Below are 121,896 nucleotides of genomic sequence, written 5' to 3' on the forward strand. Positions count from 1 at the left end.
ACTCCTCTTTTTCTTGTTTTGTTTTACTCGAAAACACCTTTTGAAAAACACAAAAAAGCCGATTTACCTAATTGTCTTCACATTAAATTTCATTCGACAGATATAATAACTAACCTAAAACCACAAACTGTGCATTATGTTTTAATGTTTTGTATCTTCAGATTATTCAATATGGCTGAGCCACACGAAAGAGAGTGTGCTGTGTGCACAGAAGAATTCACGACTCCAAAGATTCTACCCTGTGGTCATCTCCTGTGTCGAGAATGTATCATTTCCTGGATGGATTCCAAACGTGATGCCGGGTGTCCGTCTGTGTAGATGTCCTATAGTAGAGGCTAGTCAGATGGAATTCGTCGAGCACTGTTTGACGCCTGCGACGACTTTGTGTGGAAGCGCTGGGTGGAGAGCGCCTCGGTGGCTGAGTAAAGATCACGCTTTTGTTGTGTGTGTGAGACGTCAGGGCGGTACTTCATCTGTATAGCAGTGTCAGGTTGCATGTTGTGTTCTTGCGTGTATCAAGGTCATAAAAAGACTTTCATGAGTGTGCAGTACGATGTGGAGAGTGGTCAGCACTGTGACAGCCTGAAACGTCTGGCTGCCAGCCGCCTGCACTGTGTAAGGTGTGCGGACACGCGACAAACACGCGAGTCTTTGCCGCGAGCACCGCCTCGGCTGTCTGCTTAGGCCTGTTAAGACTAACAAAACACCAGTATGTCCAGGAAACAAACTATGCTTGACAATGAAATCATAAGTCAGTCAAATTTCACTGACGCAAGACTAACGAAGATTCTGGTATAGAAAAAAAAAATAAAAAAAACAAAAAAAAAAAAAAAAAGAGAAAGGGCGGGAGCAGAAGCTAGGCAGGCTATAGGTCTAGGTTACGTCACGTCTACAGGAATTGATGTCAGCGACAAGAATAAAAAAAACCCAAGACTTGGCGGCAGGTGGAGCAAGACATGTGACCGTCTTCACAAAACACACACCGCGCTGGTGGAAGATGTTCGTAATCAAGTTGAAGGAAAACAGTCGCACGTCACATCTGCAAAATTAGGAATTCTTTACGTGACGTCAAGACTGACCTAGGCAAACGTCTAGGTAAGGTGACTTCACATCCAAACACCTTTTGACACAGCGGCGGCAGTGTCACGCACGTCCTGCACTGATACACATGACACGTCTCTGAGCAGGACGAGTCAAGCAGCCTTGACGCTCAGCGCCTGAGCTTGCTAAGAAGAGGTGTGGGTGAAGCCCTTGTCAAGTGTGGAGTGTTCTCAAGAAGTTCTGACAGTGATACAAGACGACCTCATGATGTTGAAGCAGCAGAAAACAGAGTCAGAGGTAAAATTTTGTCATTTTCGATTGTTTATGATTTTTTAGGATTTTTTGTAGCATGAAAACAAGTTTCTTGTTTGCTAGTCGTCTTTCTCTTCTTAAGGAGCTTTTTTTTCTTCTCTTTTATAAGCAACTAGTGACAAAGCGAAAATGTAGTGTATATATGTGTGAGTGAAAGAGAGATAACGAGAGAGAGAAAACACGTTTGCCATATATCTGTGTTATCTATTCCCGCTGGATTTGAACCACATCGGGGTGCATACGTTTAACAAGCAGGTCATCGAATCTTTAAATCATCTTAAAATACATTATGAAAACAGTCTGGTCATGTGATATGTTTCCAGGAAATGTATTATTTTAGGAAGCATTGTAATAGATTCAAAGTATTGTATTTTTGCTTTTGATACCTAACACATACAACCGAACGCGCGCACACACGATCTAAACATATGCCAGTTTGGAAGAAAAAGTTTAAGAAGACGCTAAGTATCTACACAGCAGCACTAAATACTTACCCATTTCCTGTTCTTACAGGGGTCCAAGTAAACAGAGGAAATTAGACTGTTATCAACATCCTGTTGTGACTGTTGTTTAGAGCTTCAAATAAAATGTCAGGACTAACACTGTAACTAGCAAACCTCTCATCACAAAAGTGCATATACAAACTCCTTACATAAAAACCTAAATACACAGACATAGTCTCTTGTAGTTTTTTGTATTTATTTCAGAATGCAAGATTTATGAAGCCATTAAGCCCAGAAATTTGCAGTAAAGTCATCTACTAACCGTTAAATGTATTTTTCTATGACAACATCGCCAGTAATTCTGCAAACAAATATAAACGTTTATGTATGGTATGTTATGATTTAATGTACGGGAAGTGGACTCTTACGGACACAGGACTTTCTTAAGAGTATGACTGCAAATCTATAACAAAAATCTATAAAATACAACTCATAACACTAATAATAAAACATTTTAGGTATTACAATACAGTATCGTAATAATTTATGTTTATTTACTTATTTATTATTAATTATTTTAAAACATTATAGCTGTTCACTTTAGATCTGTTAATAATTTTTATGGACAAAAAATTATTTTGTACAGTTGGTCGCACAGCCACCAGTCCTTGTGTTCCACGACAACTGCGGAAACAACATTCGTCTGACGAACGGTAACAGGACCGCGGTGAAGATAGATTTGCAGGCCTACAATGACGGGGTGATCGGGTCACGTGACCCTATGTTGGGGAACGTCTTGTATGAAGTAAGATATTTGACTAAAACTATGATGAGGAAAACGATGATGATTATCATGATGATTGTACTGTTATTAATAAATCAGGCTTTAAAATTAAATTTTCTGTTATTCACGTTTTTTTCTTTTACAGTCTACAGACACAAACACAAAAAAAAATCATTGTTAATAATTTTGTTTCCATTTTTTTCAAGACCGTTGATACAAGTTGAAAGCTTACTGAGGACGGATTGAGTAGTCTCAATACATTCTTTGTCTGGTCCCGATTGTAGCTTTACTGAGAGATTGACATCCTTTAGTGAAAGTAGTCATCCTAATCAGCTGTCACAGCTTGACATGTCATGACACTGGGATGTTGACGCAGGTCAGAGTGGACGCAGTAACAGATGTGTACAACTATCTAGCATTGGGTGTGACAAGAATTTCTCCTGCACACCTCCTTGTGCCAGAGTGGATTAGATACATGAAAGACTCCGTTATGATCGCGCCCGGTTTGGTCTTCTACCACAAAAAACGTGTAAGTCTTCGTGTCTCTGAGTGCAGATGGCTTGTGGTGTGGTCTTCGTGGAAGAGATAAAGCTGAGTATACACTTTACTATTTAACTCTTGATACAGCAAAGGCGTAATTTGAAGTCCTGCATTGATTCTTTCTTTTTCTAAATGAGCAGGTAAAACTTTATTAAAAATTAATTACAAAATTTAAATTAAAATCTGTGCCTACTGTAAATACAAGTCTACAAACATCCAAATATTTAGAATGAAGCCAATAAGAGAGACTTTAGACGTATGTGTATATGTTGACTTAGACAGGTAAGGTAGGGTAAGATATTTAGGAGGTTTTATTTTTTTAACAGTAAATTTTATCAATTGTGGGTAAAAGAATGAAAGTGAGGTAATAGCCAAGATTTTTTAGAAATGTTATTTGAAGAACGAGTACCCCGTTTAAAGTAATTCAACTAAGGGTTTGACTGACCTAAATAAATCAGACCTTAGTCGTAAATCAAACACTTGTTTCTGTACATAAAGTCACGATAAAATAAAACCACCCTGATCATACCTAACATTTTTCGAAAGGTTTAAGCATTTATTATTATCGTACGCTGTTACAAAAAAAATATTTCTGGAAAATTGCGTGCTTAAGGTAATGACAGAAGTCAAGCCGGGGTGATCACTCCACGCCCAATATTTTATTAATAAGATAAAGTGCCAGGTATTTATATGTAGGTGCCGTTACCGCTCGCAGAAGGTCTCAGGAAACTTGAAGTCGGGAGTCGAGTCGGGGTACTGGTGACCTCATCCAACGACCTTCACCTCTACATCAACGGACAGGACCAGGGTGTTGCAGCAGAAAATGTTACACAACCCTGGTTTGCTGTCTTTGATATTTACGATACAGTTAGTAAGGTAAGAGATAAGGTTAATACAAACACCACAGTGTTCACAGCACACGAAGAAAACTTTCAGTGAAGCCTCTCTGTTGGTCAGGGAGTAGCGACAGTTACGCCGCCTTTTAGTGGAATCTCAATATTATTTGATATAAACGAGCCTCAGATGACAGCTCGAGTACTTCCGCCTGCTGAAACTGGTAGTGGGGTAGAACCTTTGTAATATTACGGTACGGTTCTTATGTCGACTGCAACGTAGATGGAATGATAAATCGTCTTCTTTCTTATTTAAAGCGTGTGTGGGAAATGTTGTTCCTCCGTTCTGTACCCGTTGGCTGGGCAAATGATTACATTCTTCCCGACTCTTTCCTTCACAACCTTCACACACGTCTTTTAGGGAAAACCTCAATTCAGTTTGCAGTGAAAAACAGCCTCCCTTGTCTTGCAGTCACGACAACACACCACACAATCGTAATGAGCCATGGTTTCTTACACAAACACACTTTATATTACACAGAGGAGTTTTGGATCACTGGAGAGACTGTAACGGTCTCTTTAACGGTGATAACGTGAAGGTGTCCTGAAAATTGCAGTTAATGAGTAATAAACAGAAAACATTTTACCTATCTACCTGGAGTTGGCGTACAGACGTTTATTAACAAAGTTAACACTTGTATAGATGTTTGTTGGTTCTATAAGTAAAGCATTAGGTTTATTACCTGCATATTGGGCTAATTGTTTGCTTTACAGGTGACAGCCCTTCCTACATCTAGGATTGCATGACGAATATCAGAGGAGAAAGAGGCTGAGACAATAAAACTGAAGATGGCCCCAACCTGGGTGTTGACATTACCAACGACAGTTGCAGTGAATTTGTTTTGTCAGTCTATTTACTATGCAAAACAAGACGAGTACAAATTGTTTTCCAGTTGAAATACATTAATAAAAAAGCTGGATGTACTGCCTTCCCCCACATACACACATTCAAGCATATAAAGAAAAGAGGGAAAACAGCTTCTTAGCATGAAGAGAAGTCGGATGAAGTATTATTTCAGCAAATGAAATATATTGTGTAAGCACTACAAAAGTATACACATGAGTGCTGCTGTAAATTAGTTACATTTTAAATACATTGAATAGACCTTTGGCTTATCTTTGTGTTGATTAATTTTAAAATGGTAAAACTGTTAATGTTCATCGACAATTAAAATAATCATCCCGTGTGTGATTTAGTTCTGCTACCCAATAAGTAAAATTATTACTTACAGTTTCTGTGCCACTGAGTAAACAAAATGTCTCTATTCATTTAAAAAGACTTTCCGGACTGTGTGGATGGATTAAACTCTTTCACTAGGCACTGTTTCATAGCTCTAATCACAAATAATTCGGTTTTGGTGGACTTTAAAGAAATTTTGATAAAAATGAGTAAAATGTAGACCAGGACACTACAGTAGCTGAGAACTACACTTTACGTGACTTGCAATCACTTCTCTGGAAAGATGCTGAACTGTCTCGTATGGTGGCGGTGTATTTATTTCTGTATTTATTTTCTGTTTTCTTCTTGTTCACAAAAAGATAAAATGTCCTCTAAAAGACTACCAAATGATATCAAAAAAGGAAAAAGGGAACTAGTATTGACGATAGTATGTTGAGCAGTTCTACTCAAACACTACAAAGCTCAAAGGATGAAATCAAATGTAACTGCCTGTTAGTCTCAGAATAAACCTGTTAATAGCAAATAGACTTTAGAAATTCCTTCAACATAATAATGTACAACCATCTGCACTAAGGTTTGTTTTCTTAAGCGCGGCGTCACAGACACTTGTGTTATTGATATACTCAGGTGTGATTCTAACAAGACAATAAAGCGACTCACATTTCAGTTATCTGACACATTGATGAGCTAAGATGTTTAACTGATTTTATGGCGATTTTGTCAGTTCATGTTTTCAGTTTGCACTTACTAAAGATGTGTGTGTGTGTGTGTGTGTGTGTGTGTGTGTGTGTTTTGTTTATATCGTTTGAATATGTCGTCTGAAAATTATGTTTAATGTGTGAAACATATTCTTTGTCTTCAAAAAACACAGTCCGATAATAGCACGGACGTGTGTGAATGTAGACTGATTGATCTCTGCCGAGACCAACGCTAAGCCTCTTGTTAAGCTCTTCGCTGTTAGTCTCGGCTAGCCTTCACAACAAATGTAACTTAACTGGAAGCTTTGTATACACCAACCTCGTTCTAGTAGTTAACTGTAAACTAAAGCATCAACAATCCTTTCCTCACATAGTTTCAAATGCTCGTAAGCCACCATCATTGTCAGCAGATGTCGATTCGTTTTCTTTTTGTAGCGAAAATCGTATGATAGTTGTCAGGTATCCCCACGATTCTGAAATAACATAAAAACACTGAGTAAGATGAATGCTTTGTACAGGTCAGTTACTGTGGTGGCACTGATCATGTACAATAAAAGATAAAATGTGTCATTCCCGACAATTAACAAACATTAAACAGACTTATTTAAATTTATTTTACTTTTTTGTCATTTTGTATACGCCATAAAGATATTTTTCTAAAGTGTGTACATGTATTACTTAAAACATGCAAACAAGTGGATAAGATGTCAAGTAGATAGAACCCAGGTATGACCAGACTACGTTGGACGTCTACCGATGTCACTGCGCTACTACAACACTAAGAGATGGTGAGACGACCTCCGAGGTCTGTACTGTGCCAACCTCTGTGTTACGGATGTCATCACGTGACTTTCTAAATAGACACTAGGACTCCATGTGTGATGGGTGAAGATAGCGACTTCACATTCTGAGACAGCATGAAACAACAATGTTTAGTTTGTCGCTTGGATTCTTTAGTACAGGACGAACGGACCGCAAAAACAGACACGTGGCCTGCCTTAAAAATGTTTATGAAAGTTGAATTGTTGAATTACTTTTTTCTGCATTTTCATCAACTGTAAACAGAAGCGCATAAGTTGGTAGATGCGTATATGAGAACCACGAATCAGATGTACAAAAAACGATACATAGACAATGTCATACACAGACTAATATGATATTTCCGCTTGTATTTTCAAATATGTATATAGCTATTTTCTCACATAGAGAGATAAATAACGAACCTTTTTGAATTTTCTTATACCTTATATATTTTAATTTGTATAATTCCTTGCGTTTCTTCCATTGTAAGCATAAATTAATATATATTTAAGAAGAAAAATGTAATCACCTATGCGTTTGGTGATCACCAGACAATATAGAGAGTCTAAAACTTCATGAAATTGTTACTGTCCTTAAGTTTGTGTTTGTTGTACAGCCGACTACAACTCAATCATTAAGCTTGAGTAAAAAAAAAAAAAAACTTACACGGAAAGTAGGTCCGCTCACATTTCTAGAAAAAGGTTTTCACTGGGCAGCTTAAAAATTAACAGCAATTAATGTTGATGAAAAGTTTACTCCCGTCAGAAGAATGTGGACATCAGTGAAAGACACATCATCACACAAGTAGTGGATGGTAGGTGAGGGCACGTTCAAATACGGTACTGTCACGTAAAACGTTACAATGACGTCACTTATATATATATAGAACAAGACAACAATACTCACAGTGTCGTCTGCTGGAGGGAGACTGCAGTCAGTGGGACTGTGTGGCTCCCTACTTCATAGTCAGGGAGCCTTCACAAGCCCCAAGCTCCCTACTTTCCACTCCCAGACCTTCGTAGCTCCTTCAAGTAACGTGGTGACCACGTGTTTCTAGCATCTTCTATTCTTATTTGTATGTCTGCATGACGACTTACACACAATTATTCTCATTATGTGCAACAAAATTACAAGTCATGATAGATAATGCTTTGAACAAAGTTTGACATAAATAAATGTAGGTCAGTGTAGTTGAAAAAAGTTATTTCTTACATATCATTGTTCGGTTTAACCTGTCTAGAGTGGTTTCTTACAATGCACAAACAAACCCAATAAGCAAAATCTAATTGTGTACAAAATTATTGTAACGGGAATTTCCAAATTAGTTGCTGTTTCTATAAATATCACGTGACGTACACAGACACGACCGGTCGTCGTAGCGAGAAACACTCTGAGCTAAACAGACTCTTTGGTCTGAAATACTTACGTAGACTTACAAGTCAGGCAGAGTAAAGCCTCTATATACTCATCAATTGTTTATCTAAAGGAGCAGGTGAGTACACTAACTACTTATACTACTTAGTGTCGACACATTGAGTAAGTTCCTGGTCTGTGTGTCACCTACCCGCCATGTACTGTGAGTAGAGGGTGAGTCAAGTAGGTCAGCCGTTGTGTAGTGACATTTATTGCTTCAGGTGTTCAGTTATGTTCACAGTTTGCTGTAGCAGCCTAGAACTTCTACAGAATTATAATAACAAGTATTAGAGGTCAGGTGCTGGATCATAAGTTCTTCACGACAGTTTCATTTCCTCAGTTCGCTAACTGGTTGTGTATCTGTACCTCACTGCTGCCACTAATCACTCTGTTCAAATTAACTGATTTAAAAATTAAACTGAATTCATGTTTCTGTTTCGTAACATCAGTAACATAGACTCAAAGATGGCTCAGCCAAAAGAAAGACACCGTCCAGTGATTAACACTAAATCATTACTCTGATAATTATACTATTTTGTTATCTACTGTGTCGACAATGTGTCATTTCTCCGACGGATTCCAAACATAAAACCGGTTGTCCGCTGTGTAGGTGTCCTATCGGAGGGCAGTTAGATCGAGCTTCGTCCTATACTCTTGACAACCTGCCGACAGATTTTCTTTTCATTAAAACCTTTGTCTTTCTTCGATTGTACTTCTCTTTTTCTTGGTTTATCACTCGAAAACACTTCTTCAAAAATACAGAAGTAATATTTGCTTAAATGTCTTTACACTAAATTTTATTTTACAGAAATAATCACTAGCCTAAAACTTCAAACCGAGCATTATGTTTGAATGTTTTGTATCTTTAGAATATTCAAAATGGCTGAGCCACAGGAAAGGGAGTGTGCTGTGTGCACGAATGACTTCACCACACCAAAGATTCTACCCTGTGGTCATCTCCTGTGTCGAGAATGTGTCATTACCTGGATGGACTCCAAAGCTGATGCCGGGTGTCCGCTGTGTAGATGTCCTATAGTTGAGCAGTCAGATAGAAGTTCGTCCGTCACTGTTGACGCCCTGCCGACAGACTTTGTGATGGAAGCGCTGGTGGAGAGCGCTCGTGTGCTGAGTAAAGATCACCTTTGTTGTGTGTGTGAGGACGTCAGGGCGGACTTCATCTGTATGCAGTGTCAGGACATGATGTGTTCAGCGTGTGCTAAAGTACACAAGAAGATGTCCATCAGCCGTAGTCACGATGTGGAGAGTGTCAGCACTGTGACACCTGAACGTCTGGCTGCCAGCCGCCCTGCACTGTGTGCTGACCACGGCGACAAACAGGCGGACAGCTTTTGCTTCTGTCACCGACTCGTTGTCTGCAAATCCTGTAAGGTTCAGAAACACAGTGAATGTTTAAAAGTAAGCGATTTTGACTTTGAAATACATTCAGCTGAAAACTCACTTACCCACCTAACAAAGATTCTGGTAGAAGCGGAGCAGAAGCTAGAGCAGGTTATAGGTCAGGTGACGTCACGTCTACAGGAAGTTGATGTCAGTGAACAAGAAGACATGTCGCAAGTAGACAAGATATGTGAATGTCTTCAGACGCTGGTGGAAGATTTCCGTATGAGGTTGATGGAAAAGACTCGTACGTCACATCTGCAAATCAGGAATTCATTACGTGACGTCAAGACTAACTTTAGCAACCGTCTAGGGAAGGTGACGTCACACAGACACATTGTGACGCGAGCCACGGCAGTGTCACCACGTCCTGCAGTGATACACATGACACAGGCTCTGACAGACAGGGTCAACAGCCTTGACCTTAGCTCTCATTTTGAAGATGTGTGGGTGAAGCCCTTGTTAAGTGCGAAATGGTGTTTAGAAGTTGTGGCACGGATAGAACAAGAGCTACTGAGGTTGGAGCAACTGAAAACGGAGACAAAGGTACCCACTTTGTCAGATTGTAGTCTACTTGATAAACACAGGTTATCTATGAATAGTTATTGTACATTATTTAGCTGCGCACAGTAAAAGAAGAACCTAATCAAAGAGCAATTACTTGTGGCCAGTGAAGCAAGTTAATGATCTACTTAGGTCGATTATTTGTGATGTTATCTATCTCCGAGCAATTACCTTTTAGTGTAACGGGATGAAAGTGTAAAAAAAAACTATAGTAAACAAAACCAGTAAACAACATCTTTATTTTAATGTGGAAACTCGCCAACTAACGAATATCATATAAAGCCTCTTTATAAACTGTGAATCAAATTTGAGATCTCAATAATAAAATGTTTCTTGATGCTCTTTGTCCTTTACTAGACTTATTTACCAAGCTCCTCGCAACAATTGAACGAGGCTATGAAAGCAGGCCAGGTAAATAATAATTTTATCAACATGTTTGGAATTATGTATGTTTATAATATACATAAACAGTTTTAAAATTTATTTAAATTCTTTCCCTCTAAATTACTGGCTCCAGCAGCTCTACCAGTAAAACGTAAGTAAATAAACAGTTTGCAATGTAAATGTTTTCATTCTATGTGCATATACTTTTTAATGGAGGTCATCGCAATAATTAAAGCATTCAAAAACAGAACGCCTGTAATACCTTATCTGACATTCTACCTATAGTTCCATTTGAAAGAAAAAAAGACACATTATTTGCCATTTAATTTGAGAATTAGTTTTTGGCTGCAGACACTTTCCAGGTTCAGAGCACATTAATGTGTGCAAGTTCTCCAAGCAGGTCATTGGAATATTTAACGCACCTTAATATACATCATATAGTTTTGCTACCTTTGAAACTAACATTATTTTGATTAAGGATTATGTCGGTTCAGAAAATATTATTTTAGTAAAGAGGGTTCTCGGCATTTTACCGTAATCCCTATAATCACCAATTTTTCGTCTGTGTGTGTGTGTGTGTGCTAGTACGCGAACCCATGCGTGCGTGCGTGTATCATACAGAGGCATTAATTATGTAAAACATATAATTAAATATCAGAACTGACACTGTAAATAGTAAAATGTCGATCACAAAGGTGCCTATCCTAATTTATGTTATATAAACACCTGAAACACTTTTTATTTTACAAAAAACAACAGTTTCTCTTAGACCAAATCAGTTGTCTTTAAAGTTATTATAATAAGAGACATGTATATATAATATTTCATATAAAGCTTCATTTCATTGATGGCGTATATCAATGTATTGATCTGTTCCGAAATGGATGGTCTGTATTTTTATTACTAGCTTTTTCTTAAGCCAGTGGTGATGGTGAGATGATTGAAAAACTCAAAGAAGACATTTTAACTTTTTATTATTGTTGTTGAAGATAGATTAACTCTAACTAATCTAACTTGTTGTTGCCCTCTATAAGATGTCCAGCAATACAAGTGTGAACATAACCAGTCTTGAAGACACAAAAGAAGTTGCCAAACAAACAGCACGTCACTGCTATTCCGAAAACAAAGCTAGTTCGGGATCGGATGCATTTGATAGTAGGCGTCGTTCCGGAAATTGTGCAGCAGTTGGTAAAACCAATAATAATACAAAAGAAGAACAAGAGTTTAGAAATGAAAGGGATGATACCTTTCAGTGTGCGATTTTAAGTAAAAAGGAGAGAGGGTGTAATGTCTGCAGGCAGCTTCCAGAAAGCCATCACTGGAGTGACCATGATACTAAGGTTTACAAAGAAGGCTACCCTAACAAAAAGGACAATCTTAAATTAAATCACAATTTGAAATTTTACCTGGGTATACTGTCTTCAGTACCAGATGGCGATTTTATTGATAACATCCATAAAAAGTGGTGGGGTGACCATGATCTCTTGGAGCGCCACAAAGGCTATATTCATTGGTTATTTCCAATTCGAGAAAGTGGTAACAACAGGCAGGCCCAGGAGCTGCAGATGCATGAGACAAAGGCAATACAAAAAGATAAAAGGGCTTCAGAACGTTTCTTAAAGTCCTACGAGATGATGCTGGATTTTTATGGCATGAAGCTAGTAGACGGCAATAATGGACAAGTTCAGCGTTCGGAGAAATGGAAAGAGCGATTTCACTTTCTGAATCACTCAACGCACAACTATCTCCGCATCACACGTATCCTAAAGTGTCTTGGAGAAATGGGACTGGAACATTTTAAAATTCCATTGATACGTTTTATTCTTAATGAAGCCATATATAAAGGCACACTTGATCGCACACTAGACACCTGCCTTAATTACTGGGTTGGAACTTTGCGGAAGGATGAAGATAGGCAAGAGATGGAAAAATACACCAAACAGTTGTTCCACAAGAAGGACAATCACAGTTAACTTAAATGTGGTTGTAATTTTTAAATGAGATAGTATTATTTTGCAAGAGATATGCTTTGCCACTGATTGTACATGATTGTGATATTTTTATGTTTTAGTGTAGATAATAATAATGGTAGTTATTTGTAAAGGAACAATTGGATTCCTATATTTTCCCATGCCAAGTTCATGTAGAGGAAATACTATTTGAAAATATGTTGCCTAAAATACCTTTGCAATGATTAGATGAAGTGAAGATAAAGATGTTGCAGGATGACCTTAACTAACTTAACTCTGGCAAGGTTGACTAATAATTGTCAACAACTACAATATAAAGAACTATTCTTCAATTAGAGTGACAGAGATATCTGAGAGGCTGTAAATTTGCATCTTCTATGTGGTCTATGCCAGACTTCAAGTGAACTGTTAATTGTGTCATTCCCAATTAGGAATGCCGAGGACAGTTCCTAAACATTTTCAGGACAGTAACTATGCTTGTGATTTGCTAAACTTAAATTTATCTGCAGCTTTGGGCTTCATTCTGGATACAGGGGTGTTTAATGCAAATGTTTTTCTGGCAAAGCAATGTCGATAAACATGCTATAGGAGACTTGGGCACTACTGTGCTAAAATATTGTGCATTGTAAATTTATGGATGTATGGTTGTGAGATAGGGAGAGAGCATGTGGTGGAGTACTTTCTGTGGAAGGTGATGGAATTGTTTTCTTGTTGCTCTAAACTCAGTGAGAGAAATACTTAAAAAAGATTGTTAATTGTATTGCTCTACAAATTTTGTCTAAGATGCCGCTGACATTATTGGGTTGCAACATGTTATAAACAATGGTTTAGGAAGATGCTCTGCATTTGAGGAGGGCCAACTATGGTGACAGTGAAGGATGTTCCCATTCTTGCCTCATCAGTATCTTTTTTGAGGGGGCGTCTACCCCATTTGGTCACGTGGTTCCAAAGCTAAATTAGAACCTGCAGAGGCCGCTTATGAGTGCAACAACTTTCAAATCTGACATTTCTTGCTTTTATTAAACATTGTGCATAATAATGCATTGCTAAATTTTTATGCACGAAATCTTAAAATTAACAAAAAATCCTTTTTTTACATAATTTAGAAATAAACGATGATGAATTTTTATTCGCTAAGCAGTCATTTATAAGAAATGCGTATTTCTTTCATGGCATGTATAGAATGTGGATTCTTAGTTTAGTAATGTTTTCATGACATGATTTGCTGATAGACATGTATAAAATGTGAATTCTTAGTTTTGTAATGTTTTCATTACGCGTTTAGCTGATAAGACAGGAGGAGTTTATTGTAAACAGATGTACAAAAATTGCATTACTGATCTGTGAAAACTGCTCCCATAAATTTTCAAGCTGAATATTACATCTTCTGTAATACATTACTAGGTTTATTGATATCATGTTCCTTGTCATTAAACAAAGTACATGTGTGTGAGTCCTAGAGTCTTGCTGTGAAAATTCTTAGACCGGCTATTTATTAGTAAATTATATTCGAATATTTTATTTGGGATAACATTGTAATCAGTAATTGGTAATTGTTATGTATGTTAAGATACTATATTGATGTTTGTAATAGGTTTATACATTACACATTTAATTTGTATAATTTGTATTAATTTATATTATAAAAGTCTATAGATATGCATATTTATGGACAAACCATTCATTTTTAAATGTCCATTTTTACCTTTATATTAATTACGACATCAAATGCATTCAGTAACAGACAAATAAAGTCTCCATACTAATGGTATGTGAAACTAGTATGCATTCTTAATAAATAACTGGTTTTGGTGATATACATATAAAAGATTTTTAAACTTCAATGTGTTTATGTATATGTATATTATTTAACTGCGCTAAGTACAAGATGAAACATATATAAGAGCCATTAGTTGTGGTTAGTGAAGCAAGTGAACGATTTAATGAAGTCAACGATTTACAACCTTTTCTGTCTCTGTCCTACTAAATGCCTTTTAGAGTAACTGACAAGAATAAACATTAAAATAAAGAGAAGCAGTAAATGATAAAAATCTTTTTTTAAATATGCAAACTAACTCAAAGAAAAATTCTTAAAAAAGTCTTGTTTTCAGATTGTTAATCAAGTTCGGGATCATCAAATGACATTTTTCTCAATGCTCTCTGTCTGTTAATAGAGTTCCTTCTCAAGCTGCTCGTTCAAAGTGGAAAAGACTGATAAGCAAATCAAGGTAAATAATCTTTTTACACATTTTATTTTTACTCGTGATATATGTATTAATGTAGCTATATGCAAGTATGTATGTAAATTGTGTAAAATATTTTTCACCTATTTTCTATCACATTACACGCCTAGAATTTTCACAAGTAACTCATTTAGGGGAACAATGCAATATTACATTTAGCAGTCCAAGTCCATCGCATATTTCTCAATCTTCTCTCTCTGTTACTAGCCTTACCTGCCAAGTGATTCTTCAAAAAAGAAAAAGTTTGTAAAGAAAAGCCAGGTAACAATTTTTCAATATTTTTAGCATCGTCTATATATATATTATAAAACATGTATAGAAACAGTTTTGAACATTTGCTTTATTTCCTTAACTGTAAAAGCTCTAACAGCTGGAAGAAAGTATGTATATAATTTAACATTTACACTTTTTTAAAGAAAGTCATCAACAAGTTTAAAGCATCTAACATTCCATTATAATATTTGTCCTTATTTTGGTCAGACTTACTTTTACACGCGTTTAGTAAATGTTGCATTATAGTGAGCATATAACATTTAAACTTAAGCAGACACAACCTTTACACACACACGCAAACTAAACACAGTCTAGTGTTGCAGAAAACGCTCTGACAATATATAATAATAATAGTAATAATAATAATGATAAGTGAAGATTTATATAGTGCATATCCTACACACGCATATCGTCGACACCTTTGTGAACAAGTGATGACAACTGGACATTGTGTGTGTATGTGCAAGAAGGAAGCGGTCCTATCATTCAAGTGTAACAGAATTAAATACTGAAATTGTAACAAACGGCTTCACTATTTCAAATGTTTCTTAACCCACAATTTAAATTTGAATTTAAACAAATACAATCGTATGCACACGCACATATACTTGTGTTCGATAAAAGTCTTTGACTGCAGGTCGGTAATAGGTAAGGTATTGAATCACATCAGTGACTTTGTTGGTTAAATGAAGAGTATTGTATGGTTAAGACCTGTCATATTAATTCTCTCTTCCTTCGGGGTTTTTGTAGAATTTAAACAATATTTTTGTTCGCTAGTCTTTTTCCATTTCTTAAGAAACCTTTTTCCCTCCCTTGTATCAGCAGCTAGTGACAAAGTGAAAATAAATGTCAGGACTAACATTAACTAGCAAAACCTGATCACAAAAGTTCATATCCCATTTCCTTACATAAAAACTTCAAGACACACACACACAGTCTCTTGTAGTTTCGTTAAATTTATTTCAGAATGCATGTTTTATGAAGTTATTACCTGTAAATTCTTCAAACGAATGTAAAGGTTAATGTGTGATATGATTTAATGTATGGGAAGTGGACTCTTACAGACACAAAACTTTCCGAAGTGTATGATTGTAGATCTCAGCTGAAAAAACAATTATCAAATACAACTTATAACACTAATACCAGAACATTTTTAGTTAATACTATAGTATAATACTATAGTATACTATTGATCTGTTAATAATTTTCATGGACAAGAGAATATTATTTACAGTTGAACCCACAGCCACCAGTCCTTGTGTTCCACGACAACTGCGGAACCAACATTCGTCTGACGAACGGTAACAGGACCGCGGAGAGGACAGAGCTGAATACGATCGATGACGGGGTGGTTGTGTCACGTGACCCTATGTTAGCGAACGTCTTGTATGAAGTAAGATATTTGACTAAAACTATGATGATGACAACGATTATCATTACAATGATTATTAGTACTGTTTTTAATAAATCGGCCTTCAGAATAAAAATTACTTTTATTTACTTTTCTTTCTTTTACAGGGTACAGACGCAAACAAAAAAATCATTTTGAATTATTTGGGTTCCATTTTCTTAAAATCGTTACTATAAGTTGATGACAGCTTACTTTGGACGGATTGAGTAGTCTCAATACATTTTTTCTCTTTTCACGCTTGTGGCTTTACTGAGAGATTGACATCATTTAGTGCAAATAGTCATCTTAATCAGCTGTCACAGCTTGACATGTCATGACACTGGGATGTTGACGCAGGTCAGAGTGGACGCAGGATCAAGTGTGTACAACTATCTATCACTGGGTGTGACAAGAATTTCTCCTGCACGCCTCACTGTGACACTGTGGTCTACAGACCTGCAAGACTCCGCTATCATCATGCCCTGTTGGGTCTACCACCAGGGAGAAAGTGTAAGTCTTCATGTCTGTGAGTGCAGATGGCTTGTGGTTTGGTCTTGGTGTAAGAGATGAATCTGTGTGTTATTCACTTATATTTACTTTTTTAGTACACAAAGCATGCTTGAAGGTTTTGATGGATTTTCTTTTCTTTTCCAATGAAGAAGTAATTCTTAGGGAGAAATGTTATTCCCAAGTTAAAATTAAAATCTTTACCTGCTGTGAATAAAAACCTACAGTTATCTAAATATGTAGAGACTTAGACGGATCCGTTTATGTTGACTTTGGTCAGATAGGATAAGTTATTTAGGAGGTTTGATTTTTTTGGACAGTAAATTTTATAAAATTGTGGATAAAACAATGGAAGACTTCATTTGTAAAAATGTTTTCTGAAGCCGAGTAAAACCCGTTTGGAGAAATTGAACTAAAGCTTTTACTGACCTAAATAAATCAGAACCTAGTCGTTAAACAAAATCTTTATTTGTACATCAAGTGACGGTAAAATGAAATCACCCTGCTCATACCTAACATTTTTCAGAAAGTTTCAAGCATTTTTTCTCGTACTGTTACAAAAAAATATTTGTCAAAAAGTGCGTGTTAGAGTTAAAGACGGAGGTCAAGGTGGGGGGCTCACTCCACGCCCAATATTTTATTAATAAGATAAAAGTATCAGGTATTTATATGTAGGCGCCGTTACCGCTCGCAAGTGAACTCAGGAGACTTGAAGTCGGGAGTCGAGTCGGGGTACTGGTGACGTCATCCAACGACCTTCACCTCTACATCAACGGACAGGACCAGGGCGTTGCAGCACACAATGTTACACAACCTTGGTTTGCTGTCTTTGATATTGGCAGTTTAGTTACTAAGGTAAGAGACACAGGTTATCACAAATACCACAGTCATAGAGGCAGACACTGACACTGACAGAAGAAAACAAAGAAAGATCAGTGGGTGTCTTAGTGTCAAGTGGAATTTTTTTTTAACTTGATTAGCTTCATTTGTTGTTGTCATAGTTATTTTCTTTTACATTCATTTTCTCTTTTTTAAGCATGATCCTTAATGTATATATGCTTACAACCAAACACTGCATCTTAAAGATTAATTTTACTAAAGAACGTCATGCAGGGTTGAAAACATGAAAAATAAATACATAAACACATGAATCACTCCACTTCTATTTATATATTCTACACTATCGCACAGTTTTCTTAATTAACTAGGACCTCTTGGGTCACAGTCTCTAAAGCTTGTTTTTTCTTTTTAAAACCAAGAAATTCCAATGTCCGATAATGGATATGGATCCGCTAATTGGCTTTCACAAACTATAAACTACTTTCACTCAAGATATCCGCCACGCGACCTTTCGAAAAGCAAAAGTAGCATCTGTGGGTCCCTAGGTTGTTAGACTAATCACAACACAGGAAGAAAATTATCCGTCAGTGGATCCTCTCGTTAGTCTGGGAGTAGCGACAGTTATCACCACCTCCGAGTAAAATCTCAATATTCTTTGAAACAAATGAGCCTCGGTTGGCAGCTCCAGTAGTTCCACCTGTTACAACTATGAGGGAGGTAAAACCTTTGTAATATTTGTAATATTTGTAATATTTCGTGCTGTTCTTCTTTCAACTTTGGGACTTGTCCTGCATGTCGTTCCTTTATTTTTACCCATTGGCAAGGCAAGGAACTACATTCTTCCCGACTCGTTCCTTCACAAACTTCACACACTCTTTCTGCCCCACAGGCCTATTAGGGAATGCCTGAAATGAGTTTACAGTGAATACTAGTCTCCATACTAAACAATGTTTAGTTACCTGCAGTCACAACAACACACTACACAATCGTAACCAGTCGAGTTCCTGACAAACACACTTTATATCACACAAAGGAGTTTGGAATTGCATGGGGAGACTATAACGGTCTCTTGAGCGGTGATAACATGAAGGTGTCTAGAAAACTGCAGGTAAAGATAAATAAAGAGAAAGAGAAGACACTTGTCTTACCCATTGCATGGAGTTGGGGTACAGACTTTTTTTATTTATTAAAGTTTACATTTGTACAATGTTTGTACCTGCTGCTCTGTTGTCTGTTTTACAGGTGACAGCGCTTCCTACATCTTTTAGAACATAAAGAATATCAGAGAACAAGAAGGCTGAGACAATAAAACAAGAATATTTTTGTGATCGAGGATGACATTAACCTGGGCGTTGACATTACCAATGAGAGCTCCAGTGAATTTGTTTCGTTAACCTGATTGCTATCCAAAACAAGACGAGTACACATTGCATCTGTGTAGGATTTTTTCCAGTTGAAAGACATTAGCAAATAAAAAAAAGCTGGACGAGCTACCTTCTCCCCACCCACACACACACACATAAAGAAAAGAGGGAAAACAAATTCTTAGCATGAAGAGAAGTTGGATTATATATTATATATTATTATTTATTTTGGATTTCTATTTTGTTTTGTTTTTCTCTTCTGTTTGTGCCTATTCTTCGTATCAGCCTGGGGTTCATCGACTTGCGCTGAGTTGGATATAACTTCAAGAAGTGAAAACTTTGTGTACTTTTCACGTGGATATATTGTGTAAGTTAGAACTGAAAACATTGAGCTGTTTCAAGTGAGACTTTGTGATGAACTGTACTGTCGGCAAAGAAGATTGAATATTTTTGAGACATTGGAAGCAACGTGTGTTCGAACTGTCTGTTGGAAAATTTGGACTGGTTTTGTTTCTGTATTTTAAATTATATATTATTTTTAAAATTTTAATCCCTGTCTGTGTTTTAATTTATTTATGTTCCTCGTCTGGAAGGCACTGTAGAGTGCAGGCGACAGTCAGTTTTTGGAAGGCTGTTACTACAATTTTGTAATACATGTGACTTAACAATCTTAAATGGCACCTGCGCTGGAGATGAAAATGGCCGATATACTTACATAAGCACTATGGGCAGTAGCACAATTCATTATTTCCTTTGCTCTAGAGAAATGATTCCAGGCCAGTTTAGTCCAGAGATAACGGAGCGATTCGAATCGAAGCATCTGCCCCTGCAGTTGACCTCAAATCGGGACATAGTGATATCAGAGACAGAACCAGTAACTATAGAGAAAATTATCTTAGATAACAATAAATGCCAGTCTTTCATGTCCAACATAAAAAACGAAAAAGCAGGCAAGAAATTAAATGACGTTTTCGACATGCTGGACGTCTCTGTCGAACAGTCAGTAGAACTTTTTAACTCTGGCCTTCTAAACGCGGCTCAATGTATGATGTGGAAAATTTGACAGGGCGAAGAAAGAGTAGGTGGTTTGATTCAGTGTATACAAGCCAAACGTGAAACGAGAAGGTGTCACAGGAAATTTCGACGCACGGCTAAAACTATCAACAGACAAAAATATGTAGAAACGAGTCGTAGGTATCGAAACCTAATGCAAAGCAAACGAAAGCAGTTTAAAAAGGATCTGTTGGAAAAGCTGTCCACTTACACAGACAATTCACAAGCATTTTGGAAAGAAACAAAAGCAATCTGCAGACAATCTAACCACGAATGTACTATAGACAACAGAACATGGTATGAACACTTTTAAAATGTTTTTCAAGGTGATATAGTAGATTTTAGTCATCTCCTGTGTCGAGAATGTGATATTTATTTTTTGACTATAGACTTTCATGATGAATGTCTTCTGTGTAGATGAGCTATGTCACAAACCTGCTGAGATGTATTTTTTAAAAATGTTTTTTTTAATTAGTAAAAGTAATTGTTCGGGTGAGGTGGTAAAGACAGCTATCACTGAGGCTGTTAGTGTCAACAGTCTGAGGCGTGCCGCGCCATACGGGGATGGCTGGCCGGTCTTTGTGTAATTAAGTAGTAATGATAGGTTGTTTGGTGGTTACTTTGAACAAAGGAAAGAGTGTGATAGTGTGTTGGATGTGTGTGGTTTGATTAGGGTTTTTCCTTGACGGGAGCGGGAAGAAGGGAGTCTCTTTGGTGTTGTCAGTGCGTCCGGAGCGGACGGCTATTGCTTTGTAACCAGTCTTGACGGACTTGGTGTTGTAGACCTGTGTGTACAAGTCCTGACCAGACTTGGATTGTGTGTATAAGTCCTGAACCGACTTGAAGTACCAGACTTGTTTGTGTTTTGTTAACATTGAACCTGTTGAAGTTTTCTTGTGAAGTTTCCTGTGGATTTTTCTTTTGGATTTTCTTTTGGATTTAACTACAAGACGAAGTGGAAACTTTGTGTACTTTTTCACGTGGATATGTGGTACATGTTAGAAGTGAAAACATTGTGCTGTTTCAAGTGGAGACTTTGAGAGAAACTGGATGAGAGGATTGAATATTTTTGAAACTGTTGGAAGAAACGTGTGTACGAATTGTGGGGTTGGGAAATTAGGAATCGTTTTGTATTGTGTTTATTTATTTTTTGTTTTCTTCTTTTATTTTGATTTTTAAATTATATTATATTTCTAAAGTTTAAACTGTTGTCTGTGTTTTGATTTTATTAATTGTCTCGTCTGAAAGGCGCTGTAGAGTGCAGGTGACAAGCTATCTATCTATCTAATCCTTTTCGTGCATTAGGTTGCACATAAGGCCTTAACCAGAGTCCGCCACTGATGTCGATCGGCTGAAACCTGCTCTAGGTTACCCCATGTCCAGCCCTTTCTTTTCATCTCCCTTTCCGTTGTTCTTCTCCAAGTTTTCTTCGGCCGTCTGGAGTCCATCGTAGGGCGACTCTGGAGAGGTCTGCTGTCTGCTGGTGGAGCACATGTCCAATCCATCGGTTTCAGCTCTTCGGTGGAGTTCTTCGTTGGTGATGGTATTTGGCCAAAAGATGTTAGGTAGGCGCCTGAGGCATCTGTTTCGGAAGATGTCAAGCTTGTTACTGATGGCTTTGGTTTGACAGACTTTCTCTCGTCTATCGTCTTCCATGTCTCTTCTCTGATCCACAGTTTTTTCTTCTTCCGTTGGAAGCCCAGTATTTTCTTTCCTGTTTCCTGTAAGACTCGATTGAAGTCGTCTAAGGTCATCTCTTGTTGGTCTCCTAGAGCCTGGGATCTGTTCTTTACTTCCATAACAAAGGCTCGTTTGGTGGCAGGATCTTTCAGTTTGCCGGAGTCCACTCTCTGCTCACGTGCCTATTTTTCTCGCGATCGAAGTAGCTTCAGAGAAACTGTGGCTATCACAAGAGTGTGGTCACCAGCAACATCTGCTCCTCTGTAGGCTCTAACATCTTGAAGTGAGCTCCTCCATCTTCGGTTGATGATGACATGGTCTATCTGGTTCTTTGTGATCCCATCTGGTGATGTCCGCGTTGCCTTGTGGATGTCTTTGTGTTGGAAGAGTGTGCCTCCAATCAGTAGGTTGTTTTCTTCACAAAAGTCTGCCAGTCTCTCTCCGTTGTCATTGATGGTATTAATTCCATGCTTGCCCATGACATGCTCCCTGCAGGTGTTGTCACTTCCCACCTTGGCATTGAGATCGCCGATGATGAGCAACATATCGTAGGCTCGAATGGTACAGGATGCTCCACAATAGCCCACAATGCCAAAACAGTTGAACATGTCAGTAAATGAAGTGCAGAATCCTATATATTAAAAACCTGCGCATCAAGATTACCAATGAAATGAGGCAACAACAAACAGTGAATAACAATCCATAAGAAAGGCGAAAGGCACAACAAGCATCACAGATGAGTAGGAGAAACTAAAACTCGACATACGTTCATAGATGAGACAAAACGACAGAGAGCTGGTCCCCTCCAGCCACACACACACACACACACGCACACACACGCACACACACGCACACACACGCACACACACAAACTATCACAAAATGACAATAGTGTAGGAAATCCAAATAAAAATATCAAAGGGACTTCTATCGTCTCTGAACTGTCTGGTTACGAGCAGCTTTTCCTTGTCTACCCTACACCCATAACTAACAATTATCGTAATGTTAAAAAAATGAGTTTGATACAATTGTTTCCAGTATGGCATTCACTCAATACCTTGAATTACATCGCATACTTTTATATATATAATCAAAGATGGCGACAGCATCAGTTCAGCCCAACTAAAAAGTGTACCATTTGCATGAATTACCTCACCTCAAAGATTTTAGTCATCTCCTGTTTCAAGAATGTGTTATTTCCTTGTTGACAATGGACTTTCATGCTGAATGTCTACTGTATAGATGTGCAATAGATATGTCCAATGTACAATACCTCTAACAGGATGTATGGATTTGTTTGTGAACCTGCAGGCAGCACAAGCTGCCGACCACCTGCCCACAGATTGTTTTGATGGAATCGCTGGTGCAAAACGTTGCTATACTGACTGTACACACGTGTGTTGTTGACAATACGATGACAACAACAAAGCTGAGTTTATTTGTATGCAGAGCCTGGACATGATGTTTAATGATGCCAAGAAGTCTCAGCACTGTGACAGAGAATTAATATATCGCTTGTGCTTCTCGTTATCACTTTACTTCAGTCACCTGACTTTTAGACATTCCACTTTGTAAGCGTTTATTGAGATGTGTGTGTGTGTGTGTGCGTGTGTGTTTGTGTGAGAGAGAGAGAGAGTCTTCACAAAGGTGCATGTGATACCTACCGTAAAGATGTGAGCTTGTGTGTTTGTGTGTGGATATATGCGAAGCACTTTGAGACCATCAGGAACCAGATAAAAAGCGTTGTATATATAAAGCCTATTACATTAACAACCTCTACAAACCAAGTGTATATGATAGAAACTAATAAAGAAAGAAACTCATTCAAGCACACACGCACGTGGACACACACACATGAGCAAACACGTAAGTACGTACGTTTATTCTAACAAATATCCATCCTATATACAAATACAACCTCCTGTGTCATAATCGAAGCCAGCTAACGACAATGTACCTGCTGTTTTATATCAGTTACGAACTCTAGGGGACCTTTGTTACTTTATTACTAAATGAGCCGCGGCAGCTGTCAACACAAACATGAAACCGACCCTTGCTGTGTACTTTCTGTACATGCCCCTCGCCATCTGTAGTTCATTCACTTTGTATTGTGTTTAGCTGGTAATAAGTTGTCTCTCCTACAGCTCGCCGAATTTTGAATCAGAAAGATAAGAGATATTAGAAAAAAATCGCAAAAAAGCCTTTGATTCTGATTTTTTACAGCTAAAACAAAGGTTAGTGGTGTTTTGCATATTTGGTTAGATATTTTAGAATGTTTTAGCATTCAGTCGTTATGAGTATGTTTGGTTTCATTATTGGTGGAGTTGCTTTCCTTCTAGTGACAATGAGGCTGTCCTGAATCTCATTCAGTAGGTCCTCCATCTAGCGGTCTGTCTCCTCATTAATAATCCTTGATGAGTCAGACGCGCTACTAGTTGTCCTACGAATGGAAATTTAAATAAGAATTTTTTTCTCCATGCTCCCACACATGCAAGCTACACGCCTTCCATTCACACAAAATACCAAAGAAAAATAATTAATTATCATTTTTTTAAACACATCAATTATATCACGTTATTGATAACGTTTGTAGTTAGGAATTGTAAATTCTTTATTACTCCTGTTTCAGCACAAAGTTTCTGACTCAAAAATAAGAAGAATGTTTTAGCGGGGTGCTCTTGATGCAAGCAGTTTTTATTTTGTAACATTCCACAAAGATTTACATATCAAAATGGCGGCAACGTCACTTCAGCCACACGAACGAGAGTGTGCCGTGTGCACGAATGAATTCACGACACCAAAGATTCTACCCTGTGGTCATCTCCTGTGTCGAGAATGTGTCATTTCCTGGATGGATTCCAAAGCTGATGCCAGCTGTCCACTGTGTAGATGTCCTATAGTACAGCCCACAGCACAGGTAGATCGAAGTTCAACTGATGTTGCCGACGCCCTGCCAACAGATTTCGTGACAGAAGCGCTTTTGGAGAGCGCTCGCGTGCTGGCTAAGGATCACATTTGCTGTGGCTGTGCAGACGTCACGGCTGGCTTCATCTGTATGCAGTGCCTCGATATGATGTGTCAGTCTTGTTGTATGATTCACCGAAAATTTTCTGCGACCTGCAGTCACGATGTGGAGAGTGTCAGAACTGTGACACCTGAACGTCTGGCTGCCAGCCGCCCTGCACTGTGTGCTGACCACGGCGACAAACACGCGGAGATCGTTTGCGTCGATCACGGCCTCGCCGTCTGCGCATCCTGCACTGTCACGAGACACCGGAAGTGTAAAGCAGTGAGAGAGCTCCAAACGGAAATGACGTCATCCAAGAGCACAATCGCTATTCTTACATGCATGATCGACAACGCTGAGCTAAATCTCGAGGAAGCCATTGCTAAGCTTGACTCTCGTCTGCAGGAAGTTGGTGACAACGAACAAAACGACATGGCGCAGGTGGACATACATTGCCAACGTCTTCACCATGTGGTTGACGATTTTTGCAACACACTAAAGGAAAGAACCCATGAATCACATTCACAACTAAGGAAATCTCTCCGGGATGCCAAGAATGTCCTGGCCGAGCAGCAAGTGAAGGTGACGTCACACAAGCGCATGCTGACGCGAGCCACAACCGTCGCTCCGAGACCCGGGCTGATATTCGCGACTAAGGCTCTGACAGACAGGGTCAACTACCTGGACATCAATGTCAAGCTAGCGGGCGATGTTCTAAGGAATCCTTCCACAAATGCTGGATTTTGCGAAAGTGTCGTTAGGCGGATCGAGAAAGAACTACATGGAATTATAGACCCGAGAGCTAAGAGTCAGGTGAAGCATTTTCTTTTACTTTTTGATGATAATGGTGGTGGAGGTTGTGTTGTGATTGTGGATGATGATGATGATGAAGCAAACAGAAAACCAACAATACTACTAAAAATAAAAATGAAAAGCAAAGAGTTCAATAGTCTAATAATCTGTGATTCCAGTTCTAAAATATTCAATATCCATTAGCAAAAATGTTGCAAGAAATTCTTTTTAGGCGGGCTGGACTCTAAATTACAAAAAAAAAATAAATAAAAAAAAAATGTTGAGACTTTAAGCCAGACAAAACCTAATTCAATAATGTTTAATTAAGACAAAATCCTCTCTTAACCCGTGACTGACGAATGTCTAGGCAAAGTCCGCAAGTGGGGCTGTGATGCTGACCAGAAGTAAGACAGAGACGGGAAAAGGATATGAACTCTACATTTCTCAGCTTGGTGAAGTCACATCCTGTGAACCTCTGGAGCAGAATGTCTTGTATCAGGTGATGATGATGATGGGGGTAGATTAGGAAGAGAAGGATTTAAGTGACAATTCTGAATGATTTTTACCTCTTGATAAGATATACTTGTACGAAAAAGAGTAGATATGGATGAACCCATTGTGCACAGACGAGCTTAGCTAGGTCACTGATTAAGACAACACAAATCACTGATAACAAAATTCATTCGTCCATGAGCTACTTATCTCCGATCTTACTTTTACAGCCGCAGGGTGTGCCATTAAACATAAGCAGTGTTTGTGTGTGTGTGTCGAACTATTTAGCTGCGGATGGACCAAAGTAAATGGAAATCCAGACAAGCAGGAAGTGTGCAGTACGGAGTGTCAGAAGAGCGCCCAAAGGGATGTAACTTGCAAACGGTAAACGTATTTCATCACGTGACATAAACGTCAAGTTAAATAACAATTTGTATATTCTGGTCTGTCTGCTTCCACTCTTGAGATGACTTATATTTAGCAGCTGACAACTATCTATGTTTGGATGTTTGTCATTTTTCAAATGTAAATTCCAACAACTGTCACAATTGTGAAAAAAAAAAATTAAAAGTTTGACATGAAAAAATACGATGATGGGATTTGAATGTGTTTTGTTTCAATCCACTAATGAAGAATGATATCATAATAAATATATTTACCAGCTTTGCATAAATTTTTTACAGGAATTCAGCCATTCCAGATGGAAAGAGATAAATTATGAAGGAAGCGTGGCTGGATTAATGATCGACTCCTATAATTACCTTCACTTTTACCTCGATGGCAGTCTGATAGACACAGAGAAAATACCAGTTTCAAGACCGTGTTACGCCCTGTTTAAACTCAACACTCGCATGAAGGTAGACAATAGAAGTATAATCTTTTGTCTGTCAATATGTAAATTTGGTATGCGTAATTAATTTCACAAGAAATGTTAAATATTGTTTACGTGTAGTAATTGTTGACAGGTAAGAATTGTTCTTTCTAACTCCTAAGTCCTAGCAAGTTTAAAATTAGAAATACCCGACAAAGAACTATCAATTGAAAAAAAAAATCATGTTCCAAGTGTTCCCAGGGTAAAGAAATAATTAAAAGATGTAATCAGGGCTTCTGCTAAGGCTAAATTCTTTGGGGTCCCAGGGACCCCTTCCTCAGATTTCTAAGGGGTCCCAGGCTAACTCTAAGGGGTCCCTTTACAATGTAGAAAAAAATCAACAAATCAACTACTTTGTTCAACTGCCTTTCAGGCACACAAGCACTGTAATGTCTAGTCAGAAACGGCGAGATTTCTGTGCCATGATGTCTGTGCAAGCATCTGTGATGAGCTTATGCTCACTGTACTTGGGGTGCTCACTTTCTTTCCGTTTCTAAGGCAATGAATTTAACCACGATGTCAACAACATCTTTGAAATAAGTTAAATAAGCTGCACCTGGTGGTGGATGGGAGAGGTATGAAAGTATGAATGCCTCAGATGCCATCATTCAAGAGGAAGTTCTCGACCGTAACCTGGCAATTAATAAGTTAGTGAGAACTAGAGTTGTAAGAAACATCAACGAGAGGTGGCACATTGATAGAAGTATAAAAGTTGGGATAAAAAAACCTGGCGCAAGGTAGAAAAGCGAACCTCGGCAAGACGTGGCGCCCACAGCTCAGTGACATTCAGTGGATTCTGAATGTTACGTAAATCATGAGATGATCGAAGGTGTTTGAAACTGTACAAATAAATTAAACGAGTTTCAGTTGCAAACTATATTTAGCAATAAAACGTCTTTCTCAGCCGACTAGTACTTGATGTAGGGTCTAAGAAAAGTGAGGCGAAACGGCTTCTATCTGAACATACGTCTTTCCTTGCATTCTTTCTACTCATAAGAGGGATAATAATATTTAATATTTTCAGTTCATTCTCCTCCTGATGACTGACCTAATGTACACTCGGTTTGAGTCCAGTCTTTGAGCTTTTACAAATGGCCAACAATTCACGACTGCAACATAGTGCCCCCACTGTGTCTTTCTTCGCTTATCTAACCCGACCATATGCGATCAATTCAGTTGTTTTTATGTTTGTGTCATTTGCGCTGTTCATTCTTCTCTCCTTTTTAAATTCTAGTTTTTTTGTTTGTGGAGAATACAGTCAGTCCTAACCCGACAGAATGTTCAGACAGAAGTCGTTTCGATCAACGCTCAGACCCTACCGCAAGTACTGGGTGAGGGAGACGATTTATGCCATGCTAGTCGGCAGTGCCTGTGATGTCCACCCCGCCTTTTGTCCGGGTAGTAATTGAAGACGACTGGCCGATGGCAGTCCGCACCTCGTGTACTCCTACCTTCCCTTGCACGGGCGATACCACTCACTTCCCCCCGGTGGGAAGATATCGGGCCTTTAATGGAACTCTTCTAGGTAAGGGAAAACAGACTCAGTGCAAGGGAAGTTACTCTCGCCTTGCAGCAGACGACAACAATAGGTTGGTCTACGATGTCGGACACTACACTTACCCAATGTTGTATCTGTTCTTCGCCCAAATTTGAAGGGGTCCCCTGGGACCCCATTGATGAAAATTGAAGGGGTCCTCCGAACTTTTAATGCGTACTGTACGCAATTTTCTGCGTAATCAGAAGCCCTGAATGTAATTGTTTTCGTTTCTGTCAATAAGTGTATTCTTAGTTTTTGTTTCACTAGTATTGTTTCATAGCTATGTCACTAACATTGTTACAATACATTTACTACCAATAACCTTTCATTAGGTGGGTAATTAAAAGCTCTTTCTTTCAATAAAGATTTACTGAGCTATTGATTAAGTTGTTTAAACTGCAGATTTCCCTTCTTTTCTATCGGCTATTTTCACTCTGCAGGTCACGTTGCTGCACCCGATACTAAAGATCATCTAAAGCTGAAGGAAGACGAACTGAGCGAGAACAAGACCATACACAGAAAAAGTTCATTTGCTTAGTTTGTAACTCCATAAATCACAAACCCTGAGAAATCATTTCATCTCAAAAGTCATATTATCACCGAAGTGTTTCTAGCACCTTGTAATTTCTTACAGACGTACACGTCACCTGACAACTTACCTACATTTACTCTCATGTTGTGTAACAGACAGATCAAGTTACGAACTGTTTTAAATAACGATAAAAATATGCATCAGTGTATTTGTAGATAAAAACATCGACTTGAGTTATTGAAACCTCTTTCTTTTAAATGCTGCGGGTATCCAGTTGTGCTCACAGTTCGCTTGGCGGTCCAAACCTCGAAGTATTATTAGTAACATACATTTCAAGATGGTAGACCTACACAAAATAGGTTTTGAAGTGTGCTTCTATCATGGTGTTTGCCAATAACCAGTCATACACAAACATCACGGCGCCATGTATCAAAAGACTGTAAGTATTCAAGCCCGTTAGTGTAACCAAGGGCTATGAATACTGTTTACTTTCCCTCTGTGCCCTCCACTCCTACCCAACATGTAGTCTCGCCATGAATACCCGTTAATGAAAAGAACGTGTACAAGGAGGGTATCGGCTAAGCATAGAAGTGTTCACGGCAAAAACCGTTGACACTCACTTTGTGTCAACACTCCTTTGTGCAATAATGGGGTCACCCCCGCCATTGTACTGCTTTTTTCAAGATGTCTGAGAGATTCTATCCCCTCAAACCGTAACCGTTATATCTGCCATAACCTAGGTGACCTCGTTTTAGTGGTTAATGGCAGACTGTCATCAGAAATCCCAGCAGACGACTCGAAGGTCCCTATAAATGCAACCCACCAAGGTAGCTGTAGATTTCTGTTAATCCATCATCTCTTTGTATTGCAACATATATAATATATAGTTTGGTATTGGCTGTTGATACGCGCATAGCTCTTCAACCATCTCTGATGTTACAATAATAATAAAATTATTATCGACATTGTTGTGTACAGTTTGAGCCTACAGAGTCCAGCATTGTCTTTTCGTGGATTTACAAATAATAAGCAAATGAAAAAGAAACCTTTAACTGTAATAGTTTACTTAGGCTTTTGACTTATTTTTGTTGTTTAAACATCTTTAAATTTCAGCTCTTCTAGCATTTAATGTATTAAACATTTATCCATAAATCATTTTATAGTGAATTGCAGTATATTATATGCATGTTTCGAAACGCAACGACATAATTATTTGAGACGATCTTAGGTATTAATAAATAAGAACCATTGTTTATGAAGAAAACATATTTTTCATATCTTCGGCTTAAAATATGTAAGCCATTTTCTAAAAATTAAGAAAACACTAGAACAAAACTCTAAAATATCAACGGGAATTCCCAAACAGTTGTAACGGATGTGTGTTTATTTATAGCACGGCCTGTCCCCATAGCGACAAAGCACTCACAACGCAAACAGTTTTAGACAAGTTAAGTCTGGAAGATTCAGGGACATTAGCAAGCCTAGTAGCTTAAAACTTCATCTAACTCATTCCTCTCAAGAAGTAAAGGTGACTAATCAATCTGTATTTCTACTAATAAACGTCAGCAAGGATATCGAAGTGTGTAGAGCAAAGAACCGTTTCACGGAAACTGCAGTGTGACACAAGTAAGTCAGCAATTGTAAAATACAAAATTCACTGCTGCAAGAATTCAGTTTGATTTACAGTTTCCATTAGTGGTCGAAAAATTCTATAGGAAACTTAAGCTTAAGGATGGCTCAGTCCCACGAAAGAGAGTGTGCTGTGTGCACAGAAGAATTCACGACACCAAAGATTCTACCCTGTGGTCATCTCCTGTGTCGAGAATGTGTCATTTCCTGGATGGATTCCAAACCTGATGCCGGGTGTCCGCTGTGTAGATGTCCTATAGTAGAGCAGTCAGATGGAAGTTCGTCCGACACTGTTGACGCCCTGCCGACAGACTTTGTGATGGAAGCGCTGGTGGAGAGCGCTCGTGTGCTGAGTAAAGATCACCTTTGTTGTGTGTGTGAGGACGTCAGGGCGGACTTCATCTGTATGCAGTGTCTTGACATGATGTGTACAACATGTACAAAGGCTCATAAAAAACTATCAGTGAGCCGCAGTCACGATGTGAAGAGTGTCAGCACTGTGACACCTGAACGTCTGGCTGCCAGCCGCCCTGCACTGTGTGCTGACCACGGCGACAAACACGCGGAGTTCTTCTGCCGCGAGCACCGCCTCGCTGTCTGCTCAGCCTGTAAGGCTAACAAACACAAAGTATGTCCAGAAATTAACTCTCTTGACGATGAAATACAGTTAGCCCAAAACTGGGTGAGAAACTTGACAGAGGTTCTGGTGAAAGCGGAGCAGAATCTAGAGCAGGCTATAGGTCAGGTGACGTCAAGTCTACAGGAAGTTGATGTCAGCGAACATGAAGACATGGCGCAGGTAGACAAGACATGTAACCGTCTTCAGAAGCTGGTGGAAGATTTCCGTAACAAGTTGAAGGAAAACACTCGCACGTCACATCTCAAAATCAGGAATTCATTACGTGACGTCAAGACTGTCCTCAGCAAACATCTCGGAAAGGTGACGTCACACAAACACATTGCGACGCGAACCACGGCAGTGTCACCACGTCCTGCAATGATACACATGACACATGCTGTGACAGACAGGGTCAAGAGCCTGGACCTCAGCACTGACTTGCAAGAAGAGGCGTGGACGAAGACCTTGTTAAGTCCAGAATATTGTGAAGAAGTTGTGAGACAGATAGAAGACGAGCTTTTGATGTTGGAGCAGCAGACAACGGACACAAAGGTAAGAGTGTTATTTTTACCACCTCATTATTTTTTTCATTGATTATAAGACTAATGCAATTTTTCTTTCTTTCTGATCATTCTTCTTTTCCCGATGATCTTTTCTTTTTGCTTCCTGTTATCAGTATCCATGAAGCGAGCTAGCGACTAATGAATCAAAAGAAAGTGTAAGTTTTTGAAATCGCATTTTGTCTTATTATATATAGACTGCAGAAATGTGTTATTAAAGAGGGAGAATGTGTGTGTGCGTGTTTGTTTCTTTGTGTCGGCGATTGATACTGATATCTACCTTGCCGTTTCGCTTTTGGCAATTTGTTAGTTGTCTGAAAGGAAGAACAAGGGTAATGAATGTAACAACAAGAAATCTCTGGGACTTAAAACACCAGCATACGTCCAAAGACACATAAAGCTGATAAAACTGCTTAACATGCCTTAAGAAGAGACTTGCAATATGTTTCATTGATAAGATTACTATGCAACCCCAGTAGCAAAAAGGCGTCCGCTGTGTGGCCAGTAGGCGAGATCTGAGATGTTGTTTTCGATGAAATGATAAAAATCTTACATTTTTGACAGGGTGGAGGACTTAGGAAAAGCCTGCTTCAACTCTGGAGCAGACATAGCAAAATGAAAGAGGTTAATTTTTTACACACTAGCAGACTAAGCCACGACAGTGTAGAAAATCTTCTTTTTGTAATGCAAGGAAAAGGAGGACATGATGACAAACAATTTATTGGCAATTTCTGTTCTTTTTGCGCCGGGTGATTGTGGATTGCCTAACCATGCGAAGTGAAAAAAACGCAACTGCATCAAAGACCGAAATTACTTGTGTTGAAACTGAGCATCATCACTACTCACATCGTGTGTTAGAAAGGCAATTGAGGACACTTTTGAAAAAAAAAACCCACTGGCCTTCAACTTTATAGAGACATGTGGCACGGTTCATGTTTAACTTTCCTTCAGATGCCATGCTACTATATAGGTGGCTGCACCCTAAGGTTAAGCTATCAATTGAAACGACAGTAATATTCTACCTGAGATTTCCTTTCTCATCCCTACTTAAAGGAAAAGGACACAAAATTTGGTATTTAATATGAGAATTAGTTTTTGGATCCAAGCAAACACTTTACAGCAGCGGTTCTCAACCTGTGGGCGCCCCCCCGCGACGTGCTTACAAGGGAGGCGCGAAGGTGGTCATTTTTTTTAAGTTTCTTATACCGGTATTAGTGAAATTAGTTTACATTGCTGGCTAAGGGGGGGGGGGGCGGACGTACCTTTGACCGTCAGGGGGGCGTCACAAGTAAAAGGTTGAGAACCGCTGCTTTACAGGTTCAGAGAACATAAATGTGTGCCAATTCTCCAGGCAGGTCATGAGAATGTTCAATACACCTAAATATACATCACACAGATACGCGGCTATAAAAACTGACATTATATTAATTAGGGATTATGTCGGCTTCGTAAATGTTATTTTGACGGGGGTTCTAGGTTTTTCTTTAAGAATCTATCCAGCATTTTACCATAATCCCTATTATTACAATGTTTTGGCTTCTGTCTGTGTGTGTGTGTGTCTTAGAAATAGGAGGAAGAATTATGTAAAAATATCATTAAATGTCAGGACTAATATTAAAACTAGTAAAACCACTAGCACAGGTGTTTTCCCAACTTCTTACATATAAAGATAAACACACACTTAATTGTAGTTTGGTTAAAATCTTTTTAGAATGCATGTTTTCATGAAGTGCTTAAATTTGTAGTAAGATCGTCTGCCAAAGGTAAAATGTATTTCCCAAGATCACATCGCCAGTACAGTCTTCACACGAATGTAAAGGTTTGTGTGGTATGTTGTGATTTAATGTATGGGAAGTTGATTCTTACAGACACAAGACATTCCTAAGAGTAGGATTACAGATCTTAACAGAGAAAACCACCCGTCTTATAAACTACAACTAATACAAAAACACTTAAATTATTAAATGTTACAATAATATTAGTGATGTAGATTATAGTTACTTAACTATGATGAAATAATAAATTTTAACTTCAAAAGAATCAACATTATTTACAGTTCGCCGTGCAGCCACCAGTCCTTGTCTTCGACGAAAGCTGTGGGAAAAACATTAAACTGACGAACGATAACAGGACTGCGGAGAGGACGGTTGTGCATAGCTCCCGCGAAGCAGTGGTCGTGTCACGTGACACTATGGTGTCAAACGTCTTGTATGAAGTAAGATGTTAGGTTAGAACGATAGTGATGACGATGAACATGACCAAGACAAAATACGACGACGACGACGATGAGGATGATGATGACTACGGGGATAATTATAATAATTATGATTACTAATATTATTATTAAAAAAAACTTCAAAATAGAAATTACTCTTATGCACTTTTTTCTTTTATAGTGCACAGACACAAACAAAATAATAACTTTGAATTATTATGGTTTTATTTTTTTAAATCGTTGACACAAGTTTAAGAAACGTATATTTACAACGGATTGAGTAGTCTCGATACATAGTATCTCTCTGTGGCCACACTTTTCGCTTTACTGAGAGATTGGCATCCTGTAATCCCCGTAGTAAGCCTAATCAACTGTCAAAGTTTGGTATGTCATGACACTATGATGTTGACGCAGGTCAGAGTGGATGAAACCTCATCTAAATACAGCGAGCTATATCTGGGAGTGACAGAACTTTCTCAGGCAAAGTTCGTTATAAAAAAGTCTGATGGAGACCTGGGAGACTCTGTTGTCGTCGCTCCCAGTGAGGTCTATTTCCAGGGAAATTGTGTGAGTTTTCATGGATCCAAGTCCTACAAATGGCTTGTGGTTTGGTCTACGTGTAAGATCTGAAGCAAATTATCATTCACTTCCTGTCACACTTGTATTTCAACAAAGCATTTTTAAATGATTTTTTTAAGATATCATATCCTTTACTAATCAGCTGGTAAAATTCAGTGACAAATATTATTTCCCAAAATAAGATTTAAAATTTCTTTGCCCACTTTAAATAAAAGCTTACAAACATCCCATTATAAAAAAAGAGGCAAACAAGAGAAACCTCAGTAACGGATGTGTAAATGTTGACGTAGACAGGGTGACAGCCAATAGGTGAGGTAGCATATGTTATTTAGGGGGCTATGAGTTTGATCTTTTTCACAGTAATTTTTATAAAAGCGTACCTCAAGAATGGAAATGGGGTATTTATAGGTAGATCTGTGGAAATGTTAACATTAAGCTGAGGTACACCCAGTTAGGAGAAAGAAATTCAACTAAGGCTTTAATTGACCTAAAGATATGATACCGTATTCGTAAATCAAGAGCTCGTTTTTTCTTTGCACGTGGTCATGATAATATCAAACCATCCTTGCCCCTACCAAATAATTTTGGAAAGGCATCTAGGATTTCTTTTTCTAATAGTACACAGTTGAATAATAGTTGAGGACATTTCAAGCTACAATTATGGTAGAGGGTACGCTAGGGTGCTCACTTTCCGTTCAATATTTTATTAAAAGGTAAAAGTAACAGGTATTTGTCTTCAGGTGTCGACCACGCTCGGAGAAGGTCTCGGGAGGCTTCAAGTCGGGAGTCGAGTTGGGGTACTTGTTGACTCATCTAATTACGTTCACCTCTACATCGATGGACAGCACCAGGGCGTTGTACCAGAACCTGTCACGCAACCCTGTTTTGCTGTTTTTGATGTTTGGAATACAGTGACTAAGGTGAGAGATACACGTACACACGTTACATTGCACAGAGGAGTTTGGGATTGCATGGGGAGACTATAACGGTTTCTTGAACTGTAATAGCACGAAAATGTCCACAAACTGCAGTTCATAAATAATAAACAAAAATCTTTTACCTACTTCCTGGTGCTGACGTGTTTTTTCGTAAATTGGACATTTTTACAAATTTGTGTTTGTTTTGTAAGTAAATCGTTAGGTTTAGTACCTGCTGTCCTATTGTCTGTTGAACAGGTTACAGCCCTTCCTACATCTAGGATGACATCAAGAATATTAGAGAAGAAGAAGGCTGAGACAGGCTTGTTTCGTTAACCTGTTCCCTAAACATAACAGGAAGAGAACAAACTGTTTCGCGTATGATATTTTTTTCTGTTGATAGACACCACCAACAACAACAACAAATTGTATGAGCTGCCCCTTCTAAATACACACACACACACAAGGAGAAGAGGGCAAGCATATTTTTAGTATTAAGAGAAGTCTGACTAAATATTATTTAAAGGTATACTCAAGGCTTGTGATAAGGCTGTGGCGACGGTCAGACGTTTCAAAAACACATTTAGTTACAATAACAGAGCACGAGAGGAATACAGGAGAAATAAATTATTCGTTTCTCACTTAATTACCACTTATTAGCACTATTTCGGTTGCCGATGTTTATAAACATTGAAAAAATCCAGTGGAATCGACCCTTGTGTCCTTCCGCCGAGTAACCACGATAGCTTCCAGAGATGGTCAAGCAGAAGAGTCTTATTGTGACGTCAGTCTTATTGTGACGTCAGTCTTATTGTGACGTCAGTCTCTGACAGGAAGTGTCTGTATCTGTATCATTGCGAAGATTTGACGTCGTCATTTTCCCATCTTTTCGTGGGTGCAGCACATTCTCGAGGCATGGCTCGGTCTCACTATGTAAACACTCTCTATCAAACGTCATAGGGTCACGTGACGGAGAACTAGACTTCGTGGAAGCAAAAAAAGAGTCCCGTGTAATTTCTCTTATTAAACACAACATTCTACTAAAAACCTTCAACGTTTTCCACATGAACACACATATAAATAGACGAGATTCAAATTTATCCTACTCTTTACGCGATTCTAAGCAGTTTTATTTTGCCTTTAGAATCTCTTTAAGCAATTTTAAAATATTGCATAATCACCACGAAAGAAGTATACACACTAGTGTTGCTGGAAATAAAAATTAAATACCGTAAAGTGACCATTGGCTTCTGACTGTGTTTACTCAGCGAAAAATGCTGTTCTTAACTAAATTACTGTACATCTACATGTGTTGTAGTGTACGACAGATGCTCTGTACAACAGCGGAAAAGATGGAAGAGACACACACATGCGGACTGTACTGGACTCTTTCAGGCGCAATCACGCTTTGCTTTTAGCAGTTTCGCTTTGTTTCTGCTGTCCACTAACAAAAATTATTGTTTAATTATTGTTTACTCGAGCTTTTACTGAGTTGAAAGTGATTTTGTCAGACTATGAAATCATCTTTAATTCTGCTTACTTTATATCTTTATCATTTAAAGGGAAAAAGTATCGCTTGTAGAAGATTCGCTTTAGGAACCAACGAGTATGTTCTGCTCATGCGCTTTATTACTCTTTTTGTGGGGTTACCGGTTTTTATATTGGACATATTATTTTTGTCAATATACATGGTGTGTTAATCTGTAGATAGCCTAATCAATAGCACTTAAATATTTGCAATTTTGTTGTGCTTTAGTTCAATATTGTACAGAATAAAATGTGTATATCCTACTCCGAAAGCCTACTAGAAAATGTACTTAATCAGACAGGAAATTGTTACTGTTCTTAATTGTCTCCCTAGTAACTGAGTCAGCTGTTAGTTTCACATGGGATAGTCAAGGGTTCTGTGTTCTAGTTCATGGTTTTTGATGATATTCTACAGAATAGTTTTGATGGCACTGAGGAGTCTCAAATGCCGAGAGATTGGCCTTCTCTTCATGCTTTAAAGCCTACATTTCAAAGGCATTAGGCAGAATGGGAAATCTGCATAATTGAAAGAATTTAAAAACTAACGGTTGCACTTCAGCCCAGAGTTTTCATAATCTTAATGGTCCCATATTTTTCTCTAATCAGTTAAGTCACTTATGATATATTGACACTTAGCAAAGTTATAGAAATCCAAGCCTTGGACATTTGAATATTAAAACTACATCAAGTATATCCTCCACAAAAAATAAAATAAAATACTAAGCAAATCAATGAAGAAAGTGAAATACACCACCAGTCTCTCATTTGGCAGACTAAAGATTGGTTTAAAGCTTTTCTATAAAAAATGTCTTTATAATTTTTAATTTTCTATACTAGTCTACTCAACAACAATAAACGGAAAAAACCGATTTACTAGAATAATCATTTATACGAGAGTCACATGATCTTTTCAAGGGGACCTTCATTCAAGTGTTCGCCTGTTTTATTTCTAAGAACGGAGATCTTTGAAACAGTTACTTTGATATGAGATCATCCACCATCTTGCATCATAATATTATAGAAAATTATTATGGCTGACAGATTTCCATCGTGTAAAATAAATACAAACGCCCCTGGATCTTTTTTGGAGAATATAACGCGTGATACCTCGGTAACATAGCATTCAATGGAGAGTTTATTACTGTATAGTTTGTTGACTTCCCTCCTTAATTAGCGGTCATGATCATAAGAAAGTGTCAACTTCGACAGTTATCTATTATAACTAGCTGCTGCCATTAAATTTGCTTTATACGTTTCTGTAAAATGAAAGCAAAGGATTATTTCGTCTTTAATCAAAATTAATAAAATCAAGAGTGTGATCAGCTGATATTCTGATATTTTCTCTAGAAAATTTTAAAAAAGCTGTTTTAACCTTCTTTAATTTATCTTCCTTTCTTTTTATTTTTCTATTTACACAACATGTAAGCCACACAGTGCATGGCTGAGAGATAAACAAGAAATAATAATTTCGTGGACAAATTATTAAGCTACGCTTGACACTTTCAACTAATCTTACTGTCTTAAAATGTTTCGCATATGATTACTTTTTCTATGATAGACATTAACAACTAGGGGAAAAATACATATTTTGCTTTTGTTTGAGCTAATCTCCACTCACCTGACACAAAAAGGAAAAGAGTGGGTTAGTGTTTCCAGAAATTAATTATTTTGTATTAATATCTTTAAATTAGCATTTACATGATTGTGTTCAGTAATAAAATGCTGTTTATGAATAAGCAAATATTTATCTACAGTAAGAATGAAAGAAAAAGGTATAAAAATAAAACCACTCAATGTCCAGTTGTCATCACTTGTTCACAAAGGTGTTGACGATAGTAACACCCGAAAAAGTTTTGTACAACAACGGAGAAGGTGGAAGAGCCACACACAGGCAGACTGTGATGGACTCGAGAGTCTCGCTTCCCTTTCATCCGTTTTGCTTTGTTTTTGTTGTCCACTAACTAAAATTATTAATTATTTACAATTATTACTGACTTCAAAGTGATTTTTTAAAACTATGAAATTTTCTTTGATTCTATTGACCCTTTATTTGCATCAATGAAGATGAAAGAGTGCAGCTAGTAAAATACGATTGGTCCTAACCGCCACCGAGTATGTACTGCGCATGCGCCGAATAATTTTAAATTTGGTAAGCCTACAGGCCTTTCTAATGCGATTTAATAGTATTATAATGTGCATCTTGTGTTCACCTGGAGATCGCAGTCAGTATAGGTAAAATATTTACAGTTCCTATTTTGTTTTAGTTCTATATTGCACAAAATAAAATTTGTAAATACTTCTGCGCTATGATTCTCAAGAGAATGTACACATAAAATCAATACTGATCAATAATGAAGCCGAAAATACACACGTACACAAACAATCACTAATGAAGATAAGACTCTTTTCTTCAGTGATGAGTACGCTACCTAGCACAGCTTTTATTCAATGCAACACATTGAGCCCTGGATCACACCATCCACAGTCTAATCATGTCTTTTCAAAAGTTGTCATTCCATCCCACTTTACACACTCCAAGATTACTTTGTGGCAGAATAACCGATCATGACATATAATGTTTTTGAACGAGGTTCAACAGAAATAAATAGAGGTCACTGTATATGTACAAAAAAATTTTAAAAAGTCATCGCTGTAAGCTAAGCCGATTTCTCTAAAATAAAAGATAAAAAGGAACGAAACGAAAAGTGCATTGAAGTACTGTAACGGGAATTCCCACATTAGTAGATGTAATTCGTGTAAGCATCACGTGACCTGAGCCTTATTGTCACTGCTCTGCGATAGCGAGAATACGTTGTGAAAGAAAACGTTTTGGACATTTCAGTCTGAAATATTGAGGTATATTGTCAGGTCAGACAGAGCCAACCCTCACCTAACTTGTTCATTAGAAGGAGAGGCAGTAAGTAAACAGTATCATAACATTGCAATACACCGCTTATCGTTAACACATTCGCCAACATCTGGGTCAGTGGATACAGCAAACCGCCATCTTTGTGAACTACAGTGTGACTCAGGTAGGTCAGTCGTTGTGTAATAACAGTCAATAGGTATTTAGTTAATTTATAGTTCGCTTAGTGGTTGGTAACTTCTAGAGAATAAATATAATCAAAAGAGAAGCTACTGACATAAGCATTACTTTACATTTCATCTATTCGGGTACTGGTCTTCGTTAAAATAAGAAAGTTAATACAATTGTAAATGTCCGCAAAAAAAATAGGTTGTCACTGAAACAACCTTCTAAGGCTGATGACATTAAAATATTTGTGAATAATCGTGGGAAATATTTACATCATCAATCGGAAATAATAAAAGCAGTATTATAATCGAATAACTTTCTGATATTCTCTTTAGGAGACTTTCTCATGTTTTGTTTTAGAAAGTGACAAATATTTTTGTCACAACCACGTCACACACTGACGTCACGCGCGTTCACACAACACAAAACACAGCGACCTGCCAATGGGCTTCTCGTGTTCTTTACTAAAAAAAAAGCCCTTACTTATCCTCTCTCTTGGGGAAAGTGGGTAAAAGGCCTTGTAGACCCCAAAACAAATTAAATAAATCCACCAGGCATAAACACACACTAGCTAATACACATATCTAACATACAAGAAATTCGACATACTCTCCTCGCTCAACGATAGCATCACACAATACCTATTCACTTCCCGCAGTGTTACATCAATACGTAGTGTCACTCTGGTAGTAAGTCTTGGGTGCCAAGAGTATCTCAGATATTGTGTAAAGATTAATCACTTACTGTTACTTGTTACTCGTGTCCCTTCAGTGACATAAAAAGAAGTCCGGTCGCTGGGGCACGAACGCTCCCTCGCAGTCTACAGCGAGCGTACAGATTCACTTACACATAAAAGCACGTATTCCAATAGAATCTCGGTAGCCAGCTCACACGAGGCTATCCACTTGGGAAGACATACCCACGACGCTGGGGGTCGCGGTCAGCTACCACTTGTACATGAAAACCCTCCCGTCTCGGCGGCTATCTTTGGGCCAACACACTCCCAATGGATCTTTACCAGCGCACACTGCCAGTGGATCCCTTCTAGGTTCTCTCAGGAGTTTCTCCGAAGCTCTCTCTCAGGAGTTCCTCGACTAGGCAAGCACTCTCTCCATAAGTTCCTCACCATAAGTTCTCTGAAGCCCTCTCAGAAGTTCTTGACTAGGCAAGCACTTCGCTCCATAAGTTCCAGGTCACCATAAGTTCCCTCACCATCAGTTCCTGTAACTCGGTGATTAATTAATTAACTGAATTTACAACTTACACTTCTTTATACAGTTTCACAACGTCAAGTGATAATATATATTACTTCTAGAAAATCAAGTCTCATTTATAGACAGATTAAAACACGTCTCTTTACACCATCAATCAAAATTCACACTTCAGCTAAACTTAATCTGGTACCTTGACTGGGCAAGGAACTTAAGACTCTGATTCCTGGTCCCTGTAGCCACACGTACAATACGACCTACCGACTCGGCGGTTTCGTTGGGAATGCTCCTACACTGTTCTCGAAGCCTAAGCTTGGGGTGAACTTTACTCACTGGTTTGCATTTTAACACGGGCACGGTCACCTCTCTCAGACTCACTCGCTATCCCCCTGACCAAGGGAAACAACTCTCGTCCCTGACACAATACACGTACACGACACACGTCCCTGACAATTTTATCTTTTCACGATTCCGCTACTCCTTTGCTTTGCTTTTCTAGTCTCTCCTTCCTTTGCTCTTTTTCTTCTAATCACAACACACATACATGTCACGGAGCACGGTTAAAAAACATAGCAACTATAGAAATGTCTGAAAAAAATCCTGCAACAATACTTCACAATTTACATTAATTTTCTTGCATTAAATTTGTGTTATTGTCCCTCTAACGTGTCTGTATGTTTCCTATAATCAGTAACTTAGAATCCAGGATGGCTGAGCCACACGAAAGAGAGTGTGCCGTGTGCACGAATGACTTCACGACACCAAAGATTCTACCCTGTGGTCATCTCCTGTGTCGAGAATGTGTCATTTCCTGGATGGATTCCAAACCTGATGCTGGGTGTCCGCTGTGTAGATGTCCTATAGTAAAGCAGTCAGATGGAAGTTCGTCCGACACTGTTGACGCCCTGCCGACAGACTTTGTGATGGAAGCGCTGGTGGAGAGCGCTCGTGTGGTGAGTAAAGATCACCTTTGTTGTGTGTGTGAGGACGTCAGGGCGGACTTCATCTGTATGCAGTGTCAGGACATGTTGTGTACAGCGTGTACAAAGGCTCATAGAAAGTTTTCAGGAACCCGTAGTCACGATGTGGAGAGTGTCAGCACTGTGACACCTGAACGTCTGGCTGCCAGCCGCCCTGCACTGTGTGCTGACCACGGCGACAAACAGGCGGAGTACTTCTGCCGCGAGCACCGCCTCGCTGTCTGCTCAGCCTGTAAGGCTAACAAACACAAAGTATGTCTAGAAACAAACTATCTTGACGATGAAATTAAGTCAGTTGAAAGTTCACTTACCGACCTAACGAAGATTTTGGTAGAAGCGGAGCAGAAGTTAGAGCAGGCTATAGGTCAGGTGACGTCACGTCTACATGAAGTTGATGTCAGCGAACAAGAAGACATGGCGCAGGTGGACAAGACATGTGACCGTCTTCACAAGCTGGTGGAAGATGTTTGTAACACGTTGAAGGACAAGTGTCGCAAGCAACATCTCAAAATAAGGAAGTCGCTATGTGACGTCAAGACTGCCCTTAGCAACTGTTTCGGGAAGGTGACGTCACACAAACACATTGTGACGCGAGCGGTGGCAGTGTCACCACGTCCTGCACTGATACACATGACACAGGCTCTGACAGACAGGGTCAACAGCCTTGACCTTAGCACTGACCTGCAAGGAGAGGTGTGGGTGAAGCCCTTGTCAAGTGTAGAGTGCTGTCAAGAAGTTGTGAGAGTGATACAAGACGAGCTTCTGATGTTGACGCAGGAGAAGACAGAGTCAAAGGTAAAATTTTATCCTTTTTAATCATTTATAAATTTTAGTTTTTTTTGTTTTTTTGTTTTTTTGTAACATTTAAACAATATTTTTGTTTGCTAGTCATTTTCCTTTTCTTTAGAAACCTTTCTTTTCCCTCTCTTGCATCAGCAGCTAGTGACAAAGCGAAAAATATGTAATGTGTGTACATATCTGATTCAAAACAGAGAGAGAGCACGTTTGCCGTATATCTGTGTTATCTGTGCCCGCTAAATTCTTACAACATCGGGGTCCATAAGTTTTAACAAGCAGGTCGTCATAATTTTTAAACCAAATAAAATATATTATGAAAACCGTCCGGTCATGTGACATGTATTCAGGAAATGTATTATTTTAGGAAGCATTGTAAAAGATTCCAAGCATACTTTCTTTTTGTATTTTTGCGTGTGATGCCTAACACCGATACACCCACCCAGTACATTTGAACTTAAATGGATACAACCGAACGCGCGCTCAAACACACGATGTAACGATAAGCAAGTTCTATGATAAGGCTCTTGTAAAAAAGTTTAAGAGGACGCAAAGTATCTACACATCATCACTTAATAATTGTTCATTACTAAATTCTACAGCTTCGAAAGTAAACAAAGAAAATTTAACTGATATATATGTATCAAGATCTTGTTGTGACTGTAGTTTAGAGCTGAAATAAATGTCCGGACTAACTGTAACTAGCAAAACTCTGATCACAAAGGTGCATATCCCATTTCCTTACATAAAAACTTAAAGACACACACACACACACACACACACACACACACACAGTCTGTTGTAGTTTCGTTAAATTTATTTCAGAATGCATGTTTTATTCAGACATCGCCTGTAAATTCTTGAAACGAATGTAAAGGTTAATGTGTGATATGATTCAATGTATGGGAAGAGGACTCTTACAGACACAAGACTTTCCGAAGAGTATGATTGCAGATGTCAGCAGAAAAAAAATTATCAAATACAACTTATAACACTAATACCAAAACATTTTTACTTAATAAACACAGTATACTATAGATCTGTTTATAATTTTCATGGACAAGAGAATATTATTTACAGTTGGACCCACAGCTACCAGTCTTTGTGTTCCAAGACAACTGCGGAAACAACATTCGTCTGACGAACGATAACAGGACCGCGGAGAGGATAGAGCCGAGTACCATCGGTGAAGGGATGGTCGTGTCACGTGACCCTATGGTAGCGAATGTCGTGTATGAAGTAAGATATTTGACTAAAACTATGAAGATGACAACAATTATCATTAAAATGATGATTAGTACTGTTAGTAATAAATCGGGCTTCAGAATAAAAATCACTTTTATTTACTTTTCTTTCTTTTACAAGGTAGAGACACAAATAAAAAATCATTTTGATTTAATTTGTTTCCATTTTCTAAAGATCTTTAATACAAGTTGATGACAGCTTATTGAGGACGGATTTAGTAGTCTCAATACATTCTTTCTCTTTTCACGCTTGTGGCTTTACTGAGAGATTGACATCCTTTAGGGCAGTGATGCCCAACCTTTTTCGGCCTGCGGGCCATATCCATTTCGGACAACCGTGTCGCGGGCCACTTCACCGCAAAAATACAAAAAGGAGAAAAAAAATAGAGCAGATACCATTTTTATTAGAAACAAGTTGTACTTACCATTAATTATGTACTAATTAGTGGGATATTTGAAGTTGTTTTCCCGAAACCAACTTCTGAATGTCCGGCCTCATCGTAGAGACACCAAGTCGGAGCACTGAATCGAAATGTTCGTCCATCCAAAAAAAAGATTGGGAAACGCCCCTACGTGGGGATAAATACTTCTTCCTTTTTTTCGCTTTTTTAAGGTCTTTTTTTATTACTAACATGCCGATTTCCTGCACTGTGGGCAGAAGTTTCGCGGGCCGGATGGCACCGGGTCGCGGGCCGGATATGGCCCGCGGGCCGTAGGTTGTGCATCCCTGCTTTAGTGCAAGTAGTCATCCTAATCAGCTGTCACAGCTTGACATGTCATGACACTGGGATGTTGACGCAGGTCAGAGTGGACACAGTAACAGGTGGGTTCGTCGAGCTAGCGCTGGGTGTGACAAAAATTTCTCCTGCAGGCCTCCCTGTGACACAGAGGTCTAGAGACCTGCAAGACTCCACTATCATGTGGCCCGGTTTGGTCCTCCGCCATCGAGAACGTGTAAGTCTTCATGTCTCTTTAGTGAGGATGGCTTGTGGTTTGGTCTTCGTGTAAGAGATGAATTTGAGTATCATTCACTTATTTTAACTTGTTTATTACATAAAGCATGCTTGAAGGTTTTGATGGATTTTCTTTTCTTTTCCAATGAGGTAGTAAAACTAAGGAACAAATGTTATTCCCAAATTAAAATTAATTCTTTACCTACTGTATGTAAAGTTTTTGAGAAAAGTGTTTAAATGTGTCTGCGAGCGCGTGTAAACATCTGCATGTAAACCACGCTCGCTGCACTCTTCCAACTTTTTCAGCAAAAATTCAGGCCAACGATTAACACATTTAATGTTTAGTAAATTAAATAGTGATGAAATGAGGATGAAACAAAGTAAAATAACATTACTCCCTCACCGCCCAACACTCTCTTATGGTTGTCTGACGTGCTGGCGAGATGACCGACTGGACCAGCAGATTAAATCCAACGAATTATATCACGAAGTTCGTGAGTCTAAGGTGATTAATGTCACATCACTTGTATCGGCGAAGCTGATATATTCCAATGGAACCAATACCTACACCACACCATAGAATACTAAGTGATGTCTGGGCTACACCTTATACCGTTGAACTTTGCAGATCAACACCGATGATCGTTAACGAATCTATAATCCTTCAGGAAAAATCCACGGTGGCCAATGCCATATCACTTGTATGGGTGAAGTCGATACACTCCCATCGAATCCAAACACCTCAGAATACAAGTGATAACCTCCCACAGAAGAACGTTGTATATAACGTTGAAGGCCGTTAACGCAATGTTAACTCTCATGAGAGCTCTTGACTCAATCACTGCTGGGTCTCGACTGTCCGGAGAAACGTCCGATCCACTAAGTTAACTGGTTCCTTTCCTCCTCCTGACCAATCAGGTCCTTCGCGACCAGGTAACTAGGACGACCTCCTCACAGCCTTTCTTGCAGACTGTTCCGACCAATCATCAGTACAATGTTACAGGGTCGGCATGGCTTCTCCCTCCATTGACTACCGTCGCCCTACTTACGCTGTGCCAAGCTTACTTACGTCAACTTCATACGTGACATAAAAGACCGCGCGCGCGACTGGCCTCCCCTGGCATCAAAAGGGAATTAAAAACAATAAGAATCTAATTAGATTTGCCTGACTCACGAATCGTTACACGGTAAATAAAAACCTACAGACATCAAAATATGTAGAATGAGGCCGATAAGAGAGACCATAGACGGATGGGTATATGTTGACTTAGGTGAGATAGGATAAATTATTTAGGCGGTTTGATATTTTTGGACAGTAAGTTTTATAAAATTGTGGATAAAACAATGGAAGTGTGTTATAAGGCCTGATTTGTAAAAATGTTTTCTGAAGCCGAGGAAAACCCGTTTGGAGAAATTGAACTAAATCTTTTACTGACCTAAATAAATCAGAACCTAGTGTTTAAACAAAATCTTTTGTTGTACATCAAGTCACGGTAAACCCTGCTCATACCTAACATTTTTCAGAAAGTTTCAAGCATTTTTTCTTGTACTCAGTTACAAAAAAATAGTTGTCGAAAAGTGCGTGTTAGAATTTAAGGCGGAGGTCAAGGTGGAGGGCTCACTCCACGCCCAATATTTTACTAATAAGATAAAAATATCAGGTATTTATATGTAGGTGCTGATACTGCTCGCAAAGGAACTCATTAGCCTTGAAGTCGGTAGTCGAGTCGGGGTACTGGTGACCTCATCCAACAACCTTCACCTCTACATCAACGGACAGGACCAGGGCGTTACAGCAGAAAATGTTACACAACCTTGGTTTGCTGTCTTTAGTATTTGCAGTTCAGTGAGTAAGGTAAGAGTTAATGTTAATACAAACACCACAGGCAGACACTGACACTGACAGAAGAAAACAAACATAGATCGGTGGGTGTCTCAGTGCCCAGTGAAATTTTTTTTTACTCCATTTGTTGTTGTAATAGTTATTTTCTTTTAACTTCTTTTTCTTTTTTCTATGCACGATCCTTAATGTATATATGTTTTCAACCAAACACTGTATCTTAAAGATTACTTTTACTAAAGAACGTCATGCAGGGTTGAAAACACAAAACATAAATACATAAACACATGAATCACTCTGTATCTATTTATATATTCTACACTATCGCACAGTTTTCTTAATTAACTAGGACACCTTAGGTAACAGTCTCAAAAGCTTGGGTTTTTTTTTTCAAAACCAAAAAATTCCAATGTCCGATAATGGATATCGATCCGCTAATTAGCTTTCACAAACTATAAACTACTTTCACTCAAGATGTCCGCCACGTGTAAAATCTCAATATTCCTTGAAACAAATGAGCCTCGGTCTGCAGCTCCAGTAGTTTCACCTGTTACAACTAAGAGGGAGGTGGAACCTTTGTAATATTTGTAATATTTCGGTGCGGTTCTTTTGTCAACTTTGGAAGTTGGGCATGTAGTTCCTTTATTTCCCCCATTGGCTGAACAAGAAACTACATTCTTCCCGACTCTTTCCTTCACAAATTTCACACACTCTTTCTAACCTAAAGGCCTATTATTAAATGCCTTAAATGAGTTTACAGTGAATACTAGTCTCCATACTAAACAATGGTTAGTTACCTGGTCTTACAGTCACAACAACACACTACACAATCGTAACCAGTCGAGTTCCTGACACAAACACACTTTATATCACACAGAGGAGTTTGGGATTGCCTGGTGATACCATGAAGGTGTCTAGAAAACTGCAGTTAATGAGTAATAAAGAGAATACACTTGTCTTACCTATTGCCTGGAGTTTATTTTAGTAAAGTTGACATTTGTACAAGCGTTTGTTTGTTTGATAAGTAAAGCACTAAGCTTTGTACCTGCTGCTCTGTTGTCTGTTTTACAGGTGACAGCCCTTCCTACATCTCGGAGAACATAAAGAATATCAGAGAACAAGAAGGCTGAGAGAATAAAACTAGAATATTTTTGTGATTTAGGATGACACCAACCTGGACGTTGATATTACCAATGAGAGCTCCAGTGAATTGTTTTCATCAATGTGATTGCTATCCAAAACAAGAATGGTTCACATTGCATGTGTATATGACTATTTCCAGTTGAAAGACATTAAGAAATAAGAAAAAGTGGATGAGCTACCTCCCCCTCCTACACAAACACATAAAAAAAGGGAAAACTTTTTAGCATGAACAGGAGTGAGATGATATATTAATTTAGCAAATATAATTTATTGTGTCAGCACTACGAAAGTATACTCATACTTGCTGCTGTCAATTAGTTACTTGTTAAATAACTTAAATCGACCTTTGGCTTCTGGTTGTGTTCATTAATTTTGAAAAAAAGGCTGTTCAAAAGTTACTGTTCATCAACAATTAAAATAATCATCCGTTGTGATTTGCTCCTGCTACCCAATAAGTAAAATTCTTACTTACAGTGTCTGTGTCTCTGCGTGAAGAAAATGTCTCTATTCATTTTATTAAAAAAACTTTCCATACTGAGTAGGTATATTAAACACTTTCAGGAGGCAATGAGTCATAGCTCGCATCTTAATGTTTTGCTTTAGTTTAACGCAATGTTGTAAAAAAAAAAAATGAGTGAAATGCACAGGAGACAGTACAGTAGTTGTAAATGTACTGTACGGTGACTTGCAATCACTTCTGTGGAAAGCTGCTGAACTGTGTTGTATAGTGGCGGTAGTACGACTGTGTTTATTGTGTGTCTTCTTCTGGTTCAAGAAAAGATAAAATGTCCTCTAATAGGCGACCAAAGGAAATAAAAAGAGCAGACGGAACTGGTAATAACGATATTATGTTGAGAAGTGCTGCTCAAACACTACAAAGTTCAAAGGATGACATCAAATTTAACCGTCTGTTAGTCTCAGAATAAACTCGTTAATAGGAAATAGACTTTAGAAATTCCTTCAAGATAATAATGTGCATCTATCTAGGTTTGTTTTCTTAAGCGCGGCGTCACAGAGACTTGTGTTATTGAGATACTCAGGTGTGATTCTAACAAGACAACAAAGCGACTCACATTTCAGTTATCTGACACATCGATGAGCTAAGATGTTTAACTGATTTCTTGGCGATTTTGTCAAAACATTGTTTTCAGTTTGCACTTACTAAAGATGTGTTTTCCTGTTTATTTGGTTTTAATATGTCGGCTGAAAACTATGGTTAATGTGTGAAGCCTATTCTTTGTCTTAGAAACACAGTCCGATAATACCACGGACGTGTATAGGTGGACTGCTGTCTGTCTGCCGGGACCAAGGCTAACACTCTTGTAAAGCTGTCCACTGTTAGTCTCGACGAACCGTAACAATGAATATTACTTAACCGGAAGTTTTGTATACAGCAGCCTCGTTGTAGTAGTTAACTAGAAAAAAACGTCACATGGCTAATGAATCAACAATGCTTACTCATATAGTTTCAAATGCTTGTAAGCCACCATCATTGTTAGTAGATGTCGATCCTTTTCCTTCTGTAGCCAAAGTCACGTGGTAGTTGTAAGGTATCCCCACGATTCTGAGATAAGATAAACACACTGAGTAACCTGGGTGCTTTGTACTGTACTGTGCCAACCTCTGTGTTACTGATGTCATCACGTGACTTTTTAAATAGACACTAGAACTCCATGTGTGATGGAATGAATATAGCGACTCCACATTCTGAGACATCCTAAAGCAACAATGTTTAGTTGGTTTCTTACTTACTTTGTAAAATTATCGCTTTTTGTGATTGTGTATGCTACAGATGTCTACTCCTGCTTTGTTTTAATATGTGGGCTGAACATAGGTTATATATTATAGATTAACGCCATCTGTTGGCTTTTGACCCTGTAATCGATTTTGTGTTTTAATATTTAGTAAAACTTCAAGAGACTAGCGTGTATGTTAAAGAAACTCGTTATAAATAAAATCTAATAATATTTAAATTTCTATATCGTTTACTTGTATTTTCTTCTTACACTTGTATTCTTTACTACAGGACGGATTGACAGCACAAACAGACACGTGGCCTGCCTTTAAAAATGTTTATAAAAATTGATTTTTTGAATCACTCTTTTCTGAGATTTTCATCAACTGTAAACAGAAGCGTAGAAGTTGTTAGATCCGTATATATCAACCGAAACTTAGATGTAGAAATAACGATACACAGGCAACGACATGCGCAGACTAAATGATATTTCCGCTTGTATTTTCAAGTATATATATATAGCTATTGTCTCACATAGTGACATAAAGAATGTACCTTTCTTAATTTTTTTATACATTCTTACATATTTTAATTTTTATATTCTTTGGGTTTCTTCAATTGTAGGCATAAATTAAAAAAAAATATTCTTCAAAAGAACTAAAATGTAATCACCTGTGCGTTTGATGTTAACCGCCAGGCAATACAGAGAGTCTAATATTTCATGAAATTGTTACTGTCCTTAAGTTCCTGTCTGTTGTATAGCCGACTACAACTCAAATGTTAGACTTTAGTAAAAAGAAAAGGCTTATATGTTGTTAGGAACAGGGGGTTGTTGCCCCTGTCTGTTGTTAGGGATTATTGCCCTTACCAGTATGAAAGTGTGTTTGCTGCGTCGTAGTATCGCGTCAGAACCCGACGTCATTTTATGACGTAATTTTAGATGGACGTAGCGTGAAAATTATTTGGAAGAGAGCAGACGGCTGTGAGAAGTGAAGAGAGGCGGACTGAAAGTGTGGAGTGTCCGCTTTGGATCGTGTGTGTTGATCCTAGAGAATTTATTCGTGGTGTTCGCTTTGGATCTGGTGTGTCGATCCCAGAAAATATATTCTTAGTCGTCGACTAGGTGTCTGCCAAGTCAGCACTTACTATTATTAAGTATCGGAACGTGTATGTGGTTTCCTCTAAAAGTTTTGTCTGTGGATATCAGCCAAGTGTTGTCAAGACTGCACAACTTCTGGACCAGGGAAAGGGAGGAGTTTACCAGGACGTTTTATTTTTGGTTGCACAGACGTTCTCTTCAGGCAGTGCGGTGAGTAACTAAGACTTTAACGAAATATTCAAAACATGTCAACTTTTATTTACAGGCCGCGGCGTGGAAGACCTACAGACTTTATTTATATATATAGTTCATAGTATTGTGTGTGTGTGTGTGTTTAATGTTGATTGATATAAAAGTTTTGTTGCCCACGACAAATCTCTGTGATTTGTGAATGAAAGAACACGTAAGGAGACGTGTGCGTACAGTGAGTGCGAGTGGTGTGAAAGTGTGAATTAAACGCGTCCCTGACACAAAGGTGAAATACTCTTTCCAGAGAGTGAATTTTTTCTATTTGTTCCTCTATTTTCATTTTCACATTGCACTTTTTGAGGTACTGTAGTAACCTAAAAGCAAAGATTAAAATGTTTCATTGAGTGATAGATTAAACAAGTCATCGATTCACTTGTTTTACTCCTTGAAATATTTTTTTGTACAAAAGTGGTTCTTTCTACTCTGACATAATTTACTTAACAAAAGAAGTCTTCCTTCATATTTTAAATCAGCGAATAAGATATGTGTAGTGTTTCATGCTACTTAAAATCATTAATGGTGACATTTTGTGAATGGAAAGAAGACTGTCAAGGGATGGTGCTGTAGGATAAACACTTTTTTTTAAATTCGTGAATTATGCTCTTTGTCTTTGGAAAGGGTTAGTGTCGTCTGCTACAAGGAGACTACAGTCAGAGAGCTTCATAAGCCCCGACCTTCGTAGATCACGTGTTTCTAACATCTTCTATTCTTATTTGCCAGGCTACATCGCAACTTACCCACTATTATTCTCATTATGTGCAACAACATTACAGGTCGTGATAGATAATGTTTTCTGAACAAACCTCTAAATAAATAAATATAGGTCACTGTATTTGAAGACAGATATTTTGTATGCATTATTGTTAGGTTTAAACTGTGTAGAGCGATTTCCTTACAATTCACAAAAAAAAAACCCAAGCAACAAATAAGCAAAATCTAATTGTGTGCAAAATTATTTTAACGGGAATTTCCAAATTAGTTGCTGTTTTTATAAATGTCACGTGACGTGCACAGACACGACCGGTCGTCGTAGCGAGAAACACTGAGTGAAAAAGTTCTCACTCTTGAGACTCAAGTACTCAGGTAGACCGTCGTCAGGCAGATTAAAGCCTCTACAAATTAAGCAATTGTTTATCTAAAGGAGCAGGTGAGTAAACTACCTGCTTACACTACTAAATGTCAGAAAATTGAGAAACATATCAGTCAGTGTGTCACCTACCCGACATATCTTGGAGAGTAGACGGTGACTTATGTAGGGTAGCCAGTGAGTAGTGACATTTATTGCTCCAGATGTTGAGTTAAGTTCTCACTTTGCTTTAGCAGGTAGTGACTTTTACAGAATAATAATAACAAGTAATCGAGCCCAGGTGCGGGATCATAAGTGTAGTGTAAGTTATCTTCCATTGCAGTTCGGTAACTGGTCTTGTATCTAAACCTCTCTGCTGCCACTAATCATTGTGTTCCAATTACCTCATTAAAAATATAATAAAAGAATTCCTGTAATCAGCTGAAATTCTGATATTGTCTTTAATGTCAAGAGACAGTCGTTTTATTTATCGTTCTATTCGTGATTCATTTCTTTTTCTTCTTCTTCTTTTCTTTCTACATCCAGAACATTTATTATGCAAGGCGCATGACTAAGAGAAAAACAATCAGCAATCGAATTAAAAAACCAACAAAAACAAAACTGCAGCAACAATCAACGATGTCTACTAAGCTCACATTATTTTCTTCTTCCTTTCCTCTATTTCACATCTCATTAATCTTCATCTACGAAATTCAATATAGAGTTTATCCCGTCAAGTAAGAAAATAAAAAAGTTGTATCACGTTTCAGTTTCATATTATCAGTAACATAGACTTAATGGTGGCTCAGCCATACGAAAGACAACGTGCAGTGATCAACAATAAATCATCACTCTGCAGATTTAACTATCTTGTCATCTCCTGTCTCGAGAATGTGTCATTTTTCCGACGTTAAGCTGTGTAGGTGTCCTATCATTAAACAGTGAAATCGAGGTACGTCCTGTACTCTTGACGCCCAGCCGACAAATTTCCTTTTAAATAAAATATTTATCTTTCTTCGATTGTACGCCTTTTCTTGTTTTTTGTTCCACTCGAGAGTACCTCTTCAAAAACAGCGATGTGATTTTCCTAAATTTTTAACATTAAATTTTATTTTCCTGAGATAAACAGTAACCCAACACTACAAACTGTGTATTATGTTTAAATGTTTTATATCTTCATACTTCAAGATGGCTCAGCCACACGAACGAGAGTGTGCCGTGTGCACGAATGACTTCACCACACCAAAGATTCTACCCTGTGGTCATCTCCTGTGTCGAGAATGTGTCATTTCCTGGATGGATTCCAAACCTGATGCCGGGTGTCCGCTGTGTAGATGTCCTATAGTAGAGCAGTCAGATGGAAGTTCGTCCGACACTGTTGACGCCCTGCCGACAGACTTTGTGATGGAAGCGCTGGTGGAGAGCGCTCGTGTGCTGAGTAAAGATCACCTTTGTTGTGTGTGTGAGGACGTCAGGGCGGACTTCATCTGTATGCAGTGTCAGGACATGTTGTGTTCAGCGTGTACAAAGGTTCACAGAAAACTTTCTGCAACCCGCAGTCACGATGTGGAGAGTGTCAGCACTGTGACACCTGAACGTCTGGCTGCCAGCCGCCCGGCACTGTGTGCTGACCACGGCGACAAACAGGCGGAGTTCTTCTGCCGCGAGCACCGCCTCGCTGTCTGCTCAGCTTGTAAGGCTAACAAACACACAGTATGCAGAAAAACAAACTATCTCGACAATGAAAAAAAGTCAGTTCAACTTTCCCTTAACGACCTAACAAAGATTCTGGTAGAAGCGGAGCAGAAGCTAGAGCAGGCTATAGGTCAGGTGACGTCACGTCTACAGGAAGTTGAAGTCAGCGAAAAAGAAGACATGGCGCAGGTAGACAAGACATATGACAGTCTTCAAAAGTTGGTGGGAGATGTTTGTAACAAGTTGAAGGAAAACACTCGCAAGTCACATCTCCAAATGAGGAATTCATTACGTCACGTGAAGACTGGCCTTAGCAACCGTCTAGGGAAAGTGACGTCACACAAACACATTGTAACCCGAGTCACGGCAGTGTCAACAAGTCCTGCACTGATACACATGACACAGGCTCTGACAGACAGGGTCAACAGCCTTGACCTCAGCGCCGACTTACAAGGAGAGGTGTGGGTGAAGCCCTTGTCTAGTGTAGAGTGCTGTCAAGAAGTTGTGAGACGGGTAGAAGGTGATCTCCTGATGTTAAAGCAGCAAAAGACAGACTCAGAGGTAAAAGTTTTTCATTTTTGTTATCTATTATTTTGTTTTTGTTTTTGTAACATTAAAACAGGTTTCTTGTTTCCTATTCATCTTTGTCTTCTTAAGAAACCTTTCTTTTCCCTTCCTTGTATTAGCAGCTAGTGAGAAAGAGAAAATAAGAGAAGGCTCTTATTAAATTGTTTCAGAGGACGCAAAGTATCTACACAGCAGCACTAAATAATTGTCTATTACCTGTTCCTACAGCGGTCTAAGCAAACAGAGGAAATGTGACTGTTATATATCAAGATCCTGTTGTGACTGTTGTTTACAACTAAAAAAAAATGTCAGGACTAATATTGTAACTAGTAAAACCTCTGATCACAATGGTGCATATCCCATTTCCTTATAAAAACTTTAAAACAAAAAGATAAAACACACACACACAGAGTCTCTTGTATTTTTGTTAAATTTATTTCAGAATGCATGTTTTATTCAGTCATTAAGTTTAGAAATTTGTAGTAAAGTCATCTACTAACCTTAAAATGTATTTCCTATGATAACACCGCCAGTAAATTCTTCAAATGAATGGAAAGGTTTATGTGTGGTATGTTGTGATTTAATGAATGGGAAGTGGACTCTTGCGGACAAACTGTTTCCTAACAGTATGATTGCAAATCTCAACAGAAAAGAACTTATCAAATACAACTCATACCACTGATATTAAAACATTTCAGTTATTAAATACAGAATAATAATAATTGATAAGTTTATTTACTTATTTACTATTATTTATGATTTGCAATAAAACTTAATAGATGTTTACTATAGATCTGTTAATAATTTTTATGTACAAAAGAATATTATTTACAGTTGGTTGCACAGCCACCAGTCCTTGTGTTCCACGACAACTGCGGAATAAACATTCGTCTGACGAACGGTAACAGGACCGCGGAGAAGATAAAACTGAGTACCATCCTTGACGGGGTGGTTGTGTCACGTGACCCTATGTTAGCGAACGTCTTGTATGAAGTAAGATATTTGTCTAAAACTATGATGATGGCAACGATGATAATAATAATGACGATTAGTACTGCTTTAGTAAATCGGGCTTCAGAATAAAAATTAGTCTTATTCACGTTTCTTTCTTTTACAGGGTACAGACATAAACAAAAATCATTCTGATTTAGTTTGTTTCCTTTTTTTCAAGATCGTTGATACCATTTGGATGAAAGCTTACTGAGGACGGATTGAGTAGTCTCAATACATACTTTCTCTGGTCACGCTTGTAGCTTTACTGAATGATTGACATTCTCTAGTGCACGTAGTCATTGTAATAAGCTGTCACAGCTTGACATGTCATGACACTGGTATGTTGACGCAGGTCAGAGTGGACACAGTAACAGGTAGATACAACGCGCTATTTCTGGGTTTGACAAGAATTTCTCCTGCATGCTTCACTGTGACACAGTGGCCTATAGTCGTGGATGACTCCGTTATCATCGGGCCCAGTTTGGTCAGCTACCAGCAGAAATTTGTGAGTCTTCATGTCTCTGAAAGCAGATGGCTTGTAGTTTTGTCTCCGTTGAAGAGATAAAGCTAGTGACATTCACTTATTTTCACTCTTTTATTACACAAAGAATGATTGAAGGTTTAGTGGGATTTTCTTTACCTTTCTAATGAGCCGGTAAAACTTAGCGACAACAATTAATTCCCAAATTTAAATTAAAATCTTTGCCTACTGTAAATGAAAAAAACTACATACATCCAGATATATAGAATGAGGCCAATAACAGAGACCTTAGACTAATGTGTATATGTTGACTTAGGTGAGACATGATAAGTTATTTACGCGGTTTGATTTGTTTGACAGTAAATTTTATAAAAATTGTGGATAAAAGAATGCAAGTGTGGTAATAGCCTAGATTTGTAGACATGCTATCTGAAGCCGAGAAATACCCCGTTTAGAGTAAGTACACTAAGGATTTTACTGACCTAAATGAATCAGGCCTTAGTCGTAAATCAAACATTTTTTATACATAATAAAATGAAATCATCCAGCTCATACCTAACATTTGTTGAAAGGTTTAAGCATTTATTATTGTACACAGTTACCAAAAAAATATTTGTGGAAATGTGCGTGCTAAAGTAAAGACAGGGGTCGAAGCGGGGTGGTATCTCCACGCCAAATATTTATCTAGAAGGTAAAAGTATCAGGTATTTTAATGTAGGTGCCGACATCGCTCGAGAAGGTCTCAAGAAACTTCAAGTCGGGAGTCGAGTCGGGGTACTGGTGACATCGTCAACGACCTTCAATCTACGTCAACGGACAGGACCAGGGCATTGTAAGCAATGAATGTTACACAACCCTGGTTTGCTGTCTTTGCTATTGGCAGCTCATATAGCTAGTAAGGTAAGAGATACTGTTTATGACAAACACCAAGTATTTAGGGTTAGACTGGTTAGCAACACACGAAGAAACCTGTCGTTCAATGGACCCTCAACGTAATGGTCTGGGAAGCGAAGTTACTCTTCTTTCCTACCGGAAATCTCAGAAATTCTCTGCAATAAATGAGCCTCGCTGACAGCTGGAGTAGTTGCACTGCTGAAAATGGGAGGTGGTAGAACCTTTGTAATATTTCGGTACGGTTCTTCTGTCGACTGAAACGTAGATAGCAGAATAATTCGTCTTCTTTCTTCAAGCGTGTCAGGGCATGTCGTTCCTCCGTTCTTCCTTCCTTGGCTGGGAAGGAATTACATTTTTCCCGACTTTTTTCTTTACAACCTTCACACACGTCTTTTAGGGAATGACTCAATTGAGTTTACAGTGAATACCAGCCTCCCTACTAAACAATGCTTATTTCCCTTGTCTTGCAGTCACGACAACACACTAGACCAGTGGTTCTCAAAGTGTAGTCCGCGGACCACTAGTGGTCCATGGGCATAGGTCAGGTGGTCCGCTGCTGACAGTCGTCATATGGCAGCAAAGTGATATTTAAAGTGATTCATTATTCAAAGAACGTGGTAGGTAGTTTTATGTCAACTTAATTATTACTTTACTACTATCACAGAAGAATAATTTAGTTTTGAATTGTAATGAAACGAATGCGGCAATTTAAATGTCAAATTCATAGTACAGAGTGATTTTTAGGCCTTTGTGGTCCGCCATATTTTTTACTTAAGTACAATGGTCCGCGGTCCGAAATACTTTGGGAACCACTGCCCTACATAATCGTAACCAGTCAGGGATGATTACTCTGGTTCCTAACATAAATGTACTTTATATGGCACAGAGGAGTTTAAGATCACCTGGGAGACTTTAACGGTGATAACGTCAAGGTGTCCAAAAAAATTGCATTTAATGAGTAATAAAGAGAAAACATTTGTCTTACCTATTTCCTGAAGTTGGCGTACAGAGGCTTATTAGCAATGTTAACACTTGTACAAATGATTGTTTGTTCTATAAGTAAAGCATTAGGTTCTGTACCTCCATATTGGACATATTGTCTTTTTTACAGGTGAAGCCCTTTACATCTAGAATGACATAGAATATCAGAAGAACAAAAGAGGCTGAGACAGCCAAACTCACGATGGCATCAACCTGACGTTGATATTACCAATAAGAAGCTCGAGTGAATTTGCTTAGCAAGTATGTTAAAAAAACTCGTTATAAATAAAATCTAATGATATTAAAATTTCTATATCGAGTATACTTGTTGTATTTTCTTCTTACGCTTGTATTCTTTAAGTACAGGACATACGGACAGCATGTACAGACATATGGCCTAACCTTAAAAATGTTTTATAAAAGTTGAAATTTTTGAATTACTCTTTCTGGATTTTTCATCAACTGCTATACAGAAGCGGATAAGTTAATACATACTTATATGACAACCAAAACTCAGATGTACAAATAACGATACACAGACAATGACATGATCTGTCTAATGTGTCTTTTCCGCTTGTATTTTCAATTACGTATAAGCTATTGTCTCACATAGAGAGATAAACAATGAACATTTTTTAATTTTCTTATAATTTACACAATTAAACTTTTTTTAATTCTTTGCTTTCCTTTAATGGTAAACAGAAATTTAAATATATATATATAAAGGAACTAAAAGGTAATCGATACATAAGTTTTACTCTTTGATACATTTTTGTACAGAGTGGTTGTGACAATTATTTATGAACACAATAACTCTGACTTCATATTTTAAATATGTGAATAAGATTTGTGTAGTGTTCCACGCTACTCCAAAACATTAATTTATTAACTTTATGTGCTGTAGTGGTGACATCTTGTGAATGGACAGAAGGGACGGTGCTGTATGATAAACACATCTTTTTGATTTCTTAATTATACTCTTTGTTGTTAACCATTCAAAAAAATGTGTGTAACACGTTCAAAAGAAAAGAAAACAATATTACCGACACACCACTTACTTTTGGCTGAAAACAACTCAGACAGAAGATTTTTACTTCTGAATTTAAAGCTGTTTCTGTTTGTAGATTTATAACCATGTACATTAGCCTGTCTATGCATTTGCATGAAGCTATAATTAAGTATTCAGATAACAATAAGAATTAAAATTACTAAGGTGACTTGTAAGCTGAATGATCGTCCAGCTCACGGTTTCCTACCTACAACCACAAGTTCACGTGACTGCCTGTTCCTTTCACTACACGTTTAAAGTCGTAAACTGAATTGCTGCGTGCACAGAAAGACTTCACAAATAATCTTGCAGCAAATATGTATGTTTGTGTATATGTAAGAATATATGTATGGCTGCTTGTTTTTGTGTGTGTGTGTGTTAGTGTGTCGGTGTGTGACAGTGAAGCATACAAGAGAAGCGGGGTGTGAGACCCGCGTTCAAATAAGCAAAATCTTACAAAGACCTAACTTATGTAAAACAATGAGGATGTAGTGACAACAATACTCACACAGTGTCGTCTGTCTTCTGCTGGAGGGAGACCTCAGTCAGTGGGACTGTGTGGCTCCCTGCTTCACAGTCAGGGAGCTTTATAAACCCACAGCTTCGTAGTTCCTTCAAATAACATGGTCCCCCACGTTTTACTAGAAACTTTACCATGTAGCCAGGAAATAAAAATAGAAGGTACTAGAATTTTTATTTCACGGCTACAAAGTAACTTACCTACAATTATTCTCATTATGTGCAACAAAATTACAGGTCACGATAGATAATGCTTTTGAATAAACTTCGACATGAATAAATGTCGGTAACTGAACTTGAAGAAAGTTATTTGTAATATATTATTGTTAAGTTTAAGCTGTCTAGAGCCACTTCCTCACACGGCACAAAAAAGAAAAAAATTGATTGTATAGTAATTTATTTTACGGGAATTTCCAAATTAGTTTGTTTTTATTATATAACTGTCACGTGACGTGCACAGACACGACCTGTCGTCGTGGCGAGAAAACACTCTGAGTGAAAAAGTTCTCGCTCTTTAGCCTCAAGTACTCAGGTAAACTGTCAAGTGAGGCAGAAAGAAAACTCTCCACACCTAGCAATTGCTTATCTAAAGGAGCAGGTGAGTACACTAACTACTTACACTACTTAATGTCGACACATTGAGTAAGTTCCTGGTGTGTGTGTGACCTACCCGCCATGTATTGTGAGTAGAGGGTGAGTCAAGTAGGTCAGCCGTTGTGTAGTGACATTTATTGCTTCGTGTGTTCAGTTATGTTCACAGCTTGGTTTAGAAGCTTGTGACTTTTACAGAATAATAATACAAGTTTTAGAGTTCAGGTGCAGGATCATAAGTTCTTCACGTTATTTTCTATTTCAGTTTGTAACTGGTCTTGTATCTAAACCTCGCTGTTACCGCTAATAATTCTGTTCTAATTAACTCATCAAATATATATAAAAAAGAATTCCTGTAATCAGCTAAAATTCTGCTATTGCATTTAATGTCAAGAGACAGTCGTTTTATTTCTTCTTCTATTTCATGCTTCATTTCTTCTTCTTTTCTTTTCGTTCTGTATACAAAACATTTACCCTGCAAGGTGCATGACTAAGAGAAAAACAATCAGCAATACGAAAAAATTGGAGCAACACTCACCAATGTCTACTAAACTCACATTGTTTCATTGTTCCTTTCCTCAATTTTAAACCTCATTAATGTTCATCTACGAAATTTGTATTTTAAATGTAGAGCTTATCCCGTCGAGTTAGAAAAGAAAAAAATAGTTACTTTTCTGTTTTGTAGCATCAGTAACATAGACTCAAAGATGGCTCAGCCATACGAAAGACAACCTCCACTGACCAACAATAAATCATTGCTCTTAAGATTTAACACTCTTGTTATCTCCTGTGTCGACAATGTGTCATTTCTCGGACGGTTTCATAATGTAAAGCTGCTCTCCGCCGTGTAGGTGTTCTTTCACAAAGCAGTTAGATCAAGGTTCGTCCTACACTCTTGACAACCTGCCGATAAAATTTCTTTTTAATAAAATCTTTATCTTTCTTCGATTGCACTCCTCTTTTTCTTGTTTCTGTTCCACTCCAGAGTACCTCTCCAAAAACACAGCAATAGAATATATGTACCTAAATGTCTTAAAAAAGGTCTAAATGTCTGAAAAGTTTATCCTACAGAGGTAACCACTATCCTAACACTATAAAATGTGCATTATGTTTGAATGTTTTGTATCTTCAGACTATTCAAGATGGCTGAGCCACACGAAAGAGAGTGTGCCGTGTGCACGAATGACTTCACCAAACCAAAGATTCTACCCTGTGGTCATCTATTGTGTCGACAATGTGTCATTTCCTGGATGGATTCCAAACCTGATGCCGGGTGTCCGCTGTGTAGATGTCCTATAGTAGAGCAGTCAGATGGAAGTTCGTCCGCCACTGTTGACGCCCTGCCGACAGACTTTGTGATGGAAGCGCTGGTGGAGAGCGCTCGTGTGCTGAGTAAAGATCACCTTTGTTGTGTGTGTGAGGACGTCAGGGCGGACTTCATCTGTATGCAGTGTCAGGACATGTTGTGTACAGCGTGTGCCAATGTTCATAAAAAGCAATCTGCGACCCGCAGTCACGATGTGGAGAGTATCAGCACTGTGACACCTGAACGTCTGGCTGCCAGCCGCCCTGCACTGTGTGCTGACCACGGCGACAAACACGCGGAGTTCTTCTGCCGCGAGCACCGCCTCGCTGTCTGCTCAGCCTGTAAGGCTAACAAACACAAAGTATGCCTGGAAACAAACTATCTTAACGATGAAATAAAGTCAGTTCAAAACTCACTTACCGACCTAACAAAAAATCTGGTAGAAGCGGAGCAGAAGCTAGAGCAGGCTATAGGTCAGGTGACGTCACATCTACAGGAAGTGGATGTCAGCGAACAAGAAGACATGGAGCAGGTCGACAAGGTGTGTAACCGTCTTCACAAGTTGGTGGAAGATTTTTGTAACAAGTTGAAGGACAAGTGTCGCAAGCAACATCTCAAAATCAGGAAGTCGCTATGTGACGTCAAGACTGGCCTTAGCAACCGTCTAGGGAAGGTGACGTCACACAAACACATTGTGACGCGAGCGGTGGCCGTGTCACCACGTCCTGCACTGATACACATGACACAGGCTCTGACAGACAGGGTCAACAGCCTTGACCTGAGCACTGACCTGCAAGGAGACGTGTGGGAGAAGCCCTTGTCAAGTGTAGAGTGCTGTCAAGAAGTTGTGAGACGGATACAAGAAGAGCTCCTGATGTTGAAGCAGATGACAGAGTCAGAGGTAAAATATTATCCTTTTTAATCCTTTATAAATTTTTAGGGGGTTTTGTAACATTTAAACAATATTTTTCTTTGCTAGTCATTTTCCATTTCTTAAGAAACCTTTTTTCCCTCCCTTGTATCAGCAACTAGTGACAAAACGAAAATGGAGTTATATGTAGTGTGTGTATATGTGTGATTCAAAACAGACAGAGAGAAATCACGTTTGCCAGATATCTGTGTTATCTGTGCCCGATGAATTCTTACCACAGTCTGTTGTAGTTTCGTTAAATTTATTTCAGAATACATGTTTTATTTAGTCATCACACTGTAAATCTCGTCAAACGAATGTAAAGGTTAATGTGTGATATGTTTTTATTTAATGTATGGGAAGTGGACAGACACAAGACTTCCTAAAAGTATGATTGTAGATTCTCACCAGAGAAAATAAATTATCAAATACAACTCATAACACTAATACCAGAATCAGGGCTTCTGCTAAGGCTAAATTCTTTCGTGGTCCCAGGACCCCTTCTGCAGATTTTTAAGGGGTCCTGTTCTCGCCCAAATTTGAAGGGACCCCCATTGACGATAATTGAAGGGGTCCTCTGAACTTTTTAATGCGTACTGTACGCACTTTTTTGCGTAAGCAGAAGCCCTGCAGAACATTTTTAGCTAATAAACACAGTATGCTATAGATCTGTTAATAATTTTCATGGACAAGAGAATATTATTTACATTTGGACGCACAGCCACCAGTCTTTGTGTTCCACGGAAACTGCGGAAAAAACATTTGTCTGACGAACGGTAACAGGACCGCGGAGAAGATAAAGCTGAATATCTCCGGTAACGGGGTGGTCGTGTCACGTGACCCTATGTTAGCGAACGTCTTGTATGAAGTAAGATATTTGACTAAAACTATGATGATGAAAACAATTATCATTATAATGATGATTAGTACTGTTATTAATAAATCGGGCTTCAAAATAAAAATTACTTTTATTTACTTTCCTTTGTTTTACAGGGTACAGACGCAAACAAAAAATCATTTTGAATTATTTTGTTTCCATTTTCTAAAGATCCTTAATGCAAATTGATGACAGCTTACTGAGGACGGATTAAGTAGTCTCAATACATTCTTTCTCTTTTCACGCTTGTGACTTTACTGAGAGATTGACATCCTTTAGTGCAAATAGTCATCCTAGTGAACTGTAACAGTTTGACATGTCATGACACTGGGATGTTGACGCAGGTCAGAGTGGACTCAGTAACAGGTGGGAACAACGAGCTATTATTGGGTGTGACAAGAATTTCTCCTGCAGGCCTTACTGTCACAAAGTGGTCTGAAGACCTGAAAGACTCCGTTATCATCGCGCCCGATTGGGTCTTCCACCATCGACAACGTGTAAGTCTTCATGTCTGAGTGAGGATGACTTGTGGTTTGCTCTTCGTGTAAGAGATGAAGCTAAGTGACATTCACTTATTATCACTTTTATATTACACAAAGCACGATTGAAGGCTTAGCTTAAGTTTTCTTTTAATTTCTATTAAGCAGGTAAAACATCGGCAAAAAAATGTATTCCCAAATTTAAATTAAAATCTTTTCCTACTGTAAATAAAAACTTACAGATATCTAAATATGTAGAATGAGGCCAATAAGAGAGACCTTAGACGGATGAGTATATGTTGACTTAGGTGAGAGTAGGATAAGTTATTTAGGGGTTTGATATTTTATGGACAGTAAACTTTATTAAATTGTGGAAAAACAATGGAAGTGTGTTCTAAGACTTGATTTTGTAAAAAATGTTTCCCCGAAGCCGAGCGAATACCCGTTTGGAGAAATTGAACTAAAGCTTTTACTGACCTGACATAAATCAGACCCTAGTGCTTAAACAAAATCTTTTTTTGTACATCAAGTAAATGAAATCACCCTGCTCATACCTAACATTCAGAAATACCAAGCATTTTCTCTCGTACTCAGTTACAAAAAAATAATTGTCGAAAAGTGCGTGTTTGAGTTAAAGACGGAGGTCAAGGTGGGGGGCTCACTCCACGCCCAATATTTTATTAATAAGATAAAAGTATCAGGTATTTATATGTAGGTGCCGATACCGTTCGCAAAAGAACTCGAGAGACTTAAAGTCGGGAGTCGAGTCGGGGTACTGGTGACCTCATCCAACGACCTTCACCTCTACATCAACGGACGGGACCAGGGCGTTGTAGCAAAAAATGTTAGACAACCCTGGTTTGCTGTCTTTAATATTGGCAGTTCAGTTAGTAAGGTAAGAGATAAGGTTATCACAAACACCACAGTTAGTCATACAGGCAGACACTGACACTGACAGAAGAAAACAAACATAGATCAGTGGGTGTCTCAGTGCCCAGTGGAATTTATTTTTACTTGATTAGCTTCATTTGTTGTTGTAATAGTTATTTTCTTTTAAATTCTTTTTTCTTTTTTCTAAGCATGATCGTTAATGTATTTATGTTTACATCCAAACACTGTATCCTAAAGTTTAATTTTAATAAAGAACGTCATGCAGGGTTGAAAAAACAAAAAATAAATACATAAACACATGAATCACTCTATATCTATTTATATATTCCACACTATCGCACAGTTTTCTTAATTAACTAGGACCTCTTGGGTCGCAGTCTCTAAAGATTTTTTTTCAAAACCAAGAAATTCCAATGTCCGATGATGGAAATGGTTCCAGTAATTGGCTTTCACAAACTATAAACTACTTTCACTCAAGATGTCCGCCACGCGGCCTTTCGAAAAGCAAAGGTAGCATCTGTGGGTCACTAGGTTGTTAGACTAATCACAACACAGGAAGAAAATTATCCGTCAGTGGATCCTCTCCTTAGTCTGGAAGTAGCGACGGTTATCCCCGCCTCCGAGTAAAATCTCAATATTCTTTGAAACAAATGAGCCTCGGTTGGCAGCTCCAGTAGTTCCACCTGTTACAACTATGAGGGAGGTAGAACCTTTGTAATATTTGTAATATTTGTAATATGTTAGTGCGGTTCTTCTGTCAACTTTGGGACTTGTCCGGGCATGTCGTTCCTTTATTTTCCCCCATTGGCTGAGCAACAAACTACATTCTTCCCGACTCTTTCCTTCACAAACTTCACACACTCTTTCTGCCACACAGGCCTATTAGGGAATGCCTCAAATGAGTTTACAGTGAATACTAGTCTCCATACTAAACAATGGTTAGTTACCCGCAGTCTCAACAACACACTACACAATCGTAACCAGTCGAGTTCCTAACACAAACACACTTTATATCACACAGAGGAGTTTGGGATTGCCTGGGGAGACTATAACGGTCTCTTGAGAGGTGATGACATGAAGGTGTCTAGAAAACTGCAGTTAATGAGCAATAAAGAGAAAGAGAAGACACTTGTCTTACCTATTGCATGGAGTTGGGGTACAAACTTTTTTTATTTATTAAAGTTTACATTTGTACAATGTTTGTACCTGCTGCTCTGTTGTCTGTTTTACAGGTGACAGCCCTTCCTACATCTGGCAGAACATAAAGAATATCAGAGAACAAGAAGGCTGAGACAATAAAACAAGAATATTTTTGTGATCGAGGATGACAGTAACCTGGGCGTTGACATTACCAATGAGAGTTCCAGTGAATTTGTTTTGTTAACCTGATTGGTATCCAAAACAAGACGAGTACACATTGTATCTGTGTAGGATTTTTTCCAGTTGAAAGACATTAGCAAATAAAAAAAGAGCTGGATGAGCTGCCTTCTCCCCACCCACACACACACATAAAGAAAAGAGAGAAAACAACTTCTTAGCATGAAGAGAAGTTGGATCATATATTATTTAAGCAAATATAATATATTGTGCAAACACTACGACAGTATATACATAAGTGCTGCTGTCAATTAGTTACTTGTTAAATACCTGGAATATACCTTTGGTTTTTTGGTTTGTTCAATAATTTTAAAAAGGCTGTTCATAAATTTTCTCTGTTTCATCGCTCGCATCACTGTAATTCTGCATCATTTGACAATGAAGTGGATATTGAGATTGCTGTACGTTCAGACCTGTACGAACATCGAGAATCTGAAGATTAGACTGTGTCAGTGTCACAAACCTGCTGCGATGTATTTTTTTAAATGTTTTCTTTTAAATTAGTAATTGTCTGGGTGAGGTGGTAAAGACAGCTATCACTGGGGCTGTTAGTGTCAACAGTCTGAGGCGTGCCGCGCTATACAGGGATGGCCGGCTGATCTGTGTTTAATTAAGTTTGTGTTGATAGGTTGTTTGTTGGAAGAACAATGGAAAGAGTGTAGTATTGTTTGGGATTTGTGTGGTGTGACTGGGTTTTTTCCTTTACGGGAGCGGGGAGAAGTACAGTGTCCTTTGTCAGTGCGTCCAGAGCGGACGGTTTTTCTATTGTCAACAAGTCTTGAACGACTTGTGGTGTAGTCCTGACTGGACTGAACGAATCCCGACAAGATTTGTATCTTTAAATCCTTATTAACATTGAACCTGTTGAGGTTTTCTTTTGGATTTTTTCTTTTGGATTTCTATTTTGTTTTGTGTTTTTCTCTTCTGTTTGTGCCTATTCTTCGTATCCACCTGGGGTTCACCGACCTACACTGAGTTGGATATAACTTCAAGAAGTGAAAACTTTGTGTACTTTTCACGTGGATATATTGTGTATGTTAGAAGTGAAAACATTGAGCTGTTTCAAGTGAGACTTTGTGAGGAACTGTACTGTCGGCAAGAAGATTGAATATTTTTGAGACATTGGAAGCAACGTGTGTTCGAACTGTCTGTTGGAAAATTTGGACTGGTTTTGTTTCTGTATTTTAAATTATATTATTTTTAAAATTTTAATTGCTGTCTGTGTTTTAATTTATTTATGTTCCTCGTCTGAAAGGCACTGTAGAGTGCAGGCGACAGTCAGTTTTTTGAAGGCTGTTACTACAATTTTGTAATACATGTGACTTAACAATCGTAAATGGCAGCTGCGCTGGAGATTAAAAGGGCCGATATACTTACATAAACACTATGGGCAGTAGCACAATTCATTATTTCCTTTGCTCTAGAGAAATGAGGCATGGCCAGTATAGTCTAGAGATAGCGGAGCGATTCGAATCGAAGCATCTGCCCCTTTCAGTTGACCTCAAATCGGGACATAGTGATATCAGAGACAGAACCAGTAACTATAGAGTAAATTATCTTGGATAACAATAAATGCCAGTCTGTCATGTCCAACATAAAAAACGAAAAAGCAGGCAAGAAATTAAGTGATGCTTTCAACATGCTAGACGTCTCTGTAGAACAGTCAATAGAACTTTTTAACTCTGGCCTTCTAAACGCGGACCAATGTATGATGCGGAAAATGTGGACAGGGTGCAGAAAGAGTAGGTGGTTTGATTTAGTGTATACAAGCCAAACGTTAAACGAGAAGGTGTCACAGGAAATTTCGACGCACGGCTAAAACTATCAACAGACAAAAATATGTAGAAACGAGTCGTAGGTATCGAAACCTAATGCAAAGCAAACAAAAGCAGTTTAAAAAGGATCTGTTGGAAAAGCTGTCCACTGACACAGAAAATTCACAAGCATTTTGGAAAGAAGCTAAAGCAATCTGCAGACAATCTAACCCTGTACTATAGACAAGAGAACATGGTATGAACACTTTAAAAATGTTTTTCAAGGTGACATAGTAGATTTTAGTCATCTCATGTGTCGAGAATGTGTTATTTATTTTTTGACTATAGACTTTCATGCTGAATGTCTTCTGTGTAGATGTGCTATCTATCTATCTATTCCTTTTCGTGCATTAGGTTGCACATAAGCCATCAACCAGAGTCCGCCCTCGATTTCGATCGGCTGAAACCCGCTCTAGGTGACCCCATGTCCAGCCCTTTCCTTTCATCTCCCTTTCCACTGTTCTTCTCCAAGTTTCCTTTGGGCGGCCTCGTTTTCTTCGGCCGTCTGGAGTCCATCGTAGGGCGACTGTGGAGAGGTCTGCTGTCTGCTGGCTGAGCATATGTCCAATCCATCGCCAATGCCTTCGTTGAACCTGCGTGGTGATGGACTCGGTTTCAGCTCTTCGGTGGAGTTTTTCGTTGGTGATGGTGTTTGGCCAAAAGATGTTAAGTAGGCGCCTGAGGCATCTGTTTTGGAAGATGTCAAGCTTGTTACTGATGGCTTTGGTTTGACAGACTTTCTCTCGTCTATCGTCTTCCATGTCTCTTCTCTGATCCACTGTTTTTTCTTCTTCCGTTAGAAGCCCAGTGTTTTCTGTCCTGTTTCCTGTAAGACTCGATTGAAGTCGTCTAAGGTCATCTCTTGTTGGCCTCCTAGAGCCTGGGATCTGTTCTTTACTTCCATAACAAAGGCTCGTTTGGTGGCTGGATCTTTCAGTTTGCCGGAGTCCACTCTCTGCTCACCTGCCTGTTTTTCTCGCGATCGAAGTAGCTTCAGAGAAACTGTGGCTATCACAAGTGTGTGGTCACTGGCAATGTCTGCTCCTCTGTAGGCTCTAACATCTTGAAGTGAGCTCCTCCATCTTCGGTTGATGATGACATAGTCTATCTGGTTCTTTGTGATCCCATCTGGTGATGTCCACGTTGCCTTGTGGATGTCTTTGTGTTGGAAGAGTGTGCCTCCAATCAGTAGGTTGTTTTCTTCACAAAAGTCTGCCAGTCTCTCTCCGTTGTCATTGATGGTTCCAATTCCATGCTTGCCCATGACATGCTCCCTGTAGGTATTGTCACTTCCCATCTTGGCATTGAGATCGACGATGATGAGAAACATATCGTAGGCTCGAATGGTACAGGATGCTCCACAAAAGCCAACAATGTCAAAACAGTTGAACATGTCAGTAAAATAAGCGCAGAATCCTATATATTAAAAACTTGCGCATCAAGATTACCAATGAAATGAGGCAACAACAAACAGTGAATAACAATCCATAAGAAAGGCGAACGGCACAACAAGCATCACAGATGAGTAGGAGAAACTAAAACTCGACATACGTCCATAGATGAGACAAAACGACAGAGAGCTGGTCCCCTCCAGCCACGCACACACACAAACTATCACAACATGACAATAGTGTAGGAAATCCAAATAAAAATATCAAAGGGCCTTCTATCGTCTCTGAACTGTCTGGTTACGAGCAGCTTTTCCTTGTCTACCCTACACCCATAACTAACAATTATCGTAATTATAAAAAAATGAGTTTGATACAATTGTTTCCAGTATGGCATTCACTTAGTACCTTAAATTACATCGCATATTTATATATATATATATTTTTATAATCAAAGATGGCGACAGCATGAGTTCAGCCCAACTAAAAAGTGTACCATTTGCATGAATTACTTCACATCAAAGATTTTACTCATCTCCTGTCAAGAATGTGTTATTTGCTTGTTGACAATGGACTTTCATGCTGAATGTCTACTGTGTAGATGTGCAATAGATATGTACAATGTACTATACTTCTAACAGGATGTATGGATTTGTTTGTGAACCTGCAGCCAGCACAAGCTGCCGACCACCTGCCCACAGATTGTTTTGATGGAATCGCTGGTGCAAAACGTTGGTATACTGACTGTACACACGTGTGTTGTTGACAAAGTCCGCAAGTGGGGCTGCGATGCCGACCAGAAGTAAGACAGAGACGGGAAAAGGATATGAACTCTACATTTCTCAGCTTGGTGAAGTCACATCCTGTGAACCGCTGGAGCAGAATGTCTTATATCAGGTGATGATGATGATGATGATGATGATGATGATGATGATGATGATGATGATGATGGGGTTAGATTAGGAAGAGAAGGATTTTAGTGACAATTCTGAATGACTTTTACCTCTTGATATGAAAATATACTTGTATGAAAAAGAGTAGATATGGATGAACCTAGAATGGCACGCCATTTTGCACAGACGAGTTTAGCTAGGTCACTAATTAAGACAACATAAATCACTGATGGCAAAGTTCATTCGTCCATGAGCTACTTATCTTCGATCTTACTTTTACAGCCACAGGGTGTGCCATTAAACATAATCAGTGTTTGTGCGTGTGTGTCTATCTATTTAGCTGCGGATGGACCAAAGTAAATGGAAATCCAGACAAGCAGGAAGTGTGCAGTACGGAGTGTCAGAAGAGCGCCCAAAGGGATGTAACTTGCAAACGGTAAACGTATTTCATCACGTGACATAAACGTGAAGTTAAATAACAATTTGTATATTCTGGTCTGTCTGCTTCCACTCTTGAGATGACTTATATTTAGCAGCTGACAACTATGTATGAAACTGTCTATGTTTGTCATTTTTCAAATGTAAATTCTAACAACTGTCACAACTGTGAAAAGAAAAATAAAAGTTTGACTTGAAAAAATACTGTGATGGGATTTGAATGTGTTTTATTTCAATCCACTAATGAAGAATGATATCATAATAAATATATTTACCAGCTTTGCATAAATTTTTTACAGGAACTCAGCCATTCCAGATGGAAAGAGATAAATTATGGATCGGCTGGATTAATGATCGACTCCTATAATTACCTTCACTTTTACCTCGATGGCAGTCTGATAGACACAGAGAAAATACCAGTTTCAAGACCGTGTTACGACCTGTTTAAACTCAACACTCGCATGAAGGTAGACAATAGAAGTATTAATCTATTTTCTGTCAATATGTAAATTTAGTATGCGTAACTAATTTCACAAGAAATGTTAAATATTGTTTACGTGTGGTAATTGTTGACAGGTAAGACTTGTTTCTTCTAAACTAACTCCTAAGTCCTAGCAAGTTTAAAATTATAAATACCCGACAAAGAACTATCAACTGAAAAAAATTCATGTTCCAAGTGTTCCCAGGGTAAACAAATAATTAAAAGATGTAATTGTTTTCGTTACTGTCAATAAGTTTATACAGAGTTTTTGTTTCACAAGTATTTCTTCATAGCTATGTCACTAACATTGTTACAATACATTTACCACCAATAACCTTTCATTAGGTGGGTAATTAAAAGCTCTTTCTTTCAATAAAGATTTACTGAGCTATTGATAGCAGTTATTTAAACTGCAGATTTCCCACTGTTTCTATTGGCTATTTTCACTCTGCAGGTCACGTTGCTGCACCCGATACTAAAGATCATCTAAAGCTGAAGGAAGACAAACTGAGCGAGAACAAGACTATACAAAAAAAGTTCATTTGCTTAGTTTGTAACTCCATAAATTACAAACCCTGAGAAATCATTTCATCTCAAAAGTCATATTATCACCGAAGTGTTTCTAGCACCTTGTAATTTCTTACAGACTTACATGTCTGGCAACCTGACAACTTACCTACATTTACTCTCATGTTGTGTAACAGACAGATCAAGTTACGAACTGTTTTATATAACGATAAAAATATACATCAGTGTCTTTGTAGATAAAAACATCGACTTGAGTTATTGAAACCTCTTTCTTTTAAATGCTGCGGGTATCCAGTTGAGCTCACAGTTCGCTTGACGGTCCAAACCTCGTAGTATTATTAGTAACATACATTTCAAGATGGTACACAAAATAGGTTTTGAAGTGTGCTTCTATCATGGTGTTTGCCAATCGCCAGTCATACACAAACATCACGTATCAAAAGACTGTAAGTATGCAAGCCCGTTATTGTAACCAAGGGCTATGAATACTGTTTACTTTCCCTCTGTGCCCTCCACTCCTACCCAACACGTAGTCTCGCCATGAATACCCTTTCATGAAAAGAACGTGTAAATGGTATCGGCTGAGCACAGAAGTGTTCACGGCAAAAACCGTTCACATTCCCTTTGTGTCCACACTCCTTTGTGCAATAATGGGGTCACCCCCGCCATTGTGCTGCTTTTTTCAAGATGTCTGAGAGATTCTCTACCCTCAAACCGTAACCGTCATACCTGCCATAACCTAGGTGACCTCGTTTTAGTGGTTAATGGCAGACTGTCATCAGAAATTCCAGCAGACGACTGAAAGGTCCCTATAACTGCGGTCTACCAAGGCAGCTGTAGATCATCTCTTTGTATAGCAACATATATAATATATAGTTTGGTATTGGCTGTTGATACGCGCATAGCTCTTCAACCATCTCTGATGTTACAATAATAATAAAATTATTATCGACGTTGTTGTATACAGTTTGAGCCTACAGAGTCCAGCATTGTCTTTTCGTGGATTTCCAAGTAATAAGCAAATGAAAAAGAAACCTTTAACTGTAATAGTTTACTTAGGCTTTTGACTTATTTTTGTATGTGTAAACATCTTTAAATTTCAGCTCTTCTGTTATCTAGCATTTAATGTATTAAACATTTATTCATAAATCATTTTATAGTGATTTGCAGTATATTGCATGCATGTTTCGAAACGCAACGACATAATTATTTGAGACGATCTTAGGTATTAATAAATAAGAGCCATTGTTTATGAAGAAAACATATTTTTCATATCTTCGGCTTAAAATATGTAAGCCATTTTCTAAAAATTAAGAAAACACTAGAACAAAACTCAAAAATATCACCGGGAATTCCCAAACAGTTGTAACGGAACGTATGTTTATTTATAGCACGGCCTGTCCCCATAGCGACAAAGCACTCACAACGCAAACAGTTTTAGACAAGTTAAGTCTGGAAGATTCAGGGACACTAGCAAGCCTAGTAGCTTAAAACTTCATCTAACTTATTCGTCTCGAAAAGTAAAGGTGACCAATCAATCTGTATTTATACTGATAAACGTCAGCAAGGATATCGAAGTGTGTAGAGCAAAGAACCGTTTCACGGAAACTGCAGTGTGACACAAGTAGGTCAGTCATTGTAAAACACAAAATTCATTGCTGCAAGAATTCAGTTTGATTTACAGTTTCCATTAGTGGTCGGAAAAGGATGGCTCAGTCCCACGAAAGAGAGTGTGCCGTGTGCACAGAAGACTTCACGACACCAAAGATTCTACCCTGTGGTCATCTCCTGTGTCGAGAATGTGTCATTTCCTGGATGGATTCCAAACCTGATGCTGGTTGTCCACTGTGTAGATGTCCTATAGTAAAGCAGTCAGATGGAAGTTCGTCCGCCACTGTTGACGCCCTGCCGACAGACTTTGTGATGGAAGCGCTGGTGGAGAGCGCTCGTGTGCTGAGTAAAGATCACCTTTGTTGTGTGTGTGAGGACGTCAGGGCGGACTTCATCTGTATGCAGTGTCAGGACATGTTGTGTTCAGCCTGTACGAAAGTACACAAGAAGATGTCAGTAAGCCGCAGTCACGATGTGGAGAGTGTCAGCACTGTGACACCTGAACGTCTGGCTGCCAGCCGCCCTGCACTGTGTGCTGACCACGGCGACAAACACGCGAAGTACTTCTGCCGCGAGCACCGCCTCCCTGTCTGCTCAGCCTGTAAGTCTCACAAACACAAAGTATGTCGAGAAACAAACTATCTTGACGATGAAATAAAGTCAGTTCAAAACTCACTTACCGACCTAACAAAAAATCTGGTAGAAGCGGAGCAGAAGCTAGAGCAGGCTATAGGTCAGGTGACGTCAAGTCTACAGGAAGTTGATGTCAGCGAACAAGAAGACATGGCGCAGGTGGACAAGGTGTGTGACCGTCTTCACAAGCTGGTGGAAGATGTTTTTAACAAGTTGAAGGACAAGTGTCGCAAGAAACATCTCAAAATCAGGAAGTCGCTATGTGACGTCAAGACTGGCCTTAGCAACCGTCTAGGGAAGGTGACGTCACACAAACACATTGTGACGAGAGCGGTGGCAGTGTCACCACGTCCTGCACTGATACACGTGACACAGGCTCTGACAGACAGGGTCAACAGCCTTGACCTGAGCACTGACCTGCAAGGTGAGGTGTGGGCGAAGCCCTTGTCAAGTGTAGAGTGCTGTCAAGAAGTTGTGAGACGGATACAAGACGAGCTTCTGATGTTGAAGCAGATGACAGAGTCAGAGGTAAAATTTTATCCTTTTTAATCCTTTATAAATTTTTAGGGGGTTTTGTAACATTTAAAAAATATTTTTCTTTGCTAGTCATTTTCCATTTCTTAAGAAACTTTTTTTCCCTCCCTTGTATCAGCAGCTAGTGACAAAGCGAAAATGGAGTTAAATGTAGTGTGTGTGTGTGTATGTGTGATTCAAAACAGACAGAGAGAAATCACGTTTGCCATATATGTCTGTGTTATCTGTGCCCTGATGAATTCTTACCACAGTCTGTTGTAGTTTCGTTAAATTTATTTCAGAATACATGTTTTATTTAGTCATCACCTGTAAATTCTTCAAACGAATGTAAAGGTTAATGTGTGATATGTTGTGATTTAATGTATGGGAAGTGGACTCTTACAGACACAAGACTTTCCTAAGAGTATGATTGTAGATCTCACCAGAGAAAATAATTATCAAATACAACTGATAACACTAATACCAGAATCAGGGCTTCTGCTAAGGCTAAATTCTTTGGGGTCCCAGGGACCCCTTCTGCAGATTTTTAAGGGGTCCCTGTTCTTCGCCCAAATTTGAAGGGGACCCCATTGACGAAAATTGAAGGCTTCCTCTGAACTTTTTAATGCGTACTGTACGCACTTTTTTGCGTAAGCAGAAGCCCTGCAGAACATTTTTAGCTAAGAAACACAGTATGCTATAGATTTGTTAATAATTTTCATGGACAAGAGAATATTATTTACATTTGGACCCACAGCCATCAGTCCTTGTGTTCCACGAAAACTGTGGAAAAAACATTCGTCTGACGAACGGTAACAGGACCGCGGAGAAGATAGAGCTGAATACCTTCGGTAACGGGGTGGTTGTGTCACGTGACCCTATGTTAGCGAACGTCTTGTATGAAGTAAGATATTTGACTAAAACTATGATGATGACAAAGATTATCATTATAATCATGATTAGTACTGTTAGTAATAAATCGGGCTTCAAAATAAAAATTACTTTTATTTACTTTCCTTTGTTTTACAGGGTACAGACAGAAACAAAAAATCATTTTGAATTATTTTGTTTCCATTTTCTAAAGATCCTTAATGCAAATTGATGACAGCTTACTGAGGACGCATTATAAGTAGTCTCAATACATTTTTTCTCTTTTCACGCTTGTGACTTTACTGAGAGATTGACATCCTTTAGTGCAAATAGTCATCCTAGTGAACTGTCACAGTTTGACATGTCATGACACTGGGATGTTGACGCAGGTCAGAGTGGACGCAGGAACAGGTGTGTACAACAATCTATCACTGGGTGTGACACGAATTTCTCCTGCACGCCTCACTGTGACACTGTGGTCTAGAGACCTGCAAGACTCCGTTATCATCATGCCCGCTCTGGTCTTCCATCAGGGAGAAAGTGTAAGTCTTCATGTCTGTGAGTGCACATGACTTGTGGTTTGGTCTTCGTGTAAGAGATGAATCTTAGTATCATTCACTTATTTTCACTTTTTTATTACACAAAGCATGGTTGAAGGTTTTCATGGATTTTCTTTTCTTTTCCCATGAGCTGGTAAAACTTAGGGACAAATGTTATTCCCAAATTAAAATCAAAATCTTTACTTGCTGTAAATAAAAACCTACAGACATCTAAATATGTAGAATGAGTCCAATAAGAGAGACCTTAGACGGATGTGCATATGTTGACTTAGGTGAGACAGGATAAGTTATTTAGGCAGTTTGATTTGTTGGACAGTAACTTTTATAAAATTTTGGATAAAACAATGGAAGTGTGTTCTAAGACTTGATTTGTAAAAATGTTTTCTGAAGCCGAGGAAAACCCGTTTGGAGAAACTGAACTAAAGTTTTTACTGACCCAAATAAAGCAGACCCTAGTCGTTAAACAAAATCTTTTTTTGTTGTACATCAAGTCATGGTAAAATGAAATCACACTGCTCATACCTAACATTCTTCGGAAATACCAAGCAATTCTTCTCGTACTCAGTTACAAAAAGATAATTGTCGAAAAGTGCGTGTTAGAGTTAAAGAAGGAGGTCAAGGTGGGGGGCTCACTCTACGCCCAATATTTTATTAATAAAATAAAAATATCAGGTATTTATATGTAGGCGCTGTTACCGCTCGCAAAAGAACTCTGGAGTCTTGAAGTCGGGAGTCGAGTCGGGGTACTGGTGACCTCATCCAACGACCTTCACCTCTACATCAACGGACAGGACCAGGGCGTTGCAGCAAAAAATGTCACACAACCCTGTTTTGCTGTCTTTAGTATTAGCAGATCAGTTAGTAAGGTAAGAGATAAGGTTATCACAAACACTACAGTGAGTCATACAGGCAGACACTGACACTGACAGAAGAAAACATAGATCGGTGGGTGTCTCAGTGCCCAGTGGAATTTATTTTTAACTTGATTAGCTTCATTTGTTGTTGTCATAGTTATTTTCTTTTAAATTCATTTTCTCTTTTCTGAGCATGATTCTTAATGTATATATGATTACAACCAAACACTGTATCTTAAAGATTAATTTTGCTAAAGAACGTTATGCAGGGTTGAAAACACAAAAAATAAATACATAAACACATGAATTACTTGATATCTATTTATATATTCTAGACTATGGCTGAGTTTTCTTAATTAACTAGGACCTGTTGGGTCACAGTCTCTAAAGCTTGTTTTTTTTTCAAAACCAAGAAATTTCAATGTCCGATAATGGATATGGATCCAATTGGCTTTCACAAACTATAAACTACTTTCACTGAAGATGTCGGGCAAGGTAGCATCTGTGGGTCACTAGGTTGTTAAACTAATGACAACACAGGAAGAAAATTATCCGTCAGTGGATCCCCTCTGTTAGTCTGGGAGTAGCGACAGTTATCCCTTACCTCCGAAATAAAATCTCAATATTCTTTGAAACAAATGAGCCTCGGTTGGCAGCTCCAGTAGTTCCACCTGTTACAACTATGAGGGAGGTAGGACCTTTGTAATATATGTAATATTTGTAATATCTCGGTGCGATTCTTCTGTCAACTTTGGGACTTGTCCGGGCATGTCTTTCCTTTGTTTCCCCCACTGGCTAGGAAAGGAACTACATTCTTCCCGACTCTTTCCTTCACAAACTTCACACACTCTTTCTGCCCCACAGGCCTATTAAGGAATGCCTCAAATGAGTTTACAGTGAATACAAGTATCCATACTAAACAATGGTTAGTTATCCACAGTCACAACAACACACTACACAATCGTAACCAGTCGAGTTCCTGACACAAACACACTTTATATCACACAGAGGAGTTTGGGATTGCCTGGGGAGACTATAACGGTCTCTTGAGAGGTGATAACATGAAGGTGTCTAGAAAACTGCAGGTAAAGATAAATAAAGAGAAGTCAGTATCTTACCTATTTCCTGGAGTTGGCGTACATACTTTTTTTGTTAGTAAAGTTGATATTTGTACAAATGTTTGTTTGTTTGATAAGTAAAGCACTAAGCTTTGTACCTGTTGCTCTGTTGTCTGTTTTACAGGTGACAGCCCTCCCTACATCTCGGAGAACATAAAGAATATCACAGAACAAGAAGGCTGAGAGAATAAAACTAGAATATTTTTTTGATTTAGGATGACACCAACCTGAGTGTTGACATTACCAATGAGAGCTCTAGTGAGTTTGTTTTCTCAGTCTGATTGCTATCCAAAACAAGACGAGTACACATTGCATCTGATTATGATTTTTTTTCCAGTTGAAAGACATTAACAAATAAGAAAACTGGATGAGCTGCCTCCCTCTCCCATACACACATAAAGAAACGAGTGAAACAACTTCTTAGCATGAAGAGAAGTGAATGATATATTATTTCAGCAAATAAAATATATTGTGTAAACACTACGAAACTATACACATAAGGGCTGCTATAAATTTAGTAAATACCTTGCATTGACCTTTGGTTTCTTGTTGTGTTCACTAATTTTAAAAAGGCTGTTCATAAGTTACTGTTCATCGACAATGAAAATAATTATCCGTTGTGATTTGCTTCTGCTACCCAATAAATAAAATTATTACTTACAGTTTCTGTGCCTCTGCATAAAGAGACTTTCCGGACTGTGTGGGTGGATTAAACACTTTCCTGTTTCATAGTTCTCATCACAAATAATTTGGTTTTAAGAAATCCTACTACAGAATATGTGTGCTTGTGTATATGTAAGGATATATGAGTGGCTGCTTGTTTGTGTGTGTGTGTGTTTGTGAGTGTGTGAGAGTGAACCGGGGTGTCTGACAGGCGTTCAAAAAAGGAAAAAGTTACAATGACGTCACGTATGTAAAAGACAACAATACTCACAGTCTCGTCTGCTGGAGGGAGACCCCAGTCAGTGGGACTGTGTGGCTCCCTACTTCACAGTCAGGGAGCCTTCATAAACCCCGAGGTCCTTACTTTCCATATTCATAGCTCCTTCAAGTAACATGGTCGCCCACGTGTTTGTATTACCTTCTATTCTTATCTGGTTACGTGGCAGCTTACCAACAATTATTCTCATTGTGTACAATAAAATTACAGGACATGATAGATAAGGTTTTTGAACAAACTTCGACACTATCGGTCACTGTACTTGAAGACAGTTATTTCTAATATATTATTTTCAGTTTAAGACGTCTAGAGCAATTTTCTTTACATTCCCCCCCCCCCTCAAAAAAAAAGAAGTAAAATCTGATTGTATAGTAATTTATTTTAACAGGAATTTCAAAATTAGTTGCTGGTTTTTTTTTAAATGTCACGTGACGTGCACAGACACGACCTGTCGTCGTAGCGACAAACACTCTTAGTGAAAACGTTTTGACTCTTTGGTCTGAAACACTCAGGTAGACTGTCAAGTCAGGCAGATTAAACCCTCTCTACACTTTGCAATTCCTTATCTAAAGGAGCAGGTGAGTCCACTACCTGCTTACACTACGGACGTCGACACATTGAGTAACATCCTGGTCTGTGTGTCACCTAACCGCCATATCTTGGAGAGAAGACGGTGACTCAGGTAGGTCAGCCATTGTGCATTTATTCCTCAAGGTGTTCAGTTAAAATCACAGTTTGCTTTAGCAACCTGAAACTTCTACAGAATAAGAATAACAAGTATAAGAGCCCAGGTGCTGGCTTATATTTCATGTTATTTTACATTTACTCAGGTAATAACTGATCATGTATCTACAACTCGCTGCTTCTAATCATTGTGTTCAAATTATCTCATTCGATATTAATAATAAAAGAATTCATGTAATCAGCTGAAATTCTGATATTTTCTTTAATGTCACGGGGCGGACGTTTTATTTCTTTTTCTTTTTCGTTTCTTTTATTCTACATCCAGAACATTTAACCTGCAAGATCAATGACTTAGAGAAAAACAATCAGCAATAGAGAAAACAGCACTCAAAGATGTCTACTCAACTCACATTGTTTTCATTCTTCCTTTCCTCCATTTCACGTCATTAGTCTTCATCTACGAAATTTACATTTTCAATATAGAGTTTATCCCGTCGCGTAAGTAATTTAGAAAAAATGGAAACGTTTCTGTTTCGTAACATCAGTAACATAGACTCAAAGATGGCTCAGAAATACGAAAGACAACGTTTAGGGATCGACAATAAATGATTACTCTAAAGATTTAACCTGTCGACAATGTGTCACTTCCTAGACGGATTCCAAACGTGAAGCTGGTTGTCCGCTGTGTAGGTGTCTTATCCTAGAGCAGTCAGATCGAGGTTCGTCCTCTACTCTTGACAACCTGCCGAGAGATTTTCTTTTTAATAAAACCTTTATCCTTCTTCGATTGTACTCCTCTTTTTGTATTTTTGGTTTCACTCGAAAATACCTCTTCAAAGACACAGAAATGCAATTTACCTTTATGTCTTGTTACCTTACATGTCTTCACATTAAATTATATTCTACAGAGATAATCACTAACCTAACACTACAAACTGTGAATTATCTTTAAATGATTGTAGCTTCAGGTTATTCGATATGGCTGAGCCACACGAAAGAGAGTGTGCCGTGTGCACCAATGACTTCACCACACCAAAGATTCTACCCTGTGGTCATCTCCTGTGTCGACAATGTGTCATTTCCTGGATGGATTCCAAACGTGATTGCGGGTGTCCGCTGTGTAGATGTCCTATAGTAGAGCAGTCAGATGGAAGTTCGTCCGCCACTGTTGACGCCCTGCCGACAGACTTTGTGATGGAAGCGCTGGTGGAGAGCGCTCGTGTGCTGAGTAAAGATCACCTTTGTTGTGTGTGTGAGGACGTCAGGGCGGACTTCATCTGTATGCAGTGTCAGGAAATGCTGTGCTCATCGTGTACAAAGGCTCATAAAAAACTTCCTGCAACCCGCAGTCACGATGTGGAGAGTGTCAGCACTGTGACACCTGAACGTCTGGCTGCCAGCCGCCCTGCACTGTGTGCTGACCACGGCGACAAACACGCGGAGTTCTTCTGCCGCGAGCACCGCCTCGCTGTCTGCTCAGCCTGTAAGGCTAACAAACACAAAGTATGTCGAGGAACAAACTATCTTGACGATGAAATAAAGTCAATTCAAAGTTCATTTACCCAACTAACGAAGATTCTGGTAGAAGCGGAGCAGAAGCTAGAGCAGGCTATAGGTCAGGTGACGTCACGTCTACAGGAAGTTGATGTCAGTGAACAAGAAGACATGGCGCAGGTGGACAAGACATGTGACCGACTTCAAAAGCTGGTGGAAGATTTTCGTAAAAAGTTAAAGGAAAAGACTGGCACGTCACATCTCAAAATCAGGAATTCATTACGTGACGTCAAGACTGACCTTAACAACCGTCTAGGAAAGGTGACGTCACACAAACACATTGTGACGCGAACGGCGGCAGTGTCACCACGTCCTGTACTGATATACATGACACAGGCTCTGAAAGACAGGGTCAACAGCCTTGACCTTAGAGCTGACCTGCAAAGAGATGTGTGGGTGAAGCCCTTGTCAAGTGTAGAGTGCTGTGAAGAAGTTGTGGGAAGGATAGAACAAGAGCTACTGACGTGTGGGCAGCAGAAAAAGGAGATAAAGGTAAACGCTTATCGTATTTTTTTTTTAGTTGTTATTGTAACAGAAAACAAGTGGTTTTTCTGTTTCTAGTCATCCTTCTCTTTGGGGGACCGTTTCATCCACCCACATATTAATATTTCGAGTACAAGCGACTTTCTTAAAATGAGAGTGAAAGAATGTATGTTTGCATGAAATCGCTTTTGATATTATTTTATGGAGGCTGTACTGAGACAGAAATAGAGTGTGTATATATGTTTGTTTGCTTGTTTGTGTCTGTGGTCGACATTGATATCCACATAGCTGTGTTACCCACGGTACTTTGTCAAGAAATCTCTTAGAGTTGTTAAATATTTCTCGAAGGTCTACCATCCTGTTATATTTAGTAAAATTCAACTCTCTCTACAAGCTTTGCCACCAATTTCTGCTTGAGAAATTATTCTTGGTATAAGTGAATAAGATTTCGACTGGAAATTTCGTTGATTTATGCTATAAATACAACACGCTTTTTTACTATTTAAAAAATCAAGAATATCATTGTAAAAAAGGTCTGTCATTGTAACAAGCGAAGCCTCTATTCCTAAGTGTACTCCTTACAAAAAAATACACACACACACACACATACACATCCACATACACACTTGTAAACTGTTGAAATGTTTTTTTCAGAATGCAAGCTGATAAGTTATGCCATAATTGGTAGTAAAGTTGTCCACCGAAACAAATATTTCTTGCATTTTCACGAATACCAGACTCAGTAAGCTCTTATCGTCATATCGTTCATAAAGTTTTAAAGCGTTGATTTGTTATTGTGTGTGGTTTGTTGTCATATCATATACAGTGACATGTCATACAGTCACAAGACTATGACAGCAGATTGAAATGGTTTATACACTCGACTTCTATATATACACACAAACTTCAAAACAATAAAACCATTAAATGTTACATTAATAGTAGATCAATAATGTTGAATAATAATTTTATTACTGAATGAATATTATTATACCTTACACAGATGTCGAGTAAAAGTTTTTATTAGATTTTATCGACTAAACTAAAGATTGAACATTATTTACAGGTGGCAGCACAGCCGCCAGTGACACAGTTACCAGTCTTTGTATTCCATGACATCTGTGGCACCAACATTCGTCTGAAGAACTGCAACAGGACCGCGAAGAAGAAAGATTTAAGTCGCTTCGGCACGACAGTGGTTGTGTCACGTGACATCATGGTGACTAACATCTTGTATGAAGTAAGATAAAATTTTCAAATTGATTTGTCGTCGTCGTCGTCATCGTCCAAACGTGCTAGAGAGCAAATTTTACTTTTAGTTACTTTAATTCTGTGATAGTGCACAGACGAAAGTTAACTAAACAATCATTTAGAACGGATTGACTAGTGATAATATGTGGTATCCATGGATCCCTAGTTGTACTGACAGCTTGATAACTAGTAGGTCACGTAGTCACCCCAATCAGCTGTCACAGCTTGACATCACGTGACACTGTCGTGTTGACGCAGGTGAGGGTGGACGCAGCATCAGCTCCAAACAACACGCTGTCCCTGGGTGTGACAAGCATCCCTCCTGCACAACTCGAGTTGACCAATTATTCCAACTACGTGAAAGACTGCAGCATTATCGGCGATACCTGGATCGGGAAACATGGAAAGCTCGTGAGTTTCTATGGCAACAAGTGCGTGCAAATCGCTCTGTCACTTGTTCTTCGTATAAGAATTAAATTATCTTTTATTTCTTTTCAACTTTTTTTTATTGAAATCTTTATTCTTTAATGTTAAGTTATATATTCTATTGTTTTCTAATTAGTAGGTAAAATTTAGTGAAATCTTTTTTACTCTAAAAAATCAATGAATTGCTTCTTTGTTTTCCAAACACTTACTCCTACAAACATCACATTGTACAGAAACACAGACCTCAGAACCGGTTGTGTACACGTTAGTTTAGTTGTAGTCAGGGTTCCAACCTATTGGTGAGATATGTTTATTAGGTTGTAACAAGTTTCATCATTTTCAGAGTAAAATTTATAAGCCTCAAGACAGAAGGGAGTGTATTCGCCTACATTTGTGGATATCTTAAGCTACGAAATACCTAGTTAGGAGAAAAAAAATCATACAACAAAAATTTTAGTTGACTTAATCAGTCCTTAGTAAAAAACGAAAAATCAAGCGCTCCTTTTTGTGTGCAAATATTAAACTTTGCCTTATCCGATATTTTTCGTAAGTCATCATTGCTCAGTTAAAACATAATTTATGTAATATGTGCCAATAGCAAATTAGTCGGGATTTAAATGGGGTACAGGTGAAATTAAATAGTTTATTAGGATATAAAGGTATCAGGCATTTGTCTGCAGTTCTTGAAAAGGTTAGGAGACGGTCTTCTGAAGCTTCAGGTCGGGAGTCGAGTTGGGGTCCTGGTGGACTCGTCGAGCGACCTTCACATCTACGTTAACGGACAGGACCAGGGTGTGGCAATGACACGTGTATCACCTCCTTGTTTTGCTGTATTTGAACTTGAGCGTACAGTCATTAAGGTGAGAGACCTGGCTACAGGTTCATTATACAAAGATGCTTGCAATTGTCTTGTTAGGCTCTATGGTCTTTAGCACTGGTATATCGTTATAACGCACAAGAATCTTCAGTTAATGAATGATATAAAAAATAATTTTTTGTGCTATTTTAGGTTTTGTATTTCTTAAGTCGAGTTTTTTTCTAAAATGTTTTCTTTCTCTGTAAGTAAAACATTCATTATTGTAGCTGCTGCCTTGTTGTCTGTTGAGCAGGTGACAGCCCTGCCTACATCTAGCAGGACATAAAGAATATCCGAGAACAAGAAGAATGAGACAGTGAAACGTTAAAGTCTTTGTAACTGACAACATGAGCCTGGCCATAGATGATAGTAAAGAAAACTTCAAAGGATTTGTTGCAATAATCTGTTTACTAAGCAAAACAAAAACAGAAAAGAAACTGTCTTTCATGTGTTTTTTAATCACATAAAATAATTATTTTCCAGTAAGCTGAGATAGCTAGAAATTAAAGGACCTGTAGGTTCTGAAACACCAAACAAAAAGATCAATTATACAGGTAGTCCTCGGGTTACGACGGTCTCGAGTTACGTCGTCTCGTGGTTACGACGCTCATTCCGACTTACGAGGTCAGTGCATCAAAGAAAAGGAAGGCCATCACCATGGAGGTGAAAGTGGATATCATAAGGCAATCTGAGAAGGGGGAAACAGCAACAGAAATTAGCAGGTCTTTAGGACTTAGTCGTTCGACTGTCGCTACGATTATCAAGGATAAAGATCGCATCCTTGAACACGTGACAGGATCTGCTCCTATGACAGCGACAGTGATGACAAAGCGTAGTGTACTGTACAATATTTTACTGTACTTATGTTTATTGATAATTATGTATGGTACTGTGTTAGGATAGGCTAAGTGTTTGCAGTACTGTACTGTTATTATGATACAGTACTGTATGAACATATGATCCGACTTACGTCGAAATTCGGTTTACGACGCCGCGTTAAGAACGGATCCCCGTCGTAAGTCGAGGACTACCTGTATATTTATTAAAAAATGACGTTATGACCAGTGTTTTTGACAATTTATATCTATAAACCTACAAAATATTGTAAGTTCATAAACGTTCAGTTAGCGACTTGAATACCTGAACAAGGCTTTCTCTGTTAAAACTGAGGATTAAAAGCTCTTGTCCTGTTCCCCTCTCTCTGGAACAAAGATGTTGACAACAGCAATGGCTGACAGATGTTTAGGACAACAGCAGAAAAGGTGGAAGAGGAGCACACAGGTAGACTGTGCTGGACTCTTTCAAGTATAAAGTGTCACTTCGCTTTTTCATCTGTTTGGCTTTGGTTTTAATTTTCCTGTTCACCGACTTATTATTATTTGTCAGACTATAAAATTCTCTTTTATTCTACTTGCTCTTTGTCTTTACCAGTAAAGGTAAGATCGTGTAGCTCGTAGAAGACGATGCACGTTAAGCACCAACGAATATGTACTGCGCATGCGCTGAATAATTTTTGTTATTGGGTTACGGGATTTATATTGTATTTATTAGTTTTTCAGTATACATTTTGTGTTAACTTGTGAATAGTCTAGTCAATATTATTAAAACATTTCAGTGTTTTTAGTGTGTTCTTTCATTATGGTGCAGAATAAAATAATTTGTTTAGCCTTCTCCGGAATTCTACTACAGAATCTTGACATAAAATAAATACTAATCAATAATGAAATATAAAACACATACGTAAACAAACACACGCCAACATACATTTTGAAAATAAACAAATCTTAATCAGTCATGATATTGTTATTGTTCTCAACTCTGTCTGCCGTGTAAATTAGTCAGCTGACTTTCTAAAGAACGGTTATAACGGGTGAAAGCTCTAATGAAGATAAACTTCTAATGGAGGCAACACTTAATTTTACTGTCGTCAGAAAATGTGGACATTAGTGACAAAGAAAACATTACACAAGTGGTGGATGGCAGGCATGAGGATACTCAGGTAAGATTCTTAGTAACAAACCGAATTCTACAGCTCTCTAGTCACAAAATCACTTCTATTAATCAAGACCCGGTCTGTACAAGTGAATAGAGATAGTGACTTGGCACACAGAAAGTATTATCTCCATTGGCAGTACACGTAGATATCAAATGACAAACATTCTAGTTGTTGTCCCAGGGTTAAGAGTTCCTTTCATTATCACTATCTCTGTGTTATTTATCACAGTCTACTGTCTCATGGACAAAGGTGAAGCCATCTTTCTAGGGGGTGGACCTCGTTAGTTTGTGTCTCTATTTTCATTTCAAACGGAGAAAACTTTGAAACCTTCCTTTTGGAGTAAACTAAAGGTAATCATTTTACACTTGTTTTTAAATTTTAAATCACAGCAATAAGTACGCATGGTTTTCTGGCATAAACCTGATGGTTTGTCAACCATCTCCTGAATCATTGTAGATCATTTGTGTAGTGTTACCCTCTCCTCCTTATTGTCAATGTATGTTCTAGTAATCGTGGTTTTTAGTCGAAATGTGAATATTGGCCCTTGGCGACAGTTAACCTCAAGTCTCACTACCCATGTCAACATAAGTTCCAGGGGAACCATACATACAATACTCACACGTCGATCACGTGGCTCACGAGTCCAACTCCTGCTGTTCCTAGAACACAAAAAATGGCATCTGATGTAACGTTTAGCAAGATTTAGTAAACAAAATAAAATACAAATACATACAATAAAAGACTCGTCTATGGAGAGTCCCAGGGCTATCATTGCTATGCGTTTTTCCTCTATTCCAGTGCTGTTACCTCTCTCCATCTCTACCACTCACTCTCACATGCCTATCATCTTTGCTCTGATGTTACGTTTGTTCTTGTATTTGTGGGCTCATGATGGAGAGTTATAACATGACACTTAAAGGAGATACGAAAACTCATCAAAAAAGACTAACATGCACAAAAATACGAATACCGTTTTAGACCAACAGTCCGCACTCCCCTAAAGGCAGGGTCCCGGCAATTACCGTGTTTCTTTGGAAAGTGAAGTACTGAAAGGCGAAAGTTAATTAGTCTTCCCAGTTTCTTTGCACTATCTAAAAAAAAATCCCCATTAGTCATACAAGAGGTGAGACTTGGCCACCCTCGCTATGCTGACTGTTTAGTCTGTTGTCCAATCTTTGTGGCGATTGGGAAACCCTACTTCACGATAACATTTGAAAAAATGAGATGCAGTCGGGCTCCTTTAAGTGTTGTATTGTTTTCTTGCTTCAATTTATCGATCTTGATATGTTAATTAATTATATTTTTTACCATACATACAAAGACAAATAGTGTATCATATTTAAATGCTTTGTATCATCAGTAACGAGGATTCCAAGATGACTGAGCCACACGATAGAGAGTGTGCTGTGTGTACGAATGACTTCACCACACCAAAGATTCTACCCTGTGGTCATCTCCTGTGTCGACAATGTGTCATTTCCTGGATGGATTCCAAACGTGATGCCGGGTGTCCGCTGTGTAGATGTCCTATAGTACATCACTCAGGTAGAAGTTCGTCCGACACTGTTGACGCCCTGCCGACAGACTTTGTGATGGAAGCGCTGGTGGAGAGCGCTCGTGTGCTGAGTAAAGATCACCTTTGTTGTGTGTGTGAGGACGTCAGGGCGGACTTCATCTGTATGCAGTGTCAGGACATGTTGTGTACAGCCTGTACAAAGGTTCATAGCAAGCTTCCAGCGACCCGCAGTCACGATGTGGAGAGTGTCAGCACTGTGACACCTGAACGTATGGCTGCCAGCCGCCCTGCACTGTGTGCTGACCACGGCGACAAACAGGCGGAGTTCTTCTGCCGCAAGCACCGCCTCGCTGTCTGCTCAGCCTGTAAGGCTAACAAACACAAAGTATGTCCGAAAGTGAACATGACGATGAAATAAAGTCAGCTCAAACTTCACTGACCGACTTGACAAAGATTCTTGTAGAAGCGGAGCAGAAGCTAGAGCAGGCTATAGGTCAGGTGACGTCACGTCTACAGGAAGTTGATGTCAGCGAACAAGAAGACATGGCGCAGGTGGACAAGTCGTGTGACCGTCTTCAGAAGCTGGTGGAAGATGTTTGTAAAGAGTTGAAGGACAAGTGTCGCAAGCCACATCTGAAAATCAGGAAGTCGCTATGTGATGTCAAGACTGGCCTTTGCAACCGTCTAGTGAAAGTGACGTCACACAAACAGATTGTGACGCGAGTCACGGCATTGTCACAACGTCCTGCACTGATACACATGACACAGGCTCTGACAGACAGGGTCAACAGCCTTGACCTTAGCGCTGACCTGCATCAAGTGGTGTGGGTGAAGCCCTTGTCAAGAGTACAATGCTGTCAAGAAGTTGCGGGGCGGATAGAAGAAGTGCTCCAGATGTGGGAGCAGCAAAAGATAGTGTCAGAGGTAAAATTCGATTATTTTATGTTTTCTGTAACACTAAAACAAGTTTCTTCCCTACTAGTCATCTTTGTCTTTTTTAAAAATCTTTTTACTTCCCTCGCATCAGCAGTTAGTGACAATGTGAAAAGTACTGTCATTGTAAAAGGCAACATTACAATACCAAGCACTGACACACCCACCCTTAACAATAAACAGATACAACCGAACGCGCGCTCGTACACACACCCACACACACAATTTAAACATTGGCCAGTATGGAATAGAAAGTTCTTATGAAAAGGTGTCAGAGGACACAAAGTATTAACACAGCAGCACAAAATAATTGTGCCCATTACCTGTTTCCAAGTGTCCAAGTAAACAGAGGAAATTTGACTGTTCAAATAATTATCATCAAGATCCTGTTGTGACTGTTTAGAGCTTGATAAAAATGCTTAGCACCAACATTGTAACCAGCAAAACCTCGATCACAGAAGTGTATATCCCAAATGTATTTCATATCGTGAGTAAACTCTTTAAGCGCATGTCAATATTTATATGGTATATGTAATTGATGTATGGAAAGTGGACTCTTACAGACACAAGACCTTACTAAGAGTATTATGTCCGATCTTAACAGAAAAAATAACCTTCCTTATAAAATACAACTCATAAAACTAACGCCAGAACGTTTTAGTTATTAAACACTTTAGTATAATAAAAAGATGGTGATGAGGAGGAGGAGGAGAAGGAGGAGGAGGAGGATAAAAAAGACGAAGACAAAGACAAAGACAAAGACGAAGAAGAAGAATAGTAGTAGTTTAGAATTTTAATTACTATTTATTACGAAACGTTATAGATGTCTACTAAAAATGTGTTAATAATTTTCATAGACAAAACAATATTATTTACAGTTGGTCACCCATGCACCAGTCCTTGTGTTCCACGACAACTGCGGATATAACATTCGTCTGACGAACGGTAACAGGACCGCGGAGAAAATACAGCCTCATGCCTTTAATCATGGGGTGGTCATGTCACGTGACCCTATGTTGGCCGACGTCTTGTATGAAGTAAGATATTTGACTATGATGATGACGAGGATGATGACTATGAAGATGATAGTAATGTTATTAAAAATCGGGCTTCAGAATAAAAATTACTTTTACTCATTTTTCTGTCTTTTATAGTGCACAGACGCAAACAAAAAAAAAAATGATTCTGAATTATTTTGGGTTTTTTTTTCAAAAAATCGTTGACACAAGTTGAACAAAAGTTTACTTCGGACGGATTGATTAGTCTCAATACATACTTTGTCTCTCTTTACGCTAATTTTGCTTTACTTATATCTTAATGCACGTAATCGCTGTAATCAGCTGTCACAGCTTGACATGTCATGACACTGGGATGTTGACGCAGGTCAGAGTGGACGCAGTAACAGGTAGGCAAAACGAGCTATCACTGGGTGTGACAAGATGTTGTCCTGCACACGTCTTTGTGACAAAATATGCTTCGGGGCTGCCAGACTCCGTTATCATCGGGGCCGGTGAGGTCTCCTACCAGCACAAATGTGTGAGTTTTCATGTCTTTGAGTAGTAATTGCATGTGGTTTAGTCTTGGTGTAAGAGATGAAGCTGATTATCATTCACTTACTTTCCTTTTTTTATTAAACAAAGCATGCTTAAACGTTTAGTTGGATTCTCTTTTCTTTTCTAAAGAGCAGGTAAAATATAGGGACGAACATTAATTGCCAAATTTAAATTAAAATCTTTGACTACTGTAAATAAAAACCTACAAACATTCCAATATATATATATATATAAGTCCAATAAGAGACCTTAGACGATGTGTATATTTTTACATAGACAAGTGAGATGGGATAAGATATTTATTTAGGCCGTTGGGGTTTTTTTAATTTTATAAAATTGTGGGTAAAATAATGGAAGTGGGGTATTAGCCTTGATTTGTAAAAATGTTTTCTGAAGTCCGTTTCGAGAAATTGAACTAAGGCTTATACTGACCTAAATAAATCCGACCCTAGTCATAAATCAAACACTCTTTTTTGTATATCAAGTCACGATAAACTGAAGACACCCTGCTCATTTTTTGGAAAGTATCAAGCATTTATTTTCAATCGTACACTGTTAGAAAAAATATTCGTTGAAAAGTGCGTGATAGAGTTAAAGAAGGTCAAGCTGGGGTACTCACTCCTCACCCAATATTTTATCAAAAAGATAAAGTATCAGGTATTTATATGTAGATGCAGATACCGCTCGGAGTAGACCTCAAGAGACTTCACGTCGGGAGTCGAGTCGGGTTGCTGGTGACTTCATCCAACGACCTTCACCTCTACATTGACGGACAGGACCAGGGTGTTGTAGCCAAAAATGTTACACAACACTGGTTTGCTGTCTTTGATATTGGTGGTTCAGTTAGTAAGGTAAGAGATACAGACAGTTGCGGACTGGCCAGTCGGGCATTTGGGCATTGCCCGGTGTGCCTATTTTGTTTTATAGAATAATATAAACGTCGAAGCATCATGAAAAGGGCCGCTCTGTAAATAATGCCGCCTTAAAGCTCCAGTCCGCCCCTGAATACAGATCATCACAAACACAACGATGAGTCTGCACAGGAAGACACTGACACCGACACTAATTCTTTCATGCAGCTGAAAACAAGCATCTGCCGTTGGGCGTCTTAGTGGCCATTGGAATCTTTTTTTTTTTTTTTTTTTTTTACTAGATTAGCGTCATTTCACTTAGTTTAGTTTTTTTTCTATAATGTTTCTTTACATTTTTCAGAGCAAGATCCCTCATGTATATATTATTACATCCAAGCACTGTAGCATAAAGATCAATGTTAACAAACAGCGTCTTTCAGGGTTAACACCACGAAAGCATAAATATATAATCATGAATTCCTCTATATCTATTTATATATTGGACACTATCACACAGTTTTCCATATCCACAAGGACCTCTTTGGTCACAGTCTGTAAAGCTTAGTTTCTTCAAAATCCGTAAATTCCAACGTCCGATAATTGATGTGGGTCAACTAATTTGCTTTCACAAACTATAAGCTACTTACACTCAAGATGTCCGCCTCGCAGCCTTTCGAAAAGAGACAGTAGAGTCCCTTGTCCCTTGGTTACTAGACTGTTGGAGTGGTCACAACACAGGAAGAAACTTTTTCGTCAGAGGAGCCTATTTGTTGATCTGGGAGTAGCGACAGTTACCCTGCCCCTAATTGAATCTTAATATTTTCGAGTAATTAGGCCAGTGTAAACTGTGAGGGTGGCAGAACCTTTGTAATATTTCGGTAGGCTCTTCTGTCGACTACAACGTTGATGAAATGATTATTCGTCTTCTTTCTTCTTTGGAGCCTATCCGGGCTCGTTGTTCCTCCGTTCTTCCCCCATTGACTGGCAGGGAATTACATTCTTCCCTACTCTTTCCTTCACAAACGTCACACACGTCTTTCTACCACACAGGTCTATTCAGGGAATGGTCCAACTGCGTTTACAGTGAATACTAGTCTCCCTACTAAACAATGTTTAGTTACCTGGTCTCGCAGTCACAACACAACTGTAACCTTTCAGAGGCGATACCTATTGTCCATGAAACAAATGCATGTTACATACACAGAGAAGTTTGGGATTGCCTGGTCAGACTATAACGGTGTCTTGAACGGTGATAACGTGAAGGTTTCTAAAACTCTGCAATTAGCGAGTAATAAGGAGAAAACACTTGTATTACCTACTTCCTTAGTTAATGTACAGACGTTTCTGTTTTTCGTAAAATGGACATTTGTAAAATTTTCGTTCGTTCTTTAAAGCATTAGGTTTTGTACCTGCTGCTCTACTGTCTGTTTTACAGGTGACAGCCCTTCCTATATCTTGGGGAACAGTGTGGTGACTTGTAATCCCTTCTGGGGAAAGCTGCTGAACTGTGTCGTGCACTGGCGGTGGTACAGACCTTATAGGTTAAACCAAATGTAACTGGCTGTTAGTCTGAGATTGAACTTGTTAATAGGAAACAGACTTTCAAAAATCCTATGAGATAATAATGTATATCCATCTGCACTCAGGTTTCTTTTTTAAAGTGCGGCAGCACTAAAATCTTATCACAGGCACTTTAATTTGTCACTGATTTATGTCAAGTGTAATAGCAGTGATAGTACATGGCTGCTGTACTTATGTTAATTATATACTCAGGTGTAATTCTAACAAGACAATAAAGCGACTTAAATTTCAGTTATCTGACATATCGATGAGCTAAGATGTTTAACTGATTTCTTGATGATTTTGTGCAGCTTGCACTTATTAAAGATGTGTTTCCTGTTTGTATGATTTTGATATTTCGGCTGAAAATTATGGTTAATGTGTGAACCCTATTCTTTGTCTGGGAAACACAGTCCGATAATACAACGGACGTGTGTAGGTGGACTGCTGTCTGTCTGTCGAGACCAACGCTAAGACTCTTGCGAAGTTCTTACCTGTTAGTCTCGGCGAGCCTTAACAATGAATGTTACTAAACCGGAAGCTTTGTATACAGCAGCCTCGTTCTAGTAGTTAACTGAAAAAAATCGTCACATGCCTAAAGCATCAGCAATCCTTTTCTCACATAGTTTCAAAAGCACGTTAGCCACCATCATTGTCAGTAGATGTCGATCCTTTTCCTTCTGTAGCCAAAGTCACGTGGCAGTTGTCAGGTATCCTCACAATCCTGAAATAAGATAAACACACTGAGTAACCTAATGCTTTGTATAGGTCAGTTACTGTGGTGGCACTGATCATCTACAATAAAAGAGAAAATTCCTAACAATTAACATACATTAAACACACTTATTTAAATTCAACTTACTTTTTTATCACTTTGTTTACGCCCCAAATATTTTTTGTAAATTGTTTATAGATTAAATAGATCCATGCAAACAAGTGGATAGGCAGTCTTGTTGAGTATCATTGTGCTAGCTTACAGTTTCGCGCAACCAAATGAACCGTCGTAAGGATTACCGGTTACCACGCAGTCACTTGTGTCAGACAAAAATGGAGTGAGGAATGAGGAACTACCAGGGTAGGGGACAAATAGTCTTGAGCTTAGAGGGAGATAACGTGCCATGTGTCAGGTGTTCCTACTTTTTTCACATTGCCGAGATAACCCCACAGTGAACACACCCAACCACTCACAAGCCACCCACAGAAGATTTAATTTACAGGTTTTTTAAACATTCTGTTCCACAGACGACAGTCACACGACACCTCAGCTGTCATATGTCGCAAGATTAGTAACTTGTTCATTTAATTTTAAGAGCATAATGAGATATATAAAACCGAGCTGATTCATTTTCTAAGGTTTACCTTTAGATATATATATATATGTAGAGTTTTTTGTTTGTTTCTTCCTGTCGTTCTTTCTTCCCTTCTTGCTTGTTTCTTTCATCTGTCTATCGTTCTTTCTTTTGCTATTGTGCCTTGCGGAATTTATGGAATTCAATTATTTATTTACAGGCTTAAAAGGATCGATAAGTTACTCAGCTATCAGTGTGCTATTTTTTTTTTTTTTTTTTTTTTTTTTTTTTTTTTGTCGTTCGCCTCTTTCACACTTGGAGACCAGCTCTTGATATGAAATTGGTGGTCTTCTGCAGAGACTCCACCGGCCCGTACAGCTTGTTGTGCAGGGTCTCCGACTGTGGCCACGTCTCTTTCCTCAGGGTACGGAGATTCCTACAGTCCTGTAGGATGTGTTCTACAGTCTGGTCTGCCTCTCCACAAGAGCATCTCGGGGACGGCACTAGGTGCAACTTCCTGTGTAGGTGGTGAAGCAGCCTATTGTGCCCAGTCCTGAGGCGGAAGTAATAGCAATCTACTAACAAAAATGAAGTGTTTTTTACGAAGATCTAATCTCTTCCTCATTGTGTGGTTGTTGCACCTTCAAAACATTTTTAAGCTTTCCTTCTGATGTTACCTAAAGGTAATCGATTTACATGTTTTATTAATTATTACATTACAGAATTATTCTAAACTCAGGATTTGCTGGATAAAAAAAGGAGTCGTTTAATGTCTGATGTGATTTATTTGATGAAACTATTTTGAAGAGAGGCAGTTGTGTGGTATTCTCGCTCCTTTTAATCATCTAATCATCGATCTATTCATGTGTCGACAACACCCTTCCTGAATGAAAATAACCAACAGTATAAAGGAAATGCCTTGTTTCTTCCCAAAAGTTGAGGTTTTTTGCAGTCATATATCATTTTGAGAATGATACTGATACTAGTTAAGATACTAATAATTTTTGAACCCTAAATTCATGATGATATTATTTGCAAAGCTAATATTAATGAATTCAAACCGTTTCTTTCATTCCATGCTTTTTGGTGGTGAAGAAAACCATTAAAGTTAACTGCATTGGTTTTAAATAAAATTGAAGAATTAATCGTTATCCTCTCTTCTTGAAGTATTACCATACCAGAGTGTAGAATTCCACGAATAGCTCTCTGGAATAAATAGTGTTAACCAAACTTAATTTAGAAGATTATTATTTGATATGATTTGAACTTAAAATATGTTATAAAGTCCTTGTAAGGTCATAAAGTAATGTATTTTTCACAGAAGAAAAAAGATTCATGCATTCTATAATTCCATTGTAAATCCTTCACATAATTGAGAGAAACATTATTGTATATGTCTATCATATAGACATCCTTAAACCATTATTTAAGCAGTTAGGGAAGATTTTAACATTCTCTTACTGCTCCCAAACCATTGAAAGACTGAAGCGTTTCAATAAATCTTTAACTGCAATTATAAATCTCAATGGATTCTATTAGCTTCATGAATTTTGTAGATAAATCAATAAGCAGCACTGGAATACTTATGCGCAGTACACAATTTTACCAAAAACATTTCTCAGAAATGTTTAAGTTTGTTTGAAGAAAAACCCAACCCAAGTCCAGGTCTACATCTCTTGTCAATTTAAAGCTGTAAGTTTTTCATTACACGGCCTGTCGTAGCGATCTAACAATAACTCTTGACACGTAAGTAATAAGATATACTGTCAGGTCAGATTGAAGCCTCACTTAACTTGTTCACGTGAACACGTCACCCTGGGTAATAAAATGTCACTTGTAACCAAAGCGAACCGTCTTATCTTTGTAAGCTAAAGCATCACTCGGTAGGTCAGTAGATATACAATGACATTCATTGCTGTAGGTAGTCAGTTAAGTTCACAGTTTCTTTCAACGGTTGGAACCTTCTGCGACTTATTGGTAGTTTGTATTCCAAGATGGCTAAGCAACACGAAAGAGAGTGTGCTGTGTGCACAGAAGAATTCACGACACCAAAGATTCTACCCTGTGGTCATCTCCTGTGTCGCGAATGTGTCATTTCCTGTTTGGATTCCAATCGTAAAGCTGGGTGTCCGCTGTGTAAATGTGCTATAGTACAGCACTTCTTTATAAGTTTGTCCAAGACTGTTGACGCCCTGCCGACAGACTTTGTGATGGAAGCGCTGGTGGAGAGCGCTCGTGTGCTGAGTAAAGATCACCTTTGTTGTGTGTGTGAGGACGTCAGGGCGGACTTCATCTGTATGCAGTGTCAGGTCATGTTGTGTTCAGCATGTACAAACGACCATAAAAAGCTTTCAGTAAGCAGCAGTCACGATGTGGAGAGTGTCAGCACTGTGACACCTGAACGTCTGGCTGCCAGCCGCCCTGCACTGTGTGCTGACCACGGCCACAGACTAGCTGATACGTTTTGCTTCTATCACCGACTCGCTGTCTGCAAATCCTGTAAGTCTGAGCACAGAGAATGCCTGAAGGTGAGTGACCTTCACAATGAAATTGAGACAACTCAAAATTCATTTACCGATCTAACAAAGATTCTTGTAGAAGCGGAGCAGAAGCTAGAGCAGGCTATAGGACAGGTTACGTCACGTCTACAGGAAGTTGATGTCAGCGAACAAGAAGACATGGCGCAGGTGGACAAGACATGTGACCGACTTCAGAAGCTGGTGGAAGATGTTCGTAAAAAGTTAAAGGACAAGAATCACACGTCACATCTCAAAATCAGGAATTCGTTATGTGCCGTCAAGACTGACCTTAGCAACCGTCTAGGGAAGGTGACGTCACACAAACAAATTGTGACGCGAGCAGTGGCAGTGTCACCACGTCCTGCACTGATACACATGAGACAGCCTCTGACAGACAGGGTCAACAGCCTTGAGATCAGCTCCGACGTGAACGTAGAGCTGTTAATGAAGCCCTTGTCAAGTGAAAAACATTTTGAAAAAGTTGTGGGAGGGGTAGAAAGAGAGCTACTCAAGTTGGAGCAGCAGAAAACAGAGTCAAAGGTAAACTATTTTAAAGCGAGAAATTAATTCTGAGGAAAAATGACCTTCTCTATATGTATTGTTGTGTAGATTGTCACAAATTGTTATCTGAGTGGGTGTGTTTCTGTCTCCCTAAGTCCGTGTGTATCGCTCTTTCTCTCTCAATGTGTGTAAATGAGATAGACAAAGAGCGACAGAAATTGGTGTGTGCGTGTGTGAGAGAATTCTAAAGGAGTTATGTCATCCAAAGGAATTCAGTATGTCATGCAATGAATTGTTGTTATTGTTACAATGAAACACTTGTTCATATATTTTATCCTCAAGACAATTGACATTATTTTACAGTTGACGACACCGCCATCAGTCCTTGTGTTCCATGAAAACTGCGGGACTAACATTCGACTAACAATCTGTAACACGACCGCTAAGAAGATAAACCCAGAGCACATCGGTGATGGAGTGGTTGTGTCACGTGACGTTATGGTGGCAAACGTCTTGTATGAAGTGATGATGACACTTGATTTTTATTATTATTTACAATAAAATAAATATTTCAAAGGAAATGTTATGTTGCTGCTATGTGCTTTTATTTTATGGCCTAGAGACGAAGAGATAACAAATCTAACATCTGTTTCATATTTTTATTTTAAATCAGTAACAAAAGATTTAGTATTAACCCATCTTAGTATACATTGTGTCTTATCGCGCTTTTCGCGGTGTAGTTTCACTGTAATGTTGATGCAGGTGGCAGTTGACGAAGTGTTAGCAGAAGACGGCTCGTTAAGCCTGGGTGTGATAACAAACCCTCATCCAGGCCTCGTTGTGACGATGTTTATCACAGGCCTTAAAGACTCCGTCATCATCGAGCCCGACTGCGTCTTTCACCAAAAATCAAGTGTAAGTTTCCATGGCAACACGTAGGGTAAAATAGGAAAAGGGCTTGTTTGGTCTATGTGTGACAGATAAAGTTAAATATGTTTTAATATTTTTTCTTCATCAGCATTCTTAACTGTTTCATTTATGTCACTGTTTTAGTGAGTAGGTACAACTCAGCGCCAGGTATTAATTACCCAAATTTAATATTTCATTATCTTTTGAAAATTATTGCAGAAAGAGGTCAATAGTACTAACATTAGAGTTGTATGTGAATGTGAAGCTAATAAGTGAGCTGGGATATCTGAGGAGGTCAAGATTGTGACAGTTTCCTAGTAACGCTTATAGAGGTGTGCCTCAGGAATAGAGTGGGATACTACCCTAGATGTGTGGAAATAATATCTTAAGCTAAGGAATATCCAATAAGTAAACCGAAATCAATCACATTAAAGCTTTAATTTTGCTGAGAAAACCAGATTTCAACTAAGTGCACTTTCCTTTGAGAATCACGAAAAAAAAAAACCCCACCAAATAACCCTTGCCCTAAACCAATATTTTGCCAATATTTGCCCAATAGATGATTTGCCTCATAGCTCGCAGAGGGGATCATATTTGTCTGTCATTGTTCCCAGTTAAAAAAAACCCCAAAAACTAACAGGTCACAATAGAATTCTAGTCGGGAATCAACTTGGGGGACTGATGGAATCAAATAATTTCACTTCTAAACCTATAATTTATTAAAAGCATTAGTCATCAGTCATTTGTCTTCAGGTGATGAGCACAATCGGCGAAGGTCTCAAGAGACTTCAAGTCGGGAGTCGAGTTGGGGTCCTGGTGGACACATCCAACGATCTTCACCTCTTCGTCGACGGACAGGACCGGGGTGTTGCAGCAAAAGATGTTAAACAACCTTGTTTTGCTGTCTTTGATATGTACGGTACAGTTAATAAGGTAAGAGACAGAGGTAAAAGTAACACTATAGAGATGTTTGTTGTTGCCTAGGGAAACTTTAAGGGTCTTTTACATGTTAACATCGAAAATGAACCTTGACATCTGTAAGTCATGAATGATGAAAACAAAGCCACTTTTATTTCATTTTTGACTATAGTAACTTACAAGTGTACTTTTTTTAATACTTCTTTTTAAATTCTTTGTTTAGACATTTTGTTGTGGTTCGTAGTAGAAGAAATAGTAGCAGAAGTAGTAGTAATAGATCCCAGAGCTTTTCTTTAACTTTTTTTTTTTTTTTTTTTTTTTGTATGTATGTATCGTATTAAACCATGTTTACCTGATCCATGCTACTTTTGTCTTCGTTGAGCAGGTCACAGCACTTCCTCCATCTAGAAGGATATGAAAAAATGTGAAGAACAAGAAGGCTGTGATAGGAACAAGTGAATATGTTCTTGATTTACGACATCAGCCTGGGTATTGATATTGCCGTTGTCAGCCCTCATGTATTTATTTAATTCACCTGTTTACTATCCAAAACAAAAAATGTTGAACTGTTTCGCGTTTTATTTTTTTCTTTGTTGAAGCCCATGAAAAAACTATTAACATGAGACTTTTATTGCAGTTATATCAGCTGCCCTTTACCCCCTCCAGACACAGTTATGTACAGACAAAGATTTTCAAACTGCATCATCCCTCCTGCCCAGTTCCCCTTACAGATTCTTTTCCTACATATATACTTTCTCCCAGGGCAAAATTAAAGTTGGCTCTCACTTGGCCTTCATCCGTTTTGCTTTGTTTTTGCTACTCATTATCTGAAATTATTTTTCGGCAACCGTAAAAGTGACTAGGTGGTACTGTGAGCTTCTCTTTGATTCTACTCACTCTTTATCTTTATCAATGAAGGTGAAGGTGTGTAGCTCGATCTGCTTAAACTACCAAGAATGTACTGCCCAGGCGCTAAATGATTCTTTTTGTATTGTTCCTGGCTTCTCTATTGCGCTTTTATTGGTATTTCAATATGTTTCAAGTGAAAGATTAAGATTTTTGAGTTTTCGTTGAGAAATTGTCCTTCATTTACTCAGTACGAGATTTACTTTTAGCATTGAGTGATAGATAAACGGTTTCTTGTATCAGTTAACATACTTAAAAATTTGATGTGTATTGTTGAAGCAATAAAGACTTTAAATCTTTCAGCAATCTACAGGGTTTACAATAAGTTGCCTTCTACTACCTGACGTTCAATTTTTGTAAAACTAATTGTTTTTACTGTATTGCTCATTCTTTACTTTTAAAAACTTTTCACCTCTTGTATTAAATTGTTCTTTTATAGTTGTCACTTAATTTTATATCGTACAAGTTATATAATAGTTGATAATTTTTTTCAAGAAAAAGTACTAATTTTGAATCACTGCATACAGTCTTCAGAGAGTAATACTTAAAAGTATAAGTCTTCACATACAAGCATATATCTGTACCTATATACAAAATATTTTTAGTCACCAGGTTATTTATATAAATTTTTAGACATAACTTCTACTGCTTCTACACACAGTCTACCTGCTACCCTTTTACTACTCATGTTGCTAATTCTACTACTCTTCCACTGCTGAATGAAATGTATTAATTCAAAATTAAAGTGTTTGTTTTTCTATTTAACTAAAGTAAACATTTGGTTTAATCGCAGAAGCAGAGCCTTACTTTAACACAATAAAAGGCTAGATGCCATCTCTAACATACAGCAAGCAGTCAGTGACAGCAGGGATAGAAGGTGGTCTGTTCTATGTACATTGTACACTGTATAAGTAATTTATATATAATGTTTGCACAACAGTATATTCAACTTATGGATTATAATAATACTATCTGTTCCATTTTACTAGAAAAGAAATGTATCTATGCAGGGAACTATATACATGTATCTGTTTATATATTTTTATACAAATGTCTGGTTTGTGGTATTAAAAGATTGAGAAGTAATTACTAATAAGGACATGTAGCCAATGTCCTTAAAGCAGCAAAAGATGTCATATAACAAATTCTTTTCTTCTTTATCTTTATGGTAAATTAGTAGAAGTAGTCAGAGATCTGGCCTTTGGGAATATTTCAACTGCCGCTATCAACTGAAAAAAAAATTCCTTCAATGTATACATTTATTTACACCTGATACACTCACTGCACACACAACCTGTGGCTTGTGATACTCTACAGTGCGAACAGAGAGTTAGTTATTCACACTGTAGAGTGTCTTCTATTTAAAGATATCAACACAGAACATACACCTGTCTACTCACACGGAAATTCCCTGTTGAGAAGAACGGTTTGTTTCCGGGAAGAGTCAGGTAAGTAACCTTGCTTAAACTGATCAAAGGCGGATAAACTGTCATTTTTAAGAGTTGTTAAGAATCTTATCGATCAATTTGTACTATTAAACCTGTTAACTATGCATTTTTGTAAAACCTAGATATAATTTCTGTTAATAATGATATTCGTACACCTCTTTAATGTATCGACGTTTCTTTCCGACCAAATGATGAGAAATATGCAACAAGTATTAATCGTAGCCGCACAGCATGCTCAAAATCAGAGAATTACTTTATGAATACTAAAAAATTAAAAGAATTTCCGTTACATAAGCTATAATAAATTAACATTTGTTTACTTTTTAGTCATTTTACGACACTCAGACATATTAATGATAGACACGTCAGATTTACGGTAACACTGACAAGGGAAGCTACTACTTGGTATCAACTTTATTTTCTCACAAGATTACTTCCCATTTGAACGATAATAGTCTGGTTTAAGGATTGCATCGAAGTCTACTTCACACCTAGGTTATTTTCGGATTATCTTACATTAGTCTTCAGCTTTTTTTCAGTCGTAGTTGTCTCAAGGGAGGTCTTGCTTGATAACTACTACATTTTATTTATTTATTACTTCCCATGCGTTTTTTACTCGGCTGATTCAGAGACTTTTTTGTCACTAATACAGGTGAATAATGAAGAGCTCCATAGCTCTAATGTTATGTATTAACTAATTAACACTTACTTTTAGCGTGCTAGGGATTTATTAGCTTCAAATGCATCTCACATATTTCATAAGTTTGAATTATATAGTTTGCCTACCAAGATGGCGACAGCATCAGCAGAGCCCAACGAAAGAGAGTGTCCGGTGTGCATGAATGACTTCGAGACACCAAAGATTCTACCGTGTGGTCATCTCCTGTGCCGAAAATGTGTCATTCCGTTGTGGAAAACTAATGCTTGTCCGCTGTGTAGAGGTCAAATTTTTGATTCTCCGTTACACTTCATGTTAATATTTAAAGTGGTGAAGATAGAAAACTTTGTCAACCACCTGCCGACAGATTTTGTGATGGAAGCGCTGGTGCAGAGTGCTCGTGTGCTGGCTAAAGGTACCGCGTGTGGGACATGCGATGCCAATAACAAGGCTGAGTTTATCTGTATGCAGTGCCTGGACACAATGTGTTCATCATGTCACAAGATACACAAGAAGATGTCAATGTCCCGCAGTCACGATGTGGAGAGTCTCTCCTCTGTGACACCTGAGCGTCTGGCTGCTAGCGGCCCCCCGCTGTGTGCTGACCACGGCGACAAACAGTTTCTCTTTTGTCAAGATTGTTAAGGTCTAAACTGTGTTTATGTACACTTTCCTGTCTTTCGAAAATAGAAAATAAAATGTTCGGAATATTTAGAATTAGTTAGTTTCCTTAGTTGTCTGTGTGGGTGTGTTTGTGTGGGTGTTTGTGTGTTTTACAGGTGGTATCATCCGCAATCCTTACACATGGTTTTCCCCCCTTAAACTTACAGTCGATATATTATCAATATTATTGATATCAGAAGAGACAAAGAAAGGTTTCTTTTCTAAAAAAAAATGTTACAGACTCCTAAGAAACTCTATTTTGTTCTACATCCCTCTATTTCTGTTACTCCCAAGCTTCAACGAACTATGTGAATTAAGTCTTGCACACACTTGCTCACGCATGCGTACGACAGATTACAAACACACAACATCTTTATGAGTTCACGCAGGCAAAGGTGAAGAATATTTAGTTGTAGTCAGAGATGGAAAGTGAAAGCATTAATGCTAGACAGTGGTCAGAGAGGTGGAAGTCAGGAGAAAGTACCTTGCTTCAGGACCTGAACGAAGACAACACCACAGGTCGTCCATCAGATGGTAGAACAAGAATTTACCGTTGCCCTAGTGTTGTAGACTCAGTGCGTGTAAACTAACAATACTCTTGTAAGCAAGATTGAGACTGTGGCATGAAAATACAGATGTTTTGGTTCTAAATGATAATACGTATACGCCTCTAGAATCACAATTAAGTGTATTAAATAAAAGAACATTGATGCACATTTGTTCGTTCCCAGTGCTCAGTACTACAGATTACTTCTTTTTTCGTATCATAACCGTGTGATGATAAGTTGTAATAAAAAAGTGTTAATAAGTTTGGAATATCTACATGTGAACCTAGAAAGTTTATAGACATGCACACTGACCACAAACACGTAAATAGATGAAGATACAATCAGCCTGCAGAAGCCAGCTCTTGGCTGACCATTTGGCTGAAGAGATTGTTGGCCGTCGTAGAGGTCAAGTGTAGGTATGGCAGGTCAGTACAGACATTAACAAACCAGTTATTCACAGATTGCTTAAAAAGTGCGTTTTTTCACTGTTATGAATAAAAACAATTAATCTGTAATATTGTATGCGACTGTAATCACTGAATGCGATTTTTTCAATGTGTCCTTTTTTGTACATTGGCGAACTTTGGACCACGCTTTTATTTCTAGACAGGCTTGATGAAACATTCCCCCATATTTGAATGTAGGACCTTTAGGAACTCAATCTATAAAAAGCATGTTCAATCGCATTTTAGACATCTTCACGGCAATGGCCTAAATACTAGGCTAGAAGCCAGGAAGAACAGCAAAGGAAATTAATTTTTTTACCCATTATAATCCATCCAGAATATTTCAGAATAATTGTATGTGAAGGTGATTGATATTAAAAAGAAATGCAATTGATGCTGTCGACCCTTTGTCCGAATATTGAAACACATATTTACAATAAAAAAATTAATGCACGTTTAGAGATAAACAAAGAAAAGTTTGATAAACAATGGCTACCATAATTATAAATAACTTGTTTACTAAACTAAATACTCTCTCTATATATAAATGACTTCGTGATTACCTAAAACTACATATGTCTTGATATAATAGACATTAATATTTTTGTTTTGTCAGCCTATGACACATGGGATCCAAGGTACCTTCTATTGCTTGATTTGTGTGGTATGACAAAAGAAAACATACTCTGTTTCTGTTGTGTAAAATTTTACATTGCTGGCTTCATTGGCAGATGGGTGTATTCTTAAAATGACTGGTAATATATGTGCATGTGTTTGTTTTTCTGTTGTTATATTGTAAAATATTGCATATTTATGTGAAATGTATCTGTGAGAGATAAAAAATGTTTTTTTAAAAAAATGATGCTGCCGTGGTTCTGTGTCTGCATTGATGAACACACGCTCACACACACACACACACCTTCGATCAAATGTCTTATCGACAAACTCACAAGGAATAAGTGAACTGTTGTTTTCTAGGAATCAGACTAATTTTACTAAAGGTACTTCATTGTTTATGCCGAACCCTGCGCTATATTTCAAGGGTCCTTATTGCGCTGTTGCGAATGTCAGATAGGCAGAGCTTATAACGAACAGACAGACTGACAATGTTGTCTTACGCAACCAAGATGGAAATTTGGGGTATTTTTTTCTCTATAGCAACACATTTCATTCTATACTTATAGAATCCATTCTATAGCTAAAGAGCAAAGAAAGTTGTAAAAGTTAAAGTATTTCATATATATAAATATAACTTATAAAATAAATTCTGTACAGAGCTGAAATGCATACAGAACGAGGCTGGCTTACTTGCATATGGGGAAAGAAGGTCAAAGATCAACTAATTAGTGCCCTGGAAACATAGCCTTATAATTTATGGCGTATTCACGCTCTGGACACCTCGTCGTGACAAGAAAATTTTAAAGAAAAAGTAACTCAACAAATCAAGATATGCGCTAGAGAAATGAATAGAGATGGTGACCTCACACAGATATACAGCAAGCATGTAATATATTTTTTTGCTCCGTTCAAAGCACACATAGATATCAACGGGTATCAACTGATAGAGCACACGACCAAACGTTCTAGCTCTCGCCCCTCTGTTGATAACTCCATTCGTTATCATTTTACTGCTCATAGCAAAATGTTGATTTGCTAACAAAGACAAACCATTCTTTCCAGGGAGTAAATGTCTCTATCCTCGTGTAACTATGTTTCTGATAAATGCATAGTACTTCAAACTTATTTCTTGGGTGACCTAAAGGTAATCAATTTTTATCGTATTTAGATGATAGATACATATTTATTAAAAATTATTTATAAATAAATGAATGTTCTCTGACGCAGTTTATTTTACAACACCGCACCTGACTTTCCTTTTAAAAAAGTGAAGAAGATTTGGGGAGTGTTGTATGCTTGTCTCAATCATCAATTTGTTTGCTTTATGTGCTGCATCGGTCAAGCAAAGTTTGTTAGAGGATTATACCGACTGTCATTAATCTGTAGCTCAGATATTTGAGATACACCGAAAGCAAACCAAACAAATACTTCTCTCGTATATCGTCGGAACATTCCCAAACATACCAGTAAATTAATGTTCAGCAAACAGATATATCTTAGTGAGTTAGTGTGACTCAGGTAGGAAATGTGTAATGACATTCATTGTTGCAGGTATTAAGTCTTCAGTTGACTTAAGTGTTCGATACCTTCTATCAAAAATAAAACACACCTTAAAAGGGAAGCTACTGCATTAAAAAAAACTCGTCAGATTGAAATAAGTATTGCTTCCGATTTTACCATTTCGGGTACTGGTCTTTAAATAACAACACCAAAGTCAATTAAGAACGTACACTAGTGGTGAGCGATGTTCAGCATGGCTGACGGTCATGCTCCTGTCTATGGGAGAGAAAATTTACTCTAAACCTACTTCAGTCGATGTTAAAGATGTTTGAAAAATAGTAAAAATAGTTTTTAAAAAAATCAGGGAATGTACAAATGAAAGATTGCTGCACCCGCTGTGTTACAAAAGAATAACCGATTGTGAGACGTGGTGAGTTCTGCTTCTGCCGACTTCGTAAACAACTCTAAGCTTTGGTGAACACAGGCCAGGTTATGGCCTCAATGAAACAAAAGGACAAAAAAAGAAAGAAGGCTTCAAGTTCTGAAGAAAGTGCGATGGAAAGCTCAAAAACAACGGACGGAGGAGAGAGAACAGGCCCGTCTTTCGTGAGAAATCGGATAGTAATTCCAAAAAAGGTAGGCCGTCGCAGTCTAGAGACAGGCAACAAACGCTACTTACACAGGCCTTTGTCGTCAAACAAGGTGACAATGCTGCTATTGTAGAAAGACTTGAGGCCTTACAGAAAACGACCGATTCGATGAAACAGCTGATAGAAAACAGCAGATGTTCACTTGCTGAGCAAATTGATAAAAAAAATAGAAATTCTTACAAGCACTTTGTTTGAATTAAGAACAGAAAATGATCATCTAAAAAAATCTTAGAACAAACGCAAAAACAAGTAAAAAGCTTGGAGGAAGAATCACAAAGTTTGAGAGTACAATGTGCAGAGCAGAAGGAACAAATCAACGTGCTGGAACAGTACTCACGACGTGAATCTATACGTGTGTTCGGGATACAGGGAGACACAAAAGAAGAAACACCTGCAGACTGTAAAAAAAAATACTGCATATGATTCAGCATGTGCTTGGTTTGACAGATATTGATAGTGCCAAAATTTCGACACTTCATCGAGTGGGGAGAGTGACGACAAACAAACCTCGACCAGTGATCATAAAATTCGTGTCGCGCAAGGACAGAGATATGGGCTCCGGTGCATAGGCGGTCTTAACTCGAGTTAAGACAGCAGTTAAGCCAAGCACGCTGTCTTAGCCTAAGACGTCTGCTAAGCGCGATGCATGGGCGGTCTCAACTCGCTAAGCAAGCGGTCTTCGTCTTAAAATTTAAGACTGGTCCCCCCCTGGCTTAACTCCTTGCTTAGCCGCGCCACTCTGCTTACGCATGACCGCACGGCGGCTGTCGTAGTAACAGTGGCGCTTGGTCGTGTTGTTTACTGAGTTGCCCTGCGTATACCATTGACAGATACAGATTTTTCACTACTTAGGGATCCATCAAATCCATTTGAAATGTATGACGTCGATTTGTTTCATCGTTTTCGATTCCGTCGAGCGAACGTAACAGTGGAAAATGATTTCGACCATCATTTTCACGAAAAGACTCTATTCCGCCTTTGCTGCAGGTAAGACATAGTCACCACCACTATATAAATATAATAATTAATAAGTGTAATTGACAGCATTACGTTAAAAATATTTAATAATGTTAGCATGACTTCAAAATATAATCACATAACAAACAATGGCGTATAACTTAAGATGGTGTTGACGACAGTGGGTGATGTTTGTGTTTTATTATTGCTGCTCTCAGGTAAACATGAGACACAAAACCAATACATTTTTGGAAAGGATAAAACTTGAACTTTGCAATAAAAGTAATGAAAATTTTCTACTTTCACTCTGGTGACAGCAATAATCCAAGAAAATTCACAGTTTGCTATACTTGGCTCATATGAGCAGAGGCACAATTCTGGCCCATCCACTGTGCTCCAGGGTTAGGGTTAGGGTTAGTATTGTTTTAGAGTATTATTAACATTAACATTATTAAAAAATTGATGTCATTGTATTTAAGTAGAACAACACAGAATAAAGTAGCAGAGCACCCAGAATCTCCGATATAGTTTGATTTAATACATGTTTATCAATTTGACAGGCATTTCCTTGCAGTATGTCTCAAGTTGTAAGCATGTGGCTCAAGAGGTAAATAATCATAATAGGTTAATGTTCACATCGTCCTTTTTAACTAAAAATGGACAGTTTCGTTGAGATGTGAGTACTAAAATATATAAATCATTGAGGTCAATAATGTTTCCTATGTCTTTTGCAGGTGATAGTGGCATCACAATTTTATGCAAAAAAGGCATAATGCAAGTTGTAGTGGCTGACACTTTTGGCATTGACATGGGATGAATATGGGAGACAGTGGCTACCCGCTGACTGATTGGCTTAGTATCCCCCTTTTTTTAAAATGCAGACACTAGAGCCAAGGAAAAGTTCAACTATGCCCACAGCTCAACAAGTAACACATTGAGAGAACCAATGATGTTCTCAAAATTGGTTCCATTTCTTCAGGAACAACTACGATAATACTGTCTTTGCTTTGTCAGGTTTAAAATGCACAAGTTTTGCTTGTGGCTGGTTAGTATGTGTCTTTACTCCATGTTGTAATATATTGCACCCTTTTGTTTGCATCATGGTTTAGAATACATAAACTCCTCCCTTTAATATCCAATGCTCCAGAATATATTGTGTGACATCAGATACATCCCTGCCAAGCAGCAAAAATCATCAGGTGTTCCATTGTGCTGTCATAATTTCTAACTGAATGGTCACAACATTTATTATTCAATTTGACTTTGGCTGAATAGCAGCATCCGCCTCAACCAGTCGGTCAACACTTTGAGCAGCCGGCATTACCAATTCATTTTCCATCTGTTTTTACATGTAGTATTTGTTACCTCAGCCTGCGCCAGATTTATTTTGATTTCCATCAATTGCGATTCTTTTTTAACATGATCAAGTTCACTGTCCAGGAGATACAAAGTTTTTCTTTCTTTAATCTGGATTCTTTTGTATCATCAGGTATTTTGTTTTCTTCAGATGACTCAGTTGACGGATGGAATACTGGCTGCTTGGTACATCACCTTGGTGTGTTTTATCTGACAGTCAAAAAGATTTTTTTCAGAAATGTGCAACTGTCTAGGCATAAGCCACTTTGACAGCTTTGAATATTGCTCTCTGGCTCTCAGTGGTGTTGATGCTGCATGAAAGAAATATTTTGTAGAAATTGATTCATGACAATTTGACAAGGGAGCACTGAGTACTTACCATTGCATTAGCCATATTTCTAATAAGATCATTAAATGAAGGGTTCAAAATGGGCAGTTTATCTGTAACACAGAGACAGGGGGCTATAACACTAATACCAAAAGGAGACAAACCCAAACATCTGTTAAAAAACTGGCGCCCAATCTCTTTATTAAATGTGTCATATAAAATTGCCTCAGCCTGTATAGCTCAGAGAATAAGCAGGTTATGCCATCTATTATTCACGAGGATCAGAGAGGTTTTATGCAAGGAAGATCGACTGCAGATAATATTAGACTAGTATATGATATATTATACTATATTCAGTTACAGCGAAAGCCAGGTTTGCTACTGCTAGTGGACTTTGAGAAAGCTTTTGATTCTATTGCACACTCATTTATTCAGGAAGCCCTTAGATTGTTTAATTTTGGACCAGATCTTTTACGGTGGGTAAATGTATTTTATAAAGATGCAGAATCTTGCCTTCTTGTAAATGGTTGTCTCTCGACGTTTTCGTATAGAACGAGGTTACAGACAGGGCGATCCTCTTTCACCATATATCTTCCTTATATGTGCGGAAATTCTCTCCATTCTACTTAGAGATAATGCTGATATTAAAGGTATAGTTGTGGGAAGCAAATCATTCTTAGTGTCACAATTTGCTGATGACATGTCATTGTTTCTTGATGGATCTAAAGAATCTTTTGAAGCAACTGTTTGGGAACTGGAGAAGTTTGCTCTGTTTTCATGTCTCAATATTAACTTTGATAAAACTGCTGCAATTTGGATTGGTATTAATCGAGGCGCTATATGACTCAATTAAAAATTCAATGGAATCCCGAAACATTTACAGTCCTTGGTATTACTTTTTCTCTAGACCTTGAAGCTGTGATAAATATTAACTACCAAAAGAATTTTACTAAAATGCACAGGATTATGATGGAATGGAAGGCAAGAGATCTCACACCAATAGGGAGAAACGCTGTATTCAAATCCCTTATACTGTCTTTATTTACTCATCTATTTATTACTCTTCCCTGTCCTGGTAAGAATATTCTTAAGAAAATTAGTCAGTCAGCCTTTGAGTTCATTTGGAAGAAGAAAATTCTCAAAATTAAAAAAAACCACTGTTATCATGAAATACTCAGAAGGGGGACTAAAGGTAGTGGATATCAATGCTTTTCATAATGCACTCAAGCTGACATGGATAAGGAAGATTTGTACATCAAATGCAGGCTGGAAGTACCTTTTGAATTCAATTCATCCACAGATTTTAAATTTTCAACAGTATGGAGGATACTTTCTGGAAAATATTGCTGAAACAAATGTGTTTTGGAAAGATGTATTCGCTATTTTTTCAGACTTTTGCATTAGATTTACCCCCTTGTCACTTACAGAATTTCTGCATGAGCCGTTATTTTTTAATACTTTTCTGTCCAAATCTGATACACAAAAATCAGTAGAAAAATGGTTAAACTGTAATATTATGAAAATTGGGGATTTACTTGATAATAATGGAATACCTATGAAATTTGAAATATTCCAACAAATACATGGCAAAAATATAAACTTTCTCGAGTATTACAGTAGAATCATGGCCATTGTCAAATATAAAAGAAAGATTGGTCACTTATGGAAACAATCGGACAGAAATACTACAGGCTATGCACCACTGTTAGCCATAATCAAGCATAAAAAAGGCACAAAAGGTGTATATAATAAACTGTTATGTTCACAGACGCCTCCTACATGCATTAGAAAATGGGAAAAAGTTTTTCCAGACCTTCAGTGGGGACAAATATTTGCTCACCCTTTTATTGTTACAATGGATACAAAACTTCAGTGGTTTTCAATATCGTAATTCTGCATCGTGTTTTAGCTACAACACACTATTATATCAAATAAAACTAAGAGATTCAGATCTTTCCACTTCTGCACTCAGTCAGGAATCTATAGAACACTTGTTTTTTGATTGTATTATTGTTTAAAAAATTTTGGAAGGATCTCTTTACTAAGTTAAAAGAAAAATGTGCGCATTGTGAGCAGATAGAAGTAAAGAAACAGTTAATACTATTTGGAGTCCAAAATGAGCTTATGACAGATAAGATATTCAGCCTCATTCTAATTATGGCAAAGTTTCATATTTTTCGGTGCAAATGTTTCAATATTCATCTAAGTGTGAACTCATTTGTATTGGAAATAAAGAAAAGATATCATGTAGAAATATATTACTACACAATAAATAGTAAGCCAGAATGTTTTTCACTAAAATTGATGCCATATAAGCAGCTTCTCTTTACACATTGAATGTTTCTGTCTGTGTATATATATTTTTTTAAGTGAGAATGCATTTACATTGTGGTCTAATGAGGAGCCTGCGAATCCTGTTCTTTTCCACATTCCTCTTCCTCTTTTTTTCTCTCTCTTTTGTGTTTGTGTTTTGTGACAATCCATAGTTTTGTTTTGTTTTGAATGTGCATAATGTGTAATATTATTTACTGTCTACTAATTTAGTATTTGTTATTTAATCTTCTAAACACATGTACATTACAATAAGTCAAGATCATTACCTATTATGTAAGTTTTCATAACATCATTATCATCATTTCCATTGCTTTATTTGTAAACATATCTCAAGCATGACGGTGCAAGTGATTATTCGTATGACGAGGATAATGTGTAAGTTTGTATTAAGATTTCAGAATATTTGTCTACTTTCATTTCTTGTCCTTATATTTGTCAAGACAAAGCATTGCTATTTCGAAACTTGTGCTACTAGGTGCTATTGATGTTTTTTTTTTATCAAATTATGCAATTACTCCCCTTTTCCTTAGTAGATTACACTTATGGTATAGATTGTCATTGATGCCAAATTGACATGTTTTAAACACATACAAATATGCACTCACACCCTCACTCACACACATATTCTATTCTATTCTATCTTTATTGCTATGTACAAATGATAAATAGATTTTCTTATTTGTGAAATTTCCTCTTAAAGATATATAAATTTAAGAATTGTGTAAAACTGATGTCATGTTTGGTTTTTTTTGTATTTGTTTTTTTTGTTTTTGTTTTTTTTTGTTTGTTTGTTTTTTTTTAATGGTGAAATTAGTAGGGATTAGGATGTGTATTCTCTAGGGAATGTCAGCGGTAATTGTAATAGTTGTATGCTCAATGGCATGGGAAATGTCCATGTCTTGTTTAAGACCCACCTTCATTGTTATGTTTATTTTTGTTGATGTAAATCCCAATAAAAAAAAAGAAACATACAAACATCAAACGTGGCCACACACCTAATTGTAGATTCCACCCTGAACACTTCCACAACCACTGATAGACTTTGACCTTACTAAATACAACAAAAATAGGTCATATACGTCGAGCCTATCAAAAATCTAATATATTATTGTATTACTGGATTAGTGGCAGACGATTTTTTTTTTCCTCAAAACTATTAAAACGAGGCAGGTATTACAAAGCTTCCGGTTTAGTCACATTTCAGATTGACTACTAAAACGAGGCAGGTATATACAAAGCTTCCGGTTTATTCACATTCATTTGTTTAGGTTCGCCGAGAATAACAGCGGAGAACTTCGCAAGAGGCTAACCGTTGGTCTCGGCAGACAGACAGCAATTAATCCATCATCCTATCATGAACGTTCATGATCCTATTGAGCAGACGGAAGCGATGTTCAGGCACGATCCAATAATTCACAGGGGAGTGGGGTGTGGAGTTGTGTGCCTTTAATCATGCTTTAGGTGATGCGGCTATTTGAGTTTTAGTTGTTATTTTTGGCATTTGTTTATATTAGCGGCGGGTGTGGAGTTGTGTGCCATTAATGAACTAGGTGATGTGGCTATTTGAGTTTTATAGTTGTTTTTTTTTGCATCAGTTTATATTAGCGGCGTTTACGTGGATCTCGAGTTGTGTGCTGCTGATGAACTACCTTTAATGATTCGGGTGACAGGGATATTTTAAGATTGTTTTTGCATCCCTTATCAATAAACAGCGGGTGTAGATCAGTCGTGTGTCAATAATTAACTGCCTAAAATGAACTGAGTGATAGGGATATTTTAGGGCTTTTTTCACATAGGTTAAATTAAATAACTGCCCGACTTTGGTAAGCAGACGACAGTAGCGGAGTGACGTCACAGTATCCTCCTAGCTCCGCAGGCGTCTCTGATCTCTGTTACTGCATGGACGTGGTTACTGCTACGTCCTTTTTGTAATGGACTTCGGCTGTTACTCTAGAAGAGACACTTTAGTCTCTGCACTATCTTAAGGCAAACCAGAGCAAACTAAATAGCTTTTGTATAAGGGTTGATATCGTCTAGTCATAGTTTTCAAAAGCGTTAAGCATTTATTATAATGTTTTGGGGTTATTTTGGCAATGTTACTAAAGTTTTCTTTATGTGATCTATGTTAGAACTTGAACAATCAGAAATAGTGCATGAAGAAATCCTACAGGATGGTAACTACAGCAAGAAGTCTGTCCAGCACAATTCGCCTGAATGATGGGGTGGAAATGCCTATGTTTGGTCTGGGTACATGGCAGGCTAAAGCAGGTCCCAATGGACCAGCAGAGAAAGCAGTGATTTATGCTCTTCAGAATAACTACAAAATGATAGACACTGCAACACTTTAAGGAAATCAGGCAGAAGATAGAGCAGGGATTAAGAAGTCAGGAGTCAAGAGAGACGATGTCTTTCTTGTAACCAAACTGTGGACCAATAGCTATGAGTCATGTAAAGATGAATTCAACACAAGCCTAAAAGAGTTAGACTCAGGATACATTGACCTGTACCTCATCCATTCACCATCAGATGGATATGTGTTGGAGTCATATAAAGCTATGATGGAGTTCCAGCAGAAAGGTCTAGTCAGGTCCATCGGAGTTTCCAATTTTGGCATTCACCATTTAGAGAAGATGAAGAAAGCTGGAGTTCCTACCCCTGCTGTCAATCAAATAGAGCTGCACTCCTGGATGAAGAGATATGAGTTGGTGAAATACTGCCGAGATAATGGAATAGCAGTCATGGGTTACTCACCACTAGTGAAAGCTGAAAGGATGAAAGACCATACCCTTGTCAGTGTGGCAAAAACAATAGGCAAAACAGTTGGCCAGACACTAATTCGTTACAGTGTCCAAATAGGATATATTACCATTCCGAAAACAGTGAAGCCAGCTCGCATCATTGAAAATGCAGATGTCTTTGAATGGTCCATACCAGAGCAGGAAATGACAAAACTGAATTCTTTCCCCGAAAACTCTTGTACATGGAATCCAGCTGTGAGCCTTTGGAAGGGATAAAGGACAGAAGTCAAGTTTTAATGTTCACTGTAGCTTTATCATAATACACACTATTAATATTATACAGCATTATAGACTGCAAAAAAAAAATACTTAAAAAAAATTCGACTTAAATATAAGGTTTTTATTTCTATATTTACTATAAAACAAAAAAAAAACTCAACTATTTTTACTAATATTAAGAAATTAGCTATAAATTTACCTTCAATCGTTCATGGCACGGCCTGTCGTAGCGACAAAACACTCTAAGCGAAATAGTTCTTGACACTAAAGTAATGAGATATCATATCGGGTCAGATTCAATACTCACTTATCTTGGTCACGTGAACGCGTAAAACTGGGTAAAAGATAAGTTTCTACCACTTGTAACCAAAGTAAACCGTCATATCTTTGTAAGCTAAAGTATTACTCAGTAAGTCAGTCGATGTAATATTCATTGCTGTAAATATTCAGTTCAGTTCAAAGTTTCCTTCAGCGGTTGGAGCCCTCTGATTTTTATTGGTAGTTTGTATTTCAAGATGGCTGAGTCGCAGGAAAGAGAGTGTGCTGTGTGTACTAACGACTTCATTACTCCAAAGATTCTACCCTGTGGTCATCTCTTGTGTCGAGAATTTGTCATTTCCTGGATGGACTCAAAACCTGATGCCGGTTGTCCGCTGTCTAGATGCCCTATAGTAGAGCAGCCAGATGGAAGTTTGTCTGACACTGTTGACGCCCTGCTGACAGACTTTGTGATGGAAGCGCTGGTGGAGAAGCGTCGTGTGCTGAGTAAAGATCACCTTTGTTGTGTGTGTGAGGACGTCAGGGCGGACTTCATCTGTATGCATGTCACATGTGTGTTTCATCTTGTACAAAGGGTTCATAGCAAGCTCCCAGCGACCCGCAGTCACGATGTGGAGAGTGTCAGCACTGTGACACCTGAACGTCTGGCTGCCAGCCGCCCTGCACTGTGTGCTGACCACGGCGACAGACCAGCGGAGTACTTCTGCCGCGAGCACCGCCTCGCTGTCTGCTCAGCCTGTATGTTAAACGAACACAAATTTTGCCCAGAAACAAACTATCTCAACGATGAAATTAAGTCAGCACAAAACTCATTTACCGACCTAACAAAAAATCTGGTAGAAGCGGAGCACAAGCTAGAGCAGGCTATAGGTCAAGTGACGTCACGTGTACAGGAAGTTGATGTCAGCGAACAAGAAGACATGGCGCAGGTGGACAAGTCATGTGACCGACTTCAGAAGCTGGTGGAAGATATTTGTAAAGAGTTGAAGGACAAGTGTCGCAAGCCACATCTGAAAATCAGGAAGTCGCTATGTGATGTTAAGACTGGCCTTTGCAACCGTCTAGTGAAAGTGACGTCACACAAACACATAGTGACGCGAGTCACGGCATTGTCACAACATCCTTCACTGATACAGATGACAGAGGCTGTGACAGACAGAGTCAACAGCCTTGACCTTAGCGCTGACCTGTATCAAGTGGTGTGGGTGAAACCCTTGTCAAGAGTACAAAGCTGTCAAGAAGTTGCGGGACAGATAGAAGAAGTGCTCCGGATGTGGGAGCAGCAAAAGATAGTGTCAGAGGTAAAACTCGATTATTTTCTGTTTTCTGTAACACTAAAACAAGTTTCTTTCCTGCTAGTCATCTTCGTCTTTTTAAAAATCTTTTTTACTTCACTCGTATCAGCAGTTAGTGACAATGTGAAAAGTACTGTCATTGTAAGGGGCAACATTACAATACCAAACACTGACACACCCACCCTTAACAATCAAAAGATACAACCGAACGCGCGCTCGTACACACACCCACACATACAATTTAAACATCTGCCAGTACGGAAGAGAAAGTTCTTATGAAAAGGTGTCAGAGGACACAAAATATTAACACAGCAGCACAAAATAATTGTGCCCATTACCTGTTTCCACGGCGAGTCCAAGTAAACAGAGAAAATTTGACTGTTCAAATAATTATCATCAAGATCCTGTTGTGACTTTTGTTTAGAGCTTGATAAAAATGCTTAGCTCGATGATGATGAAGAAGAAAATAAGAAGGACGAAGACAAAGACGAAGAAGAAGAATAGTAGTAGTTTATAATTTTAATTACTATTTATTACGAATCGTTATAGATGTCTACTAAAAATGTGTTAATAATTTTCATAAAAAAAATATTATTTACAGTTGGTCACCCAGCACCAGTCTTTGTGTTCCACGAAAACTGCGGAACCAACATTCGTCTGACGAACGGTAACAGGACCGCGGAGAAGATACAGCCGCATGCGTTTAATAATGGGGTGGTCGTGTCACGTGACCCTATGTTGGCCGACGTCTTGTATGAAGTAAGATATTTGACTATGATGATGACGAGGATGATGATTATGAAGATGACAGTAATGTTATTAAAAATCACGCTTCAGAATAAAAATTACTTTTACTCATTTTTCTGTCTTTTATAGTGCACTGACGCAAACCAAAAAAAAAATGATTCTGAATTATTTTGGGTTTTTTTTTTTTTCAAAAAATCGTTGACACAAGTTGAACAAAAGTTTACTTCGGACGGATTGATTAGTCTCAATACATACTTTGTCTCTATTTACGCTAATTTTGCTTTACGTAAAGACTGGCATATCTTAATGCGAGTAATCGCTGTAATCAGCTGTCACAGCTTGACATGTCATGACACTGGGATGTTGACGCAGGTCAGAGTGGACACAGTAACAGGCGGGTACAACGAGCTAGCACTGGGTGTGACAAGAATTTCTCCTGCACACGTCTTTGTGACAAAATATGCTTCAGAGCTGCCAGACTCCGTTATCATCGGGCCCGGTGAGGTCTCCTACCAGCAAAGATGTGTGAGTTTTCATGTCTTTGAGTAGTAATGGCATGTGGTTTAGTCTTGGTGTAAGAGATGAAGCTGATTATCATTCACTTACTTTCCTTTTTTTTATTAAACAAAGCATACTTAAACGTTTAGTTGGATTCTCTTTTCTTTCTAAAGAGTAGGTTAAAATATAGTGACGAACATTAATTGCAAAATTTAAATTAAATCTTTGACTACTGTAAATAAAACCTACAAACATTCCATATATATATTATAAGTCCAATAAGAGACCTTAGACGATGTGTATATTTTTACATAGACAAGTGAGATGGGATAGATATTTATTAGGCCGTTGGATTTTTTTTATTTTATAAAATTGTGTGTAAATAATGGAAGTGGGGTATTAGCTTGATTTGTAAAAATGTTTCTGAAGTCCGTTTCGAGAAATTGAACTAAGGCTTATACTGACCTAAATAAATCCGACCCTAGTCATAATCAACACTCTTTTTGTATATCGTCACGATAAACTGAAGACCACCCCTGCTCATTTTTTGGAAAGTATCAAGCATTTATTTTTAATCGTACACTGTTAGAAAAAATAGTCGTTGAAAAGTGCCTGATAGAGGTCAAGCTGGGATGCTCACTCCTCACCCAATATTTTATCAAAAAGATAAAGTATCAGGTATTTATATGTAGATGCAGATACCGCTCGGAGTAGACCTCAAGAGACTTCACGTCGGGAGTCGAGTCGGGTTGCTGGTGACCTCATCAAACGACCTTCACCTCTACATTGACGGACGACCAGGGTGTTGTAGCCAAAATGTTACACATCACTGGTTTGCTGTCTTTGTATTGGTGGTTCAGTTAGTAAGTAAGAGATACAGACAGTGTGGACTGGCCAGTCGGGCATTTGGGCATTGCCCGGTGTGCCTATTTGTTTATTAGAATAATATAAACGTCGAAGCATCATGAAAGGGCGCTCTGTAAATAATGCCGCCTTTAAAGCTCCAGTCCGCCTGAATACAGATCATCACAAAACACAACGATGAGTCTGCACAGGAAGACACTGACACCGACACTAATTTTTCATGCAGCTGAAACAAGCATCTGCCGTTGGGCGTCTTAGTGGCATTGGAATCTTTTTTTTTTTTTTTTTTTTTACTAGATTAGCGTCATTTCACTTAGTTTAGTTTTTTTTCTATAATGATTTTTGACATTTTTCAGAGCAAGATCCTTCATGTATATATTATTACATCCAACCACTGTAGCATAACGATCAATTTTAACAAACAGCGTCTTTCAGGGTTAACACCACGAAAGCATAAATATATAAACATGAATTCCTTTATATCTATTTATATATTTGACACTATCAGAGAGTTTTCCATATCCACAAGGACCTCTTTGGTCACAGTCTGTAAAGCTTAGTTTCTTCAAAACCCGTAAATTCCAACGCCCGATAATTGATGTGGGTTAACTAATTTGCTTTCACAAACTATAAGCTACTTACACTCAAGATGTCCGCCTTGTGACCTTTCGAAAAGCGAAAATATAGTCCCTTGTCCCTTGGTTACTAGGCTGCTGGAGTTGTCACAACACAGGAAGAAACCTTTTCATCAGAGGAGCTTATTTGGTGATCTGGGAGTAGCGACAGTTACCCTGCCCCTAATGGAATCTTAATATTTTCGAGTAATTAGGCCAGTGTAAACTGTGACGGTGGCAGAATCTTTTATATTTTCGGTAGGCTCTTATGTCGACATACAACACGTGATGAAATGATTATTCGTCTTCTTTTCTTCTTTGGAGCGTATCCGGGCTCGTTGTTTCCTCCGTTTTTCCCATTGGGCCGGCAGGGAATACATTCTTCCCTACTCTTTCCTTCACAAACGTCACAACACGTCTTTCTACCACACAGGTCTATCGGGAATGGTCAACTGGGTTTACAGTGAATACTAGTCTCCCTACTAAACAATGTTTAGTTACCTGGTCTCGCAGTCACAACACAATGTAACCTTTCACAGGCGATACTATTGTCCATGAAACAATGAACGTTGCATACACAGAGAAGTTTGGGATTGCTGGTCAGACTATAACGTGTCTTCAACGGTGATAACGTGAAGGTTTCTAAAAACTCTGCAATTAGCGAGTAATAAGGAGAAAACACTTGTATTACCTACTTCCTTAGTTAACGTACAGACGTTTCTGTTTTTCGTAAAATGGACATTTGTAAAATTTTCGTTCGTTCTTTAAAGCATTAGGTTTTGTAGCTGCTGCTCTATTGTCTGTTTTACAGGTGACAGCCCTTCCCATATCTTGGAGAGCATACAGAATATCAGAGAACAGGGAGGCTTAGACAGTCAACACGAGAATATTTTGTGACTGACGACAACACCAAGCTGAGCGTTTATATCACCAATGAGAGCTCCAGTGAATGTGTTTGGTCAATTTTTGATCTATGTAAAACAAGAAGAGTACATATTGTGTCGTGTATCATTTTTTAATACTGTTAATAGAGATTAACAATAAAGGAAAAAATGGATCAGCTTCCCTCCCTACCACACACACACACAAAGTAAAGAGCATCTTCTTAGCATTGAGAGAAGTATGAAGGAATATTATTTAATCAAATTAAATGTCTCCTGTAAGCACTATGAAAAGGTTTATACATCAGTTATTGTTTAAATACCTTGAATCGACCATTGGCTTCTGTTTTCATTAATTTACATAATGCTGTAGATCGACAATAAATAAGTGTAAACTGTGATATTTTTTCAAAGCGCTCTACCCCTCTTGTCCAGTTTCCCTCACTCGGGAATAAAGATGTTGCAGATAGTAGCAACCGACTGATGTTCTAAAGAAGAAAAGATGAGAGAGCTACACACAGGCAGACTGTAAAGACTTTCAGACTTTCATCTCTCTTAGCTTGTATCAGTTTTGCTTTGCTTCTGCTACCTAATAAGTAAAATTATTACTTACAGAGTCTGTGCCTTTGCATGAAAAAATGTCTTTATTTATTAGAAAAAGCTTTGCGGCCTGTGTGAGTCATTTTTTTATTGCTTGCTTCAAAGAAAAATGTTTTCTTTTCCTGGATTTTAACGCAGTTTTGTGAAAAAAGAGTGAAATCCAAAGCAGGACAGTTCAGTAGTTGGGGATTACACAGTGTGGTGACTTGTAAGCACTTCTGGGGAAAGCTGTTAAACTGTGTCGTGCAGTGGCGGAGGTACAAAGCCTAAAGGGTTAAATCAAATGTAACTGCCTGTTAGTCTCAGATTGAACTTGTTAATAGGAAATAGACTTTCAAAAATTCTTCGAGATAATAATGTATATCCATCTGCACTCAGGTTTGTTTTTTAAAGTGTGGCAGCACTAAAATCTTATCACAGACACTTTAATGTGTCAATGATTTCTGTCAAGTGTACGAGCAGTGACGTACATGGCTGCTGTACTTATGTTATTGATATACTCAGGTGTAATTCTAACAAGACAATAAAGCGACTCACAGTTCAGTTATCTGACATATCGATGAGCTAAGATGTTTAACTGATTTCTTGATGATTTTGTGCAGCTTGCACTTATTAAAGATGTGTTTCCTGTTTGTATGATTTTGATATTTCGGCTGAAAATTATGGTTAATGTCTGAAGCCTATTCTTTGTCTTGGAAACACAGTCCGATAATACCACGGACGTGTGTAGGTGGACTGCTGTCTGTCTGTCGAGACCAACGCTAAGCCTCTTGCGAAGTTCTTACCTGTTAGTCTCGGCGAGCCTTAACAATGAATGTTACTAAACCGGAAGCTTTGTATACACCAGCCTCGTTCTAGTAGTTAACTGGAAAAAAATCGTCACATGCCTAAAGCATCAACAATCCTTTCCACATATAGTTTCAAATGCACGTTAGCCACCATCATTGTCAGTAGATGTCGATCCTTTTCCTTCTGTAGCCAAAGTCACATGGTAGCTGTCAGGTATCCCCACGATTCTGAGATAAGATAAACACACTGAGTAACCTAATGCTTTGTATAGGTCAGTTACTGTGGTGGCACTGATCATCTACAATAAAAGAGAAAATTCCTAACAATTAACATACATTAAACACACTTATTTAAATTCAACTTACTTTTTTATCACTTTGTTTACGCCCAAAATATTTTTTGTCAATTGTTTATAGATTAAATAGATCCATGCAAACAAGTGGATAGGTAGTCTTGTTTAGTACCATTGTGCTAGCTTACAGTTTCGCTCAACCAAATGAACCGTCGTAAGGATTACCGGTTACCACGCAGTCACTTGCGTCAGCCAAAAATGGAGTAAGGAATGAGGAACTACCCGGGAAGGGGAGAAATAGTCTTAAGCTTAGCGGGAGATAACGTGCCATGTGTTCCTACTTTTTTCACATTGTCGACATAACCCCACAGTGAACACACCCAACCACTCACAAGCCATCCACAGAAGATTTAATTTACAGTTTTTTAAACATTCTGTTCCACAGACGACAGTCACACGACACCTCGGCTGTCATATGTCGCAAGATTAGTAACTTGTTCATTTAATTTTCAGAGCATAATGAGATATATAAAACCGAGCTGATTCATTTTCTAAGGTTTACCTTTAGATATATATATATATGTACAGAGTTTTTTGTTTGTTTCTTCCTGTCGTTGTTTCTTCCCTTCTTGTTTGTTTCTTTCATCTGTCTAGAGTTCTTTCTTTTGTTATTGTGCCTTGTGGAATTGATGGGATTTAATTATTTTTTTTACAGGATTAAAAGGATCGATAAGTTACTCAGCTATCAGTGTGCTATTTATAGCAGTCTACTAAGAAAAATAAAGTGGTTTTTACGAATATCTAATCTCTTCCTCATTGTGTGGTTGTTGCACCTTCAAAACATTTTTAAGCTTTCCTTCTGATGTTACCTAAAGGTAATCAATTTACATGTTTTATTAATTATTACATTACAGAATTATTCTAAACTCAGGATTTGCTGGATAAAAAAAGGAGTCGTTTAATGTCTGATGTGATTTATTTCATGAAACTATTTTGAGGAGAGGCAGTTGTGTGGTATTGTCGCTCATCTAATCATCGATCTATTCATGTGTCGACAACACCCTTCCTGAATGAAAACAACCAACAGTATAAAGGGAATGCCTTGTTTCTTCCCAAAAGTTGAGGTTTTTTGCAGTCATATATCATTTTGAGAATGATACTG

At 38.2% G+C, this 121,896-nt stretch overlaps 11 protein-coding genes across 20 annotated transcripts; all 11 read left to right on the top strand.

The window, feature by feature from the left end:
- Positions 1-1,217: 1,217 nt before the first annotated feature.
- LOC112576300 (neuralized-like protein 4) lies at positions 1,218-5,738 on the top strand. The gene is made up of 5 exons (XM_025258656.1): positions 1,218-1,338; positions 2,443-2,601; positions 2,957-3,109; positions 3,817-3,996; positions 4,728-5,738. Exons 1-5 carry the CDS (start codon positions 1,306-1,308, stop codon positions 4,758-4,760), a joined length of 558 nt encoding a protein of 185 aa, XP_025114441.1. The 5' UTR covers positions 1,218-1,305; the 3' UTR covers positions 4,761-5,738.
- Positions 5,739-8,010: 2,272 nt separating this feature from the next.
- LOC112576264 (E3 ubiquitin/ISG15 ligase TRIM25-like) lies at positions 8,011-20,810 on the top strand. 2 transcript variants are annotated; one of them, XM_025258585.1, is made up of 9 exons: positions 8,014-8,184; positions 8,975-10,049; positions 10,425-10,478; positions 14,596-14,649; positions 14,872-14,925; positions 16,172-16,330; positions 16,685-16,837; positions 17,510-17,689; positions 18,917-20,810. In XM_025258585.1, exons 2-9 carry the CDS (start codon positions 8,985-8,987, stop codon positions 18,947-18,949), a joined length of 1,752 nt encoding a protein of 583 aa, XP_025114370.1. In that variant the 5' UTR covers positions 8,014-8,184; positions 8,975-8,984; the 3' UTR covers positions 18,950-20,810. The 2 variants fall into 2 exon arrangements, with proteins under 2 accessions (XP_025114369.1, XP_025114370.1); XM_025258584.1 differs by lacking the exons at positions 14,596-14,649; positions 14,872-14,925; positions 16,172-16,330; ... (1 more) ...; positions 17,510-17,689; positions 18,917-20,810 and adding an exon at positions 11,486-13,889 and having other exon boundaries at positions 8,011-8,184.
- Positions 20,811-23,696: 2,886 nt separating this feature from the next.
- On the top strand, positions 23,697-29,794 carry LOC112576292 (E3 ubiquitin-protein ligase TRIM33-like). The gene is made up of 6 exons (XM_025258644.1): positions 23,697-24,005; positions 24,401-25,591; positions 25,938-26,069; positions 26,351-26,446; positions 26,746-26,919; positions 28,911-29,794. Exons 2-6 carry the CDS (start codon positions 24,503-24,505, stop codon positions 28,944-28,946), a joined length of 1,527 nt encoding a protein of 508 aa, XP_025114429.1. The 5' UTR covers positions 23,697-24,005; positions 24,401-24,502; the 3' UTR covers positions 28,947-29,794.
- Positions 29,795-30,436: 642 nt separating this feature from the next.
- Positions 30,437-36,235, top strand: LOC112576275 (E3 ubiquitin-protein ligase TRIM33-like). Its single transcript, XM_025258616.1, has 5 exons — positions 30,437-31,802; positions 33,867-34,025; positions 34,440-34,592; positions 35,345-35,524; positions 35,780-36,235. Exons 1-5 carry the CDS (start codon positions 30,735-30,737, stop codon positions 35,855-35,857), a joined length of 1,638 nt encoding a protein of 545 aa, XP_025114401.1. The 5' UTR covers positions 30,437-30,734; the 3' UTR covers positions 35,858-36,235.
- A 3,602-nt stretch (positions 36,236-39,837) lies between these two features.
- Positions 39,838-50,780, top strand: LOC112576283 (E3 ubiquitin-protein ligase TRIM33-like). Its single transcript, XM_025258632.1, has 6 exons — positions 39,838-40,080; positions 41,985-43,068; positions 44,149-44,307; positions 45,114-45,266; positions 46,941-47,120; positions 48,177-50,780. Exons 2-6 carry the CDS (start codon positions 42,001-42,003, stop codon positions 48,207-48,209), a joined length of 1,593 nt encoding a protein of 530 aa, XP_025114417.1. The 5' UTR covers positions 39,838-40,080; positions 41,985-42,000; the 3' UTR covers positions 48,210-50,780.
- Positions 50,781-53,581: 2,801 nt separating this feature from the next.
- On the top strand, positions 53,582-67,218 carry LOC112576288 (E3 ubiquitin-protein ligase TRIM33-like). The gene is made up of 6 exons (XM_025258637.1): positions 53,582-53,927; positions 61,651-62,373; positions 63,104-63,250; positions 63,604-63,756; positions 64,454-64,633; positions 65,862-67,218. Exons 1-6 carry the CDS (start codon positions 53,586-53,588, stop codon positions 65,892-65,894), a joined length of 1,578 nt encoding a protein of 525 aa, XP_025114422.1. The 5' UTR covers positions 53,582-53,585; the 3' UTR covers positions 65,895-67,218.
- Positions 67,219-69,980: 2,762 nt separating this feature from the next.
- LOC112576301 lies at positions 69,981-71,690 on the top strand. Its single transcript, XM_025258657.1, has 4 exons — positions 69,981-70,105; positions 70,442-70,537; positions 70,839-71,006; positions 71,475-71,690. Exons 1-4 carry the CDS (start codon positions 69,998-70,000, stop codon positions 71,508-71,510), a joined length of 408 nt encoding a protein of 135 aa, XP_025114442.1. The 5' UTR covers positions 69,981-69,997; the 3' UTR covers positions 71,511-71,690.
- A 1,301-nt stretch (positions 71,691-72,991) lies between these two features.
- Positions 72,992-78,372, top strand: LOC112576289 (E3 ubiquitin-protein ligase TRIM33-like). The gene is made up of 5 exons (XM_025258639.1): positions 72,992-74,320; positions 75,063-75,209; positions 75,565-75,717; positions 76,422-76,601; positions 77,832-78,372. The coding sequence occupies exons 1-5, from the start codon at positions 73,256-73,258 to the stop codon at positions 77,862-77,864; spliced, it is 1,578 nt and encodes a 525-aa protein (XP_025114424.1). The 5' UTR covers positions 72,992-73,255; the 3' UTR covers positions 77,865-78,372.
- A 688-nt stretch (positions 78,373-79,060) lies between these two features.
- Positions 79,061-84,470, top strand: LOC112576279 (E3 ubiquitin-protein ligase TRIM33-like). 2 transcript variants are annotated; one of them, XM_025258626.1, is made up of 6 exons: positions 79,061-79,329; positions 80,294-81,377; positions 82,435-82,587; positions 82,878-83,030; positions 83,726-83,905; positions 84,155-84,470. In XM_025258626.1, the coding sequence occupies exons 2-6, from the start codon at positions 80,310-80,312 to the stop codon at positions 84,185-84,187; spliced, it is 1,587 nt and encodes a 528-aa protein (XP_025114411.1). In that variant the 5' UTR covers positions 79,061-79,329; positions 80,294-80,309; the 3' UTR covers positions 84,188-84,470. The 2 variants fall into 2 exon arrangements, with proteins under 2 accessions (XP_025114411.1, XP_025114410.1); XM_025258625.1 differs by having other exon boundaries at positions 79,063-79,329; positions 82,435-82,608; positions 84,155-84,469.
- Positions 84,471-86,061: 1,591 nt separating this feature from the next.
- On the top strand, positions 86,062-121,523 carry LOC112576297. Of its 7 annotated transcripts, none has more exons than XM_025258652.1 (6): positions 86,063-86,247; positions 87,258-88,337; positions 89,225-89,383; positions 89,730-89,882; positions 90,571-90,750; positions 92,186-93,856. In XM_025258652.1, the coding sequence occupies exons 2-6, from the start codon at positions 87,801-87,803 to the stop codon at positions 92,222-92,224; spliced, it is 1,068 nt and encodes a 355-aa protein (XP_025114437.1). In that variant the 5' UTR covers positions 86,063-86,247; positions 87,258-87,800; the 3' UTR covers positions 92,225-93,856. The 7 variants fall into 7 exon arrangements, 3 of the variants coding, with proteins under 3 accessions (XP_025114435.1, XP_025114437.1, XP_025114436.1); XM_025258651.1 differs by lacking the exon at positions 92,186-93,856 and adding an exon at positions 118,984-121,523 and having other exon boundaries at positions 86,065-86,247; XM_025258650.1 differs by lacking the exon at positions 92,186-93,856 and having other exon boundaries at positions 86,062-86,247; positions 90,571-91,263.
- Positions 95,147-99,554, top strand: LOC112576280 (E3 ubiquitin-protein ligase TRIM33-like). Of its 2 annotated transcripts, XM_025258629.1 has the most exons (5): positions 95,147-96,658; positions 96,983-97,141; positions 97,382-97,534; positions 98,282-98,461; positions 98,832-99,554. In XM_025258629.1, the coding sequence occupies exons 1-5, from the start codon at positions 95,594-95,596 to the stop codon at positions 98,862-98,864; spliced, it is 1,590 nt and encodes a 529-aa protein (XP_025114414.1). In that variant the 5' UTR covers positions 95,147-95,593; the 3' UTR covers positions 98,865-99,554. The 2 variants fall into 2 exon arrangements, with proteins under 2 accessions (XP_025114414.1, XP_025114413.1); XM_025258628.1 differs by lacking the exon at positions 98,832-99,554 and having other exon boundaries at positions 98,282-98,655.
- Positions 121,524-121,896: the final 373 nt, after the last annotated feature.

Source organism: Pomacea canaliculata, linkage group LG11, assembly GCF_003073045.1.
Source record: "Pomacea canaliculata isolate SZHN2017 linkage group LG11, ASM307304v1, whole genome shotgun sequence".
NCBI classification, from domain to species: domain Eukaryota; kingdom Metazoa; phylum Mollusca; class Gastropoda; order Architaenioglossa; family Ampullariidae; genus Pomacea; species Pomacea canaliculata.

Excerpts from the sequence above, each read along its gene's own strand:
- LOC112576300 (XM_025258656.1), top strand. The coding sequence starts at position 1,306 with ATGATGTTGAAGCAGCAGAAAACAGAGTCAGAG. Across the intron at positions 1,339-2,442 it reads AGCAGAAAACAGAGTCAGAG|TTGGTCGCACAGCCACCAGT; the intron begins GTAAAATTTTGT and ends TATTTTGTACAG. Across the intron at positions 2,602-2,956 it reads TGGGGAACGTCTTGTATGAA|GTCAGAGTGGACGCAGTAAC; the intron begins GTAAGATATTTG and ends ATGTTGACGCAG.
- LOC112576264 (XM_025258584.1), top strand. The coding sequence starts at position 8,985 with ATGGCTGAGCCACAGGAAAGGGAGTGTGCTGTGTGCACGAATGACTTC. Across the intron at positions 10,050-10,424 it reads AACTGAAAACGGAGACAAAG|ACTTATTTACCAAGCTCCTC; the intron begins GTACCCACTTTG and ends GTCCTTTACTAG. Across the intron at positions 10,479-11,485 it reads AGGCTATGAAAGCAGGCCAG|ATGTCCAGCAATACAAGTGT; the intron begins GTAAATAATAAT and ends GCCCTCTATAAG.
- LOC112576292 (XM_025258644.1), top strand. The coding sequence starts at position 24,503 with ATGGCGGCAACGTCACTTCAGCCACACGAACGAGAGTGTGCCGTGTGC. Across the intron at positions 26,070-26,350 it reads AGCAGAATGTCTTGTATCAG|CTGCGGATGGACCAAAGTAA; the intron begins GTGATGATGATG and ends CGAACTATTTAG. Across the intron at positions 26,920-28,910 it reads AACTCAACACTCGCATGAAG|GTCACGTTGCTGCACCCGAT; the intron begins GTAGACAATAGA and ends TTCACTCTGCAG.
- LOC112576275 (XM_025258616.1), top strand. The coding sequence starts at position 30,735 with ATGGCTCAGTCCCACGAAAGAGAGTGTGCTGTGTGCACAGAAGAATTC. Across the intron at positions 31,803-33,866 it reads AGCAGACAACGGACACAAAG|TTCGCCGTGCAGCCACCAGT; the intron begins GTAAGAGTGTTA and ends CATTATTTACAG. Across the intron at positions 34,026-34,439 it reads TGTCAAACGTCTTGTATGAA|GTCAGAGTGGATGAAACCTC; the intron begins GTAAGATGTTAG and ends ATGTTGACGCAG.
- LOC112576283 (XM_025258632.1), top strand. The coding sequence starts at position 42,001 with ATGGCTGAGCCACACGAAAGAGAGTGTGCCGTGTGCACGAATGACTTC. Across the intron at positions 43,069-44,148 it reads AGGAGAAGACAGAGTCAAAG|TTGGACCCACAGCTACCAGT; the intron begins GTAAAATTTTAT and ends TATTATTTACAG. Across the intron at positions 47,121-48,176 it reads TTTGCAGTTCAGTGAGTAAG|GTGACAGCCCTTCCTACATC; the intron begins GTAAGAGTTAAT and ends TCTGTTTTACAG.
- LOC112576288 (XM_025258637.1), top strand. The coding sequence starts at position 53,586 with ATGGCTCAGCCACACGAACGAGAGTGTGCCGTGTGCACGAATGACTTC. Across the intron at positions 53,928-61,650 it reads TGTGTTCAGCGTGTACAAAG|GTTCATAAAAAGCAATCTGC; the intron begins GTTCACAGAAAA and ends GCGTGTGCCAAT. Across the intron at positions 62,374-63,103 it reads AGCAGATGACAGAGTCAGAG|CCACCAGTCTTTGTGTTCCA; the intron begins GTAAAATATTAT and ends TTGGACGCACAG.
- LOC112576301 (XM_025258657.1), top strand. The coding sequence starts at position 69,998 with ATGCCGACCAGAAGTAAGACAGAGACGGGAAAAGGATATGAACTCTAC. Across the intron at positions 70,538-70,838 it reads AGGGATGTAACTTGCAAACG|GAACTCAGCCATTCCAGATG; the intron begins GTAAACGTATTT and ends AATTTTTTACAG. Across the intron at positions 71,007-71,474 it reads AACTCAACACTCGCATGAAG|GTCACGTTGCTGCACCCGAT; the intron begins GTAGACAATAGA and ends TTCACTCTGCAG.
- LOC112576289 (XM_025258639.1), top strand. The coding sequence starts at position 73,256 with ATGGCTCAGTCCCACGAAAGAGAGTGTGCCGTGTGCACAGAAGACTTC. Across the intron at positions 74,321-75,062 it reads AGCAGATGACAGAGTCAGAG|CCATCAGTCCTTGTGTTCCA; the intron begins GTAAAATTTTAT and ends TTGGACCCACAG. Across the intron at positions 76,602-77,831 it reads TTAGCAGATCAGTTAGTAAG|GTGACAGCCCTCCCTACATC; the intron begins GTAAGAGATAAG and ends TCTGTTTTACAG.
- LOC112576279 (XM_025258625.1), top strand. The coding sequence starts at position 80,310 with ATGGCTGAGCCACACGAAAGAGAGTGTGCCGTGTGCACCAATGACTTC. Across the intron at positions 81,378-82,434 it reads AGCAGAAAAAGGAGATAAAG|GTGGCAGCACAGCCGCCAGT; the intron begins GTAAACGCTTAT and ends CATTATTTACAG. Across the intron at positions 82,609-82,877 it reads TGACTAACATCTTGTATGAA|GTGAGGGTGGACGCAGCATC; the intron begins GTAAGATAAAAT and ends GTGTTGACGCAG.
- LOC112576297 (XM_025258650.1), top strand. The coding sequence starts at position 87,801 with ATGTCCGAAAGTGAACATGACGATGAAATAAAGTCAGCTCAAACTTCA. Across the intron at positions 88,338-89,224 it reads AGCAAAAGATAGTGTCAGAG|TTGGTCACCCATGCACCAGT; the intron begins GTAAAATTCGAT and ends TATTATTTACAG. Across the intron at positions 89,883-90,570 it reads TCTCCTACCAGCACAAATGT|ATGCAGATACCGCTCGGAGT; the intron begins GTGAGTTTTCAT and ends ATTTATATGTAG.
- LOC112576280 (XM_025258628.1), top strand. The coding sequence starts at position 95,594 with ATGGCTAAGCAACACGAAAGAGAGTGTGCTGTGTGCACAGAAGAATTC. Across the intron at positions 97,142-97,381 it reads TGGCAAACGTCTTGTATGAA|GTGGCAGTTGACGAAGTGTT; the intron begins GTGATGATGACA and ends ATGTTGATGCAG. Across the intron at positions 97,535-98,281 it reads TCTTTCACCAAAAATCAAGT|GTGATGAGCACAATCGGCGA; the intron begins GTAAGTTTCCAT and ends ATTTGTCTTCAG.